This window comes from Centropristis striata, chromosome 6 (genome assembly GCF_030273125.1).
Source record: "Centropristis striata isolate RG_2023a ecotype Rhode Island chromosome 6, C.striata_1.0, whole genome shotgun sequence".
In the NCBI taxonomy this organism is placed as follows: domain Eukaryota; kingdom Metazoa; phylum Chordata; class Actinopteri; order Perciformes; family Serranidae; genus Centropristis; species Centropristis striata.
Genome location: NC_081522.1, coordinates 20,482,886 through 20,627,064, shown reverse-complemented (window position 1 = coordinate 20,627,064; position 144,179 = coordinate 20,482,886). Strand labels below are relative to the sequence as shown.

Sequence of the window (144,179 nt, the reverse complement as noted above, 5' to 3'; positions counted from 1 at the left end):
GACTCTTGCAGAACTGCTGAGAATATTTAGAAGACTGATTAAGGAACGATGATTTATATGATTAACACTTTTCAGAGGAAAAAAAAAGTTTAAGTAACTCTATTACTGATTTGCTGCTGGTATTTGCAACTCTTAGCAAATTCAAGAATATTTCAATAAGTTTTCCGAGCTATGGTCTCACTGAGTGACTAATAATTGTGGTGTTACCTTGTTATGGAAATTCAAAGCTACGTCTGGCACATCGCTCCTCTGATGTCACGTCAGTCTGCTTAGCGCTGTCAGCTTGTGTTTGAGAGAGGGCTGATTTCTCTCTTTCCCCTTCCCTCTCAGGCGGGGAACATAAAAGGGAGGATGTTTATGATGGACGGGCAGCTTTTTAAAGAGAAGCATCACAGGGTGTTGGATGGGAGGGATCCGAATCAGGACGGCTGTGATGTGACGAGACAGACAGGAACATCCTTCTCCTCGTGTCGAGATGTCAAGCAGGGGGAGTCTTAGCAGAGTAGACAGTATCATCACTCTCCCGAGTGAAGCAAGAATTCGCAGGGGAGGAGAGAAGTGGAGGGACAGTGGTGCAGAGCGGGCGGCGTCTCTGCCATGTTGGCCTGACTTTTGAGTCAGTTCTGACTCTTTTCTTTGTTATCTTGCACTTTTGCTTATTCTGCGTTAACCTGTTCTGGATATATATGCATTTGCATGGGAATATAAGTGTAAGGCATGCAATCTACAAATAAAGTTGAGTATAAGAGCATAAGTGCATTCACACTGAAAATTATGGCAAATGCAGTGCTTTATGAGTACTCGGATGGTTTACTCATAATGGTCAAAAGTTGTGTGCTGAAATCTGAAGACTAGCAGATGGGGAGGGACCACCAAACTTGTTAAAGTGGCGGCCGAAGAAGCTGCAACGGTTGAAGTTGCTCAGGTGATACACACAAGCGTGTTAAAGTTAAATCGCATTTATTTTTATTTAATTTCAATACAATTGTAAAGTGAGCAAATATATATATAAAAGTTTCCTAGTTTTACTGTACATTAGGGAAATTATATTATTATTATCCTAACCCTACACACTGGAAAATGTCTGTGAAAAACTCTCCTGAATTAAAGAATATTCAGAAATGTTTTTCTTCAGAAATATCAATGTAATCCAGTTCAGGATGACCCTGACTATGACCATGTTCAATTCGAATTGAAAAAATGATCATATTATATAGTTTTGGAGGGAAAAAAGGAGAGAAAATCTGTTTAAATTACAAAAAATTACACATTGATGATTTGAACTAAAATGTTGCAGCAGTCCATGTTGGGCTGCTTTAGTAGGATAGAAGTGCCAGAAGAACATAGAAAGAGGGACAATTAAATAGTGCAGTACAAGTTTTTTTAGTGCAGGTAATTTAAATGTGGTACCTATAAGTTGCATGCAACAGTGAATACACACACGCGTGTACACTGTCAAAATTCAAACTAAAACAACAAATTGTGGTTTTACAGGTTTTGTGCAGGACTTTTTCTTGGCAATTTCCTGCTAGTCTTGTTGTTTCTGTGAGATTGCCAGGGAACCTCCAGACTTCAGGAAATCACTGCTGTTGGACAAACACATAACTCATTCCAGCCTTTATGCTAAGCTAAGCTAGCATAGCTGGTGTCAATCTTCTCGTAAATGCACAGACCTATTGCTTGAATATAATATAGCAGGTGAGGTGGTGCTATAGAGTAATCCTTTGGATCCCTTACATGAGCTAGAACAAAGGGTAAGCTTCAAACTGACATACTGTTAAACTTTACTCACATCTTTGGACGCATTCTGTGAGGTGCTTCTTCCTCTTGAATTACGGTTGAAAGACATTCCAGTCTTAGAAATAATCTGCATAAATTTACACCTTTTAAAAATGTGCAGGTTCTGTCTTTCTCCTCCTCTACCTCTTATCCTGTTTGGTAATTAGCCTTTGACCCCCCCGGGCTCACGCAGGCGTGAAGATTGAAGGACAGAGATAGTTTAAGCGATGGATTTGTCATCGAAATTTCTCATCAGGCTGAAATCTTGAGGGCAGAGCTCCCAATTTATTACATTATAGAGCACATCTTGTAGCACTATCACTTAGGAAGGAAGTGTCAAGCAAAATCTTGCTTTGACTGTCGTGCCAACTCCATTTACCTGGGTTTTACAGCGTGCCCCTTGACTTTGCCATGTGTGGAGAATCACTAGACGCTGGTGATGGGCAGTAATTCCCTTGCCTATATGAGTGAGTGATCAGAATTCATATTAGCATCTTTACACGCTGATGGCAGCCTGTCACTCCAGGTGCCAAGTGGTCTCCTTGGACTGCAGTCAGTCACTCAGGGAGGAAGCAGTGTCCCATTTTTATCCTACTGGAGAGAAAAACATGGTTAGTTCTATCAGCTCCATCTGGAACACAGAAAATTATATGTACATATATAGATTTTGAAGAAAAAATAATTCTTCTTTTGAATAAAAATAACTATTTATGGTATGCATATGAACATCCTTTTGCATGCATTTTAAAAGGATCTCGGTGCAGCAAATGGGTCTTTCTATGTACATTTTCTGTTAGCAGCCTCTGATTCTGTTGTATTGGTTTCTCTGTCTGTAATTTCACGAGATTAATGACACTGTCACACACTTGTGAAGCGTCCTTAACTAAGATTCAGCGGCATAATGTCCACTCCATCTTTGTTTCATTTTTCCCATTCAAAAGGCATTCCAATCAGCATTAGGCCATCTTGAATCCCTCCTCGTTCTGGCTACTGCGCAGCGATGGTGCCAGTGTTGGAGGGGGAATGTTTTTGCCAAACAGATGGAAAAGCATCACTGTGTTGCACACACACAGACACACATACTTCCCTCTTGGTGATTTCACGGCCTGCATTGACATTCAGTCATTCATTACAAAGTGAATTAATGTGCCAGAGTTGCAGTTTCCCCTTAAAAACAGATGTCGCCGGAACATCTAATTAAGCGACACACCAAATCATCGCCGCTCGGTCATCTCCAGCCATTTTGCTTCTGTATAGTAAGAGTCCCTTCTAACCTACTGTACACTAAAGCTGTATCTCATCTGGATCAGTCTAGGTAGGTAGGTGTTGTGGCTGTGACCTCGGTGCCCAATAACCTAAATCACCATTTAAATTATTCACACAATAACGACACCGGAGCACTCCATTATGAACATTATTGCTGAGAAATGGGCTTGGCTGAGGTGAAGGATGAGTCTTATCTTTCGCTGTCAGTCGGGGCATTAGTCATGGTAACGGGTCCCTCAGACCTGTGTTCGGGGTTTTCATTGAGCTTTACATAGCAGATTTATCACAGATCACTAGCTGATGTCAACGTCCTAACAATGAGATGAGATGACCGTCTAAAGCTGTTCAGCCTCAGTATTGTAATTTAAGGTCTGGATGATGCAGCGTGTGGACATAAGCATGTGATCTGTGAGATGGCATCAGTTTAAAGGGATAGTTTGGATTTTTTTAAGTCGGGCAGTATGAGGTGCTTATCCATTGTTAGTGCATTACCTGCAGTATGGATGTCAGCACGCCCCCAGGTCGGAGAAGCAGGCAGGATGCAGACACAAATGCGAAGCAATGTACTGCTGCACAGTAGCAGCAAAATGTTTTTCTTTAATAATAATATTAGTTCAAGTTTATGCTTTATTTAGAATATTTTCTGAAGCCTTTTTATGCTTTCTACAAAGCCACCAGAAAAAGTGATTATTTTACATTGATCACTGGTCTAGCAACTCCTTTGTTGCTAGGCAAAATTATTGTTTTTGTTGTCAGTGGAGTCTGGTGGCTTTCACAAGAGTATAGGTAACAGCTTATTAGCTATATATTCTCAATATTGAGTAAACTTTTTGTCCTGCTGCCCCACCCTTATCAGTACATTGCTGAGCTTCCCTGTCAGAACGCCTGCCTGTTCATTCAAACTGGATCATGCCAACCGTCAGATAGGTAATAAACTAACTGTAGAGAGGTACCTCACTCTGAAACTCTGCTTTCAAAAAAAATATCCCTTTAATCTAACCAATATGTTGTCAAAATTGTGTCGTGAGTTTAACAGACAGCGACGATACCAAATTCCACTGCCCTACTTTGACGTTAACATCTTCATTTACTGTGGCTGAGAAGTAAATGAAACTTCACAGACAGAAAAACTTTCCATTTGAACCAAACAAGACAGAAGAACGGAAAGTGTTTTCTCTGTCATTGCTCTTTTTTCCCTCCGTCAAGAAGCCAAACTCAATTTATGTCAAACAAGGTTTAAAGGACCTTGGGATTAAAGCCATAAACTGGCTGCTGTCAGACCTGAAGCCCTGCTAACAATTTAGTGCCAAACCGGCGTTGTTCAATATAATTTCATATTATATCATGTCACGACACAGTGACAGCTACACATCAGGCCAGTCACAGCTGGTTTGCCCTGAAGAACTCCTCCGACGTCGGCTCCAATCGAAGCTGACTCCACTTTGCTCTGATCTAAAATGGGAAATCTATCTGAAGTACTCTGCGGGGAGCGGCTACAGCTTTTGGTAACGAATGCTAACAGGTCGATCAGGTAATGAGAAGAGATATTTGGGTGGGTGGGTGTGTAGTGAGGAGGGGGGACTGGTGCTGTAATGGGCCTGCCAAAAGCCTTCACTGGCTCCATTATAACGGCGAGAGACAGCGCTAATGGAGTACTCACCTATACAGAGATACAAAACAGCTACAGTGAAATCAACAGCATACGACTGGATTGTTTCTCCTTTTTGCTGCAAATGTGTTTGTGATGCCAATTAAGCTTAGTCCTATTTAAAGGCACTCTGTACGCGCCAATGCGGACAATTTCATAATCACGGTGTCGATAGTTTTCTGTGAGCACCTGCTTTTTCAAATTGCTATCTAAAATTCTGCCATCAACATGAAAATGCCAACACATCAGATAAAATGTTTGAGCCTCTGCTGTTGGGCACATGCTGGCAACTTGAAACAAAAAGCTTTAGGCAATTTCTGCCAAGCAGCTTTCCACCTTTTTAAAGTGTTGTGTAACAAGCATGAGGAGGAGTGTGCCAGCAAGACTTTCAACAACACATCATGTGACAATCAAATGTCTGAAATCACATGACATCCACATAAGCATTTTCAGCTTGAGGAGTGAGGCTTTAAAATTATCCTTATGAGACAGAAAACGTTTTTATTTCAGTTGAACAAAGAAGGAATACCCACTTACACAGCAACACAATATACTATATACTCACTTTGCAGTAGAAGATGAGAGAGAAGTTAGTGTTCCATTATGATATAATATTTTATTGGATTTATATAACATATGCATTGATATTTACATTGCATTTTCTTGTTGTAGTTGTATATATAGTATACTTGCATACAAGAAGTATATATATGCGAAGTATCATATCAACACCCTGTAAAAAAATGATGGCCTAAGTAATTTTTTTCAGTTTTATTCTGAAAACACAAAAAAGTGGTAGCCAGCTTCATAAGGAGATGATTTAGGGGAAAATAGGTAGGTAATGATATATGACAATCTTTCTATATGTGCCTGCACATAAACTATGTATTACGGTAATATAAATGCTATAACTTTTGCTCTATTGCTTCATATAGAAGCATTCATATATTTGGTAAACATACATTTAATTCTTGTACTAATATAAATGCTTGTACACATACATTTTATATGGGTTTTGTTTATGTCACCTCATGTGTTTTTATATGCAACACATGCACACATTATGTAATATATGTTTTCAAAAGTGGTCCTGGTTTTATTTTTGTGTGAAATTTCTTCGTGTGTTTCATCAGATACACCAAAAACATGTGAGATGTACTGTATGAATGTGCAGATGTTCGTGCTCATATCAGCCATCAGGATCAAATAGTCCTGAAATATTCTTTTCATGTTATGTCCTCACATTTCCTCTTACTCACAGGCCTCTTAGTAGAGGCATCTTAGATTGGTTAATAAAAAAAGTTATATTTTAACCTCATTCCTTACACTGTATACGTCACTGCTTCTGTTGCTATCTGCGAGTCCCTTTAAGTTGAACCCCTTGAGCAGAGAGCGAGGAAGGGACGTGAGGCTGCAGGAGCAGAAGGACGATGGGACAATTTGTACAATCGGAGGAGAAGGCAGAGAAGGAGAGTGACAGAGGGAGGGTGAAACCTCCACGTGTTTGATGGTGATTGGAGACATCACTTACACAAACAATGAGGCGGAGGATGACAACATCTTCTGCATGACGAGTGTGTTTGTGAAGGCTGTCCTCACACAACGAAATGGCATTTTGAATCATCCTCACGCCCCGGACGTGTACGCACAATGACACACACAAACACATCTAAACACACATGCATGCACAAAGAGATTTCACTTCACATTTTCCATTTCAATGTCATATATAGTATGCAACTACAAGAGGTGGGGGAGGGACACGGAGTCACTTTGTAGAAGGGGGTTAAGCCTTGTTTGTCAGTCAATAAACTGAATGCAGAGACATAAATGCAGGTGTTGGAGAATTAGAAACATCTGTAGAACAGAAAAACATTGTTTTAAAGAACTCTTCTCACTCTGCTCCTCTCTCTCCATCTTCGCTTACCCTTTCTGTCTTCCTCGAACAAAACGTAACTGGCTTTGACAACTCACTGGACTATGGCCAATCCACAGCACCATCCTTTCATTTGCCTTCCCCTTTAGGGTAATGTGATTTTACACTGTGGAAGTGGAGGCTCTCGCACATCCAGATGTGGCGAGGACGTTGAAAAGACAATGAAATGGTTCCTGTTCCCACTCAGGTTCACTGAGCATTTCGAATATACAATTTGGCCTTTAAGGAGTTGAGAAGAAGACGTTGTTAAGAAACTACCATTTCCAAATAGGAGACATATTAAAGTTGTTGTGGGTGTCATAAGTGGGAGGGGCTTTATTCAGGATAATGGCTTCATGGTTCATATTTATAAACACTACAAAGTTCTCAAACTCTACTGCAGCTTTTGAATTAAAGCCTTAAAACTTTGTTTTAACTCTTTAGTATTTCTCTATAAAAGTATATATTCATTCAAGTTAAAATTTTGGAGAAAACATCATTAGATGTTATTTATTAATATCGTGACACTGAAAAAACTCCACCTCATCGCTTCACCTCCGGACACAGGGTGTGGTTTGATCAGACTTGATAGGTCTGTGCAACATCAGCAAAAAAAGACACCAACATTTAAAATGTTTCTAATGCAGCCCACTTTTGAAAAGAGCAATACAAATACAGAAATCTATCATATGAAATAACTGATGTAATTAAAATTCTGTAATAATACAATTTTGATTTTCTTTTTTCGGAAATCATTGCTGATTGAAAATATAGGTCCTGTCCCCTAAAAATAGAGCCATGACTATCAATGACTCACAGCCTAGCAACAGCCTTTACAACGACACGTTGATTGACACAAAAACAGACAAATCAGTGTTGAATGTTAAATTAGTTGTTGAATTAGACATATTGGATTAATGAGGAGAAATAACATGATAAATGTCCATGTAACTGCTAGAAATAAGTATAATTATTACTCAGGACACCCAGCTTGAAACCAGGACAAACCGAGACAGCTGGTCACTATATCTCAATGTGTTTAAATAAAATTAAGCTTATAATGATACATGGAGTAATGTATTAATATCTAGTATGTTGTCCTAAATGTTATTTGTTTAAAACATATTTTCACAACCATTTTAGACAAAGTAAAGAACAATATACTAATTAAGATGAATTAATTGAGAGTAAGTGAATAAAATATATAATCTATATATACACATAGAATACGTTGTGAGAAAGACAAATACTCCTTGGTTTTTTTTAGTAGGTAGTAGAAAAACAACATCTAGAGAGCTTCTCTATTCTGACTAGCAATATATTTCTTACTTTTTTTAAAATAAGATTTTGTTTTCCAATAATAATTGAATGAATCTTAATCCAAAGACAAACAGATGAGGCATTTTCTCTGGCTTTGGGATGCTCTGTATGTGGATTTTAGGCTGAATAAGCAGTGTCACTAATTAAAACATTATTTGCTTTACCTGGTTAATGCTCACTAAACTTAATTCCTCATTCATTATAATTCATTACTTTCCCTGCTTGTTAAATGTTTGTTTTTAATGACCACCTATTTTACTTGCAACGTTTTTTGTCATTTGTGATTATTTCTCTCTCTGCATCATTCACATGTGAAAAAAGAACATTCGAATGTGTGTGTGATCGCTGGAGAAAAGGTCTGCTGCTTTTCTTGGCCTTTCCAAAGGGAGGTCAAAGTGCACAGTCCCACACACAACAGCACCACTGGAGGTGATCATTTTTCAGTGCTCAGTGGAGCAGATGATGCAAACGCAGCCCTTTAGGTCAAACTACAGTGCATTCTAATGACTGGTTATATGGATTAGGTTGTTGTGTGTTATTTTACTTTAACAAATGCCATCTGCAGTTCGCTTACTACAGTTTATTGCACACTTTTAGTCATTACAGTCCAGTGCTACCACATAAGCTGTCCCCCCACCACATCTACTCTTCAGGTGTGGTCCTCCCAGATACAGACCATCAGCTGTGCAATCCACCATATTCTGCTGCCAGGCTAATAAATGGCTTGTGTCAGAGGCAGTGTCAGTCTATTGGTTGCTCATTTTGAGTTTGTCTAGGGGTTGGAGTGGAGCTTTGCATTCTCCGCCGCTCTGCTCAGTGACTGGCAAAGTCCTGACTTTATTGATTTCTTTCTTCACTGCTCTTTGTCAAAATATCCAACTGCAGACCTTAAAGACCTCCGCCATTGCTCGACATCTGCAGCCACACACGGCTCCTCTTCTAATGGTCGACTCACTGCACTTTGTTTTTTGAAGGGGGAGGAAGGGATGATAGGCTGTGTGAGCGGAAGATGATTGGAGAACACAATCTAAAGCCTCGGCAGCTCCCCCTCTCTCTCCCTCTGTTTTTCTCTGTATCTCACTCTCTCTCTCTTTCCATTCTGACACAGAGAAAATATTGTACACTGACTGGCTCCCATTGAATTCACGTTGTGATTCATCGCCCAATTTCAAACTGCCAAGCAGCTAAATTGCACCAGGTCTGCCAAAATTCATCCCAGGAACACGCAGGAGATGTGAAAAATTAAATGTCATCGTGGCACAGTGGAAAACTTTCACCTCTCATCGAGCAGAATATGCTCGCTTCATTCTGTACTGATGGATGATGGCTCCAGGCTATACTTAACCTACTTAGTAATGTCATGTACCGCAGAATGTGTTTACTTTTGAAAAATAGTGAGAAAACATAAACTCTATCAGAGCTTGACATCTACGCATTCTTCCTCCAAATAAAGTGGCTTTTTATGTTGATGCAGGAATGAATTTTCCCCCTCATCAGACTTGTTTGCTGTATATCATGTACTAACGCTGGAGGTGTAAAATAATGTAGGCGAGATGAAAAGACAGATGCTGTTTCTAAATATTAAGGGATATCTGTTAGACTTCACTGCTTAAATATCTGGATAAACTGGGGTGGTTATAATTTTTTCACATGGCTTCTCTTTAGGGGCAAATTTGAAGTTTTATTAAGGAAAGTTATGTCGTCCAGACATTTTGAAGGGATAAAGGTACATTATTGACCGTGAATGAATGCGGGTGAGAGACAATGGGCTGAAAAGCAGAGAAAGGATGAGGTTGGGAGGCAGGGAGAGGGTAGGAGGGCTGAGCGATGACTGGCTACTTTAGCAATTAAAATGTGGGGCAAAGACACAGAGGCTTGGTTTGACCGAGAGACTGCACCATTCATCATCCCAGCTGCCATAAAGCAGCAGTAGATGGAATCTTTGATTTGAGCTTCACAGGAACATAAATCAAAATCCAAACCATGGCCTGTCAGGGCCATCGCCAGAATAACCCATTTGAGAGAGGGAGGAAGAGGAAGAAAGGGGAGAGAGTAAAGGTAGTTACTTCTCTGGCTTTGCACTCGCATGCACACGCACACAAACACACAAAGACAGATGCAGTTTACACACCTTTGTCCCTCCATATGTATTTGAAGTTCAGACGCAGCTGCCTCACACCCCGGCACAATATCGAATCCAGGGATCATTGATCAAGTGGCTGGGTCCTGTCAGTGGCCAGTGGTGTGCCTGACCCGCCCAACATCTCCCCGTCCACCCCCTCCTCTCTTCATACCCTCGAATACAAGGCAGCGAACAAGGAAGTGAGGTCATGCCGCGTGTACACCCATCCATCTAAATAGCATGACAACGACAGCTAATAAATCATTCATTCATTGTTTAATCTATTGTCTGCCCGGGCAAAAGTCATGTGGCTGATATGAAGACAGATTTACCCCATGCAGGTGGGGCCCATTGGAGAGGGCTTTTTACTGTTACTGGTTTCCTTATCAATTAGTAATGTGTTCATTATACCTTGGAGCAATTAAAACCACTAATGATTGAAATAACATGGAGGGTCTTTTATCAAGTCAGTGCCAAAGTAATTTAAGCCAATTTAGTCATACATTTTATTTTCGCTGGAGGCTTTGGGGTTTCAAACATTGTGATTTACTGGTGCGTGGTGGAGTGAAAGATGAATGATCGCTCATCTACAAGTTATTTCAACATTACGTTCACCTGCACATATGCAGGAGTGACTCTAATAATATATTCATTTGGGTGGACAGGGAGGGTTGGGTTGTGTGTGTGCTCTCGATTCACTAGCAAGGTCAGGGAAGGTTCACTTTAAATGCAACGCACAATCCCAGAGGGATGAATATTTAGGTTCATCTTCTCTACTGTGAGCCATGTCTAATTCATTATAATTACAGAAAGTCAAAGTGAAGGCAGCGTGTTATGAGCAGAGGTAACAACCCTAACATAACCCTATTACCATGGGGTTACGTTTCCCCCAGTGCAGAATCAATGTAAAACACGTGACCTGCAACAGCTCAGGACAGGTTAATGAGGCTACATTTGGGATATGCATCTCATTACGGCAGCCAGAGGGAAGGTCACCAAACACCACTGTTTACCTTAGCCCGCCGCTTAACAGACTCATCCTTGAACAAAAAAAAAAAAGCAGGGGGCGAAATGTACCAAAACACCAGCAAGTCATCACGTTGTTATGATATGACTCGGATGCAAAAAGCACCGAAGCTCACATTCCATTTGGGAAAGGTCATGTATGTCCCGCGGCGATCCCGCCCGCCATGTTTGACCTGTTGTTAAAGGGACGATAGCAATTGTTTTACGCCAGATGAGTCTGATACACAATATGATTTAGAAGCCATAAAAAGCGATGAGGTAGTGTTGATCTCTCAGACAGCTATCACCGCTGATGAATGATTGAGCTCGGGACGGGCTTGAAGCCGGCGATGGGAGGCCATGAGAAGGTGCGTGTTCATTTATGTGGCGAGCCAAAAGCGGTGTGTGGCACTCCTGTCTGTGCCCGCATGCGGAGCGTGGCATTAGTCAGAGTGTGTAAAGCCCTACCAGTCAGACGGGAGATGGGTTGAGGGAGATGAATGGGAGGCAGGTTCACTTTATTACTGTCACTCTGCTCTCTCCCAGTCTGCCTCAACCTCCCCACTACCACCCATCCATTAATCACATGTTACTGCCTCCTCCCTCCCTCTCTCACTGTCTATTTCTCCTCCCTCCACCTTTCTACTCCTCCTCCATCACTCCGGCTATCCATCTATCCTTCTATCGTTCACAATTGCATCACTTTTTTCCAAACTCTCACTTACTTCTCTTCCTCACACCCCCTTTCTATCATCCTATTAAGTCCTGACTGTCTCTAGAGTTTCCTGCTCCCGCCCTAATCTTGAGGCCAAGACTTTAACGTCAAAATGTGGCATTGACAAATTAACCTTTGATATGACATACTGTACATCAACATAAATAAGAGAATCCTCTTCTGCCCGGTTAGATTGCACCGCCTTTCTTTAAAAAAAAAAAAATGCATTACTAAGTTTGTGTAAGAAATCATGTCCTCATTTCTTAGAGACTGTAGTACTCACTTCTCACTTTAAAACTTTTCTAAATAGGCTTTCAGCATTAAAGCTTAATGAATGTCTTACTAAAGCAAACATTTGTAGCACCATCCAATCAAACCAACCAGCTACATAAACAGGAAATCACAAGCAGCAACTGCTGAAATTAGTTTTAGGAGACATACCATTATAGTCAACTTAACAGACAGATCTTTCTTAATCATAACTTTGTTCTTTTTAATATATGCAGTTAGTTTATATACAGTTACGAATGGGTGGGAAATACTAAATAACTAAATATACTAAATTAACCTAACCTGTCATTAGTGGTTGCCAGGCTATTGGTTGCCGAAACTTATATGTCAGATTAATAGTGCTATAAAAAAAAGAACATAAAAGCTTTATTACAGAAAGTCAGCTGCCTTGAACTAGTGAACTGAATGTGTCACATATCAAGGTAAGAGTATCATTTTCCATCCAGCTCAAAGATGTCGGGATACTTCACCTCCTTTTTGCTGTTCGTTCAGGTTCATTATTTGTCAGTTGAATCAATTTGCACATTTGCCACTGATGGCAACCAAAGGCCAAGAAATGATTGCCAATTTTTGAAAATGGCTGCAGACATGGCAACTGTCATGCCCTATTTGTGCGATGTAATTTGAAAATCCTAATTTAATTAGGTTAGATTATCATTAAACCGCATTTTTTTTTTCCTGCCAGGTCAAATATTTTGACTGTATTTGATATTATGTTATTTGTTAACGTTAGCTTCATCAGCAAGCTAGCTCAGTTAGCAACACAACTGCTCTCTAATCTCTAGCTAAGAATTACTTTGTGTGGTGCATAAATCGCCCCTTAGCAAACGCTTACATAATAACTAGGCTAAGTCTGAACTCACAAAGAGCTGGTGCAACTGGCTTGTGGTCCATAAACATATGGACTGTTAAGAGTTGAGATGCTACAGATGAGTGTGGAGCAGCATTGCCCCTGCAGTGATGCCACCAGCTCTCCCTCTGTCCCAGCAGCTATCAGCCTCTCTGCAGCTCCCCTGGGCCACACGTCAGACAGTATTGCTGTGTTGATGCTTTTGCTACATACTGTATATATATAGCCAGCTAGCTCGGCCTCTCTAGGGTACCTGGATGAGCTGTGTGCTACGTGGATACCAGGGCTGAGGGGGAGGAGGGAGGGAGGGAGGCGAGGCCCCCATAGGCCGGCCATGCCGCCGCTCCCCCGGATCCTAGCGGCTAATGGGTCGGCAGGGATTTGGGGAGGGGGGTGGAGGTGGACAGAGACGGATGGCTCCTGACAAACTCACACTGACAGCCAGTGAATACAGGGCAGCCTAGCAGAAAGGTCAGAGCAGGGATGGATAAAGGACCGCTTGACTTTCAAAGTTTCACCCTGCTTGGTGCCACCGCACTGTCAGCGCGGAGAGAAAAGTGTTTACAGCTCGTCAGTTGGTTTTCCATCAAGCTAGCCAGCATTCTTTGCTAACTGCCTCTTCTTTACACACCAGAAAGTTTTAGATTCCTCTCATCATTTACATCCTGTGAAGCACAAACAGATTTGTAGTCACAGGCAAAAAAAAAAAAAAGAGAAAAGAGAACAATTTAAAAAATGACTATGGCTTTAAAAAAACAAACAATTCCAGGTGCAGCACATATATGCAATAGCAGTGACATTCTCATTAAGTCCTTAGTAAGCTGTGTACCTTCAAGGAGAAAGAATCAAACCCTCTCTAAATGAACTAATCTGGTGTTCACCCTAGAGGCTCAGTTACTGTGTGTGTATGTGTTTGTGAGTAGGTGATGTGTTTATTGACTCCAGTAGAGGAGTGGATAAGAGGAGAGCTTCTGACTGAAGAACACTGATCCAGTCAGATGTCACAGGCCCTCAGAACTGCCTCTAATGGGGCCCCAGGGACTCTCTATCTCTCTTTCACCCTCTTTCTCTTTCTCTCCCTGCCTCACTAGTTCTCTATAGCCAGTCTCTCCGTGTCATCTGCCCCTGGCACTCTGTTCCTATTACACTTTGTGAATCTACTGTTACATGAGTAAATTACAAAACTGATGAATCTAATATGCATCGCAAGGTCCACCACCAAAGGTTCCATTAAGATACAGTTGTTGTTTTTTTACTACATATTTAAAGAGCAAGATTTATCCAAGGAACTACTAGGAAATACTCTTATTTTATTTTGTGCTACAAGTTCGATTAGAAGATTGGTATCACTTTCATGTTTGTAAGGGAAATAAAAAGCTGGAGCAAGCAGCAACCTCCAGGTCTGTGAAGCCAATACAGAACTGTCTAAAACCTGCATTCTTTCTAATGGCCAGCAGGGGGCGACTCCACTGGTTGCTAAAAGAGGTCAGATTGTATTCAAGTCAGTAAGAAAATGACGTTATTATCACTTGATTTATTACCACAGTAAACATTTTCCTAATGACTTTAGGGACTCAATCTCTAGTTTAAAGTCTTTGTCAGTACTGCATGATGTTCATTCTGTAAATGTGAAAATTAATTTCCCTCTGGGGACAATAAAATGTAATGTAATCTAATCTAATCTAAATTATGGTATCATTTAAACTAAAATAGACAATAAAAATGGTATGCTTTAGTGCATGGTGCACTGTGTGTCTTTGAACGTTGACCCTTCCACAGTGTGTTTTCAATTCATTAAAGTTCATTATAGCATACATCTTAAAATATCTTGTTCGATGTTTGGTTGGACTAAGACACTAAGGAGTCGGATGCTCATTTTTAATTACAGATGCACCTTGCTCACGAAACTAGCCAGCTATCGTTAGCTGATAACTTCCCCGTCCCCTTCCACAACTTAATCCTTTCATCCAAATATGGTCACTTCTGGTGACAACAGTTTACAATTCTATGCTTCAAAACCGTAGTCCATTAACCAATGAGTGCATCATACAGTCTATGAGATGGTGCCAGGAGACAAATAGTTTAGCACAAAAACTTGAAAAAGGGGAAACAGCTAGTCTGGCTTCCCTGGAAGTTAGATAATGAATGTAACATTGTTACATGATGTTTTTACCCTTTCGTGCAACAATTAAACAAAACAGGCATTATTTGTTAATTTGTAAATAATTAGCTTTAGAGATGCTGGTAGAAAGCTATTGTTACCTTTGGGAAGAGCCAGGTTAGCTTTTTCCAGTCTTTATGCTAAGCTACGCCAACTAGCTGCTGAATGTAGCATCCTATTTCACAAACAAATACTGTTCATCTTTGTCTCGATAAAATCTAACATTTCAGAGTAAAGCATGTAGATTTGAGGCACTGTTTGGGAAGGTTGATTAGCAACTATGTGCACATCCACCAAACTTTTACAAGCACCGACAACAGTCATGCCCGCTCTGATTACATGTGAAACACTTAACTATATTTGATTTGCCTTCTTAGCGTGAGCCTCATCATGTGAGATCAGCGAGGACACCACTTGTCAGCGGGCCGGAGGAACCATAAGGGACAGTTCCCGGCAGGACGTCCACTCCTCCCACCGCTCCCAGAAGGCCATGCTTCAGCCATGTGTCCATCATCACCGTCGGGAGGCGTCCGTTTTTGAGTCCTCGCGTCCTCCATCAGAGGCACCCCTGTCTCTTTGACGAGTCGTGTGACCTTTTCCCCACGTCAGGTGTCGTGCTCGGTTACGTCAGGGTGGCGGCTGAGTGTCAAAATGTGGTCCTGTTTGTGTCTGTTGACTCTGTTAATGGTTCTACCCAAAGAGCACCGCTATGGAGTGAAACAGGATCTGATGTGAGATGACAGGGGTGACACAGACGGGGCTGGCCTGGCTGTGTTCGACGAGGTGGCCCCGGCTCGGTGGGAAGCGTCCTATCAAGACGGGACACACACTGTTCATTATCAACGTGATGGAGCGCAGGATGAATGCCAAAGAAATAATGTATTTTTAGGTGTGCATATGTGCGTTGCTGACACCTCAAGATTAGCAGAGGGCACTGAGGAGGCAACAAGACGATACAGCCATTTTAACATGGACACATTAGATAGAATCAGCCTGCAGAAGTACACTCAGTGTCACAGATTGTTGAAAGAGTTGGCATGCTTATAGTTTCTTGGCCAGATCTCAGAGAAGCTTTTACCTGGTTAAATGAAGGTTAAATTATTCTTTCAACATGCATGTTTATGTGAGCATTTCTAAATGCACAATAGTTGTAGGGTCTACATGCTGACCTTACAGACCCCCCCCAAGAGGCTTGATCTAATGCCAGACAGACAGTGTATGTCTCTCCACTGTGTCATAACCCCTTTTCTTCTCCCTCATTACATTTCTTAGGGTGGACAAAACACATTGTGCTCACACACCATTGACTGATCATGTTAGAGTTGACTGGGACACCAAAAGTCACGTCCACTGGCCTCCCCTGGGGCTTCTTCCTTACCCCCCACTGCTACAGTACCGTCACTGGAACATGGGTCAACCGACCAACCAACCAACCAACCAACCAACCAACCAACCAACCAACCAACCAACCAACCAACCATCCATCCAACCAACCAACCAACCAACCAACCAACCAACCCATTTGATTGAACCAAAACCTCCACATTTTCCTGTACATTAGCAACACACTAAAATCCAAACACTTCTGCTACAGACCTTTTTGAGTGTTATGTGTTTGTTATCAATATATCATAATTTCCCAGCAAGTACATTAAGAAGTGCTGAACAAATCAGCATTTGTTTCACAGCACACAGTCGCTCTTATAGTTTATTTGGACACACATTTGCTCTGGTAAAACATGTCTTTAACTGATGGTTTTGTTCCAGCATTTAAACCTGTTTGAAAGACCTGTTTGAAGCCTTGAACATTTGGTGTTAATAGGGCAGAACGGCGGGGTGTATTTGATAACCACAGCAGCTACAGTATGACATCCACAGCCAAACGATGGCTACCAGCTCTGCAAACAACCACCACACCCTCGATCCATTTTTATTGTATTTGAGCAGCAGTGTTATATTTCCTGGCCTCCCCTTAGCACCACACACACAGGGCACTCCAAACAAAAAATCCATACTATCGACCCGCCAATGTCACCACAATTACTCTTCCCAAACAGCCATTGAGGACAAATTACATCTGCACTGCCTTTTCACCCGGTCACTATGGCTGAGCAGTAGCCCCCTCACACCACTGCCTCCTCCTCCTCCCTCTCCTCCTCCTCTTTCTCTCCTCCTCCCGTCTCCATCCCTCCATTTGCCCCCTAACTGAAGTCTGGATGGAGATATGGAGAGAGGGGTCACAACAGGGGAAAGGACAACAAAAGTGCAAAAGAGCTTCGACTAAGCATAACAGAGACACTTCATGAAATATTGCTTCAGCTTTTCACTGATCACACAATAATTTCAAGCTTTCTAGGCAGCTGTCACTAAATGTGCAACAGTTATTCTGCTTGAACAGAATATAATCTTATCCCCCCCACCCCCCTCACACACACACACACACACACACACACACACACACACACACACACTGACATGTAGCGTGGGCAACCAGAAAAAAAAATTGCCTGATATTTGCATTTGTCGTATTGGAATAGGCGATGTTTAAATATCATCTTCCTGCCGGTGGCAGACTCAAGCTGAGAGCTGCATCTTCCTCTGCACTCGGGCAAGCCTCCAGTGGTGAGAGGTAATCTCGCTCTGAGGTGCGAAGAAAACCACTTCCCATGTTTACATGAATACAGAAGCCCAACGCCACAGAAAACCCTCTGGTATTGATTTCCCTGTCTGTATACACTGCCAAAATCATTTATTCACTATTGGCAGCGGTGCTAGCAACAACCAGCATTTAATGCTCTTAGCTATTAAGTTTCTTTGCAAGTAATCTCAGAGAACGTTGTCCCCCCTCCAACAGCAGACAGGGTGATTGAATTTTCCTGATGCTACGATGGCCCAGGAGGACATTTAAATGACTTCTGGTGCAGGTGGTGTATACCTGGGTGTCGGAGTTTGATTCTGTTTCAGACGGTGTGTAGGTCCCCTCTCTGAATCAGGATCATCAGTCACCGCCCACACACACACACACACACACACACACACACACACACACACACACACACACACACACATTGCCTTTCACCTTCATCTTAAACAATGAAAGGGTCTACACTCTTTTAACTGTAATAGCTCCAATGCCGTCTCTTCAGTATTTCTTCTCATAGGAGCGCTCGTGTAGAACTATTTCTCTCCAAGGCACATCAGTGGCTTCAGGGATATTTTCTGCAGTTGTAAGGGCTGGAATCAAGAGCAGTTTTTTCTTATTGTTCCCATATCTAGAACAGCATGCTGATACAGCGTGCAGAGGTGTTTCTGCAGCAGTCAAAGCAGATGGAGCATATGACTTGTCGTAAACATGGAGGAGGGGACATTTGTAAAGGGAGAAAATAAATAATTTACGTCAGTTTATTGGGATGAATGGGCCTCATTTACTAACTGTTCCTAAGAAGACATTTCTACTTAAAACCCACTTACGCAGTTTTCTGACATTTCCAAATGTTTTCTTATTTTATTCTTTTAAGAGCATAATCTACACACACTAAACATGTACATGTTTTTGTGCCAAATACGTGTGTTTTCTTAAATTATACAGTTATATAATATGGGATTTAATCTTAATCTTTTTTTTAAATTTATGATAATGATCATTTCCATTATTTTCCATAGCGCTGTGGCCTTTTAAATTAAAAAATAAAGACCACACTAACAATGCACACCAATTATGTTAACTGAGAGCCATGTCGTCCAATAATTAGTGATTGATCACACTATTTATAGGCCCAAAGTAGGCCTGTTTTTTTAATTATTAGTTTTTTACTTTACTGAGTGTTACAGTTGAGGTAGGGGGATCAAAGGAAACAACAATCCTGCCATTTAAAAAAACCTTCATGAATCTGACAAAGACTTTTCATAGGTCCTTCCTTCAAGGAAAAAAACAAACATATAAGAAGATCTTGGTAAAAAAAAAAAAAAAGCCCCCAATTTCTCCAAACCCAATCTGGAACTGACATCAATTGTCATCCTTACAGATACAAATGGTATTCATCAACAAATGCTTTTTTTCCCAACTCAGAATAAGAATATGAAAAAGAAGTTAAAAAGCAAGAAAGTGAGAGAAATAAATCTTTTCTTTGGTGCAAAACGTGGCATTCATACATCAACAAAATCTCATATTCTTGAACTAGAAGGATCTGAATGACAGAAAATATTCGCCTGTGTCAGTTTCCCAGAATCACATATACAGTAAGCAACGAGGAGACTCTCATATTTTGGTGGGAAAGAGATGAAACTTACAATTACATTTGCAGGCGCTTCTGCTGTATTTTAGGCTCGAGATTAAAGAAGCAAAACAGCATTTTAAACAATTTTGCAACACAAAAAGATGCATTGGAATAATTCACATCGCCTCCAACTCACATGGCAACCTATTACGCTCGCTCTCTAGATCCTGCATTAATGCACCAATCTGCATTATAACACTAAAGCTCCACCTATCAAGAGCTTATGTGTGTGTGAGAGAATCATTCATGCATCTGTAAGTGTGTATGTGTATGATATATGGTGATCAGTCACAGGAGGGGTTTTTACTGCGTGATTATTTCTGCTGTGACACTAACGAGCTTCGGCTGCAGATCCACTGCAGACCAATTACACTGGAGAAGAGGCTGCTTGCTTATTACACTCAGATAATCAGCGGGTTTTAGCCTCAATGTTACAGCTCCTGCTAAACACATGAGCGTTTGATTTCTGCAGGACATGCATGGCTGAGTGCTGCTTTTATATATGCATACATATATATATGTGTCTGTGTGTGTATGTGTGTGTGTGCGTGTGTGTATATTACCGCCCTGCTATTCAGATGGACAGCAGGCTATTGTCTGTGATGCCGTCCTGTCTATATTGGGGAGCTCCAGCTTGTTGATTTATCACTCCTGCATTGTGTTGTGCCAGAGCTCTCCACTCGATTGCATCTTTGGTGCACCAATATGCCACCTCTGCATGTGTCAGATTGTGGCCAGGCCCCGTATGAGGGATTTGTGACTGTAGGGGAACCTTGCGAACAGGAGACCTACGAGAAAAGGAGAAGATTAGGGGAGAAAGACGGATCAAAATCTCTCTGTATTCAGTGATTGGGTTATTCTATGTAGACAGCACTGTCAGCACTTTCCACAAAGAGTTGCAGAAAAGCCAGGGAGGGGCTAGAGGGGAGATTTTTTGATATATACTGTACAAGTGTGTGCGAATGTGTGTGTATATATGCGCATGTGACGCACTCTAATCACCTTAATTATTTCCTCTAATTACCTGCAAACAGCTAATGAATTCCTCAGGAATCCTATCATGTTGTGTATGTGCTCACATCATCATCCGTTTTGCACGGCTGCCATTAATTTGCTCATAAACAAATACAATTAGCATAAAATGTTTCATTACAGGCTCATATATCTGGTTTAGTCTCTGGTAAGGATATGAAACAGCTGAACAGCGCACACAAAAAAAGCATCATTCTGTTGCATTTCCTCCCTCGCTTTATAGATGATGAAATGAACGTGGTTTAGTAAAATATTTCATGGTGTGTATGTTTGCTGTCCTTGGGGATGTTGATGTGTGCACAAGTATACATGTTTGCGCTGCGTCTGTGTTTGTATTTGTGTGTGTTTGTTATTTTTTCGCTTTATAAATTTTCCATTCAAGGTCGTCCGGAGAAGAGGGACAATGGACTTGGTCCTGGGTGGACCGATGATGAATGTGTACATTTCATGACAACAAAAGCATAATGACCTTATTCTATAATGAATGGATTCATCATTAAAAATCTCTGGCCTGCGGCAAAGTCTTTTTTGCATATTCTGATGTCACCTCCTCTCCGAACATCACATGGATTTGTAGTCTACGCCTCTGGTGTACTGTGTGTGTGTGTGTGTGTGTGTGTGTGTGTGTGTGTGTTTTTGCATTTTTGTTTGTGCCGGTCTACATGTGTGTATCCTCTGTGGTGCACAGACGAGACATAGCTAACTATGCCACCCATTAACACAGTCGGACATGCTAGCTGGAGCAGACTGGTGTTCAATCACTCTTGTCACAGACATGTTTATGGAAATACTCTTGTTTATGTTACTAATGCCTTGGTGATTGCAGAGTGTATATGCAGCATCTTTCCTCAGATAATTAGTGATGAAAACCCCCGACTGATGTTCTGTCCTACACAAAGTCACCAAACCCAACAACGAAAAAACATGTTTATCCAATCATGAAACAATGTTGGAACTGCATTGTGAAATCCCCAACGCAAGTTACAGATGATCTCAAGTGTTCAAAATGTGTATTTTACTGCACTAGTGATGCCTAACAACACGTGTCTCTCAAAAAACGGCTCAGGCAATTCCAAACCACAGATGTGTTTAATTTTTGGTGATGGTAAGTTAAGTACATTAATCGTTGCACCTAAATAAATTTTTTTAGTTGCGCTTTACTTCAGTATTTCCATTTTTAATCTACTTTAAACTTTTTTTCTACGACACTTATCTGATATATTTAGTTACTAAAGATGAACATCACAACATATGCCTAATATATGATGCATTGCTATAAATGAAACCAAAACACCTAACCGTTAGAATTGATTAAATGATCACCAGCTGTGGTCAGTTTTTGTCTCCTTATTGTTTTGTCTGTGGTTGTATTTCCCTGTTTTAGCTGTCGTTGGTAGTATCATTGTGTTTCTTTTCAGCTGTTTTGCCTCAATTTATAATTGTTTTGGTCTATTTGTAGTCTTTTTGAGTCTCTTTTTAGTTGTTTATGTTTCTTTGTGGTCATTTTGAGTCTCTTCTTGGTTTGTACGTGTCTCTTTAAGTAACATTTTGAGGGTGAAGTTCAGTGGGGACCCTAACTCTTTGGGCCCCTGGCCCTGTAGACTCATTAGTTATCCATGCATAGTGCAGTGTTGAAAGAAGAACCTGTATTGTTTATTTAAGTCAAAGTAGCAAAACCACAGTGAAGACAATACTCTGTTATAGTTAGAAGTCCTGTATTTGAAATTTTACACGAGTTAAGTACAAAAGTATTATCATCGAAATATAATTAAAATGCCAAAAGTAAAAAAACATGTTAATGTATACATCACTTTCATGTTGGATCTGCTAAAGTTGGGACTAATTACAACTACTTATTTTTATAAACAATTAAACATTTTTGTAGTAATAATATGAATCAGTCAAGTAACTTGTTATCAAAGCAGCATATTGCAGTATGGCTACCTTTTCTCCGGTAAAGAATCTGAATATTCTTCTACCACTGTATATTTTACCATTACAAAACGTGAGAGAAAAATCCAAAGCTTTTATTTCCCACTCTCTGGGCCTGCCTGCAGTATTTCCTCCTCTCACAAAGAGACGTTTAACGGCTGCACAAACACAGCTCTGATTGATTGACAGCGGTCAATTATCAGTGCCTCTCTGTGCCGTATTGATTCCCTGGGCGAGATTAGTATCTTTTCTCTAGCTCTGTGTCCTGCAGGTCATGTAACATGCTCTGACCCTGCCATAGATACAAATGGCACATACATCTACTGAACCGCTCCAAATGTCACCTGTCACACGGGGACACAAGGAAAGTGGGACAGAGAGGAGTGGTTTGGGGTAAACACACGCACACACACTCAAGCAAAATACTCCCATCAGGTTAAAGGATCAATAGCTGCAGAGATGTGTCTTATTATAAAATGGCAATTATGTCATTTGACAGGTTTGCATCTCCTCTTCTTGAAGGACTTGTCTGCTTCACGATGTCTGCCCTGGACGTGTATTTTCAATAGGTGAAGCAGGTAAAAGCACTTGAGCTGAATCACCCTTTTCCACAACATACATTTGAAATCTCTAATACAGGGCGACACTATTACTGAGCCAGCCAGCACATCAATGCATTTCCACAGATAAAAAAGCGTACTGAATATCAGAAGCCACAATGGATGCACTGTACAGCAGCGGGGGGAGAAGCAGTGTGCCAAGTTGAGAATTCAGAGCTTCCCCTCTGTCTGTAGTCAGGTGGGATGACAGGGGGCGAGTGCTGGTTGGTGGCTCTCCGGTGGCTCTGACAGCCTGTCACAGGGAGATCACTGCCACATGCCTGTCTGTCCACAGCGCTGACGGCTGACCCGTCCAACACGGCCCGGCCCGCTGGTCATGCCATCCCTGTCTGCTGTCGGACGTCTCTGACAGCTGACAAGACACCTGGGACACGGCATGCAGGGGCCAGAGCACTGCTACCTGTATAGACATCAGGATTTACTGCTGCCAAGGAGAAGAGAGAAGAGGAGGAGGAGGAGGAGGAGGAGGAGGTGGAGAGAGCATACACAATTTTTTGAAAGGGATCACATACTGTAGTTGCTAAAATCTATTATTATAAACAATGGGGATTTGCCTCCAATTAGTGAGTCTTTGTCATCAGTTCTTGTCTAAACATAGATACACAGTACAGTTAATACAGCAAAAACCTGTATGTGTGTCTCTAAATGTGCTTTGTTTGCGTGTGTGCGCGCATTACATTTTTCACAGCACAACTCCCTTTAGATGTGGAGACAAAGGAGGCTGGCGGCTGGAGTCTAGGCTGCTGAAACATATGTGCCCTGTCATTTATCACGTCTGCTGGTGAAGGAATGAGAGCCCATCAGTGGCCTGGCATTGATCCCTGTATGGGCCAGCCATTGTTTCCAGCAGCACCTGGTGGAGTTCAGTCTCCAGTAATGGGGAGGAGGAGACACACAGAGGGAGGGGAGGATTAGTCTGGAAAGGGACGGTGTCAACATTTTCTAGGCTACTCTTTTTGAGCAGCAGAGAATTTGGAACAATGCTGAAGTTTGAATTTTGATGTTAGTTGTATTTTAGGTGCTATTTCTCAGATTTTTGTTCTTTTAAAGTGACAATCCTTCAGACTTCAGTTACCTGTGCTAACTGGTAGTAACTGCTTTAATACTACAGGTCCCAGAATCCCGAGGGCAGGGCAGCTGCTCTGTCTGAAACACAACAGGAGAACAAGTGGTAAATGTGTTTACAGTGCAACCAAACACACATAGTATATCCATGTATCCATAGTTATGCACTTTAATACAGGGTGGGAATTGCAGACTCCGCCACTAACAATAGAAACTACTCTATGGTAAGGTAATGGGGCAATATCACACTTTCACTACATAATTATCATGGTACCGATACCATGATAACGATCTGTCTAATCCATAGAGCAGCTGAAAATAAAACCTTTGACTTTGTTTATTGTGCATTTTGTCTTGGCAAGAGACTGTCACAATAACTGTAAAAAAATGTACAAAAAGAACAATTACACTTAATTGATAGTATAAAAAAAGCAGCCAGATGAAATGAAAAAGCGAAAACAGAATTATTTACACAATAGTGTTTCATGTATATTATTAATGCAATAATATAATTTCATATTAAAGTTATTGTGAACACTGTATAACTACAACTCTTAAAGGTAATTACAAAATGTAAATAACTCTTGCTGAAAAACTGCCAAGAAACAGTATGATTTTAGAATTAATTAAAATATAATAACTGTTATGATCATGTAAAATTGTGATAAATTCATATAAATAGGTAAATGACCACCTCTGTCTCCCTGTGTGCATGAGGATTGGTATATATATATATATGAAATATGTATGAATTTATACGTGCATTTATGTATGTACTCCTCAAAAGACACCACTTTCTTATAAATTCCATAAGTAAGATACCACTTATTATAACATTTATTTTATGCATTTACACCCCATTTTTAAAAAAAATAGATGCAAAAAGCTCAAGATTTGAATGTTTTGTTTGTCCTATGCTCTTGTAGTATGTGTAGTGAAAAGTAAAATTAAGAAAGAGAAAAGGAAATGTAAAGGGTAAAGATAAAAATATAAGTATATATTATATATGATATAGTTATGAAAATGCTTTGTTTTGTGCTGCTGCTTGACTGTGTTCTCTCATTTACCCCAAAAACGAAGCACTAACGAACACGGCTTCTATTTTTGATGTCTGAATCTCTGAAAAGAAGCTGTAATATTTTCACCTGGCTTTGTTAAAAACACATTTGCTTACTCAGCATTGTTTGTCTGCAGTAATTCATCACACAGGCTTTGAGCTATTGATGGAGCCAGCATCCGTCAGCAGGCCCCTGTCAATGATTCACTCACTAAGCCCATCTGTCAGGCGCCCTCTGCTTCTCCCCTCTTCATCTCCACCGCTGCTGTTCCGCTCGGCCCTCCTCTTCCTCCATGATGGATGCATAAAGTCCTTGACAGCCTCAAATGGCCACATTCAACACAAGAACACCTCACGGTTTCAGTTGTTATTATGTAATCCCCCACAAATAGTCGATCAATTATTGTCTCAAAGTCACCTGTGGCGCCGAATGAAAACCATTTACAACTTTGGAAAAGAAAAGGCTCTGTGAGGAGGTGATTTCTGGAGGTGATTGGTAACTATTTGAGTATTCACAGCTTAGCCGAGGACAGTGATCAATAAATCAACTGCTCACAGAATCCATCAGGATTGTGCCATTAAATGCTCCCAATACAGTCAATGATAAACTGCGGCCAGAGCATTTCTGGGAGGTGGTGTGGTGCATCCTTGCAGAGCAGAGTGCCCGAGCAGTCAACCACACAGGGAGGGGATGAAGTATCTATCTGTCTGAGTTTGAAAAGAAACCTGAGGATCTTGATGTGAGCACAGATCAGTGGTGTGAGGCAAAGCTCAGGTGTGGCAAAGAGTGCCATCTGTGGGCGGAGGGTTGGAACTGCATGATAGGATGGAGCGAAAACAAGACAGACTGCAGAACTTCATCTAGAACTCAGGTTCAAACTTCAATCTTCACATCAGAAACAGCAACTAAGAGGTACATTTAGTTTTATTTAGTACTTTAGTACTTTCACAACTTTATTTTTGTAAACATTGGCTTAACCCTTTATCAGGCAAAGAACTATATTTGGTAACTTCAGGTAATATTTTGAGAAAAAAGTTGCAAATTTACTAGATAAAAATCTGCATGAAAAAAGTTGTAGATTAACGAGAAAAAAGTGGGGAAAAAGCTACTTTTTTCTCGCAGATTCACCTCTTTAAATCTCATAAAATATTATTTTCGTATGTTTTTTTACAAATTCTGGTTGTATGTAATATCCAATATTCCCAAGTATTTCAATGAGTGCCCTATTAAGGGTTAAAAGATGAGGTTCAAATTCCATTCTTGAGAAACTTAGATAAAAGCTCCATTAAAGGAATATTCCACCTATGGCCAGTAGTTAGTTGTTTTTAACCTCAACCCTTTTCTGTTATCCTAACTTTAGTCAAGCGCAAACACAAAAGTTTATTTTGAAAAGCCAAAAAAACAAGCAAAAAGTGACACACTGTCCCTGACATCTCAAAAACCACACACAAACGGGTGTCTTGTGTGTTCGTGTCGCATGGGGTCTGCCTTTAACAACTGCAAAACTGTGTCAAAATATCAGTGATTGATGATTGATTGATTGATTCAAATGATCAAGCATTTTTCCTGTTTTTAGGATTCTTATTTCATCCAGGAGGCAATGGAGAAGTTTTCTTTAGAAATTTAAGGTAACACTGTAATAGTGGAGTATTCATTTAGGAAGCTAAATTAAGGTGCCTGGGATTGAGAGGGTTAACTCTTATATTTCCAACATTATTTAGACTTGATTTGGATCTCATCCTTGACTTAGGAAAAAAGAAAGGCAACAGACTACCCCGAATATCTCAGTATAATATACTGTATATAATATATAAGTATAATGTTGGAATGGTACAAGTTGTTCCGCCAATAATAATTTAAAAAAGCAAAAAGTATAAAGAATTTAATAAGGAGATATCTAATTAAAACCTTAATGTATTCATGGAATACTATTTTTATTACAAGAGGCACCAATGTACAAATTAAAGAAAAGTAATAGTAAAGTCAGCAATTTTGAAAAGTAAGACTTATACATTTACTCATAATACATTTTTTTTTGTCTGTAAAACAAAGTTTTATACTTTCCCGAAACAAAAACGTCATTAGCCCTTAGTCGTGATCTTTCACCTCACAATAATCCATTTTGAGGAGAAACATTTTGAGCTGTAATCTCAGTTCTTATTCCTGATCAGCTTTTTAAAAGTTATCTCTAAAACCTTCCAGTGTACATGTGTTGCTTTTAAGAGAATAGATACCTTCTATCTCTAACCAGTTGGTGCTAGTCTATCTGAAAATAATGACTACACACAAACACTTGTGCTTCATTTTTCAAAGACAATGTGGAAATTGATTTTTCATTCCTCTGCCATCTGTCATGTGCTCTTGTGAGAATCTCTGATAGTTTGGATTCCCACTGCATGTAACAGGAGCCCTCCTCCTGTTGTGTGCCGTAAACCATTCAGTCTTGTACAGTAAAGCATTTCAAGATCCAGCACTTATAATAATAGCAGTATGGATGCAGAATCTCCTCAGCAATGTGTCTTATTAGTCTGAACAGAATCTCACATGCACAGTTCGAATTACCCGAAAAAGAAACAAAATGACCAAAAAAGACACAAAATGACCAGAAAAGACACAAAATGACCAGAAAAGGAAACAAAATGACCAAAAAAGACACAAATTGACCACAAAATGATCAAAAAAAGACACAAAAAGGCCTAAAAAGACACAAAATGACCAAAAAAAGGCACAAAATGACAAAAAAAACAAACACAAAATGACAAAAAAAAAAAAACACAAAATTACCAAAAAAAGACATTAAGTGACCAAAAACACATGAACACTTTAACACAGTGGAGACAGAGCTGACTTCCAAAATGATTTGGCGACCCCCAGAAATCATCTCGCGACCCCAATTAGGGTCCCGACCCCAAGGTTGAGAATAGCTGGCCTAGAGGTTAGGAATTGGGCTTGTAACTGGAGAGTCGCCGGTTCGAATCCTGGTCTAGGACTGAAGTGCCCTTGAGGAAGGCACCTAACCCTCCTGTACAGTTCCCTGGGCGCTGCCCACTGCTCCTTGCATGGTGTGTTCACTTGTGTGTAAAAAAAAAAGGATGGGTTAAATGCAGAGGTTGAATTTCCCCATTGTGGGATTAATAAAGTAATCTTCTTCTTCTATTTGTTAACTATCCCAGAATGAGTTTGGTAATGATTTATGGATGTTAACATGCTACATGTGGCACGTTTGAGAGCCATGTCAGCCCGTCTCTGACACAAAAACAGGTTTCTCTTACATCCATTTAGGAACAAAAGACTGTAAGTGAGGTGTAGCATAGCCGCTGCGTCTCCAGCTGTGCAGGGATCACTGCAGCTTTCACTCACCCTGTGAGAGTCGGGGGCCCTCAGCGGTGACCCCCTCACATCAAACTTGACTGCTCGTGTCCTGTCTGCACGCCGAGTTGTCGTGTAGGCTGTGTCGCTCTGTCACAAGACATGTCCCACATTTGCAGCCGCCGTCGTTGGCCAGCAGGATGAGAGCGTCTGTCAGGAGAGCTGACACGCATGCCACTTTACTGGGCGACTGACAGAGGGCCACGCCACAGTGTCACTTCTCCCAGATCCATTGCCTGAGGATAAACACGGACACACACACACGCACACACACACACACACACACACACACACACACGCACACACACACATACACACACACACACACACACACACACACACACACAGATGCACACACGTTAATAACACAAGAATAAACAGAGCTGGAATCTCAGAGAGTGACTGACTGACAGTCTGACTGGATGACCGGCCGGGCTGAGGAAGCTGGAGCTCTGTGTCAGCCCTCATTCTTACAATCTCCAGCTGTCACATCAAACACTCTGCTCCAGACTCAGCCCCACCACCTTCCCCCCACCCCCGCCTTCTGTACTCAAATCTCATCAGAAATGTATCCAGCAGTGCAAGAGGATGCGGGCACAGTGTATCATCTATCCTGATAGGCCCTGAGTAAATATTGCCTCATACTGTTGTCATTCTTATGGAGTTGTTATCTAATGATCGCAGACTTGATGTGAACACTTTGCTCATTTCAGGGTTGTGGGGACAGCAGTAAATGCTAAGTAACATTAGCTAAGTGCAGTCTAATAATGAAATGTTTGCAGTTTCATGGGGGGGAGAAAAACCAAGTGTCCTGGTGAAGTCTCTGACCTCTACTATTAGGAATGACCAACATGCGCCCCCATGTGGTAAGTAAAGTGCATTTTCTGTGTTTTCCAAGTGTTTCTGTTTGAGTGTAATTTTGAGGTACTTTTCTATTCCTGGTTCATACCTGGTTACAAAACTAAAGTAATACTTATATGGTATACAAATGTATGAATAGTGCATTCTCCTGGTTAACCCTTAATAGGGCACTCATTGAAATACTTGCAAATTCCAAATTTCAACCCTAGAGAATATTGGAGGATATTACATACAGCCAGAATGTGTAAAAAAAACACAACAACATACGGACCCGGGGGAGGGGGCAAATATTTTGAGAAAAAAGTTACAAATTTATGAGAAAAAAATCTCAAGTTAATGGTAAAAAAAGTAAAAAAATTGTGAAAAAAATATCTCAAATTTGTGACCAAAAAAATCCGAAATGAATGGTAAAAATATTGACAAGATTAAAATCTACCGGAGAAAAAATGCGCAGATTTATGAGATTTAAAGTGGTGAATGCGATAAAAAAGTGTTTTTTCCCCACTTTTTTGTGGAGGAGGATCCGCTCCCTATGTAGATATGAAGGGCTAATTCTAAGCTAATGATTTTTAATTTCAGGTGATTATAGACTTGTGAAAACATAATTATGAATATTATATTCCATTTCTGCCAAATACATCACCCACATTCATAAGAACTGCTCCTCTAACAAGATAGTATGGTAACATGTTCTGTTAAGTATTTATAACATGGGTAACACTTTACAATAACCAACTAAGTGATGTTTATAGATGGTTTATAAACCAATTATTAACCATTTACAAAGTGCTATATACATATTTAATTGTTAAATGTTTTCAACCAATTTCTTAAAGGTATATTAATCATTTCAAAATCATTAACATACTTAATAAAAATGTTATAATGAATGCAACTAAAACTGTTAATAAACTATTAATTATAATTTAATTGTTTGTTAATGGTAAAGTAACTATGAACTTACATTACTATACCATCTATTTGTCATTTATAAATGATTTAGTTAGTTAAACATTAATAAATTATCTATTCACCATTCTAAATGGCCTATATACGGTTTATAAATGATGATTAAACATTAATAAACATCTATTTACCATTCATAAATGATCGTTATTGTAAAGTGTTACCATAACATGTTATAATCTGTTTATAGCTTTATATAATAATTGTTATAAACATTAATAATGCCACATACTTCATAACTGCTGGTCACTCACTGACATTGTTTTTGCAAACCCTTGTCTATAATGCATTAAAGGGTTAGGATTAACCCCATACCGTAACCCTATAATCACAATAATGCACTATAAATTATTATTATTATGAAAACTCTGTATTACAAATATTCCAAAACATATCATCCAAAGACATTAAAAATATATTTACTCACTACAAAATCCTTTATTATGTTATGATTATAGTTATAAACTATTATCAATATTTTAGGTTAAAAAACCTTATGATAAATTTAAGAAGCAAAACATTGAGTCATGTTTGGTACAGAGTCGTCAACAGTTCTACTAAAGATCAGAAGATTCATTTTCGCTCTTAACTTCTCAGATGGTTCCATTTGAATAACTGTTCAAGACCCAAAGTCGTAAAAATGATCCAATATTTCACATAAAAAAGTATACAGCCTTCTGAAGCAGAAGCAGAGCAGTTTTCTGTTATTTCCCCTCAGATCTATTTTGTGACCTTTTGATTGGAAATCACTGAACTAAACCATCCAACTGTATATAAAGTAATTAAAACTTGGGAACATTTTCCTGCAATGATTACTTTTACTTTTTATACTTCCAGTACAATAATGTCTACTGGTGTTAAATGCAGCCCTTTATTACCTCCAAGTTATGTTTTTAATTTGGTTTATTTGTCTATTTGTCAGCAGGATTTTGGAAACGCCACTGACCCAGTTTTCGAAGGGTGTAACACGGGCCAAGGAAGAACACATCAGATTTTGGAGCGGATCTGAATCACGGGGCGGTACACTAATTACTTTCCACTTTCATTAACATTGCGAGGCAGGGCATGGCCTTGGCAGAAGCCTGTACTTTTACTACTTTTACTATTGTAAAAAGAGCTTCTTCCAACACTGCTGTTTTTATGGAGGTGTAATGGCTCCAAAATCTTTCATAGATGTTCAGGTTGAGATTTGGTGACTGTAAAAGCAAATGTATTGCATATACAGTACAGGCCAAAAGTTTGGACACACCTTCTCATTCAATGCCTTTCCTTTATTTTCATGACTATTTACATTTTAGATTCATCAAAACTATTAATGAACACATGTGGAATTATGTTCTTAACAAAAAAGTGTGAAATAACTGAAAACATCTAAAATACAAGACGTTTTCAGTTATTTCACACTTTTTTGTTAAGTACATAATTCCATATGTGTTCATTCATAGTTTTGATGCCTTCAGTGAGAATCTACAATGTAAATAGTCATGAAAATAAAGAAAACGCATTGAATGAGAAGGTGTGTGTCCAAACTTTTGGCCTGTACTGTATATTATATATATATATATATATATATGCATATATATTACATATATATATATATTTTTACTACTCAGTCATGTTCTCCACTTATTTATTGATGTTTTTCTTCATAATTTCCAGGTGCTGCTGCAGTCTATTTCTGTCTACCATGCTGCTGCTTGTGGACTTATAGTGCCCTCTAACAGCCAAAAGGTTAACTAAATCTATTTAAATAAATAAATAATGGTGGGACGTTTCTCATCTTATCCTTTATTTATTACAAGTACTTTTAAGGGCGATGTTCTTCTTTTTAGGAACATCCTGCTCAGTATAACCACAGTCGGATCTGTTGGCTACTGAGCAACTCCACTGTAGCACATCAGGCTCTTGACTCTCTTGAAAGAAGAGAAGAGAAAGACCTGGATATGCATGCACCAGAAGCGCCCTATTTACAGTTTAGTTTCTAATTAAAATTTAGACTCTATTATGTAAGTGTTTACTCAGTAGATAGGTGGAAAACACTGCAGTAAGTGAATTTGCATTTCAGATGTACACTCATCATGCATACGATATTTGGCCAACTTTTAATAAATGTAATAATATTTGAGCTAAATTGTAATTCATGAAAACCATGAACTCGTTCAAGGATCCTCACGTCCCACTTTGGGAAATCCCACTTGTGTGTACCGCAGAGATGAACTGTAAATGTGAAGTAATGAGCTGCTGTTTGCCTCAAATGTGGTACCCCACCTCGTCAATAGGTGGCAGTGTGCATTCATGCAACTCACAGCGAATGATCAAACATGACTGAATCAAACATGGATAATTTAGTCATAATATTAACAACCATATAGAACTTCAAATGTCCTGTAGCATGAATTCACTGATGATCTGAGTGCAGATCTAGTTCTCATTTATAAACTACACCAAGACTCATGAATACAAAATGGATAAATGTGAAGTTCCTTAAAACCTACAGGGAGTTGAATCCATCCTCTTGGATCTCTTATGATGCATTATGTAGGTGTGTAGATGGACCAGATCCAGACATCAAGACCATCATCTGCTTGCAGCAGCTCTGTGTACGTCCCCAGCGGCTCGCTCCAGTGTCACAGCTGTTTAACTCCAGTAATGCCAGCTAATTAAGTATGGTGTAGGGCGACCTGCTGGGACCCCCACGCTTTCGAGTTCATACTGGAGATTCGGGTCAGAAGGCTACAGGCACTGGACATGAATGATTCATCCTAAAATTGACTTTGCTCTTTTCATCAGAGGATTTTGTTGCTGGTAATGGGTAGCAAAGCAAGACAAGAAGATCTATTTCCTAGTCATCCTAATGAACAGGAATAAAAGAAGTCAGATACACTGAAAATACATTGAAGGATTACACATTTGCAGGTATAAGAAACAGGCTTTACTTTGTGTCTGCTGAGCTTCAGGCTGAAAAAAAAAACACATCCTGACAACATTTGATGATGAAAGTTGGCTTCGACTTAAAAAAAAAAAAGGGATTTGACGATCACTAATGTGAACTGGTGTTTGAACAAGATCAAGCTCAAAATATTATCAAAGATAATTATTTATTTAAAAGGAAATAGATAATACAAATGAAACAAAACCATTTTTGTCACATAAACGATTTCATGAGTCATTAACGGCAACAAGAATCCGGCTCTCTCGCAGGAAACTCATTTGCTGTCTTACTTGCAGACATTACTCTTATGAGTTTGATGACATGAATAGATTTGACACAGCGCACTTCCGAAAGTGCTTTCTGTGGAGTAAATACTGTACAGTGCAATGCCAAGTAAACAATACATCACATCTGATCATTCATTGGTAAACATGTTTTATATCAAAGAACATAAATGTTCAAAGTTTCATCAATACAGTACATTTATAGCAGACTTCACATAGACCCAGGGCAACCTCCCAGTCTCAGAGTATTTCACATTTAATTATCTCCCTTTGGAATTCCACCAACGCCTTCTGATTAGTGTTGAGCAACCTTCAGTTCTGTTTCTCCGAGTGCAGCCTCAGCCGCTCTTCTCACAGTTCAGCTGCCCTCTGCTCTCCTTCAGTTTGTCTTTCTGGCCCTCCGGAGTCTTGGAGTCTCCTCTCAAATCGCTAACCACGGCTCGGAGGGTTTTGAACCTGTCCAGCCGGTTGCTCTGGGTCGCGTGAAGGCTGACTTCTGAACCCTGAGATGCACTGAGGGAGCTGAGGGAGCGCACCGCGGCCAGGCCGCGCTCTTTCCCAGAGGGACGCCGCGGTGTGGTCATGGTGCCAAGCTCCCCCGGGTGCTCCATGTCCCTTATGACCTCACACAGGTAGCGGGCCAAGTCCTGGCTGGAGAAGGACAGGGTTTTCTGGGAGCGGCGGAAGGTCAGAGGGGACGGCAGGGTTTCTGTCTCTGAGGGGGGGATGGCCAGGCGCAGCGCTATGGCCGCGCTGCCATTCCCGTTAGACACCCACTTCTTGTTGTTGTCTTGGGGAAGCTTAGTCTGCGGGTAGGAGATGATGCTTTGTGGATAGCTGTAGCGAAGGGACTGTGCTGGGCTGGGCTGGAGGGAGCGCTGCAGCTCCACCATGTTAAAGGCATTCTGAGAGAGCAAAAGAGAGAAATGAAGGAAGGAACAGAAGAGAAGAAAGAAGATTTTTCCTGTGTAATCTTTTTTTTTTTTTTTAGAATTTAAAGGTATACTATTAGAATTTTCCTTTAAAAAACAGTGTACAAACTCGTACATAACTCTCTCAGTCATTACTTATGTCCCACTATGTGTGTGGTGGTGTCTATATCGTATATATAATGAGTAGAAATATAGCATTACTTTGTGCGACACTCAATTCAAAGTACTGTACATGACAACTCAAATAGGTAAAATGACTTCAGTTGACACAGTGAAGCAGCAGGATTTTCCAGCTCTGTTGTTTCTTCATCATCTCTGACTCCAGCAGTGGTCCTGTTGCCTGGTAAAGTGCTGCTGCAGGCTACCCGTAAGCTACACTTTGTCATCTTTGAAGTGTTTTTGTCAGTTTTATCTTCGGAAGTGTGCAAGTCGGCAGCGATTTGTGCTGAAAACTGGGACAATTGACCAGCAAATGTTTTAAATTGGGGCATTTTCATGTGAATTTATTATTAGATTTCATTTTGAATCTCACTTTTGGACTTTTGGTTCAACCCTGATCATGAACCCAGTATTGTGACTTGTATTGAATTGTGATTCGAGTGTATCATTACATCCCTGGTAATGAGGCAAGCTCGTTCCAAAACGTCAGTGAGTGAATCTGAGGTTTGCTTTCACTTTCGTTGAGCCGGGGAAGAGAGGCCATGTTTAAATGTTCCGTTTACAAACAGTAAGACAATTCCTGCATAGTATGCCTTTAAAGGAACACTCCACCGTTTTTTCATATTAAAACATGTTATTCAGTCAAGTAAGACGAGTTGATACAGACCTCTTCCGTCTCAATGCGTGCACTTAATCGCCCTGGCGCGCGGCGCCACTTGGCTAGCACTTAGCTTAGCCCAGTTCATTCATTAGGATCCAAACAGATGGACAGTTGGAAGCGACCAAACTCCTCCACGTTTTCCCTATTTAAATACAGCTACACGAGTAGTTAAACGACCAAGTATGGCGACACAAAATAAAACGTGGCGCTTTTCTAAGCGGATAAAAAGGATAACTATAATGTATGGCGGAATAGCACTTGGGAGCACTTCGACTCGGCGCAGTAATATCATCACTCCTGAAAAATCTTCTCCCCCTCCCTCTCCCTCTCCCTCTCACTTCCGTCAACAGAACCAACGTGAGCTGCACCAGGAGTAGTAGTTCGAGCAGAGCTGACGAAGTATCAAGTTGTAGGAAGATATTTGTGAACAATCATGGTTATAACGTGCATCGTAAAGGGTTGCGATAACAAGCAGAAGTGAAGTGAGAGGGAGAGGGAGAGGGAGGGGGAGAAGATTTTTCAGGAGTGATGATATTACTGCGCCGAGTCGAAGTGCTCCCAAGTGCTATTCCGCCATACATTATAGTTCTCCTTTTTATCCGCTTAGAAAAGCGCCACGTTTTATTTTGTGTCGCCATACTTGGTCGTTTAACTACTCGTGTAGCTGTATTTAAATAGGGAAAACGTGGAGGAGTTTGGTCGCTTCCAACTGTCCATCTGTTTGGATCCTAATGAATGAACTGGGCTAAGCTAAGTGCTAGCCAAGTGGCGCCGCGCGCCAGGCGATTGAGTGCACGCATTGAGATGCAAGAGGTCTGTATCAACTCGTCTTACTTGACCGAATAACATGTTTTAATATGAAAAAACGGTGGAGTGTTCCTTTAAGAGATAATGAAAACGTTTCCACATGACACCAATCTGTGCTTAATGAGCAATGTCACTAAGTAAATGCCTCTGCCAGCAAATGGACGTGTTCCTCAGACTAAGACTAAGATCCACCATGTCGGAAGAGGTGTTGGCATCAACAGCACCATTGATTACCCAAGTAATTAATTATCTGACTGCAGAGGGGGTGAAAACTGCTATTACCAGCACTATTAAAACAAAGGCATTAACAGCTATTGGTGTCTACTTGCTTAATTTCAGCTAATTGACTCACATTCCTAGATCTCCAGGGAGATGATATTTGGTTTTCATTTCACGGCACCGACAAACACCCTGATCCTGTTTTCTGCTTTAGCGTCTGTCCTACCTCATTTGTATTCTTATATCCTGTTTAAAAAGTTCCTGAAATATGGTATGATGACATTTAAAACGCATAAAAATGCAAATGAAGAACTTAAAGCAGTGCGATGTTTGTGTTTAGTGCTGTGTTTACCCTCGCTGCCTGTCTAGTAAATACCAGCATGTGCATGTGTTTACCTGGTCCTGCTCCCCTCCGCCTTCCTCGTCGTAGTTGAGCACATTTTCTCGGATGTCCTCCCACTCGCCGTGGTGCGCCGACACATGGTACACACCCTCCTTCAGGCCCTTGTGTCTCCTCCAGCAGGAGTAGAGGAACAGGCCCAGCATCAACACTGAGGGGAGCCAGAGAGCAGGTTAACTCAGCGGGAGCATTCTCGCATAATTAAACCGAGAGGAAAAACACATCTTTGGGTGTAAATGAAATTGGCACCACGAGCGGAAAGTGTTGATATCAAAACTGAAATACTTGACACTGGCTGTATGTGAGTTTTTTTTTAATGAATTATAAAAATAACACTACATGTAATTCTAAATAAATAGATCAGGCAGACTAATGGATTTTCCACCACGTCAATTTGTCCTGTAAGACCTTTTAGGTGCCATGTCTGCACAGTTAGGACACACTAATGGAACATGCATGGGAACAGAGGCACCACCTTTCCACCTAATCCCATTGATGTTGCATCTCTGTTTCCCGTCTTATCAAAGACCGCAGTTCCTCGGAAACCTATTAACTGAATTTGTACTCCTCCCAGCTTAAACTCAAAGCCTTGGTGGCTCTGCAGAACGTGGAAAGCAATGCTGCAGGAGCCGAGCAGAAAAGGTCCTAAAGCATACACATCAATCACAGCTATTGTGTGCTGAATTATACAACATGCTGGACTGACCTTTAAAGTCCATTAATCTCAACCAATATTTTTCTCCCATCTGCCATCCCTCTCTCTTTCTCCCCTCTTCGCTATCTGTTTTTACTAGTTCACTCTTTCTGTTTTTTTATTTTTTATATCTGTGTGATTCTTTTATTTGTCTCTCTGTATTGGTGCTTCCCTCGGTCTTCCCTCTTCTCTTCCCCACTCATTAAGTCTCTCACGGTTCCTGTTTTTCAGTCCCTCTCTGGCCTCTGTCTGGCCTCAGCTTTTATCTCTCACGCTAGATGGGATCCATTTCAACTAGAATGGTTTATATAGTGCGTGCTAAGTATCAGTTTAATTGGAAACCTTCAGAGAAATGCAAGGTAATCACATTAGTCTGGATTTTTAAAGTAATTGCCTCGAAAGAGAAGAATGCACCAACGGCTCTTTGGGGTCACACTAACAGGCAGGTATTCATAAACAAAGACAGAAAAACAACTCCCCTGGAGCTAATCTCTGCCTGAAAAAAATGCTATCTCAATTAAAAATCATCATCTCTATTTATTCACTGCCTGGAACATCTTTAACACCTCAGCCGCTGCACTTTTATATGCTGCTCTCATATGAGGTAGAAAAAGAGATATTGTAAGCTTCCCCCCTCGCTACCTCCGCTGGCCATCCTCAGTATGGGGTGGGTGGAGAGCGGTATTGATCAGCTGATCCGGCTCCTTCACCGCTGTGCCGGAGCGCCCTTGCAGAAAACACCAGAATTTCGATGAGGCCCCGGCGCCGACGAGACGCCGGCCCTCCTCCTCACCTCCAGAATTACCTGCTCTGAGTTGTTGCCTGCAGGCCCACGCTCACCTCGACCCCCGACACCACCTGAGCTGATATTCTACACATCTCTATAGGCAGGGAGCTCGATACACAGCACACAGGGGCTCTCACACACAGACAATTAGGCACAGGTAAACACACACTCGCACACTAGTTGCCTGTTTGCCCCTACAGCCTGCAGCCACTACTGCCCAGAGTTGTGTGTGTGTGTGTGTGTGTGTGTGTGTGTGTGTGCAGCTACATTCCAGTGAGATCAATATCACTCAAGGCGGAGAACAAACATCGCAGTCATTCATCAATCCATAATGCTGCTGCCTCTCTGCCCTCTAACCGTTACTATGAGCAGAGTATTATGATGTTAGCCTGGACCGGACTGTACATTATGAATGAGTGTCGAGTAAACAACTACAGCAACAGCTTGATCAAAACACTTAACTCTTTGGCTGCAGCTCCTTAATGAGAAGGAATGAGCTGAGAGGTAGATGAGACATCAATATGGGGGGAAAGGAAACTGACGAACGAGCAGAAGGAAATGAGACGGATGAGAGATGGGAAAGAGTTGAGAAAAATAATTTATTTATAAATCTTTCAGGGGATAAAAAGTACAGGCACTTTACATGATCGCTTGGCGTCCAGAGCCCATATGGGCAGCTAATTTCTTCCATTCTTCAAAAACCAGCATGTCAGATTTGATGCTGGACTAATGAGGCTTGGTCAGACATCAGCTCATCTGGCTCTGTCAATAGCTCACGCTCCACTCACATTCTGGTCGGTCTGTGATGGCTCATGTAAAACTTAATAATGGATGATCATTTTAACTTTTAATGCACGTTGAGGCAGAGAAGTAGTCCCCCTTTAATTTAGCACCCAGCTAGCAGTCTTGCTCAGTACAGAGTGTGTATTTATGGTGGTGGTTCCTGTGGTGATGAGGGTCATCATTAACAACTACATTTTATAGAGGCACCTGTTCATTAAGCCACGGGATTAATCTTATTTCCACATTCAGAACCGTTGATCATGAGGTAAAACTGGTTCTTCTCTGCTTTCAGGTTGAGAGAAAGAATTGTTCAGCTTATTTTATTCCCTTTTTTTCAATGTGTGAAAATGTAATTACAGTCATCAAAGACAGCTCTTTCCAATCTGAATTATATTACGGAACAGGCGGTGATTCTTGGGGAGGTGAAAAGTTTGAGCCTTGAATATAAATGCCTCATCGGCGACAGCGGGTGAGCCACTTCAAATGGACTGCACCTTTCTTTAGTTAGCATGCAAGCAACACATGAATTTTCATGAACGACGCCAAGGCCGTACTTTATCATCTTTGAATTCATTATCAAATATTGAAGACCGCTTTATGTGTTTCACTCTCAAGTGTCAGAATAACTGATGTCCCAATACTAGCCACATGCCCTGGAGGGAACGTTGAGTCAGTTATAGAAGCAGGGACAGTGTATTGAATTGCCCAAGCGTTTTATAAGCCTGTCTCTGACAGAAAGACTCATAAACAACAATGTGGCCCAACAGGGTGCAACAACATGCAAGCCACTTGCACACATGCACACACGTACGTCCTTCTATCTTTGTGAGGACCAGAAAAATTGCATTTCTTTAGCTATAATGCCTAAAGATAACACTATTAACTCATCCCTCTCCTCAGCCTTAACGATGCATTAAAGGAACAGTTCATCTTTCCTGTAGAGATATCAATGCATATACATTTAAAAAGGCCCTGCTGGCAGGAGATGTGGGTAGATATTGAATCTTAAGCCTATTAGATCTTATCACAGCTTATGACACCATCAACCGTGCGAGTTTATTAGACAATTTACAATTTACAAAAAAAGCCGGTGTCATCAGCACCCAGCTGGTTTGAGGATAGAGCTGAGCCATTAGCCGATTGATTGATTAGTCAGCAACTATTTTGATAATGATTAATCATTTGCTGTGGACTTTTTTATTCATTTTTATTTCTGTGCCCTTAAGTCCTTATTATTATTTTAGTCATTTTGAAAGCAAAATGCTGAACAGTCCCTGGCTCATTTCAGCTTTGCTTGTTTTCATTTTTGAAACCCAAAATTTAATAACTTTGGGTTTCGGACTATTGATCTGAAAGAACACTTTGAAGATGTCACCCAAAGAAATTTCATTGAGGGCAAGGCGGCAGAGGGAAAGTGGTTGGTTGATTATGGTGGAAAGGGTGTGAAGTGGTTTACGTAAACATGGGCAAATGGGCATTTTAACAATTAATTGGAGGTTTATCATTGAACGTGCTGTATACAACATTCAACGGTTCAGAGTCTGAGCAGGGGGTCGCCTCACACGGCTCTTGTTCTCATTCCCAAATCACCACATAATGAGGCTTACAGACACCCCTTGGTGTCACATTTTAACATGCTGGGTACTCACATACACTAATATACATTCTTGGTTGTATCGGCAACCACAACAAAGAACAGAGGAACTTAGATGACAACACACAGTCAGAGTCACAGAGTCACAGTCTGGTCAGAATAAAAATACATTTTGTCTGCTATATTAATTTTCTGCATGCCATGTACAAAAATAGTAGTGAGTGGCATGCCTATTCAGGTCTGGCCTTTGAAAAACAATGAATTAGTTTGAATTGAGAATATTTCCTTATCCCAAAAAAACAACAACACATGGTGTTCCTCAGTGTTCAATTTTAGGCTCTCTGTTTTTCAGTTTATATATTATACTGTATATGCTTTCACTTGGTTACATATGCAAAAATCTAAAATGTATTTACATTTTTCAACTGTTGCACTTTTTAGACCCCTTAATTTAATTACATTTGGTGCAGGGAAAAATAGAAATGGTTTAGACATATTTCCTTCAACTAAGAAATATATCCAGATTTAATTTTGTAGCTCTGCAAACGTGGAAAAGATCTCCCATGTATTCATACCTTCACACTTAAAAAAACACAATATACGCATGCAGGCATCAGTAATAAAAGCTCCATAATTCAGCAGCTGTGCTCACTATGAAGAGACCACATAACCCTCAGCTTATACTTATTGACGTTAGGATTCTACTCCTCATCTATAAAGCAGTCCCAGGTTGAGCTCTGGTGTACATTTCTGAATACATTTTTGAACTTATGACCTTTTACATGTCAGGAAGCAGCCTTCGATCATTCTATAAATCGAAGTCTTCAAACGGGAGGCTTTTTCAGCAAAGCCCCTCAAAATCCCAAAGCCAAGACTTTCCAGTTCAGTTTTTTACTTTGAAATACTTCATAACTTCCTTTTTAACATGCTCTCACTCGATTATTTCCAGCACTATCATAAAATGTTGTGAACTGAACCCTACATTCATATTGCTGCCTTAATCTGGTGTTTTTGTTTTGTCTTTTTTATTACAGTTTGAATTGTTTAATGTCACAGCTTCTATCTTTTTGCCGACAACAAAATGCAGACATGATGCAAGTTCAAATCAATATATTATTTTTCTCTTCTTCTATTTTTAGTAATTTGATATAGGCTTGGAAAATGTGATTTAAAAAGCATGTTTGTTTTCATAAACATACCTATTATTGAGTCCCACTGAGGCTTTGATTTAATATTTTCATCTGCACTGGATAATGTGTCAATCAGATGCCTCCACTTGACTCTTGTGTTGTGCGGACTGCATGCTGTGCTATAGTTAGTTCCGCATTTAGTCACATGACATATTATACATAATTATTGCTTGTTTAAATAATTGCAGATACCTCAACGGACATTAAATGCCAGTAGAACTCCTGACCAGAGTCAAAACCACATTACCGCATACCTAATTTGAAGCCATAGCGTCGGTAGTCCTCTGTGGGCAGGTGGTAGTGGGTATTTTATAATCATAGGATGTAAATAGCAAGCTGGTACATTATCCTCCCGCTTGCATGCATTTTAAAATACACAATGAACAAAATTGTTTCTTCAAATTGAAAGTTTTGAGAGGGGGGAAACAAAATGCTGCCATTTGAATGACTAAAATGTTTTTGCATTTTGGCACAAAATGTTTTTGCAGATTACCCTGTTTATTATTGTCCTTTTTTTCAAGCATGCTGCTCGCTGCCAGATCTCTGACTGCAGGAATCTAAAAGCATGTCAGACCATGTAATATCACCATGAGACAGACCTTAACCCATATCTAACCCATAGCCTGGAGTCACCCTAGAATGAACTTGATTATGAGACAATAAAAAGCTGTCCTCCTTTGGCAGTTTTTCCTGATTATAGCTCCAAACAGTGTACGTACAGTCAGAGTAAAGTGTGCAATATGGACACATTTAGAGGGGCTTTGGAGAACAGAACATGTACACAGAAATGTGAGAAAGGCGAGAAAAAAAATACATCAAGGGAGTAAAATGAGTGGATGGTGGGATATAAAATAAGTTGGACAGATAAAAAGTAAGGCTGAGAGGGAAATTGACTTCTGAAGTCAGAGCGTAACATTGGAAGAGACAGGGGACACAGAGGTGATGAGAAATATAGAAAAACACATAAAGAAACCCCTCAATTCTCCAAGGACTTTTACAGCTTCTCCATGAATCACAAATTAAGACATACAATCTTTCCCTCCCTGCTTCTCTTCCATCTATTTGTTTCATGTTTCCACCAACCTTCAATGGAGAAATCACATTCTGGTACAACTCAAGAGATAAATACAGCTATAAGATATGTGTGTGTAGATTTCACAGAACCAAACAGGGGTGGAGAACAGATAAAACAGTGGATGTTACAGATAAAATCATACATAATGCAAGGATTACACCATGAAGATGAGAACAAACGAAAAAACAAGATGGAAATGAATGTTCTGAAGATGAGAAAGAAAGAAAATGGCAGACAGTAACATGCATTAAAAAACATGAGTTGAGATGATGACACAAGTGCTGGGTTACCACAGGTAGAAGAGGACGTAGTCGACATAGCTACCTAGAAAAGCCAAGACACAGATGCTGATGGCGAACATGGAGCTGAGGCTGAGACTATTGCCTTCCACGTTGTGGAACATGGCGAGGGTCACCTCGCAGTGGCGTCCACGGTAACCCTCACTGCAGCGGCATGAGTAGCGGGATGGAGAGTGAGCCACACAGGTGCCGTGGCGGCACGGCCGGCTGGCGCACAACGTGTAGACGCACACTTTGCCCAAGGAGCTCTCTTTGGTCATGTGGCCTGGAGGACACCTGCGCAGAGAAGAGACGGCAGTGTAAAGAATAGACAGGAAGCACTCGGGAAGCTGTCAGATAAAAGAAGAACTGAAATCTACAAAGCTATGACACCTAAGCTGACAGTGTAGAAAATAAATCCCTCAGGACTTACACCTCTTATATCAGATTCAAAGATATGCTCTTTGAAGGTTACAGAGTGTCGACTGTACCGTAAAAAAAAAAACACAAGAGAAAAGAAACCGAGAAGCAAAGATTGGCTTTGCAATAGTAGTCCCACAGTATATTTGTACAAAACATCCCCTGAATATCATTCACCCCTGCCCCCTGCCTCTCTCAGCGCTTTGTAACCTGAGGCTGTGCTGCAATCACAGAATATGGATATCCAGCCGCAGTGAAAAGTCACACACTGTTTCGAAGTCTTGAAATCACAGCCAGGAGACTCAGTGGTCCTGCAGAGTTTAAAGGGGCAGCCGAGACTGTGACAGTTGCTGCTGTTATACACTATTCTTCAAGGCAGACACACTATTAGACACAGTGTAACAGGGCTGAACTCAGCCAAGCTGCCACCTGGTGGACACACAGAACATACATGCACAAACTACATGTGCATGAGTAAAGTATGATTGCTCTTCTTTTATGTGCATGTAGATTTATACATTGTCACTAACGATTTGAGTATATTAGTAAATGGTATGCTAATATATTATAGATCATTTATATGCCAGTCATGAGTGTAAATAAAGAAAGGCAGTGTTGGTGCACTGGGTCTCCTCCACCCGTTCTCCACCCAACAACAGGCCCTTGAGACCGATTCAATAAAATACATAAATAAATAAAAAATACATGTATATACCCTGGATCAAGGCTGACTCACTGAGAATATCTCCCAACCAATATGCTTAATGGTGTGTCTGTGTGGGCACTTCATTCCTAGTTATTAGAATGCACTAGGCCCCATAATAATAACGTGCACTGCTATAATTTATCCACGCCACTGTTGCCAGTTATGAATTTTGGTAAATTATCATTAACAAACACTCATTCATTCCATTTTTAAACGTGACATCAACAATATTTAGTTATTCACATGCAACAATGTACTGAGTACAGTTGTAAATAATAATAAACTCTTAATATGTGAATTTGATTCCAGACACACATCATGATCAAGGATGATAAAGTTCCAGCGCAACAGATTTTTCACAACGTGGCGACCCAAAAGTTGCTCTTATTAATGTCTGATAAGTAATCTGAAAAGTATGGCTATTATGTACGGCTTATGAAACTTAATTAATAAATAATAATAAAACAATAAATGTTGCCTTATCAGAAAGTTGTAACATTAATTGAAAAACTGAATAATGATTTAAAAAAAGGATGATATAAAAAGATGTGTATTGCTATTATGATTAGTAATTATGATGACCTCCTGTCTGTCTTTGCAGTAAACGTATGACGTCATGATTTTCCAGGTGGTTCCACTTGACATATTGTATTTTTGGTCCGATGCACCTGAAATCCTGTCACAGCCGATTTGTCTTCTTTGGGTCTTTTTTTGTTGTCATATTTTGCTTTGAAAACTCAATACAGAAAAATGCTTATTCCCAGACCTGACAAATGAAAATAAATAGCATTCAACTTAATGTGAGCAGTTGTTAATGTTTTGAACAAGTTACTTAACATTTAAAACTTCCTCTCCAAAAGGTTGTATTAGTCTATCCTCCTGCTGAAGGAAATCCATACTGTGCAAGTGTGTCGGTTTTGATGTTGTTTCTTATTACAAAGGTGCTGGCGTTACTAATTTTATTATGAGCACATCCGTAGTATGCAGTATTTCTTGTTGGTTGTGAGTGTGCAAATGTGTACAGAACGTGCTTGCATACTGTAAGGTGTCATTAACATCCTGGGTTATTTATTTTCATGTTTATTTACAGCACCTGCACTCATGGTGTCTCCAGAGGTCCACGCAGACCAGAGGAGGCGAGCAGTGATGTTTCCTGCAGGCTTCTGAAGAGCAGCCGACGGAGACGCCCTGCGAAGTGACCACCTGAAGTCCCTCTGAAAGCTGCTCCCCACCCAGAGGGATGGATCGCCCGTTAAACCTCATATCTCGCAAACAGCCTAGTGGGGAGGGAGAGAGAAAAAAAGAGAAGGAGGAAAAAAAGAGTTTACAATGTCAAAAGACACACTAAGATACCAGTCCGCAGGCAAAATCTTTTATGGACGCGTATTTACACCATGGCAGGGGTGTAAACTCTAAACACACACACACACATTGGCACACATACATAGACTCGCTGACACACCTGCAGACCGATGCACATGCGCGCCCTCATGCATGCAAACACACAAACAGCCTGAGGCTAAGCTGTCAGCATGGAGTACTTTTTTTTGTAGGATATTTTCTCTGCTGGTTAGTTTGCTCACTCTGTGGGAAGCATGAGGTCTAACAAATCATTTAAATACAGATCAGTCCCACTGGCTCACTTTCTCTCATCTGCTTGAAACTAAGGGATAAAACACCTTTGGGCCAGGTTGTGAGAAGTACCAGCACCAGTGAGCGGTAAGCATATAAGCACTGAATTATTTATAATCACATTCATTTTTTAACAGGTACAGAATGGGGAATTTCAGAACTTGGAGTATGTGTTTGCCAATTAATTAATTTATAAATTAACCTGTTGATTCATTCAACTCATCCATTGATTTTCCCACTCCACATTAATTCACCTGTTCACTCATTTATCTTAATATCCACCAGCACAGTCTCATTTAACAGAAACACGTAAGAAGCCACCTACCAAGGAAGCTCCGATTGTGTCCCGAGGGAAACCAATTACCGAGCATCACCGTGGAGGGGTCAATAATGATCTCCTGACTCCGCCCAGGTGAAGCTGTAACCTCTCGTCGTCCTCCACCTCCGTCCATTCGCAGGGTGAACTCTCTGCCGTACCGATCCAACTCCACCTCATGCCACTCGCCATCGCTGAGCCGATGGTAGGGCAGCGTCAGGTTGAAATCTCCATCTCCAAGGTTGTAGACAACAGCCAGCAGACCCTGAATCACCTGAGACACACAGTGGGGCTTTGCTGATTTGAAATGCAGGCATTCAAACAAACAAATGAATCTAAGGAGCAAAAAATAACAAAGATGTTTTTTATGTGTTATGCATGTGCTTTGAATTTACAACTGGGCTGCATTTGGACTTTTTCCAGCGTTAGAACCAAAACAGTCTGTTTAGTCATCAATCACTAACACTGTTTGTGTTAGTGAGGATTTCAGGGCTCTGAATGGATGTGTGAATAGAAAATGTAAAATGAGGTGACACAAATTCTGAATCGACAGACCTGGACTGCTGCCATATTGTGCTGTGTCGATGGGCAAAAACAGATCTTGAGCATAACAACATCATAAGAAGTAGGCCAGCTCCCATGGTGAAAGAAAAGGCAGCAAAGGTTGGCCCGAACAAATATTGTGATATTTAACTACCAAGAACAGACTCTCTGTGGTGAAGCCGACAGAAAAAATGGCATGAAAATTTCAGTGGTAAAAATTAATTTGGCAATTTTGCAGCTATGATGCTTTGCAGACCTGCCGTACACATTGCTGCATGGCAGAAGCCGGAGTGATCCCGAAGGGAAGCTATACAAGAAACAACAATTATCTTCAGCAGTTAAGGATGAGCGAACACAATGGACCCAACCAATGAGGGGCTCCCATAACTGCAGCTTGTACATGTCCAAAGCTTAATTAGAAACAGTGGGGCAAGATAATTCACATTCAGCCCAGCCTGCATTAACTATTGCTCCCTCAGCATGGGCATCTCAAATGCGTCTCCCCCACTGGACGCACACATTCACGGTAAAAGCTGACTGTGCTCTCCCCACTGCCTCATCCTGCCCTCAAGTCCACAACAAAAATGAGCAAAGGACAAAGGACTCAATCAATACTCGGGGAAAAAAAAATCTGATTATATAAACTTTCTGCAGTGCCCCCAGAGATCTATGCAATTACCATTACGCACAAAATCTTCAAGTGTAATTCTAAAGTCTGGATTTCTATAGAGCTTTTCAAACTCAAATCAAATTAAGTACAAAAAAAATGAAAGGCTATGATTTTAGAGTTTTGCAATTCTTAAGGGTCAGTGGTCTTTGACAAAGTAGTGCATGCCACTGTTCCAAAAAACTACTTCTCAGACTGCATTAGATAAATGTTTTCTTTACAGAGACACCATACTCCTTGGAGAGCTGCATGTTGTTTATACCCTGCTAGCCCTCGGTAACCTTTGTGAGAAAGTGTGGTTATTTATTCAGTGTGCACTCTATCCCATATCTACCCTTAAGAAAAAAAAAAGAGGGGGGGAAAGACAGCCCTTTAAATTAGGGCTTGTTGTCGGCAAACACACCAGGCTTGAGCTCAAGTGTTTCTAAGAGCTTTGAGACAACCAGACTGAAAATTCTTCAGCATGCTGCCGCAGACAGACATCAGATGTTTTATACAGCTCACCAATTCAGCTCCAGAGAGGCTTTCACAGCGAGGCTTCACAGCCAGCATACAGTAAAGGCTACAGCCTTTTCCTCTTCCTGTCACCGTGGGGCTCCAACAAGGGAAGAGGACAACATTGTTTTTTTCCTCATGATGTGTAAAGACCCCAAAAGAAGAACAAGAGATGAGGTCGATGCTTTAAACAGCGCTGTCTAACAAATAACAAGTGAAAAGACAAGATGTTTTCAAAGACAGACCAGTGGTGTGGAATATAACACAACGGAGACAGGTTCACGGTGAACAGCTGACCTGAGAGTTAGCCAAAAGTGACAGTCTTAACAGAGCCATTTACCTCCAGGTGCTGTTTATACTCGGCCCGTCAGTCAATGAAACGTAAGGCCTTGACGAAACACTGGCTTCATACTCACTCAGGAATGTGTCAGGCTGCAGAGGCATGCTATTATGGAGGTTTGGCAAAGCGAGGGAGACTTGTCTCTGTGTGAGCACCACTCCATCCCGGAGCAGCATGCATGCAGACATGATGTGAGCTCTCCACTCCAAGCAAGCTGTGTCAAATCCTTCAAGTTCAGAGCAGGTGATCTGACCTTCTTTTGAGAGCCCTCTGCCCTTGAAATACACTGCACACTGCGCTTTCTGGCCGTTTTGATGTGAAAAATGAACCACAGACAGAAATAACCTAGAATAAAAGGAAGCCTAATTTCTTAAATAGCGGCCTCTCAATAGCACTATTCTTCAGACTTGCTGAAAGACCTTGTCGTGAACATACATATGTCAATCATCCAGCCCCCTCAGTTTCCACCCATATGTCTCCAACCCTGATATTACTCACTCTCAGTCTGACAAGCAATTTTTTTGTCCGGGCCCTAATTATCATCTTAAGACCCACAGACAAGACAATCAGAGCTGTCAAGGTGGAGGGGAGTGACCAGCCGTGACTCACCTCTAAACGTAGGTATTCATTCTGCTCCTGGGAAAGCAGGCTGAGAATGACACCGGCGGCGGCACGTGTCCGAATCCCGACCTGGACCCTCGTCTGTCTCGCAGGCAAGGACCAAAAGAGCTGGAACTGCACGTGGCTCCGGCCGTCAAAGGAGTACTCTGGAGCCACTTGTCAATCAAAAACACACAAGGCTTGTTCAATTAATTCTGCTGTCATGTGGGAAATACACGAGGATATCACAGTGAGGACGTGCTGTTCTGCCAAGGCCCATTATGCAAGGCGAGGTTATCTCCCCACTGCAGCAAAGTGACGTTTTAAAAACGCAAAATTCCCCATTTGGATTGTACACTTTGTGAGGCTTAAAATTCCAAACTCCACAGAGATCTCCCTGTTCTTTCACTGAAAAGCAAATTTATATGCTTACCTTGATCACACTGGGGCCCCGTAAACCCTGGTTCACACAGGCAACTGAAGGAGCCCCACTCGCCGTGACAGTGACCCCTCTTGCCGCAGGAGGGCAGCTGCTCCATGTTGGTGCAGTGGTCATCAATAAGAGAGCAGCCTGGCACAGTGTTGGAGGATTCAGCTGGGGAACCAAGGTCATAAAGCTGAATGGAAGAAGAAAAGAAGAAAAAATATGAAGAGATGAAAAACCAAGTGACAGGAGGAAAATGAAATAGTGGCTGCCTCTGTTTGTGCAATAGTGGTAGGTGGGTGGAAAAAAATGTAATTGCAAATTGAAGAGAAGTGATTTTTTATTAAAATGTAAGATACTATCAAATGATATCTGATATCTGATTGTTTATTAATACATTATATCTTTATGTATGCAATTGATTAGATGCAAAGAAAAAGATATCACTGTAACACCTTAGTTCTTAGTTTGATGCCGTTTCATACTTCTACTTCACCACATTTCAAAGGGAATATTGTACAATTTAGTTCACCACATTTATTACCAGCTATAAATTACTGCTAACTTTGCAGTTAAGATTCTACATTCAAACCTAGGATCATCATATACAATATGTATGGTAGAGTGCTATATGAAGTTAAATGTAAAACTATATTAAAATTCTGTTTTTACATTTACGTATAACGCATAACTTCTAATTATCCAATAATACAATACATGATAACATAAAACTGATAGATGACATTTTGCTGATAAATGAGTACTTTTGCTTATGAGACTCTGCAGCCAGAAGTGGCTATTTTTAAACACAAGATTGGAGCTGGGGAGGTTACAAAGTTTACCTGCACGGTGGGACCAGGTACCGTTACCAAAGTTAACACTATGTTACCAACTAATCCTTGCAATAGCTAGCTTGCATAGTTAGCAAGGTGCATTCATAATTCAGGTTAACTGTAATATTAAGTGAAATGCTAATTTTGGCTAGCGAAAAAACAATATGTACATATCGAAAAAGAAAAGCCAACTCCTTTAGTAAAACCACATGCTGCTTTTTGGCTACTGAAATGTTGCAATTAACTTTCATGGACTGAAAACAGACCAAGAAAGGGTTAAAAATAAACAAACAACTCCCAACAATGAGTTCACTGCTACTTTAACTAATACATACACATTGCTATAATGTGATTGAGAGGTCGTTATGGTAGTGACTTGTCAATCACAAGGTAGCCCCCACAGGTGGCAATCTCCGTGTCTGAGCATGGAGGCAAACCAGGAAGTGCATTAAGCTGCATTCTACCAGAAATTCCAGCAGGGGGCGCTACGTGTGGCTGCAAAAAAAATTCTGTCCATTAATTTAAATGCAGAATGAGAAAAATTCTTACTTGATTTATTACCTCAGAAATTTTTTTAGGACAACACTATGGTCTCAATCGCTAGTAAAAAATCTTCTTCAAGACAATTTGAAGTAATAGTGTAAATGATGGCCCCATTTAGAAGAAAATAGAAGATGATTTTGGGCGTGGCTACCTTTGATTGACAGGTGGCTAACAAGGCGAGCCGTCATCAGGAGAGAAACAGAACAATGCGTATCCACGGCAACGTGTCAATAAAGTTATATATAACGTTATATAGATATAAAAAAAGGACGTTTACCGGTTTGGTCTAATAAATTTGACCCTTTCACACTGTTTTTTCACTTAATGACAGTTTATTGTTCAGTAAAAATGTCTTGTTCAGCGTTTGGTGGGACTAACAGACACTCCAAGGAGTCGCTGTTCAGTTTTCTAAGGTAAGTAACGTACATTTTGTTTTTGTTTTTTGCCAAAATGAACATCGCAGTTATTGTTCCAGCTAATGCTAACATGAATTAGCAGCGGCTTCTCTCAGTCAGGTTGAGGTGTAGAGAGGCTGTAGTCAGTGATCAGATCCCTCTCCTCCTCCACAGTCCAAATATGGTCTGCTTCCCGTATCAGAAACAAGATGGGGACACAAGATGTCGACGAGTATAACGCTGAACTCGATGCTTCCAACGGGCAGTCCACAAACCAACGGGTGTTGTCACGGTGACTACGTCCATTATTTATACAGTCTATGGTAGCCACGCCCTAAAGCATACTTTATCGCCAAGGAGTAAAGTTTGCCCAAATTACATGAAATTTGGTGGAAGGGTTTAGCACTGGACAAGACAAAAACCTATTCAACTGTGGATTTAAACAACGGGGCAGATATGCAAATTATTTATCACTTTCAGTTGGCCTAGGTGGATGTCTGTACTCTCTAGTACTCTAAATCAGACCATCATTTACAATACGAACATCCTGTTGCATTGAAGAAGACTAGTACTTGCGATTGAGACCATAAACTCATTACGAACATGTTAACTGAGGAAATAAATCAAATGAGAAGTAGGTCATTTTCTCACAGACTTCTATACAAGCTGATATTTTTTTTTTTGCAGCCAGTGGAGCCGCCCACTTCTGGCCTTTAAAACGAATGCAGGTTTGAGGCAATTCCTCATTGGGTTCACTTTTCAGACCCAGACACTGATGCTTGTCTACAACAGACACCATAAAAAGGCCTTAGGGCAATGTGTATTTACTAAACTGTATTGAGTCAAGTTCACTAAACTTATGCCTGGTTCACACAGTACCTTGCTATCCACAAGCAGGTTTCTTATACATCCAGTATAGTGTTTGTGCTGCAGCTGTGGGTATTCATAGGACATGTTTTCCTTGACACCTCCAAGCTGCAATACATGACTTCCATTGAGATACCTGGGAAAGAAAAGCAACTTTCAATATGCATGTAAACAGAGAAGAAGAAAAGAATCGTGCACCATGTAAGTTCTCAAGGTTAAAATTCAAAACACAACTCACAATATAAAGAAATACTGCAACAGCAGAAGAAAAGGAACACACACACCATATAAGCTGTCAAGGTTAAAATGCATGGTTTCATTCTTTTCCTGCTTGAGCTGTCATCACTGTTACTGTTCTCTGACAACAATATGACATCTCATTCTTGTTCTTTTTCACTTATTGTGAAAATAAATGCATGATGGATAAATTACATTTGCCTGAAACGATCAAAACACAAACTGCACAGCACAGCGTTTCTTTTTAAAACTTGATGCACACATGAGGGTAAACAAATAGCATTTTTAATGCTAATTTCAGCTTCTTAACAAGCATATTCCCTTTTTAGTATTTGTACTACCTAATAAATTAAAACTCAAATACGGAGAATAGAATAATTGGTTCTTTTTTAATGTATGTTAAAGTTATTCAAATGAATAGCAGTGGTAAAGCCTTGATGTACATTGTTAAAATTTATAAACACATAGCTTAATTACACAACAGAACAACGAGCACAGCGGCAGGCCGAATAAACGATGGGGAAAAATAAACTCAGCTGTGACAATGTACAGAAACATAGTCAGAAAGATTAATTGGCATTTTAAGAATTATGCCTGAAGATTTCATCAACAGTTTGTTTCCTCCAGAGAGGACAGAAATTGAACACAGTGAGCCTGAAACAGTCTGAATCAAAATGATTTGATTTCAATAAATTATTCCAAACAGCTTGGAGACAAAAAGCTCTTTAGATACATTTACTAAACATGAACTTTAAGACTAAGCATGTTTGTAGAAAATACCAATGTTATGTTGATGGAACTTTGTAAAGCATAAACTTTTGGGGAATACTGCATACTGGACATGCTTCTAGTTAGGGTTCTAGTGAGTTTAACTTACATTAAATAATTAATCATATAACTTGTAACTTTTTTACATTTTCAAATTGAGTTTTTCAATTTTCAAACCTCGAGAAATCTGTAATCTTAATAAAGGTACCGCTTTGTTTCATTTGATCCCCTGTTAATTACATTTTATCCAATTATTAGATCTTGGTCATTTTTAACTCCATATTTTAACCAGATGAAGGATTTAAGTCATCAAACGTTTGAATGTGAGCAAAGGCTAATGCCTCACCTGGCAACCCCTCCGGGACGTCCTAAGTCTGCCAAACAGCATCAGAGAAACAAAGATTTTTTATGTGAAACTGCTTTGTTCAGTGTTTATACCCACTTTAATCACCTTGTCATTTTGTTTTGGAGAGGAGGAGACCTTAAGGGATAATTCAGCTCCCTGAAAAAACCCTAAAAACCTCCTCAACGATGAATACTGAAGGAATCCTCACCGGGAGAAGCTGACTGCAACAACTTCCATGTCATCAAACTCTGTTTTTTGTAATTTTTGATATTGCGCATTTAAGTAATTTATCATTTGACATTTTTTTGGCTTTTATTTTGAACTGGATATCTGAAAGTCATCTCAAAACGCCATTCTGAGACCTAGGAATTTGTTCCTAGGCCAACACTCTTATTTTACTTCCAAATCTTGTGAAATAAACTATCGATCAGTTAATAAAACATAAAAAATCAATATATTAATAAATAATGAAATCAATCATTCAAATGTTGGACATTATTCAAATGTTTTTTATCAGAGTCCTACCTCTGCTGTTTACTGCTGCTACTGCTTGATCTAATCTTTCAATCATAAATAAATAACACTCAGCGATGACTGCGTGGGTGCTGTTCTCTAAATTTATGACATTTTAACATCGGTATTACAAATGTTACTGAGTAAGTTCTGCATGCCCGCACATGATAAACAGAATTAAAAATCTATATTTTTAAAATGCCACAGGTCTACTGGAGTAGAAAAGACTTATTATTTATGAACATTATATGCAACATACCTAGTTACCATATCTTTATGTAAAAATCAACCTTATTCTTCATTTTTCACTTTTACCACCTTGCAAACTGCCGCCTCGGTGACTGCTAACGCTGCAATCGATAGAGGACTGTTTACCCCTGTGGGGACACGGGGCACTAAGAGCCTGTCCCTGTGGGCCAAGCATCCTTTTAGATTTAAAAACAGTGAAGAGAACAAAACCTGAGAAGATTAATAGTTTGCAACCACAAGAAAACCCCAGAAGGACCTCTGGGGAATTTCTAAACCCTAATTATTGGCTACTTCCACCATAAACACAGGAGTTTTTCAAAACAAGCAAGAAGCCACATTTATTTATTTACCTATATGTTCATGTCTCTGTAATAAAATCTAATAAATACAATGCATTATTTATCCCATGATTTAGTACTGGCTCCCTTTAGGCTTCACAAGAGCGGCTGGGTTTTTATATTGTTCTGTGCCGGTCAGACTTGTTCCATTAAATCATTGATCTTACTTGTCCCTGTTGGGTGTGACCCCGCGGATTTCACAGGATGAGCGGTCCTCTGTCATTGCCCATGAGTCCACGCCTTCTGTCTCCATGATAATCGCACTGGAACATCGATCCAGAGTGAAGCGCACTTCCTTTAAATTGGGGGAGAGCAGAGAGAGGTCATCGCTGCCGTATATGTGGATGTGTGAGTATACTGTAGCCAGGCGCTCTCTACAAATTACAGCATATATATTAATCTGGCATCTCCTTTATGGACAGGGAGAAGGAGAATGCTTCCCTTACTTTGCTGTTGCTCCTCACATCAAGGCGATGCCAGCGTCTGTCAGTCACACCAACGTTATTCGTTAACTGGAGGACCAGAGTCCCAGAGCCGTGGTTGATTTTCAGACTGGGTGTCCCAGCAATCAGCTCTGAGGAGAGAGAAAGGTTATAATTAACATAAGCTACTCTGAAGTAAATCACAATCATTATCATACCCGGATGAAACGTTTACAACTCAAAAAAGGCTCTTGGAGATTTGTAGTGCATAAGAACAGCTTAACTTGCTTGCACTGACAAAATGTACTGGCAAGGTCAAGAAAAAACTATGATGAGGAGTACAGAGAAAAGATGCAAATGACTAGTTCATACAGGCACTGGGGAAAAAACCCAAGGAATTTATGAAAGCCTCACCTCAGAACAAACATACTGTATGAACTAAAAAAAGACAATGACAATGCCATAGAACACAGCTGGATTATAGCAAGGGGCCTGAAATCAACTGCTCACCAGAAAGAAAGGGGATGGAAAATAGTTAGGCATGTTGTGAAATAGGAAATAAAAATAAATTAAAGGGCCGGTTTTATCCAAATTACTGTTCACAGCGAGCTCTTTGAATTATTCAGTAATGATGACACTGTTTGGGGAATGAGATGTTTTTGCAGATTTTTTTTCAAATCTCATTTTTAAATGATGTGAGACCCACAAATGAAATTAAATCACCTTCATTATATTAAGGTGGAGGCAGAAAATCTGAGAAAACAAAATTATCTGCACGGCAGAAAATTAGTTTTTTTGGTATAATTTGGGCGTATGAACCCTTAAAGTTAGCATTGGTGGGGGAAAAATAATTATAAGGATGGAAATGGTAATGTGAGACTGCATATGTATGAATGAGTGTGTGTTTGTGTGTGTGCGGGAGAGACTGTGCCCCTTGACAGCTGCAGTGCTGCACAAAATATATGATTATGACTGGCTACAATCATGTTTTAAAAATATTCATTCATAACCTCATCGACATGAGGTTTACATTACTGTAAAAGTGTTTAGAATTGAAATCTTTGATGTCAAAATCATCATCAGTGATTACATTATATTATATTATATTATATTATATTAATACAGTCTATTATGGAAGAAAATTACCGCCAATGTGATCCTTTAAGTCATAATAATGAGAAGAATTCTTAAAATAATGATTTGGTATCACAAAATAATGAGGAACTTTCTCAAAATAATGACAGTATCTCACTAAGTAATTTTGCAATTCATTCATTTATTCATTCATTATCCTTAACGGGTACACCCTGGACAGGTCGGCACACTATTGCAAGGCCATTTTGCAATATTAGGTCATTATTTTAAGAAAATTTTTCATTATAATGATTTAACAGATAACAGATTCAATTTTTTTTAAGGCTGAGTTTTCATTTTACCTTTGACTTTAAAGGGACTTCATACTTGCTACTATGGATAACTTCTACCAATTAGTTTATTTGAAAAGACATCACTGCCCAGAGTTTCAATAAGCACCATGAATCATTGCAGTTATTCAGGTCGGGCTGCGCTGAAATATCCACGTTATGCAATCTCTATTTATACCACACTATTTATAATTATATTGTAAGTATGACGCCTTCTACCTAGCCACCACTACATCCAATGACCTATTCAGATTGATAACACTTTCACTACCGTCCTTCACCTGGAGGATTCAGGTTCAAGCCTTTGTGTCAGCAAGAATAAACCCTGCTGACGTGTCCTTGACTGAAACGCTGAATGCCTACCAGCCAGAGTGTGTTCAGACGTTGAAGCACTGCTGTGACACTGAAGCAGGGGGTAAGCAAAAACGCAATTCCTTGTGGCAAACGACAAAGTATTACACACACATTAAACTGTAAAAGTGGGTTGCCTGTGTAGCAGCACATTAAGTACTTACTGTATAACTCGGTAGAGTGAGCGCTTATATCCCTCAGCAGTACACTAACGAACAAAATTTGCCTCATATATCTGATTAGCTACCACCCAGTAATTAAACACACAAAATTAAGTTCCAAGTTCTAGTGCAATAATAGCCCACAGGTCCCTTGGCACACATCTAATTATACAACTCATTCTTTACCTATGGCCATGTAGTCCTCAGCATCCCCAGGCAGCAGAGTGGCCAACGGGCCGGCGTACAATAGCAATCCATCGTCTTCCTCTGTCATGAACTCTAGTGAAAGATGGCTATCAAAGCACGGCCTTATGGGGGGAAACCAGGCATAGCCGTTGCCAAGGAAACTAAGCCTCGTCTGCTGACAGTCTGGCCCCTCAAACTGTGGGGGGCAATGGCACCTGTAGCACGGGGAAGAGGGGAAAAAAAAAGTGAGGCGAAAAACATGGAAAGAAACAATCAGCGTTCGTTCTTGTTTTGTGCTCTGTGAAATCTCCCCACTGTCCAATCTGTGGATCTGAGTGTGGTGGCTTTTCTCCGGTGGACGTGACAGTCTTGTTGATTCCCGCAGGAAGGTGCTTTGACTTTGTTCCAACAAGCCTGCTGTCCACAGACACCTAAAAAAGCACTCTTATCAATCAACAGTTTGCATTAGCAGTGAAGCCCTGAATATTTAATTCTACATTAAATCAATTAGCTATGAACACAACATTACTCCGGTGTATTCTTTATCTATCACAGCTGCCCGAGTCGAACCCTCTGGAGACTGTTCCTGCTCGGCACATCACATCTCCTTTGTTAGCAGATAATTAATTCTATTTCTCTCACTTTTCAATGCGCCGTACCACTGCTGATTTCCTGGACTTTTTCTCACTTATCCCCATTTTTAAAGTATTACACGCTTTGGTAGATATCTATGCAATTGCCTCTTCTTGTACTCATCTACTTTGATTAGAGCTCGATGTTAAGGATCACTGCACTTTGCAGAAACTAAGAATGAAATGGTTCGAATGCTTATCCTAAGGTGTTTGTGTATGAGACCGAAATGGAAAAATATTAATAGTCATAGAAAAACACCATAAAGAAAGAGATGCATGCAGTGATTAAAAACAGCCCATTCCATCACTGCGATGGAGATGATGGAAGGGACCAGTTGATCTCATCCTATTCCCTCCAATGTAGGCATGTGAGACAAGCTGGCTCTGCTGATAATGTCAAAGCCATCTATTTTCATGCAGTGTCTGAGGAAGGCTCTGTGTACTGAGGCCGTTAGGGGCTGTTTCTCCCCATCGCTGTTTATTCTGCAGAGGGGCAACACATGTCAGGAATACTGATCCATACGCAGCGAAAGGGACGGCTTAGGCGGAGTGCAGCCTTATGCATACATATCCATGCACAGCCCCTCACTCTTTCACTGCTCTTTCATGTGACTCATGAGAGCAATGCCAATCCAAATCAAGAAGCGCAGGGCATGTTTTTCTCACTTCTGACTGACAATATCTGATCAGCTGCCGTCCGAGGTTGCCTGTTAAGCTCCTTGGACAGAGGATAGAACTAAAAATTGGGTTCTTTATGGTTGCATTGCATTCACATGAGGGAACATATAGCACATATGGGGAGATAGTCTTCTTAGAGAACAAGGGCTTCTCCCAGCAGTGTGCAGATCAACAGCAGCAGAGATCATTTAAAAAACAGTAGAAGAAAAAAAAGAGTTGTACACTGCTGCATGCACTTGCATGTTCATGTAAATGGCATTAAATGAGCTTTTGAGAAGTTGTGAGCATAGAGGGGGGCCAGAGTTGTACTAATCCCCTTGCCCTATATTTATTTAATCTGGGCATTAGTGTGTGCATGAAATGAACTGCGTGGTGATTCTCCTCCCACAGAGACCTACACACTTGAAGTTGAAGGCCTTTATATTGACTGTACACATTTATAAATATTTAGGTTTAATTTTCAAAGTGCTGGCTAATGACCTTGATACAAAGGCTATGCTGATTATTTAGTGCTAAGTTCTGCAAAAGACAGCACAACAGAATTTTAAAACTTCAGCATCAGGCTATAAATCTACAGACCTAATTTAATAATCTTGGCAAGATGCACTCTCAGAGTTCAGAATGATATGCACATACATGCACATTGCCTCCATTGCAAATAGCCCAAAGCCTTTTGAAAAATCCTGCTGCTCTATATTCAGCTGACAACACAGCAGAGCAGCTCAAGCAAGTTAGGTCAAGTTGCAGGTGAAGGAGATTTTTCTCACAAGGGGTGCTATTAGTAATTCTGGGCTCGTTTTCCAAGATGTCACTCTTACAGTAAGTCTGAAAGGAGTGAGAGACTGCAGCACATCAGGAAACTCCTATTCCTGTTCCCTATCTTTAAAGAGTTTCTTCCCACTCCAGTCCTCCCTAAACTACAGAAAATGCCTCTCACCTATATCCGCTCTGGCTGTCGACGCAGGTCCCCCCATTAAGGCAGGGTTTAGTGGGGTAGGCGGAGCAGGGCTGGTGGGTCATCACCCTGGCAGCACAGCCACACACAGCCAAGGATGTCACCTTCACTGAGACCAGGGATAAAGCACCTGAGTCGACCAGGGTGGGCGAGTCACTGATGCTTAACTGTGTGGAGCAGCCGCCGGATGTCTTGCAGTCGGTGCGCACACACTCATCCACCTGCACCTGGCTCACAGTTGCACGCAGCAGCGACTGCAGCTGTAGGAAGCCAGAGAAGGGAGGAGATGCAGGAGACAAAAATGGGAATTACAATAATCATCGGTGAAGATACAAACATTTGTATCTCCAATGTGGGCGGTGCGGGGTGCGCGGTGATGTGTACATCGGAAGGGATAAAAGACTTCATAAGCAATGCAAAAGAGGAAGGCTGGGTGCAATCTATATCAACGCTTTTGATATTCTATAACTGGTTTGCTTTTAAAGGAGCAAGAGGAATGACAGAGGAATTAAAACAGTGCACAGTCAAAACACGGAATAAAGAAAGCGATTAAAAAAAGAAAAGGGGACACTGAGAAGATATGAATGGGCGAGACAAAAAGACATGACAGGGCCAGGCAATAAACAGACAGAAAGTTGGTGTGAAAATAAAAGGGCAGATAAAAAGCCCCGTTATCTCTTCCCCTCAAGCTCCCAAGTGTATCACTTGATATATGAGCATTGATCTCTATCTATCAGACACAATGGTATATATACCTTCTTTTTATGTGCAGCAAGGACAGTGTGCAGTTTCTCTGGGCGCACGTAGCCATTATCAGCTGGCACATAGAAATGGATGTCCACAGTTTTCTCCTCCCTGTCTGCTATGCTGAAAATGTTGATGCTCCCCGGTCTGACAGACAGGGTTTCAGACAGGAAGTCCCAGAACGTCTCCAGCCGACTCTTCCCCTCGACGTGAGAGTCGATAAAATCTCTCGCTGTTATGCCTTCAGGAGACAAAGAGAGAGAACTACTGGCTCGTCAATGACAACTACAGAGTTGATCAAAGTCTACTGATTTCCAGATTCCATTAGCACAAGAGGTAGCCTAACATCTCCCTCTATTGATCCGCTTCCTCACTGAATCATCCATAAGGTGAATGAGTCGTGATGCAGTCAAGTAAAAATCGTTTATTTCTTAATCGTTTATTTCCACACTGAAATAAAGTGAGGGTCTTGAAGAGCTGCCTTGTACAAAATATTTTAATGGCTGGAAAATCAATCACATTTGTGGTGCCACCTTCCAATAATATCTGGAGGATGTGGGCAGTCATCTTTAATCTCAAAAAATGATAATGACTTGGAGTCAGAGGCATCTATAATAGCCTTCGACTCTGTTCGCCGAATGGCTTTTTAAATGTCAAGGACTTTACCTGACACTTCCAAATTGACCTTTATAACTCCGATTTGCTCTGAGAGACTGACAGAAAAATGAACACTCTAACATAAACTTCAGAGTGTTAAAGAATAAAACGAAGAAGGGAAACTATTACCACCAAGCAGTGTGAAAGGTTGCTTTGCAATGCTTAGAAATGTTAAATAATGCAAGTGTAAAAATTTCTCCTGACAGCCTATTATTTCAGCGTTAACTGGATTGACAACCTGATAATCAGTCAATGAAAAGTACCAATTTATTCATGCCTGTGGCAGATGCTGTCTCTTTTCAACATCAGCTTCAAAAAGGCACAGAACAACAGCAGCGACAAAGAGCGAGCTTTCTATTTTGTGGAGGATGACTGAGACGGGGAATCCAATTGAAAAACTATTATATTCAATATTGTCTTGACTGGTTTTGGGGGTCGTGTAGAGACACAGTCACAAACATCTACCTGCAGAGCTGCAGGAAGGCATTTATTTAAAATTAACAGTATTCGTAGCAACAGGCGAGTCAATCACGTTACCTGTTAAACGCAGCGAGGCAGACGATTGGATGGCCTTTTCTTCCAGCTCCCTGACATGAACTCTGACCCCGGAGTACACATCGGGCCACACCCCATCAGACACCCCGACCCTCAACCAGTAGCTGCCTGCTGGAGTGTTCTGTCGCAAGGTCAGCGCTCCTGAACTCTGGTTCAGACTGAAGTATCTGAGAAAAAATAGAGGAGCTGTTAAGTAGGAGAAGACAGCTTCAGAGGAAGATGAAGGAAAGAGAGAGAGAGAGAAAGAAGTGGCTTCCTTTGTTTCTGAGCTCTTGTTCAGAGGGGAAAAAAGCCTGACAGATGGCAGACAGACAAGCTGAGAATTGGTCAGCCGTACCTGAGTTTACTCCAGAAGTAAGGTAATGTGAATTCATTTTGGGAAAAAGAAAATAAAACACAAAGAAACAGGAAAAAGAAAAACACCCAGAAGAAGAAGAAAAAGACATTCCTTGGCTCCAAAAGAGCTTTATAGTTGTCATGGTAACTGTCAGAATTTGTTATATGAATAAAACAAATATGCAATTGGTATTTCTAATCTGATCTTGAGGGTGTGAATACTGAATAGCTGCACAAGGTCCCTGATGGAGTCAGACGGTGCCCGTATGGGCTGTTTCATTTCGTGAACATCATACAGGTGGACCCAGATTGCTTAGTTTGTTTGAATCTGATTGCATTTTCCAGACTGGCAATCACTGTTGACGGCTATTATTAAAGTCCCTTTGGAAAGTGTAGCTCATATTAGAGGCCAGGGAATTGGATCTAAGATTAGGAGAAGTACCTTTTAGGCATGTTTCAGGCTGAGCGATATCACGGAAAGAGGCCTTGTTAGAAAAATACAGCCTCAACACTGAGTCCACATCCTCTTTATTTTACAAATTCTACACTGTTGGCACTTCTTCTTGTACTGTATTGCTTTTGTGCCTGTACTTGTGCTGCACATTCAAAGATCAGCATGTTTTCAGAAAAAATTATATGCATTTAACAGAGAGCTCTTACTTGGCTGCACTTGTCTCCAGAGTGTAGGTCTTGTTGTCCCAGTCATCAGGATCTGGGGCATACACCTTCCCCAGTGCCGCATTTGCCATCCTTCCTGTTCAAGTAAACACACACACACACACACACACACACACACACACACACACACACACACACACACACACACACACAGGCACACATTGATTTCGTCTGGACAGAATCTGCTGATGCCAACACTTATCTTTTCGTCCCTCTCTTCTCCTTATCTTGCATTCTTGTGTTCTGTTCTACTTATTATGCTCATAACTGTGGAGCCCCACTGCTGGAATGAATAGGCTCTCAGTGCTCCACTTCAGAGAGCGTGGAGCTTAAGGAAGCAGGGCTATCTCAGTATGGATTATGTTATTATCGACCTGCAGTGCCAGAGTACTGCAGCTGGGTAAACAATGGCAGCCTGGATGAGTCACGGCGTTCCTGTTTTCCACAATTACCAAAACTGCCATGTAGCTGAGTGTGCGATCAAAACACTAACAAGCCAACGCACCTAACCAACTTACCTGGAGGGTAAAAACTACAAAAAAAAGAAGAATCATGATCCTTATCAAAATGTGATGCTCAGATGAGCTTTAGGCATAGGGTTGGCAAGGGAAGGATGTGCTGAGGGCTTGAGAAAGGATTTGACAACGGTATTACCATAACAAAACACGGTTGGAATGTAAAAGGAGGAGCGCAATTATGAATTCCAGACTACACCGAGCAGGTATAGGAGTGGAAACTTTACCCTTCAGCTGTAGCCTCACTTTCCCCTCTTCACTCAAGCTCTGCCTGCAGTCAAAAGCTCTGTAGCGGAAGCAAGGGGCAAAGAGAATAAAATGAGGGGTGGCGAGCAACTCACCCTTGCGGCTTTGCACATAGACGTCTTTCTCTCCTGCCTCATGGGCGTTATCATTCTGGTCGCCGATGGTGATGGTGAGCGTGTTTGTGGCTGTCATTGGTGGATCGCCGCTGTCAATCATAATCACAGGCAAGTGGAACTCACTCTGCCTCTCCCTGTCGAATCTCCGCAGGGCGGTGAGAGTGGCAGAGCTGTTCCCGTGGTCCTGCAGGTGGAAGTCAGTGGAGTAATGTGAGGGCAGGGAGAGAAAGAAAGGAGGCCCATGCTCCGGGGAGTCTCTGTCTACGATGTGAAGCAGAGTCGAGCTCCTGTTGAGCCAAACCACTTGAGGTGCTGGACTGTTCTCCCACAGCACAGGAGCGTAGGCTGTCTCCAGCTCTGGGCCATTGTCATTCATGTCCAGCAGCGGCAAGTGAACCATGACACTGCCAGTCATTGCTGGGGTACCCCGGTCAGTCGCCATGACAACCAGCTCATAACCCGCCACTTTTTCCCTATCCAGTGGCTTGGCAACGGTGACCACTCCAGCTCGACTGACTGTAAAATGTCCATATGGGTCAGATTGAGGGAGAATGCTGTACAAAATGTCTCCATTCAGACCTGAGTCGGAGTCAGAGGCCACAACCTGGATGATGCTTGTTCCTACAGCTATGTCCTCGGGCAGAGGAGAGAGCGTGTGGGAGCCCGGGGTGAACACGGGAGCATTGTCATTCTCATCCTCCACCAGGACCTGACAGTGGATGAGGCTGGAGAAATCAGAGTCCTCCACCTTGATAGTGAGGTTAAACCTCTGCTCCCCTGGCTTCTCAAAGTCCAGCTTCTTCTTCAGTCTCAGGGTCCCCTTCTGCTCTAGTCTGTGGCTGACCATGTAGAATCGCTGCTCCAGGTCACCTGCCACCACACTGAATGCCAGCTGTCCATAGGTGCCAGCGTCAGGGTCCACAGCACTCAGCTCCAGGATAGGAGCATCTTCATCACTGTTCTCAGACACACGAGCGCCACATCGCTCCTCTCTAAACTTTGGCACATGGTCATTGATGTCTGTCACCACTATAGTGGCAGTACCTGTACCTGTCATACCACCACCATCCCGGGCCTCCACTACCAGACGGTGGCTGTCGACAAACTCCCTGTCCAGACCCTCTGCTGCTACAGAAACAGTGCCAGTGCTGGAATCAATAGTGAAAAGGTCTGCATTGTTTGCGTTGTGCACATTCTCTGTAATCCGGTACGTGAGGATTGCATTTTGACCTACAGCTGCATCGTCAAGGTCTACCGCTGTCATTTCCACAACAAACGTTCCAGGAGGGGAGTTCTCTGCCACGCTACTGTGGCAATTATCCGGCGCACACGTAAAGGCAGGTGCATTGTCATTGATGTCCCACACGTTGATAATAACATCCGTAAAGCCGGTAAGTCCCTCGCCCTCTTCGTCCGTTGCCATGACAACAAAGCGCCAGACGGCACGCTCCTCTCGGTCCATGGTGCGCTGGGCATACATCTCCCCCGTGATGTCGTTGATCATGAAGTGTGACTCTGCCCCTTGGCCATGAATGGAATACCGTATGGCGCCTTGGTCCGCATCTTTGTCTGGGTCGGTAGCTGTCACCTGCAGAGATAGAGACGATTTCTTAAGAAAACCGAGATTCATTTAGCCAGTCAGACCCAAAATTACTGCTTCTTCTTATCTCCTTTCAGCCGTCATACAGGTCTTCTTTGCTTTTGGATTTTTTAGACAGCTCATTTAAGTGTTTGCACTTTTTCCTGACTCCCTAAATTAAAGCAATGAGCTCTGATCAGGCATGTTTTACACATCTGCCCTCAGAGTGACTCTGACAGCCTTACTGCTGAATTTACCCACACAAGATCCATCACTACCATCTTTCTAACTTAGTGGAAGGATAATTCTGTAATTTTTCAAAGTACAGTGGTGTATAAACAGTAGATATACTGAATAACAGAAATAAATTGTAAGAAATACTCAGCCGCCACACACGGCTGCACTTTGAGGAGATGTCAGGATAATTACAGATCTATAGACTACAGTAACTAAATAAAAAAACTGCAGTGTCAAACCTCGTCATAATAATCGTTTCAGCCTCTCACCTGTAGTACAAACACAGGTGACCCATCAAGTTCCTCAGTGACCGAACCATAGTACTCATTCATGGAGAACACGGGCGCCTCATCGTTCTTATTAACCACAGTAACCACCACGGCCGCGTAGTCTTCCCACTTCCCATCCGAGGCGAGGACCAGCAGCTTGTACCTCTTCTGCTGCTCATAGTCCAGCGGCTGTGCGATAAAGATGGTCCCCACCTCTGGCTCAATGTCAAAAACACCACCTTTGTTGCCAGATGTTATCTGGTAGCGCAGCTTGGCATTGGCTCCTGCGGCAGAAATTACAAAATGCTTGATTGGGAATGTGGACTCACCGTGCTGATTCTGCAAATAAACTGTTCTATAATACGGTTACTGAAATCTAAAGGTGAAACACAAGTATAGCAACATTTTAATAAGGTAGTAGACTTTACAGCTGCTGAATAATTCAGCATTGTCCTTTTTCTTACTTTAAACTGAAGCACTATCATTCTAGCAATAACAGAACAGCGTAACCACAAGAGTATTACACCTCATTTCCTCCAAGACCTGAGCATTAGTAGGTTTTCATGTATCCCTTTCTTGTTTTGATTACTTAATTAAATGGAAACGTTGTACCTCGTCTCCTCAGCTTTAATCAGATACTAATTAAAAAAAGAGTGCCGAAAAAAGTAAAAGGGAGCGTGAGAGTAAAAAGCAGCATACAGTAATGCACTTTGATAGTAGGCTCTAGGGAATGATTTTGAGGCCTGAAAGAGGGTTGGGGGATGTAGTTTAGTAAAGAGGAAGTCAATATCTGAACTTATCTACTGTGTCTCCATGGAGACCATCCGGTCTACCGGTTTAACACTGGAATAGATAAGATAATCTCCTGGAATGAACAGTCTTCATTTTCAATCATCCTGTTGGGTTAAAGTAGCTACAATCCCATGTAAATACACTAATCTGCACTATTAACACAACCCTTGCTGACAAAGTGCTCCCTGCCTCCCACAGGGATCTGGCAGGCTTACAGCAGTCAAGCCCAGGGTGTTGGTTTTTAAACAAGACAGATTGAGCGTAGCCTCTCAGACGCAAGTGCAACAGTATTGCAACTTTAATGTTGGGGGTTGGTGTTATTCCACAGCTATTCATCATTAGTGCTGCAGCCCAGCCTAAGCTGCACCCCCGCTCGCCATAAATACTTGATTAACGGACCCAAACATGCTTGATAAAGGGATCTTAGGCTACCGCTGTACGGAGGATGAGCAACTGCTTTATTGGTTAAATCCCGCCCACCTACTGTGTGGGAGCGTGTCACTCTTTTTGGAACATATGTGCAACAGTGCATTACCGAGCACTCAAATGACTACAGCTAAATCTAGCACACCGCCTGATTTCATCAGCGTGATGTTAACAGAGCTAAGGCCGGATTGGGAAAGACTGCCACAGGGTCAGTTTATGCATTCTGCTACATATGCAAGTCATTCTGCAAAAAGGTGTGCACTTGGCACACAACTCACTGCTGGAAAAATAACTGATGGACTGCCAAACTACTTTATTTCAAGTGGGAGAAAAAGATTCAGAAAGTGCCATTTGGAAACTTCTGTGAAGTTTCAAAGTGTTCCACAAAAACCTTTGTATAGGTTCTAGTTGGCTCGCTGCTTTGACCTTTAATTCTCGGTAGTGGCATCGGTAAAAATCTGCTTGGGACTTCATCAGTCTGGTGCCTCATCAAGCATACCTTCATCCTCGTCATTAGCACTAACGGTGACAACAGCCAGGCCCACATCTGCATTCTCGTCGACACCGACTTCATACAGTCGCTGAGCAAAGACTGGTTTGTTGTCGTTGACGTCGCTGATGAAAACCCTCACATACGCTGTGTCTGCAAGAATGACAGAATGGCAGAAGATTAAACGGCGCAGCACACAGACACACACACACACACACACTCCGCCAATCACGGTATGTGTGTATTCTCCCTCCATCTGTTTATTGATTCTACAATTCATTGTCACTGTTTAGCGGGGAAGAGGCACTTAACTGAACGCCATGTGCCTCATTGACACGGAAATCAGAAAAAACATTACTCACAAATATGTGCTGTAAATTACATAAATTATTCATTTTGTCAAGAGTTTATTGTTTTTATAGGGCTAACTGTTTTAAACAAAGAGAAGAACAGTAATGGGCCTAAATCTCCTCAACAAGCTGCTTTTTTTTGCACAAGTAGATAAAGAACCTCCCTTCTGGGAAGGTTAAATATTTATAAGATGACAAGTGTTTGTGTCTTATCGGTGCCCTCCTCATTACGCTGTTTATTTCTTTAGTTAGAAACAGTAAATTATCTGCTCACACAACACATGGTTGACATGTTAATTTGGAGCTGCTGCAATAAGAGATGATGTTGAAGGAAGGTGGCTCAGTTTCCTTGGCTTGTTTTTTGCATTTCCCTCCTCCTCTCGGTGTATCCCAGAGGTGACGCAGCGAGACAGGTAATGTTTGCAGAGGAGATGAGCCCTTCTGGATGTGGGAGATTCGTAGACCAAGACACAGCTAAGGCTCATTGCAAATGCTAAGCAGCTCGGGCAACTCTAGAGAGAAGGCTTGCTCCACAACATCAACCTTTACCCCTAATACCTCTTTCGCAAACATTTGCAAAAGACCCACTTCTGAATGAAAACGTCATATTACCTCACTCCAAGAAGAGGCTTAGGTTTTATGACTGCCAAAGTGTCACAAAGAGAACATGGTAAACAAACACAGGGCGCACTGGTTAAATATTGAACAATGAAAATTAAAAATGGGGAGGAAAAAAAGGGTTTGTACCAAAAAAAAAAAAGAGTGCCAGGACATCTGAGCTAATTTCATATGGAAGAGTGAGGCTGTCTGGTCATGGCAGGACTGTAAATCAAATTAAGATTCATTTTTCAAAGTCAATCCCAAGGTGTAAATGAATGTATTGTCATGCCAATGGAGTCTGTTTGAAACACAGTGCACAGAGGACGAACTCCTCATAGTTTTCAGTATTGCCCTGTAGGCTTACAGGGAAAGAACAAAGCTGCATTTTATGAATTGGACATTGCACAAGGCCAGAGGTTACTTCAAAGTTAACTCACAGGGTTTCTTAGAATATAACAACAATGAAAAACTATTTGTACGACTCAAAAGCATAGGGATGCATTAAATCTGAATTTGTCACTGACTCCTTACTTGCATACTAATCACCCGAAGATGTCCTTAGAATTGTGTTACGGGCCTGTTGAAAATACAAAGTGTTGATTTGTGATCTTTAAAGGTGATGAACGAATTCTGTTTTCCAGTGGCCATCTTGGGGTAACTAGTTGTTAAAATAAGTCAGATTGTATAAAAGTCAACAGTAATATGACCTGTTTTTCACTTGATGTAATAAAAAAATATTTTTAAACCATAGGTTTATGGTCTCAATCACTATTGTAAAGTCTTCTTTAACACAGTATGTTCATTTTGTAACTATGGTCCCATATAGAGCATAATAGAAGATATAACAGGTTATGCTTTAGTGCGTTGCTACCTTGTGATTGTGATTAACAGGCGACTAAAGCTTTGAGTTTTTATCTTGGAACTTTGACCCATTCACTGTGTGTTTTCAGTTCTTAATTGTAATGTTTTGAACTAATGTCTCCTGCTAACCAAGTTTGCTAGCTAGCACTAGCTGTTAGCTGAAAATGTAGTGTCCTTCCAGCCCTTGATCTGTTCTGCACATGTGCAAAAAACAAATGTAGATAGTGACAGACAAAAACAAAAAAAATCGAAAGTGATTAAACTGAGCTACCCTTACAGATATGTGACTGATATCAATCTTTTTTTAACTGAGTACTTCCCAAATTTTGAAAATATTCCTTTAATGATATAAACTCACTAGAAGTTTTTGCTGTATGAAAAAGCCTGATGTCATCATTAAAAATCCTCATAATTCTGACCTGAGTTGGGCTGCTTGTTCTTGCCAGGCCGCGCTGACTCCTGTCCATCTTCCGACTGAACTTCCAGTAAATAGGAGCTACGGGCCTCACGATCAAACACAGCCTCTGTGTAGATGATCCCAAATTTTGGGTCAATGCGGAACAGATGGTGGTCTCCACTGCTGTCACTCAGCAAAGAGTAAGTGATCTGTGGAGCAGAGGGACTTTGAAAATTAAGCCACAGTATTCTTTAAAGCAATAACCTGCAGAAATAGCAGGAATTAAAGTCTTTGTAGCTGAAAATGTCAGGAGGTCTCTATCATATTCCCAGAGCCTGTCTTCTCATTACCAGCAAAATTAGATCGATATTCTATCCCACTGATATTGTCACATTCAGTCGCACACACTGCGATGGCACAGTTCCCAATGCCACGTCTATAGCTCTGAAACAAAAGCTTCCACACAAAAGGTAATGTGGTGTGAAGTTACAGAATACTCCTTCTAGCAGAACATGAATAGTTTAGCAAGGAAAAACAGTCGATAAGTGGTTGAATATGTCCTCCTTCCTTTTTTTGGACCTGCACAACATGAACACAAATAGATAACATCATACCTCTCCATTAAGACCCAGGTCTTTGTCATGGGCAGACACTTGGAGAACCAAAGTCCCTATCTGGGCTCCTTCTGTTACTGAGGCTTCATAGATGGAGGAGGTGAAGAACGGCACGTTGTCATTGACATCTGAAGAGAGAAGAGAGATTTAGTAGCAAATTGATAATGTGTTAATTTCCCAATAGTAATTAGGCAATAAATTCTCTAGCATCCAAAGCTGTAGCCTCTGTAACTGCACACATTAAAGATTTAGAGTTTTGATTTTCTCTAGAAAAAAAACATGAGTGCATCGCTGTTTATTGCAGCTGCTGACTTGAACATTCTGGATGTTAGATTTCTTCACCTGCAGATGAACTCGACATTATACTATTACTGTGTCTTTGGATATATGTTTGTTCAGACCACACACACATCTATCAGTTTAGAGTTTGACATATTTTGCAAAAAGCAAAATGAAAAACCCAAAGCTTCAAACTAACACATCTGGTAATTGTATAAAACATATTGTTTGCACATTGTTATTATATTTGTATTATTACTTTTCAGCCTACTGATGCTATCATTATATATACATGCATATTTCAAATTAATTTAATTCCCAGCAGTAAATTATCACGCACTGCCCTTAATTATATGCTTGTATGAATATAATTAAACATAAAATTGTAAAAGACACAATTTAATCTGAACATGTAGTTAAATTATATAAATAAAACCTGAAAATAGAACAAAAAAGGCTAACAATTTCAATTTCATATCAAACAGCAAAGAAAATTCAGTGAGAAAAATCTCACCTGTAATATTGACATAAACCGTAGTGAAAGCTGCAAGAGGCACAGCGGCCACGTTCTGTGCTCGAACCCGGAGCGAGAAGACGGGTGTGGTCTCGTAGTCCAGCGGCTCCGACACCAGGATGGACGCAGAGCTGTCTTCGCGGTTGGGGGAGAGGTAAAAACGAACTGGCATGTTGGTTTCGGGGACCATCCCATCCTCCAGGTTATAGGTCACCCTCGGGTCACCCAGCTGAGAGGTCGCCTTGATTGTCTGAATAGAATGTGAGAGTAAGATTATGATTTTGTTGGCTGGAAGCCTGGATCTCAGTTAACCCTTTATAGGGTGAAGAACTGTATTTGGTAACTTCAGTGGATATCAAAATGAGGTCCCCATGTCTCTCTGTTTGGTCGTAGAACCACATGGATTTATTACAGCGAATCAGCCAAGATCAGGCTACGTCACAGACGATGACACCATGACATCTGACCAATCAGTATGATAATAATATAATAATATTTAGAGAAAAAAGTTGCAAATTTACTAGATTAAAGTGGCAAATCTACAAGAAAAAAAGTTGCAGATTTAAAGAAAATTTTTTTTCTTTTTTCCCACTTTAAATCTCATAAATCTGCATATTTTTTTCCCTGTAGATTTGTCACTTTAATCCCGTAAACTTTTTTCTCAAAATATTACCCCCCTCCCCCGGGTACGTATGTTTTTTTATTTTTTACACATATCTTCTAATATTCTCTAGGGTTGAAATTTGGAATTTGCAAGTATTTCAATGAGTGCCCTATTAAGGGTTAAAGATAGAGAAGACTGATGCAAAAAAGCAAAAAAAAAAAAACACTTGCAAATGGTCCCCAAAGAAAATAAGTGAATCTGCCCATGTGGCTGACTAACTCAACCTTATTTCTCCAAACCCCCCTGCTTTAAACATTTAGGGAAATACGCTCATTTGTTTCTTTGTCGAAAGATCAATACCAGTCCATGAGATGCCAGGAGATAGTTAGCTTAGCCTAGCATAAAGTCTTGAAGCACGGAAAATTGCAAGCTCCATCCAAATGTAACACTACATGTGCTTACCATCAATGGAGACTTAAGCCTAGTAACCTCATGGTTATGACAAGAAAGGGTTAAATGGTTCATGCCAGAGCACAGAAACAAAGGCGCTTATAGGCATAGGCATGCCCTATTTTACAATTTTAATGTTCCGACATGAGACATTCATGTTAATTTTCCCAGACAGGAACTCATTCTCCAGATTATTTGGACACTGCATATATGTGTCACAAAATGAAAGTGAAAAATATTTGTGCATCTGCCCTGTGATTATGATCAGATCCCAAATTTAATTGGTTCTTCCCGTTCTTCCCTGACTCATGCCCTTGCACACCCTTCCACCAATTTTCCTGAAAATATGGCCAGTTTTTGTAATCCTGCTGACAAACAAACAGACAACTGAGCCAAAAATCCTACGGCAGAGGTAATTAAGCACTAAATAGTAAGCATCAGGGGTGAAAGTTGGTGTATATTTTCAATTTTTGACACAGCTGGCTTACGGTTTCCCACTGCTTCCAGTCTTAATGGTAGCCATGCTAATCCCCTCTTGGCTCTAGATTCATGTTTATTACCCAACTGATTTGAGCTGGTAACAAACTAGAAGAAGGTTATTATTCCGGGCATGAAGGAATAGTTTCACATTTTAGGAAATGTGCTTATTTGGTTTCTTGCTGAGAGTCGAGGATACCACATACACAGTCTATGAGGCTAAATACGAAGCTCGAGCCGTGAGGTGATTAGCTTAGCTTAGCATAAAGATTGGAAACAGGGGAAAATAGTTAATCTGGCTAAACAAATGAGACACAACAGGTTCATTTGTGAGCTCTGGAGCTGCATGTATTCATACTTTAAAAATCTGGACAGAACCAGGCCAGTTGTTCCTCCCTGCTTTCAGTCTGACTTGAGCTAACCTGCCAAAGGCTATAGCTCCATAATTTACACCCAAGCATGAGAGTGGTATCAATCCTGTCATCCAAGTCTAGACAGGAGAGCAAATTAGTTTATTACCTAAAACGTGGAGCTATTCATTTAACTAGGATTTTCTTTTACAACTCAGTCCAGGTTATGTTTCTCTTGTCTTTTATTAGTGATTCCTGATTTATCTTATATACTCACCTTTTGTCACTTCAGCCCTTAAGTGTCCCTCATATCCCTGTCCCCTTTGTCTATGCTGTTCATCTTCACTGTTTTGGTAAGTGTTCCAGCCTTAGTTCCCACAGTATTTCCTTGTGTTTTTGCCCGTGTTTGTGAATCCTAGATCATAGACAGACTGTTCTTTGAAACATTGTACTCTTCGCTTGTGAATCGTGCATTTGAGTCGTCTTTCTGCTGTTGTTGATATTCTCTTTGACGTAGGTCAGGTAACATTTGTTCATATGTGGCTGGATTAATTAGAACTATTTCAGACCTCATGTGTTTTGTAGTCTGAATATTGACCACAATTATTGTGATGATTAAATATCTGAGTAAGAAACGAAGTAGGATGAAAGTTGGTGTGAACTTTTGTCTGAGCCCTGAAATAACCTCTTATCTCAAAGTGAATCTAACTGTCAAGAAAAAAAAAGGAATTTTTGTGCTTCCCAGATTGACAGCTATATATTTCTGACATCAAAGGAGACGGATTGAACGGATTTAATAAGCCTGGAGTCATGAAACTTGCGTAGGACATGCGATCCAGTGTCAGCTCTCTCCAACAGCATCAAACTAAAAAAAACTTTACAGATGTTTCAGCGCACTGACAAGCTTTCAAAAGTGTATTCTGAGCACAAAGAGAACCCAGCATCAGACTGTGCAGTTATCCAGGGGAGTAAGCAAACACATATTTTGTTGATTCAATTACTGCAACTCAAAATGGCAAGAGATAGAGAAATCAGCTCAACAAGATATGTGCTAATATAAACGATGTACCTCCAATCAAAGTATCACGTACCACTATCGGTGTGTCCCTGGCCGTGTTTTCAGGGATGACGACGCTGTAGCTCTCCTTCTCCCACTGTGGAGGCTGGTTCTTCACGTTGGTGATGGTGACTGCCAGTTCCACAGAAGAGTTTCGGTTCCCCCCATCGGTTGCTATGATGTCTCGTGTGATATAGGTTCTCTGTAACAGTTCAGTCACTAAATTATCATCATGCACTGCAAAAAAGCCATCTCCTGGCCTAAAACAGTAATTTAAGTTGGTAAAACTTGGAAATATAAATTGATATTTAGGGCAATAATGTAAGTTAGCACAACAAAGCAAGCCAGTTGTATGCTCAAAAACAAGTTTGTGAGTTGCTGTTACTTATATCTTTAAGTTGGGGTTCACAACAAGGGACAATAGTTCTGCTAACTCTTATTTATTTGTTGTGAAATGCGGGAAAGCGGTGAGATTCTGTCATTAGCGAAAGCTAACGGCTAACTGATGCTAGCGGCTAACTGATGCTAGCGGCGCTGCTTGCTACAGCTACAAGAGTAGCCATTAGCGTATCAAAGCTAACTCGAAATTGTGGTCGCAACATTAGCTGACATTTCATAGCGGCGTTACAATCGTGCCAATTCAGCACATTGCAGAAGTTAGCAGAAGTAAGGATTAAAAGTTATTACAATGTAAATTATAAGTTAGTACAACTTACAGTTGAGTTGACAAAAATCTGAATTCAGAGTTGAGCAAACTCAAAAACCAAACTTAAAATATTTAGTTTAATTGTCCAACTTAAAATTTAATCGAAGTTTGTTCCCTTGAAATTTTGAGTTCACCCAACTTTTCTTTTTTTGCAGTGTGGTATTAGAGCTGATATGAACACAAAACACTAACTCATCTCATATGACAACCTACTTGTGTGAAATATACTGTAAATTGAAACACATGGTATATAGTGAATTAAAGTATAAATTGTAATTTTCTCGTTTGATTCCAAGTTCCAATTTTAAGACTGACCTGCAGATTACAATTTAAGAAGATTTTGATTTTCCTTCTTTCTACGAACTTTAATTGACATTATACACAAACATCTTCGCGACTTTTCTATCATGGAAAATTCATACTCCAATTGTATGTTTGTGCTAAAACACTGCACCAAGTTATATTACTGTTTTCTCACTCATCTAAAAGTGCACCACAGATTTTGAAAAATTTAATTTGATTCCCTGTTAAATCAGACAAAAGCTTTTATGGCAGTAGACCAGAAGAGCCTTTGTTTTCAATTTCCAAGACAAAGCTTGGCAGTGTGGAGTATGTTAGCCTGTTAAAAGGAAGCAGCAACAGTTTTTTTTTTTTTTTTTTTAACATTACGTCTTTATGTGACAAGGGTGCTCATAGAAACACTATGGCTTTTGTCTAAATTCAACATAAAATGAAAGTTACCTGTAGTTGCTTTAAATTATCTTGCTATAATTATAGTGATATCATGATACATATTCTGCAGTTCTGAATTGGAAAGGGTTAATGTCCTGAACTATTGAACTGGTCTAAGCGTAATGGGATCTTAAATAACAATTTCACAGAACTTTTATTCTGGTATTTGGGAAATCATGAATTCAGAGAACACACACACACACACACAAACGCATAGGTACATGTAGATATACAGACAGAGAGATGGAGACTCTACATAAGTAGGTGCACCTGAGAGTTATATCCGCTTTTATCATGTTGCAACAATAAACTGCGCCTCAAATTTGACGTCCTCGCTCTGTTTGAGTCACTTTACTGACTGGCTGTGTCTCAGCTCACTCTGCAGCAGTGGGCCAGTGGAAACTAGAAAGTAACTGCAGGTAGCAACAATAGCCACTAAATATGCAGAACTGGGTGTTTATACACCTCTCTCTTATGTGAATAGGTGTGTAGCTCATGATCAGCTGAGGGGCAGTAATGACTTCAAGCTTGTGCCTGAAACCTAAACTTGTTGCTTGAACTCTATTGAAGAAAACATTTAATTAGTCTAAGAACAACAGAGGCGGCAGTGTGAGCCTTACAAAAATGTATTAAGCTATAAATCAGGTTGCACAAAAGCTCCTCTACTTTTGTAATTGTGCCATAATTGAACCACTAGGAAATAAGGGGGTACATTTAATTGAGGACCTGCATTTCATCAAAGTGGACACTGAAGGGAAAGCTGGAAATTTCCTTAAGAGGTCATTAGAGTATTTTATTCTGTTTATCTAAATTAGACAATGGGTAACATCAACATTACACTCGCACCAGAGAGCAGGAGAAAACGCTCTAAAGAGCCTCTTTTTGCCCACATGATAAAATTTTATTCTCACCACTCACAGCAAAAGATAATGTAAGTCATAGTTATACCACTTTGTTAATGAAAAATTGCTCAAATAAGAATGCTATTGTAGAGATATAACATTTCAGCCATCAGCTGCATTATCCTATCAATGCAAATGGTGGTCTAGTGACTATTATTGTGCTGCAGATAAAAAGAAATCTCACTTAACTATAGAAATCCCATTTCCTATATCTGGGACTATCCAATTAGTATTTGTGAACAAGTACAACTCTTTTCTAAAGCTTGATACCAAAGATTGTAATCTGTGACGTCCAATGTAGCAGCTGCTGCTGCTTTTACAATAAATGAATGACTGGCTGATCCCATCCAAGGTTTAAAATTCAATTTGCAGTAATAGTGTCAGATCAGAACCAGAAAATGACCATAAAATATTCTGGATACGGTCACAGCAACCTTTTACATTTTCTCCACTTAATTTTCTGTGGAGCTACAGTGTACAGTATGCTGAGGCTTGCTCTGGCTCTATTGTCTTACAAAATAAGAGTAACCACTGTTGTTCAATTCCCTGTCTCTCTCATATCCCACCAAAGTGAATTGGGGACCAGGCTGCACACTTTATTGTCTAGTGTAAAAATAATATGGCCTTAATGCTTATTCACTGTAATCAAAAACTCTGGTGGCAAAATCAAAACAGAACAATGTCTCAGACCAACTGAGAAATTTAACATTTAATGAAGTGCTTTTACAATCTTAGTTACAGCAAAAAAAAAAAAAAAAAAAAGATTGCGGGATGATTCAAATAGCTTCTGAAACCGCTTTTAAATATGCAAAAGCTTTGTTCAGCAAGGTTCTGGGCTTAACACTTTCAATTTTGCATGAAGCCGACTACAAAATTTCCAGAGACTTCTAACACCACTGAGCCAGAAAGCGTGTTAAATAATACAGGACTCGATAGTGCTGTGGCAAGTTTCTAACCAAAGAACAACTCTTAGATTTGAATAAGTGCAAGAGGAAAACAGGAAGAAGAGCGCAGATAGGATACAGAAAACATAAAAAGCCTACAACAGCCATTAAAAATGTAATGAAAAAAAGTGTTACATCACTGACACAGACACACTTTCAGTACAAAAATCAGTTGACAAACACCAGCAAAGGTAACTCTTTATAGCTGTTTTTCATGTTGAAAACAATAATTTATATGACTAAAATATTTCACCTTTTCCAAAGAGCTGTGAGGTGAGCGTGCTTTTAAAGTTGAATCAAGTGCATAATCTTCCAGCCTCCAAATTGTCTCAGTTAATAGCCTGAAAATACACCACTCCTCTAAAGCTGCTGCATGCTGTCAATCTTCTTATCAAAGCCTTAATAAATTAAAATTAAAAAAAGCCTTGAATCTCTTATATCAAAGCCAGAGTTTCTAAGACGGACAAAGAGCTTTTGGTTTGTAATAATTAGCTTCTTAAAAACCTGTGCCACACTTAAAAACAGCACGTCTTTTTTGATAGCTACTGTGACGGGTTGGGTTTTTAATGCATATTTAGAGGATAATGTTTAGTAACAGTGCAATAGACCGAACTGAAGTCATCAAATATAACCACAGGAATCCCAAGCTGTTAAAATCTATTTTTAATAATTTGTTTAGCCTGAATTTGTCTCCCTCCATCTTGTTTCTCTGTGGTCTTTCCACATGCAGCACCTCTGGGAGTACACATAGCCCAGATTGGGAGAAGCAGACAGCGGCACTTTGAGGTGGCTTATTCATTAACTTTGTTGACACAGACCCACAGGCCGCCATGTGATACAGACTGTGTGTGTGTGTGTGTGTGTGTGTGTGTGTGTGTTTGCGCTGGCTGACAGAGAGGTTGCTAATAACTGCTGACTGACCTGTGATATGGGCTGGTTAACGTAGACCCATCCAGTGACGGGGTTGACCCGCAGGTACTCCAGGGACTCCTGCTCCAGGGACATGGAGTAAGTGATAGCTGCATTAGTTCCAAAGTCGTCATCGTGAGCTGCCACACGGAGGAAACTGGTTCCTACCAAAGTGTCTTCTCTCAGAAAGTCTACAGGGGAAAGAAATAATGTATGTGCACTCAGTTTGCTGGTCAAAGAGGAGAAGTGTCTCAAACTGATGGCAAAGGATGGTAAAGGTCAAGCATGAGGGGTGGTGAGGACATTGGCTATTATGCAAAACTGATTAAGGTTATTACTGAGGTATTTTTATGTCTACTTCCAATTTTCACACAGAGATGCAATTAATTAAAAGAGAAATTTGTCACTTTTTATGTGGCTGTCCTAACAGTCTTGATCTTGATGGTAATTGTTGTCGAGTGAAGCAATAAATTCCTCAGCGCGTGCTACTGTACATAGAATGAGAAAGCTGAGTTCTCCGGCTGCAAAATCTGTTTAGCAGAATTTCCTTGTTTGCTCGGCTTGTATTGCAGAAAAGCAAAGATGGCATCCCAAAATGTAATTGCAGAGGATGTGTTGGCCAGGTTTTTTTACAGTATACATTTTAAAGTGTTTTGGCTGACTCAGATATTCAGACGTATGTACTGGAGCCAGAGCATACTGCCGGTGATTGACTAACCAATTGATCGGCCACCAATTGTTATTGGCTTTCGTTCTAAATAGTTTGCTTGGTCTGTGAGCCAGTCAGATAATGCAAAACACACAACACAATACATCAATCAGCTCACCCAGGTGTCTGAAAAGGACAATAAATTGGAAATTTGCAAGGTGCGTTTCAGTTCGTAAATAGTAACTCCGAGTTTTAGAGTGCACCGTTTCATCTGACCGTTCATAAATTTGGAGTGCTGTTGGAATATACTGTTTGGTTGTTCAGAGCACTACACTCTTGGAGCTGCAGAAGAAACTCTGGGCACTTTGTCTGAGGCAACAGAGCAGCAGAGCGGCAAACACAGTGAATACTCATTTGTTAAATCATATAGAAGTAGAATGCTCTATTTCTTCAAAGAACAACGCTCTCTTTTTAGTCTACAGCGCCAGATTGGATGTACGAACTCCTAACATCTGACCATGCAGCCAGAGAAGCTCTGATGATGTCATTCTAAACAAGAATTAGCCGGTACATGTGCTCCACAGCTGGGGAGCTTCTTCAGTCAGTAAGGCACATACTGAGGTGTGTATTTCTTCAGTTGAGAACATTTTCCATCAACACTGATTGGAAATCCACATAAAAGTTTGCACATGTTCCCATTAAGCAGTGGAATGAACGGTATTTGTTTTATTTTGCTGCATCCACACTCTAAAACACATCCTCAATTAAATCTAATTACTAAATTAAAGTGAAAAAAGGAGCATAAAAGCCCTGTACCACTCACCCTCTTTACCTCAGTTTTTAAGGTCCTAATTATGCTCCCGCTCTAACAATACTAATTTATGTATTATAGTTAAAACTCCATTTTTATCACTTACACTCATAGCGCAGATTCTCAAACTTGGGGTTGTTATCATTCTGGTCCAGAATTTGGACAGTGAGCTGACAGATGCCGATGAGCGGCTCCTCCGCCCAATCGGTGGCCGTCACTGTAATTGAATACTCTCTCTGCCGCTCCCTGTCGAACCGCCGGGCTGTCACAATCACTCCTGTGAATACATAACAAAAGCACAGACCCCCGCCAAACATACACACATGAATACATATATATTCATCCACGCATTCAGCAATTCTCAGTTTCACCCATCAATGCATGCATTCATCCATCCATCACTTCATCATACCATCCATCCATCCGTCTATCTATCCATCTAACGATCCACCAATAAATCAAGAAAGCAAGTAAACAATCACACTTTTTTTTTGAGCATTCCTTTCAAGTGCAGCGACTTTGTTATTAAACCTGTTATGAAGAAAATAGAACAGAAGCTGTAAAGAAAATAACTGACAGACACGTCATGTCCAGAACAGCTTTGCCTTCATTATGTCGAGTCATTTTTATCAAACCATCTTTCTCAGATTAAATAAAAATGATGATCGATTGACAGGTTTTGTCATTTTTCTCCATAATTGCAACTTCAATCAAGCAAATGTATCTCTCCTTTTAGATCACAGTTCATCTTGATTGAGAAATTATAGATGTCAATTATCATTAAAACGCAGTACTGTAGACATATCTACCTTAACCTCTGTGCTCTCTGTCTAATTGAGACCTATCTTAGCCCAGACAATCCGTGACTGCTCTACCTGTGTCTGGATGAATTCTGAAGGCGGGCATGGCGCTGTCTCTGTGCATTAAGCCATATTTGACTTTTCCATTTGCTCCCTCATCTGCATCCACTGCATGCACTTGCAATACAAAAGTCCCCGTTGGCTGGTTCTCCAGCACTGAAGCCTGCTCACGATATTGGTGGCACTGAGAGAGAGAGAGAGAGAGAGAGAGGGAGGAAGAGGGAAAGAAGGAGATACACAAATGCAAGAAACAATTCTCATATAAGTGAATAGATAGTGAGAATATGTCACTTTAATGAGAATACAGGGATCAAAGTAAATAAACTCATTAAGAAGGAGGGCACTGTGCACGCATATGGGAAGCACTGTGCATGAAAAACAATATAGAAGTTTAAGATATAGTAACATGGAAATAAAAAAAACACTTGAGCTGATTTCTTTTGAAGAGCCAGCAGTGAACAGCTTTGTCTAAACCTGGAATTCAATCCATTCCCCCTAATGAACATATGCCCTAGATAAAGAGCTGCTCTCTGGAGTCTTTTTTTTTAAAATCCCGCTTGAATGCTAGCTACTCTTTCAACAGAATGACCATGAAAAAAGGAAAACAATAAGCAAGGAGAAATGCGAGTGAAACAGAGGATCAAAGGACGTGAGCGAGCGAGATGGAAAGAAGAATAATGCAAAGGATCATTGGACGTGATGGCACAGACAATATGGCCTGTAGGTAGCTGTTCATAAAAATCACACAATATCAGACATAAGGTCATTCCAGCCCAGATGGTTCTGAGGCATAACTTGATATTTAAACACATCAAGTTGCCAAGACTTCCAGCCCACCCGAAAGACCTCGGGAGCTGCAGCTCTGCATGAGTATGTCTTCTGCCGAGGTTCAAGTCATTCCTAATTAAAGAGGAAGTTAATTAAACAGGTATAGTATATTGTGATGATATTGCACTTTTTTTATAAATTAATTGAAATCCCAATGGAGCGCCTAAAGATAGAGTGGGTGTGCAGGCTAATCAGAACTCCTGGGAAAACAGAGCGTGGAGAGACGGAGGCCAGGGAAATGAGAACGCCAGGGCAAAAAATAAAAGCTGGAGAGTGGGATGTGGAGAGGGAGGAAGGAGTGATAGACAGAAGAATAAGTGAAGTGCTATGAGAGGGTGAGACAGACAGGCAGATGAGAGAAGAATGTAACAATACTGTGTAGGCACATTCTTTGAATTGTGGCAAAAACAACTGACTGTCAGCTATTAAGAAGAGTTCAGGTTTACAGCAGCAACAACAACAACGACGACGACGACGACCAAAATAATGCTTTAAAGGAATCGTTCAACATTTCGGAAAATATGCTATTTTTTTGCTGAGTTAGATGAGAGGATTAATACCACTTTCAGTATATACGTGCACCAAGCAGCAACCTCCAGGTCTGAAAAGTGAAGCCAATGTGGAAGTACCTCGACAATGCATTCTTGTTAATGGCCAGCAGGGGGCGACTGCACTGGTTAGAAAAATAAGTCATACTGTAAAGAAGTCCATAAGAAAACAACACTACTTCTCACTTGATTTATTACCTCATTAAACATTTTCCTAAGTTTATGATTTTCCTGAGTTTATGATTTCAATCGCTAGTTTCAAGTCTACTTGAGAATGATGTTCATTTTGTAAATGGAATGTATGTCCCCACCACGGCGTACTGTGTGTTTTCCTCTTTAAATGTTGACCCTTCCACAGTGTTTTGCTTTGTAATATTGTTCTCATCTGAAAATGTCAGTGTTTTGTTGAAGTCTGCTGTTCTGTTTGCACCTGGCTAACCAAGCAAGCTAGCTAGCACAAGCCAATGACTTAGCTCCGCTCTTTCATCCAAATATGGTCATTTCTGGCTTTAAACATGACGGCGATGGCAAATCCCCAAACTGGAGGATTTAAAATGGTAGTCCAAAAACTAATAGGCAATGTCACAGTGGCTATGTCCACTTCTGATATACAGTCTATGATTTTATCATCATAGACATATATATATGTATATATGTCTATGTTTATCATGTAAATGTAGCCAGCAGGTGGTTAGCTTAGCCTTGTATGAAGACAGACAACGGAGCAGGAGCTAGCTTGGCTCTGTCTATCGGTAACAAAATCCACCAGTCACTTCTAGGGGCGCTGATTGTTACCTGGCCGCAGTCCAGCACCTAAGGCTATGTTTGAGCTAAGCTAACCAGCTCCTCACAATAGTTTCATATGTACTGTACAGACAAGAGAATGGTATCAATTTTCTCATCCAACTCTCAGTAATAAACCAAATACGTGTATTTCCAAAAGTGTAAAACTATTCCCATAAGATTTAAAAAATACTTTTGTTCAGCTTAAAGCTTGCTCACTGAGCAAATAAGATCTGAATTGATCAGATGTTTATGGGAATCTGTAATAATACTCAAGAGTCTAAACTAGAATTAATGGTCAGACAGAAGGACAAAATTGCAATTAATGAACAAAAAAAGTAAGTAACACACTTTACAAAGCATCTAAATCAGATGATCAGAAGAACAAAATAATGAATTCCAATGTACATAGAACATATATCACCAATTTTCCATGTTGTGGAATCTTTGATTGCACTGCAAACAAGATGAGGGTTCTTTTTATCATATGGTTTGTGATATGCACTAAATTAAAAACATTCTGGGAAAATGTTACACAATCCCAAGGGAAAGATCATTGGCCATATTGTTCCTTGTTATCCAGCAAGTTGCCTTTTGAATTATACCGTTAAAAGAACCAAGTCCAAACACAACAAACAATTTTTAAATACCGGATGCATGAAAGCTAACAGACTGATAGCGACAAATTGGAAGGATGCAGCAAAGAAAAAAGGAAATGTGGCTTCAAATATTCCAAGAGACAATCTCCATGGAGGGAGCTGCATCTACTTCGTCTGAAGTTTATAATGAGGACAACAATTGTGGAAGGTCATACTGTTAATAAAATGCCTACCTTCCAAAAAATCTTGATGCATACTCCAGAAGCTACCTTAACAGTCCATGTCTCCTTTATTCATCGATTTCTCAGGGGTGCAAACTTCAACGCTTGGTGAAAATCTCTGTTTTGAATCCAGAATAGGTCATTTGTGTGATAGATGGGATAAAATTGAAATTTGGGGGAAAAATAATATTATCTTAAAGTAGCGTTATGATCATTTTAATTGGTATCTAATTGGTCTCCGTGGAGGTGGCGGTTTTTATAAACTATTATAAAAACAGAAAAAAACACCTTGAGAGTGAATTGCTAGAATAGCAATGAGATAAACTTGTAAACTTTTCTCTAAGTTTGATATCAGCAAATACCGGTTGATGTTAAGTTGTTGTGTTAGCTTGCAGTGCATCTCTCTGTAGTCTGTCTGTCCTGCTAATGAAGGTGGGCAGTGCATCTCTTGGTCTGTCTGTGTCTTGCTCGCTTGCCAGCCACTTTCAGGGCCGTGTTGTCTCTGTGACTTTGTGCCTGACAAAAGTGAGCGTAAAATACAACTATTTATTATGTTTGATAAATGCCAACGGGCAACAGTGTTTATAAACTGCAGCGTGATTAAATATTGAATTTAAAATGTTGATTAGCTCGGTATATATCGGCCAATATGGATGCACATATCTCAGTAAATAATAACCATCAAGTATTCAGCCAAGCCAAGCAAAGCCATAGCCTTGTATAAATGAAAAAAAAATATTGGAAATGTGTAAAATGAAATTTGGCGGAGCCAGTTTGAATGGGCCTGATGCAGCTGATAAAATAAATAATATAACTATTATCTATCATTTATAGATGCTTAAGTTTGTCAGTAGAGGAGATGCTGGTTCATCAGGCAGTGCAAGCACAAACTCAGCTGATCAGCATTCAGCCTCAGCCAGTACTAACACACAACAACTTCTAATTTATTTTAATGTTAATATTCACTCGTCTTAAGGTTTGACAGAAAATATTCTATTATTGTTTGTTTATACATGACTCTATTCTGTATAAGTCTTCTTATTCTTAGACTGCCTAGTCTTTGGAGACATCATCTGAAAACCTGGAACACGAAGATCAATTTGAGATGCAGCTCAGCACTGTGTGTCAAGTTTTGCTAGTCATAAATATGTAATAAACATTGGGTTTTGTTTCGCGTCTATCTAAATTTTGGAAGCTCAGAGTGTAAAAGGGCTTTGAACAATATAATGAAGGTAAAATATATGATTATTTTTTTTGGTAATTGGATGGTGAGCAGCCTATCCCTGACATCGGGCGAGAGGCGGGGTGAAAATATCAACCCTGAAGTGATATTAGAGGATATTGCAAGACTTTTTGCAAAATATTTAATTTCTATATTGCAAATCGAGGTCAATTGAGTCATTATTATTATTATTGTATTTATTATAGTCTCTTTCCCACAGCAACCCTAAATAGACAATAACACATCATTTGCATCCATCACCACTTTATCTTTTACCTTTAAACTATTTATTATCTTTTTAGACTACTTATTACATATGCGTAATGTCTGAATGTCTTTTTTAAAGCACCTTATATATGAGAAGCACACGTAAATTTAGTTGTATACTATTTTAATACAATGACAGTAAAGGAAAACTTGAATCTTGTGTGATTTACTGATTGGCTCAAGTTACCAAATATGGTTCTTTGCCTGATAAAGGGTTAATGGTAATGAATGAATGAATGAATTGATCTAATTTCATTGTGTCAGCCTGATTGCTTTACTGCTGAAAATGAGTTAATCTGTCTTGAACAAAAGCAATATCTGCATATGTACTGGCTAAACAAGCATGGAGCTCCACAGTGTGTCCTGTTGGAGGGACAGAGTGTGACTCTGACATACCAAGGGATAATCAACTCAACAAACTCTTGGGTATTTAAGCTCCACTCAAGGCTTCTACTTGGGTGTACGAACTCCGTCCATATCCAGCTGAATAGTGTGTTGTGACTATTTGTTGGCTCATATTTGACCCTGGAATAAATCCTTGAAAGTGGGGTGGGCATTGAATGCTTTTCATTTATCACTTTGCGTTACATCAATCAAGCAACTCCTTTGAAAAATGGTTATGTCGGTTTTTCTTTTGCCAAAATGTAGCCTTCTTTTGAATTGTGTTTTAGCCCCCTTCTGACAAGCTAGCCTGACACGGTTCATGCCAGTAGATGCCTAAGGTATTTTAGTGTCAGATGATGCCAATATCTTCACTCAAGCTTTAAAAAAGAGCCAACTAATGCCTCCTAAAGACATCAATGTGGTATTTTCAGAGGGTTAAAGAGGGAGAATTGTAGTGGGGGCACAGGGGTGTCAGGTGTGCCTGTGTGTTATTGGCAAAAAGTTTATCTGGCTCAAGGGTCAGGTTGGAGGTCCACTTAGTAGAATTTCCCTTGCACTCTTCAATTAATTTGTAATCGATTTTTGTTTGATTTTTCTGTGTTTTTTGTTGTTTTTTTTTTTAAACTGTAATTATGTGTATACATTGTGAAGCACATTGAGTCTGCCTTGTGCATGAAATGCGCTCTATAAATAAAGTTGAATTGAATTGAATTGAATTGAACACGAGTTCCCTTTCAAAAACAAACAACAAAACCCTCACCTCTTCAAATACAGGTTTGTTGTTGTTGACATCATCAACTCCGACGATAACCCGTGCGGTGGAGAAGAGAGGGTGTGGCCCGCCTGATGCATTGTCATCTGTGGCCGTTACATTCAGGACGTACTCCAGGCCTTGAAGCTTGGGCAGGGGAGTGGAGCGGAGACGAATCAACCCTACAAAGACCACAGACCCATTAAATTACACATTATAAAACATGGTCCCTCCTAAGACATTAACTACAACCATTCCATTAGTCATTAAGCAGGATGTTATTGCCACTGTGGCCTTGCATGGTGAAGGATGTGCTATCAATAAAACCCCGGCAGAAAACTACTGCATACTGCATGTTGTTGTTCTAGAAATCGGGGGCGAGATAGCGAGCTGTGGAAATTCACCTCAGAAGTCCGCAGAAAGGTAAAAATCTGATATGCAGACTAAATCCAAAAACCAATTTCACAGTGGTGATTTTGTCACATTTCTAATCTAATAATTGCATGCTCTCCCCTAAAGATGCCCATCCAGCTCACGCACTTGAGCGAAAACATAAAGTAGTAAGTGACTCGGGTTAGAAGTTAACCAGGCTCAGCAGATGCCTATTAGCTGTTCCTCTCTCCCTCTCTGTCTACTTTCATGTAACAGTCAAGATAAAAGGTGGGATAAAAGGATGCAGCATCTGAGTCAACATCTTTTCTTTCTTTCTCGTCAACAGTAATACAAAAACATCAGAGGTTGCAGGACGAACAAGCAGCGTGTGATGTGGGGGAAACTCATTGAAGTGAGAGCATCGGGAGACTTTTTATTCTCTTGTTGTGTTTCTATTCATCTCTTTCAGTGCTCTTGATTAAAGACAGCACAGCATGCTGATACACACGGATGCGAGTGCCTGGCGTTCCTCTCTCCCAATTTGCTTGTGATCTTGGCTGCCCACAGCGCATAGAAGGGTCCTGGCTTCTAATGACAATGCGTGACGTTGACAGCACTGCACCACTACATTAAAATAAGTGAAGTGCAGGATGTACACGGTAATTCTCCCGGCTTAAATGTCAACCTTGTTTACAAATGCAATTCAATGAGCCAGCACTCTTCGTATATACAGTAAGTGGGAAGCCGTGTATCGGCTTTCCTGCACCCAAAGGATATCAGCCTTAGCATTTTTCGTGCTCTGAGGATACACAGAAAAGGGTGGAAAGGAATATAAAAAGACGACACAAAAGAAAGAGGAGCTGACAGAGCGCAGCCTGAAGATTGTGAGCTATGATAGAGCAGTTGTTGTGAAATTGAATTGAAAGGGTTGGGTGACAAATGTCACAGTGATTGCCACTGGTTTCGGATCAAAGGGTAAATAAAAAAGATAAACTGTGCAGTCACCAATGCTAGAAAGCTCTGGAAAATTCATCTCTGTACACGGAAAAAGGTAAAGCCAAGAGTGGAAAATTCACAAATAATTTCATCATTTATATTTATGTCCAAAATAATAGAAAGAACAGCACTGGTATTGAAATTACAGCTTTTAATATAAACTTTCAATATCTTTCCACATTGACTTTGAAAGTAGAGGGCATTCATCGCATGCCACAGTAGCACGAATGTAATAGAGGGAATTGAATGTGTGATTTGACAGAAAGCCTGTCAATTAGAGTTGCAAGTGGAGGCTGGAGGAAAAACTGAGAACTATCACCTTTCTGGCTGTCGATGACGAAGTTTCCTTCCTCATTTCCTGCTGTTATGGAGTAAATTATACCATCGCCGTCTGGGTCTTTGGCTAAAACTGTTGCAACGAGGGTGTTGGGTCCGGCGTCCTCAGAAACAAACGTTCTATATCTGCAAAGTAAAAATTTAACAAGTGCACAGACATGAGAATACACACACATGAGTCAATAATAGAAACACACACACAGACAGGAGATACAGATCATTTACACAGTCCAACGCATCAGCAGGCCGATTAGACTTATGGTTGTGGCTTTTGCTTGTCACTATGATTTAACCTGTCCTCTTAGCTGGCCAGACTAGAGACAAATGATAATGTCTACTGGGATGGTGAAGCCATTGGACAAATGGTGCTTCCACATACCCAGCCCACTGTGGGCCATTTGATCCAGTGCCTTTTAAAATGTCAACAGTGATTTGCTTGCTCTGTGGTGCTGGGCAGCGAGATGCCCAGCGAGACACAGGAGACTGATATACCACTGTGGTACAAAGCACGACGGGGTGGAGATGAACTGTGCGACTTGGAGAACGCGGAGATGAAGAGAAATGGAAAACAGAGCAAAGGCGAAGCGAGAGGAGAGAGAGGAGCAGGTGACAAAAAAGACGGCTGGCACTGAAGTGACAGGTAAAGTGATATGTGGGAGCGCAAGGTAAGGCAGAGAGACACAGAGACGAGAAGGATATAAGAGGGGGCGGTTTTCTCACAGAGTTGGAGTTGATTCGTCAGCAGAACTCATCCCCTGTGAGATTTTGTGCTGTATCCCCTTCTAATGTGTGTAAGTATGTGTGTCTGTGGGGTGGGGGTGTCTGTAGTGAGAAGTCAGAGGTGATTGATGGTTTACAGAGGAACGCTGATGGGTGATTCATCTCCGCCAGCGGTGGCAGTCTCCGTGGCAACATGAGTGACCTGTAATCTGTCACCCGGCTCAGAGGCCACCTCTCCGCAGCTCTGTGGGATGAGACGTATTCACTCCCTCGGCTTTTCTTCCTGAAGCATCTCCTTTCATCTCACTGAACTGTGAAGTTGTACTCAGACAGAGGAAGCCTGCCTGTCCATCTGCTGACCTGCATGTCAAGCTATTTGCATTTTCGTACGCTTTTTGACTGTCTGTCCCCAACTTTTAGCCTCACTACAACTAAAGTAGGTAGGGCTGGGAGACAAAACAGTAACAGGAATTATCCCAATAAAATATTCCCTGGTAGAAATGTGATAAATGTTCAATAAATGGGTGATAAAATTACAGCAAACATATGGAGAGGGGTTGCTAATACATATTACACGCAAGTTTAACCCTTTATCAGGCGAAGAACCGTATTTGGTAACTTCAGCGGATATCCATAACTGGGTCCCCATGTCTCTCTGTGAGGTTGTAGAACCACACGGATTTCTTCCAGCTAATCAGCTAATATTTTGAGAAAAAAAGCTGCAAATTTACTAGATTAAAGTGGCAAATCTACAAGAAAAAAAGTCGCAGGTTTTAGAGATTTAAAGTGGCAAATCTGCGCGAAAAAAGTCACGGATTTACAAGAAAAAAGTGAAAAAAGCAACCTTTTTCTCACAGATTCACCACTTTAAATCTCATAAATCTGCGCATTCTCGTAAACTTTTATCTCAAAATATTACCCCCTCCCCCGGGTCCGTATGTTTTTTTTACACATTCTGGCTGTATGCAATATCCTCCAATATTCTCTAGGGTTGAAATTTGGAATTTGCAAGTATTTCAATGAGTGCCCTATTAAGGGTTAAAGGGATAATTTGGATTTTTTTAAAGTGAGGTTGTATGAGGTTCTTACCTACAGTCAATGTATTTTGTGTAGTATAGATGATGGTCTGTGTGTTCCCAGTTTGGAGAACCAGACACACTCCAGGCAGGAAACAGGCTGCAGACGGAGCCTGTCACAAACTGTATTCTAACCACCCTCAAATAGTTATACCCGTTTATGTGTATGCTATATTAACGATATTGGTTTTGATGCTCTCAAAAGCCTCAAAAGTCTTCATTGGCACTACTTTTTCTCAACCGTAAAACTTCCATGTTGTTACGCATAAGCACCGCAGATCAAACAGAAACAAGTCCCACTCATGGCAATAATAGCTCTTGGTGGAGAAATCGCTAATACAAAGTACAAATAAATAACACTTTTAGGGTGGGCTTTTGTTTAAGTGGTTAAAATATGTTTTGTCCCCATCTGCAGCCTGTTTAGTGCCTTGTAGCACCCTATAATGTAATCATTTCCTAAAATGTAATAACACCTGAAAATGTAATAAAACCCAATAATGTAATAAAACCCAATAATGTAATAACTTCACCAATAATGTAATAAAATAAATTAACATATAAAAAGCATCATTTTTATAATGAAACAAGTGACTGTATAATGGAAAATCCGATATAAACATGTTACTGACATTACCAGCAGATACAGTTGCAGAAATTATGTCACGTCAATAAAACAGGATTTAAATCTTTAATCTTAGAAACAACATACAGCTTCAGAAACCCTGTAAAAACCCCAAAGGTAGGGTTTGAAAAATAACCATGCCAGTTGTCATCAAGTTCTGTTATTTTGATGCTGACATTCTTATTTCATCTTTATTTATACAAGTAAATCTCATAATATACTATAAGTATGACAGTATGTCAGCTGACCACTATGTCACTTGACATAGAGTAAGATGTCAATTTGACATTGAAAGTGATATAATAACCAAATATCAGTCAGGATATTTTATTACATTATTGGTGAAGTTATTACAGTATTGGGTCTTATTACATTTTCGATCGAGTTAAGTGCAAACTTTATTACATTTTCAGGCGTTATTACATTATCAGGAAATTATTACATTATAGGTTGCTACATGCCTGGAGCGCGTGTCTGGTTCTCCAAACTGGGAACACACAGAGCATCATCTACAACATGGAATACATTGACTGTGGGTAAGTAAGTACACTATATGGTGAATTTCAATTTCTCCCATCAGGCCGTAGGTATAAAATGCCTGCCTGCAAAACAAAGAGATACAGAGGCAGTTTTGTTCCCTCAGCTGTCAAAACGTTAAATAGTAAGTAATTAATTAAGCTACACACTAACTTATTAACCTATGGACTGTACAGCCTTCTTCATCTATTTATTTATTTATTTATTCCGACCTTGTTTTTTGTATCTGCCATGATGGCTTGTATTCAGTATTTATTTATCTTTTACCTTTTTGTATGCTTTTAATCCATGTTCCCATGTCTGGAGCACTGTTGTCACTTTTATGTCAATGTCTGTCGATGTTGTCAATGTTGTCTGCGTATGTGTGTAAGCAGCCAATTCTTTTTAACTGCAACCAAATCTACCCTCGGGTACAAATAAAGTTACCTTACCTTACCTTACCTCACACAACCCCACTTCAAAAAATCCTTAAAGCAAAAACTAAAATACTGAAGAATGATCTGCCGTGACCTCCTTGCCCAGTATCTGGTGGGTAACTACATCAACATGCGGAGTGATAACAGTGACCCCAACAGGCTTCCTCCTCCCAGGGTTTTCCCGAACAGCAACGCCACAAAAACAAACCACCAGCTGGTGGAACGCAGCTGCCCGGTGTCTGTGGGTGTTCCTGCCGGCCGCCCCGGAGAGACAACCCTACTTTTGACACAGTAATGCTCGTTTCTGGGTCAGCCATAGGGCTAAAATGTCATAATACCAGCATGTGAACATATCAGAACATACAGGTGTAACAGCAGGAGACTGAAACAGTCAGCACTTCACTAACAGTCAGTGCAGTCTGTGCATACTTTTGAATTTCAACAAGGGGTCAATAAAGTCTTATCTTCCTCCATAATAATAGCTTACATTATCATATATTTGTTGTTTGTGTATTGTGTATTATATTTGCATTAATCTGAATATGTAAAATAACTAAAAGGTATCAACAGCATGCAGTAGAGCAAAACAGCATTTCCTTCTGCATACAAGTTGGTAAAAATGTACTTAAGTAGCCCACAACATTTGAGTAAATGTTCTTGTAATATCCAGTAGGTTACAAGTAGGGCTGGGCGATAAATCGACATAAAAAACATATCAATATATTTTTAAATGTAATATGGAATTAGACCCTATCGCATATATAGATATAGTTAAAAAAAAATCTGGTAACGCTTTATAATAAGGTCCTTAATAACCATTAATTAACAAGTAATAAGGCATTGTTCTCGCTTTAGATCCGGTAGTTGCAAAAAGCATAGTTAACTTATAGTTAACTTATAATAGATGAGCAATAAAATATATTTTAATATCAATAGGCAAACAAAATAAGATTAATAAAGGCATGGCAAAGACATAATGGGTGGGTCATGGGTGTTTGTAATGCCATTATTAACACTTATATAAGCTTATAAACACACAATAATGTTAATAAGCATCTTGTAAGGACTTACAAGGGCCTTATTACTTGTTAATTAATGGTTATTACAAGGACCTTAATATAAAGCATTACCAAAAATCTTTCTTTATATTTATAAAGTTGTAGAGTTTGTCATATTTAGTTCTTTTGTAATTTTCATTATTCTTTTCTCATAAAGATACATTTATTTCAGAAAAAGATCGGCCTATTTTATTTCATAGGCTATTTTTATTTAAGATATTTTTGTATTTAAATGTGCACTTTATGGAGCTTTGATTTTAAAAAAAGGTACTCCCAGTATTTATGTTCACTTAAATAAACAGTTTCAATAAAACCACTTGTGACATGTCATATTTGGCTTTGACTTTGACTGAACATTTGCTCTCACTTTGTGATAAATGTATCATGGATATATACCGTATATTGACATATCGACACGGAGCCCTAGTTACAAGTCTTTATTATTTCATAAGTGTTGGGAATCTTCCTCAGAGAGATTATTTATTTTTTTTAGCTCCACTTTTGGCGAGTCAGCCTGAAAGACATAACAGGTTAACATTTTAACTGTTACAAATATTGGTATTGACTGATATGGACCTTTTTATCTTGATGACACTTTTATCCAAATCGCCCAGCCCTACAACTAGCCCTGTGCCAATAGACAACTGGATCATATAGTTATGACTAAAGGGAAGACTGACAATCTCTAGAATTTGCACTCTACTGTACATTTCTAGATGTTTCTGTTGGAGCTGCGACAGTGACTTTTAAATCTTTAACTACAACCCACTTTTGAAGGCTTTCTTCCACAGATCTGGCACCCCGCATCTCTGTTCTCCACATGTCTGCTCAAACTTTGCTCTTCACTCCATTAGAGTTGTTAACGTTATGGATATGATTTGGATTGTGAAATTAAACATAAGTTAATAAATATAAAATGGAACACGATGCTGGGTTAGTGTCGCACCGAGCACAGACGCACTGACATTTAAATGGAAGCTGTTGTTTGAATAGAGGAGACACTGCTATTAAATCGATTTCTTAAATGATAAATGTTCACGCTCTTTTATAAATGCTTATTCACTTAACTCTAACTGCAAATGCTGAGCCTCACTCAAAATGATAATTTTAAAATCTTTAATCCTAATGAAATTCCAGCATCAATAATAATTCAAAAAATGTTCAACAGAGAATAAATTATTTAAAGAAAACAAATAAAAACACTAGTACTACTAAGACTCGGAATGCTATTATTATGGTAATAAAAATATTTCAATCACAGAAATGTGTTTATTCATCCATAAACAGTTCACACCCCACCCACTCCCTCCCTCTCCCGCCGCCCCTGGCAATCGGATCGCCTTTGGCGTTCTCGAGCATCCACGACTTGACGATAATAATAAAAACATTTACTCAACCCTGTCTACATCTCATTCACATGACAACTGAGAGGTGATGCCAGGAAACATTAGCCTGTCCACTTGCATGTCAGAGTCTCTCAATTAGCCTGACCTGAAGATTAATTCCACAAACACCCCAGTACCAGTCCACCTCAACATGCCTGCTGTTTCTGTCCACTCTGTCCTCTTGTGACCTCACAGTGCTTATCTACATCTCAGTGAGCCACAGTATGACGGAGCGTCCAACACACCCTACCTGGCAAAATGCCCGCATTTCTAACTATCTGTCTGCCGGTCTGGCATGAGCATTTGTCTGACCGCCGACAGGCTTCTCTGTTTATCTGCATATCTGACTGGCTGTCTACTCTGTGTGCATGTTTTGGTATTCTCTCCTCGCTTGCCCTGCAACCATGTTTCAGAGTGTTTTCCTCCTCAGTTTTTATGTTTGTCTGCCTACATCTCCACCTCTCTGCCCGCCTGTTTGGCTCTGTGTCTAGCCACCCACCGAGACTGACACCTGACAACACAACAAGAGCGAGTAACAGAGGTATGCAACAGTCTTCTGTGAAGGTCATTGAAACATGACTGACAGGACAAGCGCCTTACTCGTTTGGGGGAATAAATGCAGCGGAGCCACAGTGACAGTTGCTGCCCACCCACTCACAAAGCTTTGCCAAAAAGGCGGTCGAGGACACACTGGAATGCATCCGAATGTCAGTTTACTGCATACGTTTGGAGGAGTCCAAAAATAAATCCCAGAGAATGCTGTGTGAATGCTCAAATTTTCCTAGAATACTGGACATTTTTTTGCAAACCTCCATGCCTCGAAAGTAACAGTGGGCCTTATGTAAGAAGGAATGTACGGACAAGTTTCTTGTCTTATTGTCTTATTTTTGTTCATATGCACAATTTGTTCTTATTTTGTTAGCACCCTTATGTTTCTGGGATTCAGATGTTTTCTTACTTCTGCTCTTCTCTTAGTTTAGAGAAAATTCAAAAAAGGTCAAAAGCACTCTTAGCAAGATAAGAAAAAACATCTAATTTTGTTGGCTCAATGTTAGGCGATTCAAATTTGACTAGGTAACTAGGTTCTAACCAGGTTTTTGATTTTACTGTAACAACAGTACTTACTCTGAAAAATCATGTTAACTTTGTTTCAGTTAGAGCAAGACCGGCTGATACTGGCCTATCATAGACACAACAATATCTATCAGTAATAATAATAATTCATTTTATTTAATAGGGCACCGTTCAAGGCACTCAAGGTCGCCTTACAACATGAAAAAAAAAAGAAAAAAGTATCAGTATCAGTGTACATGTTGTATGATATGCACCGATATCAAACCTTATGTACAGAAGATATAATGCAGAAAACTAATGTTGGAGTGATTTAGAAATTTTATAATGATCACATAGTTGTCTTTGTCTAGCAAAGGGGGAAAAAAAGTTGTGGAGGTACATGATAGTGTAATACATTGCATGTAAAATGTATCATAATGTGAAATATTAGTCAAGAAAGTTATTTGTTTAGGAAAGCAGCCTTTTAAATGTCTTTGCATAATCATATCAGTGCAGATTGGTGCATAATCAACATAGAAAAGGTCTAGTTTCATTCCAGCTCATAAATTCATTATATCAGCTGTCATATCGGCAATAAGTACATTTTTCCCCCCAAAAAAATCAACGGGTCAGGTCCTAGTTTTATAATATCTAATAATAATAATAACAATAACTTAATTTATTTATATGGCACTTTTTAAAAACAAACTTTCTGACTTAAGACTTGAGATATAAACAAGCTGTGACTTGTTGTAGCTTGAGCCTTAAGAAGAGATTTTAAAGAAGATACTAAGTTCTTCTGACCGGACAGAAAAGGCCGGTCACTTTTGTTGACAAGTTGAGATTTTGGAACCATCAGTAGGGCCAGGAGGATCTCAAGCAGTAATCAGGCTCACAGTGCGTGAGCAAATCACAGATATAGACAGGGGCCAGACCATTCAAGGCTTCAAAAACAAGCAGTAAAATCTTAAAATCAATTCTAAAACTCCCCAGGTAACCCATGAAGGGCAGCGAGGATTGTTGTGATGCGGTCGCTTCTCTCAGTACGTGGTAAAAGTCACACAGCACCTGCCTTTATATAGTGTTTAAGGGGCAACAACTACGGTAATAAACAACTTTGATGAAGTGAGATTCATCATTGGGCACACCTGGGTAAGAGCAGATGTGTTTAAGAACATTTGATGCATCTGGAGTTGGTTACTACTTACTTTTCTATTCACAGAAAATTAAAAGAAATTCAAGAGGATGTTGCTGCATGGGGCCCATTGTCACACTGTGTTTGTGCTTAATGTGTGAGTAACAGTTTGTTTTGACGCCAGATGGTTGGATTAACACACCAAATTAAATATATTGAGTTTGTCTTACTGGTGGTGGTTTTACTACAGCGCTGTTGATGCAAGTTGGCCACTATTCATGGCATGACTCGTACACACTCACAGAATCAAATATTATTGAGACAGATAGCCTGAAGGGAGTCAGGTCTGTGATGTGTAATGTAACGACCTAAATATCTGTGATGCAACTACCTCGTCTGCTCAAAGAGCAAAGGCTTCCATGGAATGAAATGCGATCAGCTGGTGGATCAGAGATAAAGCAGCGCCGGCAGCAGAAAATTATTTAAACTTGCCATCTTGGTGACAAACTTTGATCTTTGCAGCTGAACTCTGGCCGCGGGTAAGACTCCAATTTTCACTTTTATGATTTGGGCTGCAGTAACAAAGCACACAGCTTAACAAGTGGACCTTGAGCATGTTGTAGTTTGGGTATGAAAGTTGCTTTGCAAATAAATTTATTGTGTTATCTGAAGAAACATTCACATTTACAAAAACACACATACACTGCAGACTTTTTGTAATAGCTTATTGATCCAATTATAGCACCTCTGTGTCTTGGCCTTGCACTGTTTTATTCCAATATATAGGCTTCCAGATGCTGCAGTTTGAGTCCTCAATAACTAAGAATTATTATTGATAACTACATCAATATCAGTTTTGCCTTAAAGTTCACATCTTGCTCAGGATTTTATTGTTATTTGAGGTAAAAGGCAGAATAAACTGCACATAACTTTGGCCAAACTGAACTAATGCAGCTGCTCGATTGGTCTTCAATCTTCCCAAATTTCCACACACAACACCCCTCCTCCGCTCCCTCCATTGGCTACAAGTGGCTGCACGGATACGTTTCAAGACTCTAGCTCTGGCGTACTCTGCTGCTAACGGTTCAGGTCCTACTTACATCCAGGACCTTGTCAAACTCTACACCCCTGCCCGTCCTCTACGCTCTGCATCAGCCAAACAGCTGGCAACTCCCACCCTGCGTGGGTCAACTCGCCTCAAAACCACTTCCAGACTTTTCTCTGTCTTGGCTCCCAAATGGTGGAACGAGCTCCCCACCGACATCAGGACCTCAGACAGCCTGTACATCTTCCGCCGCAGGCTGACGACCTTCCTATTCCAACAATACTTCGGTTAAGTTATGGTCATCTAACATAAAGTACAGGCCAAAAGTTTGGACACACACCTTCTCATTCAATGCGTTTTCTTTATTTTCATGACTATTTACATTGTAGATTCTCACTGAAGGCATCAAAACTATGAATGAACACATATGGAATTATGTACTTAACAAAAAAGTGTGAAATAACTGAAAACATGTCTTGTATTTTAGATTCCTCAAAGTAGCCACCCTTTGCTTACTAGAATATAAGACATGTTTTCAGTTATTTCACACTTTTTTGTTAAGTACATAATTCCACATGTGTTCATTAATAGTTTTGATGAATCTACAATGTAAATAGTCATGAAAAAAAGGAAACGCATTGAATGAGAAGGTGTGTCCAAACTTTTGGCCTGTACTGTATATATTAAAAAAAAAAAAAAAAAAAGCTCTTATTCTTTTCTCTTCTTCTTTAACATATAGCACTCCTTTAGCAATGACAGTTAGCTCTTAAAGTTATGTACTTACTTGATTCCTGTGGTCTATGTCTAGTACCTTCAGGTTGAATGCACTTATTGTAAGTCGCTTTGGACAAAAGCGTCTGCTAAATGACATGTAATGTAATGTAATGTAATGATAAAGGGTGTTTATGGAAAGAATGGACAGGTAAGTAGAAGGGGTAAAGTTGCTCACACAGACTGGGAGAATTCAGGGGGCTCGTCGTTGATGTTTGCCATCCTCACACGGACCGTGGCGGTGCCAGAGTGAGGCTCTTCCCCGCTGTCAGTCGCCATCACCACAAATTCATACAGATGGTTAGGCCTCTCATAGTCCAGCCGGCCTGCGGGGAAAACGGTCCCATGGGGCGAGATGCTGAAGTCCGGGCTCAGGGTGTAATAGGTGAGCTCGGCGTTTAACCCGGAGTCACAGTCCGTGGCCAGCACTGGTGGGAGGGAAGACATCATACAGGGATCATCAATTTCCAGTTAATCGAAATGAGATGATGAGATGGCATCAGCTGATGAATATGTTGACATCTGTGTAGATCATTATCTCTTTATGGCCTCCCTAAACATGTAATAGATCATAAGCTCTGACAGCCACAATTACCAGCACACAAACTGCACAGTGCCCCTTCAGAATGATTACCATCATTTGAAAAAAATTAGCTTAAACCCCCCGTCTCTTTTTTTAGAGAGGGGATGTTTAGAGGGAGATAAAAGGTCAAGAGCAGATAGTGCACATCATCAGAAAGCTAGAAAACCAAGCACTCATTCCAGATGCAGCTCAGCACTGTGAGTCAAGTTGTTCTCATCATAAAGGAGAAATTCTTAAAGTGAGCATATGAAGGACATTCACAAGCTCCATTATGTCTCACAAGTTGTTGTAGCAATTTATGAGAGGCCCCACGCTACGATTTTATCCAGATACTTGAGTCACAATACAATATATTGTGATTTAACTGCATTTGTGTCCACAAAATTCAGTTCAATCAATAATTGTTTTGTCATATAACAGAAACGTCTCTTCATCTCACTTCAGTCTTTTTATTTCTCCACAATGAGAGTCAAACCCACAGACAGACCAACAAAGTATTCAGTCAAACTGAACTTAACTGATATTAAACCTGTATGAACGACAACAACTGCAGCATTTTCTTAAACTTTCAAAAACTTTAAGGTTCACTGCTCTTAATTTTTTTTGAATGAAAGAACAAAATAGCCTAACTTTGCAACGTTATTTTGACAACTTCTAGACACTATATCGTTATGCATGACTGTGCCTATGTACATAGAGATTCCTTAGATCATCTAGTTTCATATGATACCAGTATCTCCAATATATTCCTAAAAGTGAGCCCGTTACAGCCTCAAAAAAACCACAACAAAATAAAAAAAACGGTGAAAATAAATATCAATACTTGGCGGCCATTAATCGATATAATATTGCCAAGCAAAATATCAAGATACTATGCTGTACTGATTTTTCCCCCCACCTGTACAAAATACTACATTAAGACACCAAGTCATTTTTGAGATTCCTGCAAGAACTGCATTTCTCTGCTATGGATGATGATTACTTCAGTTTGGTAAGAAGCTCACAAACCCTCTTATTTCACTATAGTCAGAAGAACCCACAAATCCTCTGAATGCTCCACGTCTCTAGTTTGCGGGTTGTAAAATTTCATGAGACTGTGATTATCCTTGAGGTCACAGCAGCTCATTTTATACAGTGCGGTCAAGATTCAAATTTGGTCTTCCTGCAATGAAATTCTACTATGGGGACTAACATCATCACACATGAATGATTCATTAAACCCACCAGAGTCTCAGCTTTCCAGTCATACCCAGTTTACGCAATTTTAAGGTCATTTAAGGTCAAAATGGCCATGTCAGTTTTTCCTTACCATAACTTTGGAGCATTATTTAACCTCTTCCAGATAAGATATAATGACATGGTTGGCAGCAATGGATCCTTTAGGTTTTCTGGTTTCTTATGAAACCATATCTTTGTTGTTGTGTTACGCTCGCTACAGTCTCTAAAAAGTAAAAAGTCATTCTGGCCCACCAGCCAGCCGTCTGATCCCTGACATCATAAAGACGGCAAAAAAAACCCAACCCTATGAGAGGAACAAGTTGTATTTCAGCAGCAGCAGCAGTTTTTGAAAATTATTTTATTCTGAGGTGATTACACAGACAAACTATAGATTTGTGTCTAATGTGTGATGAGACTACAGCCAGATATATTGACACCCTTGGTTGGAAATCGAATTTTAATCTGCTGTTTGGTGCATCTCCCTTAAACTCACTGGTTCATACACAGCCCCTCCAGCTCATAACACTTGCATATCGCATATTCTTTTGATGTGTTTATTTTCCTCTGTGTCAAGCATCAGCACAAGCTCTCATGCATCTTACTGCTTCATTCTCACCTCACTGTCTTGTAATGACTTGCAATTTACAACACAATCTTGCTATAGTGTGTATACCCCTAAGAATTGAGTAGTAAATTTCCTGTAAACCTTACTGTCAGTAGTGTTTTTAAATCGAGATTATTTCTATCTTCTTTACCATCAACTTCAGTGGGAAAAGCTGAAGTGATAGCCTCATTGTAAAGTATTCATCTGTGTCTTTGTGCATTAGAATGAAAACTGATGGGGTACTAGTGGTTTCACTCCCTTGGTGCCTGAAAACTTTGACATTTCATTAGTTAGTGGTGCAGTCCAGCTGATTAAGAGATACACGTGTTCCCCTCTATACTTTTAAGCTGTTTTTTGCAATCTTTATCTGAGTTTTTGGGGTATTCTGGGCTTCTGTCAGGGGCAGTTTTACTGAAACATAAAGTCATAGTTTTTCCTGATGTATCAGCCACAGTCTTTTTGTAGCATAATGATCTAACTTTCCCATCGGTAGCTTTTTCAGAAGACTCCCTGTCTTCCCTCTCTCTACCTTTGATCTCTCCTCTGCTGAGCTCTTCCTACCGTACTGGTTGTTTTATTTTTTGTTGATGCATTGGTTTGTATTGGGTGCCATTTTCTCCTTCCGCTGCCTCTGCAGCGCCAACGATTTCTACCGCTCCAGGCTGTGTATTCGAATGTTTTCAGATTAAATTAGTTCCATTTTTCTCACCCAGAATCCACTAGAAACAATTGCCCAACCAAAGAATCTCACAATTTCCCTATGCTAGTCCACAGGGGACTGAAATCCCACAGGTGCAGAAACATTTGACGAGAACTAAACAGTCAACAAGGTGTAAAATGCACAAAGAGTGCTCCTGACTAATGGGGCATTTCTCTGTTTCTTTCTGAGTGTTTTTGCTTTGAGCACCTGTTAATTTGTAGGTAAACTATAATAGACTGTGGAAAATTCTCAAATCCTGTTGAGGCGTTTTTCCCTTTTAGGCTGTAGTTGAATTTTGCAAAGGGATCATTCAAAGATACAGTGTCTAAAAACACTTGAATATCACCAGTGCAATCAGAAGTGTCATTTTTTCAAGCAGCAAAAAGTACCAGTGACAGTGGCAAAACATCTTTATCAGGAAAAAAGGTTATCACTTGTCATGAAATAGAAACTGCATCCAATTAAAAGACACAGTACAATAAAGTCCTACTCATCCCTCGTACAATATGTTTCCTAGTTTGTGTGTGTGTGTGTGTGTGTGTGTGTGTGTGTGTGTGTGTGTGTGTGTGTGTGTGTGTTTTTTACAAGCATTTTCACTCAAGTTAAGCAGTGGCGATGGCCATACATACGCCTTCAGCCTCATAATTGACAATTATATGGCGGTTTCATGCAGTAACAGATAAATTAACATGCCATCATTCATACAGTGCATAATAAATCAAAACAAATATATGCTGTATTTGTAGCATCTAGTTTAGTTTTGTATAATTAAGATTATGATCACAGATCTGAAACATCTATTAGTTTCTTTCAGTATGCATAAATGGAAGCATTATGGGTCAATAACCCCAAACAGCGACTCGAGGTTTGAATTGCAGCTTTGGCCTTCTCCCAGGATACATCTGTTGTTTTTCCTGCAAAAAAGTGACTTTTTGGATAGTTTTTCTCTCCACTTCAAAAAGAAACAGATGGATGTGAAATATGGGGTCTCACCCTGCAGCAGGGATGTTGCCGTGGTTACAGTCTCAGGGACTCCATCCACACTGTAGATGGATTGGAGGAACTCGGGGACGCAATCATTCTCATCCGTTATCAACACCTGAACCTGTTTAGTGCCAGTGTGATGGGATAAGAGGAGAGGAGAAGAGAGGAGAGGAGAGGAGAGGAGAGGAGAGGAGAGGAGAGGAGAGGAGAGGAGAGGAGAGGAGAGGAGAGGAGAGGAGAGGAGAGGAGAGGAGAGGAGAGGAGAGGAGAGGAAACAGACAATATCAGAGTAGAAGAATACAAAATTAGCTTCTTTTTAATAAACCTCACATCCAGGAGACAACCATATGAAATTCTCTGTACAGGAAGCTGACCCCAAAACTTAATCTAAATTGCATTTTATAGTTTCTCAAGTTGCCAGTTCAACACATCCTTTATCTTCCACTTCATGATTTTTCCTGAGTCAAAAATAGAAATGTTCTGAGCATGTGTGTTTTTTCGACAAAGGCCCCTTAGCTGCCCCCCTCCCTCCCCACCCTACAAGCTCCCTGTCACCACTGTGTGTAAAGTGTGAAGTGACAGCTGAGTAATAGTCCTGAAATAGCTGGGATAGGTTTTCCCACTCTTCAACTCGTACTCCACAACATGCAGCTGAGCAGAGGGAGATTTAGCCCTCTGAATCTGTGGTACAAAGTGAGTGGCTGACATGATAATTGGGTAACAAAATCTTTGAATTAATAATTTAAATGATCCTGAATTCATGAATAGTTTATTTAGAAATATCCGTTTGTGAATGAAGTTTTGCGTTTATGAGCTGTTATGCTAAGCGCCTCAGAGTATGTGCTATATATTTTTTTAACATGGTTTATCTCCAGATCCTACCCTCAACAATAAGCACTTTGGGACACAAAGAAAAGTGGGAAACAAACCACAAAAAAAAAAAAAAAATCACTTGGGTCCCCGGTTGACTTGTTAGCATTTCAAAACCACTCAGCCATGCCATTTCTGCAGACAACCACAAACTCTGCTGCTTCTCCTCTGTGGTTATCACCAAGTAGTGTGATGTCAATAGGTCAGCGCCGAGATCAGATCATTGCCGTTAATGCAGACTTGTCAGCCACATAACATTTAGGTGAAAACGGGTCTGTGTGAGAGCTTTGTGAAAGCCCAGTGGGAGAGCGCAACACAGCAAATCTCAGCAACGAAAGCAGATTTATTTCAGTTTCATTCAGCATTAAGAGTAAATGCTTGTGGGACAGATGCAATAACAAAACATCAATGTGGACCTCTGCTTTGGGCTTAGCTGACCCCAGTGCATGAACTCTTTAGTGACTCATGCTTGCTGCCTGTATCACTCTCTAATTAAACTAACCTCTGTGGCAGTGCTGAGGCTGCCCGGCTCTTCGCTGGCTCGCACCATCAGCAGGTAGCGTCGCTGGTCGCTCTCGTAATCTAGCGTCCTGGTCAAGCTGATCTCCCCCGTCTCCTGCCGAATGCTGAAAAGGCTACTAGGATTGATCAGCAGGCTGTAGCTGATTGGCTGCTTCTGGAAAGAAATAGCAAAAACCACCAGGAAGCTGCAGAACAAAGAGAAAGATACAAAAAAAAGGAAAAAACGGTCAATTTCAGTTGCACACATGTTGGATTAAAATTGAAATCCTCTACTCCTACATCAGCACTGCGCTGTAATGGAATCAATTACTGTATGGCCCATTGACTATGTGCTATAAACACGGTCAATCAGTACTTGTCAGTTCTGTGTAATAATGTAATACTATTATGAAGATATCAATGTTTGTTTTTACGGTTAAGAGAGTTTGCGTTGCCCTAATGGTGTGTGATAATGATATGCCAATTCATGCTTGAGTGTGACCACTGAATATTCATGAGCTCAAGTCTGAACAGGTAGGTGTTTGAAAATCGTCACCTTAGACAATAATGTGTCTTTATGCAACTGATTGTAGGATGTTGCTTTGCAGAGATATGTATGCATGCAATTTAGTTTTAATTGTTACAATGATGCAAAACTGCTCTTGTGTAAGTGAATCAGCAAGCATTCATGCATGCATTTATCCTATTTTTGAAGACTTTAGAAATGAGGTATAATGCCAATACATTGTTTGAAATTGGTCTTTCTTTCATTGTACTCGTCACAATAAAGCAATTATACCTTTTGAGGCAACAATAAAGAATCTGTCAAAGGGTGTTTGGTGATAACCACAAGGGAATAGAGCACATTTGAATAAAAGCCTCAGCATAAATGTTTAACTACAAGAAAAAGACTTCAAGAGATATCACATTACAGTAATTTCTACTGAAAAGGCCAAATACTGTCATACAATGTCGGAAATAACAAAAGAAAATATATAAATATAAATACCTCTGTCATGATGTTTTGCATGTACCAAACAGCCCTAATGCATGCCTGCTTATGTATGTGAGTGAATGTCAACACATGCAGTACTCACGGCTGTCCTTCCGGTGTGTTCTCTGGTATGGAGATGGCGTAGCTAATGTTGGTGAACTGTGGCGCTCTGGCTCCCGCTACTACAGAGAGCATGGCGGGGGCACTGCGGCTGCCCAGGCCGTCAAGGGCCACCACGCTTAACAAGTACTCTCTGTCCCTCTGAAGCACCAGCCCTGTGGTCACCACCTGGCCTGTCTTCTTGTCCACTGCAAAGCAGCCATCACCACCTACAGGAAAATACAATGACTTTATTTTCTAGCACTGGATCCAATCCAATCCATTACCGCTGGCTTGAATACTAACTCAGAAATGTTACCCAAATGGTAATTTGAAATAGGTTCTGTCTTGCTGGATTTGCTGAGTTAAAGCCCAGGGCATTATATTTCTGGGTTGTCTGTATGTTTGTCTGTACAAATGCATGTCCGTCCCCGTTTCGTGATTTGGCAGAAATGTCCATTTGGACTCAAAGATGAACTGATTAAATGTTGGAGGTCAAAGCTCAATGTCACTGTTACCTTACACAACACGTACTTGGCAATAACGTAAAGAATTCATGCTAATTTATAAAAATAAAGAATTCATGCTTATTATGACAAAATGCCACGCAAATGTTCAATAGGAGTGATGAAATTTCATATTTAAAAGGTCAAAGGTCAGCTTTACTATGACATCATGAGGTTCTGAAAAAAAAATGTCCTGGCCATTTTTCAACGCCGTATATCTCAGGAACAGGAGGGAAGATTGTGACCATATTTCACATTTGGTCAGATACTGAATTGGTGACATTAATCTTGGGTGCCCACCTTGAAATTGTGGTGATTGTACAGATTTTCTGTGCTGCCGGGTTGTAAGTATGTGTGAAGAATTAAATTTTGTAGAATTTCTGTCTACTTTGCAGCAAAATCCATAGTTGAAGCACTGTCTACTGACATATGAGTCTGGATAGACAGTGAGGATATATGAATGCATTAACTCTAATCTAACTCAAGTTTAAGCCTTTTTACAAAATGTTCTATTTTGAAACACAAGACAACACCAGGCTCCACAATGGTATAGCACTGAATGGATTAAGATATTCAAAGCAGGCGTATTAAAATGAGCCTTTAATTGCTACTTTGTATTCAGGCAGTATGGTGGACATTCAACAGGCTGAATTTACATTTACATTTATTCAATTGGCAGGCGCTTTTGTCCAAAGCGATGCACAAATGAGGTACAAACCAAGCCACACTAGATGAAGGAGAAGCCTTTGAGAATAAGTGCCTCGACACTCAGTTCCATGTTTACCTGACACAAGAATTGAATTAATCTTTTTAACTTGTTTTTACTAACTTTTTTCATTAACCATTTTTTCGATTCACATTTGCATATGTGCTGAAAAGTATCTCATTGACTCAACCTAGAAATACCTTGTTGCCTCAAGTTATTACTACTGAATGATGATTCTTCCCTATGTATGATGGAAACCTCCACACTAGGCTTATGCTGATTAGCAATCGGATCTTATGTCGCCAGTTGAAGGGATGATTGACAATTTGTTTGTCCTACACTGACATTAAGGCGATTTTAAAGGAGCAGGGTGTAGGATTTAGTGTAGAGATGAGGTTTCAGACTGCAACCAATTGAACACACCTCTCCTCCCTCCTCCCTTTCCAAGCGTGTTATATGGGGGCCCTCAGGCAACATGAAAATGTGAAAGGCCCTTTCTAGAGCCAGTGTTTGATTTGTCAGTTCTGGGTTACTGTAGAAAAGGACCCACTCCCTATGTAGATATGTATTTCTCATGCTAAGCGAACAAAAACACATCTAATCATAGTTTCAGGTGATAATACACATCAAACATATTTATGAAGATTAAATTCCATTTCTATCAATAGGTCCCTCTAAATCCTACACACCGCCCTTTTAACTAATTTACTCTCAGAACTAAGATGTTTTAAAATAATCTCGAGAATCTGCACCCTACTGGGCATGTAGAGAGGTTTCTTGTGGAGCAGCATGTCCACCCACTGAGTCCTGTTAATCAGCACGAGTGACGAGTGACTTTTAAATCCTTAATTACAAACCAGTTTGCCATCTCTTTTCCATGAATCTGACAACCGCATCTCCATTTTCAACATGTCTGCTCACTTCGCTCCATTAAACCATAATCCATAATGATAACTACTCAATGTGAGTACTTTACATTATGGATTTGGTTTGGCTTGTCTTATTAAACATACATATATAATAATGTTTAACAGTGTCATACTGTGCTATTGTGGCACCAAGCACAGACAGACAGACTTATAAAAAGGCCAATGTTTGCATCGAGGAGATGCTGCTATTAAAAATATATTTTTTTAATGTTAAATATTTTTTTTAAATGTTCATTTATTCAATGTTCATACATTTTTTAAGATGACAAGTGTATATACTTTCAACGTATAAAAAATAGGAGGCAGTTACAGCATTTGAAAAAAACTGAATTAGAAATTAATAAAAAGAAGCAATACAAATTTTTCTCACCATAATTGGAGTGGCATGAGGGGTTTATTTTATTTACTTTATTTTACCAGGAAGTCCCTTGAGATTGAAATCTCTTTTTTTTTCCCAGGGAGACCTGGTGCAACAACAACATCTCATTTGTCTGACATTCCAATAATCAGAAAAAGTGATTTTTCTCTAACCCTAACCAAGTTGTTTTTGTGCCTAAACCTAAACATAAAACATTTATTTTTTAAAAGCACATCAGCTGTCACTGGACTTCAGTTTGTATTGTCTGACTTTTAGTCCGTGAGACGCATATATCTATACTGCCCTACAATGCCTAACTGCAGTAACAGAAGGGGTAAAACTGAGAAAATTTGCTTTAAAGTTTTTTAACTGGCAGGCCAAACAGGTTATAGGTAGGTAGGTGATATGACACTTATTTCTACATGTATTGATGATGTAATTTTTATGCTAAAAAATCATGACAATCTACATGACAGTGAACCCCAAAAATGAAGCTACTGCACTCTGGTTTTGCATTACTATTAGAACCTTTTATAGCAATGCAAAACCAGAGTGCAACAGTAACTACAACTGTTTTCAGTGAATAAACTTTTCCAAGTTGATTTTGTTATAAGTGTATTTAACCCTTTATCAGGCAAAGAAACTATATTTGGTAACTTCAGGTAATATAAGAAAAAAAAGTCACAAATTTAAGAGATTTAAAGTGGCAAATCTGCGCGAAAAAAGTCGCAGATTTACGAGAAAAAGTGGGAAAAAAGCAACTTTTTTCGCACAGATTTGCCACTTTAAATCTCTTAAATTTGCAACCTTTTTTATTGTATATTTGCCACTTTAATCTAGTAAATTTGCAACTTTTTTCTCGAAATATACCTGAAGTTACCAAATATAGTTCTTTGCCTGATAAAGGGTTAAAAGTGTTTAACAACTGTATTTAAAGATTTGTGTATTTTAGACTAAATATTGTAAAATAATGTTATATTTTGGTCTAAATATAATTCGATCTCACTTTTTCCTCACTTAATCACTATGTAGATAATAATTTCCCTTTCAAATAAACTTCTAACTTCTACTCTTCTTGTCTTCATTATTCAACACAATGAAGAAATACAAGGCTACACTGCTTTTGTTTTATGTTTAAATGTGTAAATATATCCAAAGCAGACCGTGGTCAGTGCAATTTCTGCGGTCTGCTTTGGTTTTGAGTTGGATTTTGTAGTTACTGCAATTTTTATGTAATTATTTATCTGAAATAAAGCAAAATTAAAATCTAAAATTTTGTCACAAGATAAAACAGACATAAAGGAGTTCATATTTAGTTATAACTCCATTTCGACCAAAAATTTAGTTACTGCAGTTAGGCTTTGTAGGGCAGTATAGGTCTGGTCAATGGGATGTCGGAACAATGAGCGGTCGCCAGCATTTGCACTGGCACACACATACCATTTGCAGATGTTTTACTGGTTTACTGCATAATTAACAGAAGTCAAGACATGAGATGCCCACTGCCTGTCAGATAAAACCAGATCTTTCTGATGTTATATAGTGCGAAATAACACGACTGACCGATTAACGACTGACGGATGCAACATGCTTAGTGAATGTTAGTGAAAGCTGTCATCTGTTACAATGTTGGTGAGAATAATGCAAAAACTGGATATTGATATTATGTCTAAACCAAAGGAATGGCTGGTTTCACCAGGTGTTGAGATTGACCTGAAGGACTTTAGATATCATTGAAGCAGGCTTGGGGAAGGATGAACAAAACTAGGTATCAGCACAGCAGAAGTAGGCAAAACCATGTAAGCGAATATTCAGACTAAGGAATCTTAAACAATTGTTGTATTACCCCGGTCCAACCTTGAGGCTTAACAGACATACCGAATTCCTTCCTCATGAAGCCATTGTAAATTATTTCTAAAATATTTTTGAGTATAATGAAAAGCACCATGACTATTTCATTGACCTTTCCAAGACATTCTATGCAGATGATACCATTGTTTTTGCACATGGCTCTTTCCCTCAATCCATGTCTCTTTTACATTATGCCTTTAACATCCTTGAGATGTCTCTGCATAACCTCAAACTTGTGCTGAATGCTGATAAGACAAACTGAGTTTTATTCTCAAGAACCCATAATTCTATTTTAAATCTGCCTGCCACCCATACACGTAGTGGTACTAAAATTTAAGTTGTTCTCTCTTAAAAGTAGGAATTTGGTTATATAGCAGCCTCGGTCCATTTTGAATTCATGTGGAACAACTGGAACGGAAACTGAAGACAGAAATTGGTTTCTTATATCTATAAATAAGAATATATTTTCTTGTGGACAGAATTAGGCATTTGACCGTTATGTCTGTGTTTGACTCCTGAGATTTCTTGTCCTCACATTCTGCTTATTCCAGCTTAAAACAACTCGATGCAGTTTACCACTGTGCCCTACATTTCATTACAAGAGATAAATATCATTCTCATCTCTGTACACACAATGTTTATGAAAAAAGTAGGCTGATCCTCACGAGCAACAAGCAGAGAACTACACACTACAACATTTTTAGAGATGTGTGAGTGTCTCTGATGCTGTATGTATGTGCTTGTTCACGACTGGCTGTGTTTTGTTGCATTCTTATGTGTGTTGTACTTCCCCTGCTGTACTCAAACCTGCCTTGCAAAGGAGATCTTGAACTAAATGAGACTAACTGATTAAATAAAGGTTATAAAAAATACTTTGGAACCTCATTGTTTATATAAATGTTTGGTAGTTAGCAGCCAACATTTCATGCTTTCTGTTAACAAATTGCTACATCAATTTGTGCATTACCTCCATAATTTGTCAATCAGTGGAATAGTGTTAAACTATCATCAGGAATCTGTGTTGTGTCCCTTGCGGCAACATGTTCATAAAAGTAAGTTGACACAAAAAATAGTTGTTAATAAGCAAAAAGTTAAAAGTTAACTTGATGTAAAGTGTTATGAATATTGCTCTATTGCATAACAGGGTTCCTCAAAAGCACACATGGGAAAATAAGTGCGACTGAATATTACCAGAACCGGACTGTGGACCATCTCAGTCCGTCCTGCATTGTACTCAAAAGAAAACACCCAAAAAATAATAAAAGGTGTTTCGGCATGTATTTGGCTCCACTTGCAAGCAAACTTTTTCTGTTATGAACTTCAGCAAGTTACGTTACAGATCAGGGTTGACAGATACACATCTGTCGTCTGTGCTGCATATTTCATCATCAGAGATGACGCCCGACTTTGATAGTCTTGCTAAGAGAGGCGACTGTCTCAATTGTTCCCATTAGCATAAATAACCTGGGTAAGCAATGCAACACATAAAATGTTGCCCAGCCCTGCTCTAAAGGATAAGACTGGTGGTATTCTACATTCTTTTTTTAGGAAATCTCATTTAGGCCAACCCTTATAATGTGTTTATCCATTTCTTAATCCTGTACTTTTCCTAACCTCTGTGGCTTCAGCCCCGAAACCATTGGTCTCTCCTGGAGCACATTTAAAGGCACAATGGCAGGAAACAAATTTTTGCCTCCATTTCTCTCACAAATTTGAACGGATTATTTGTTTATTCGTGTTCCCTCGCACAAAATTCACTGGTGTAAAAGATACTTTTAGTCCATATACTGGCATTTGGTGTTTGGCTTAATATTAAACCTGTTTGAAAATGTTTACACTGGCCCAACTGGTAGAGAATGCTTTTGCTGATAATATTTCAATTCTTGCAGGAATACAGGACCTTTTTTGTAACATTTGGAACCCTGCTTAGTTCCTGACCATTAGGAGCAATCCTTTTCATCAGTGGGCTTCATTTTTTTTTTTTTTTGTTCACATTCTGCCATTCTGGTTTCGCAATATTTGGTGGCAAATACATCAAAGCGCCAAAGGGAGTGAAGAAGAAGGCTGCCGGCAAGAAAACATAGATGTAAACAATGCATGATTTTAAATATTTGAAAGAGGGCATTGCAAATGTTTTATGTGGAAGGAAACACATTCAACACATTGGCTAGACCTCAAGGACACGTACAGTTTGTTCTAGTGTGAAACACTGAATGTGAAAATAACTTTTGTTTGTTTACAACAGAACTCAACAGGGTTCCTTTAAATAAAAGATCTACTTTTTTCCCTACTGTTAAATACTAAAAAAAAGGATCAGACAGACTGACCTCTCTCATCAAAAGGCCAGCTACTCTTATCCTCTTGAGGTCTTAAAAGTTAAGCGCAACATAAGAGGGTTAAATGAATACATTTATTACTTTGTTGGGAAACTATTTGGTTTGCTCACGTTTTTTTAGGTAAACCCCAGTGCTTACGCAAGTTTTAACCTGATCATAGACCATGGGTACCTTCTGGTAATTGTGGTTTGACGCACATAACAAGTTGTGAGATTGACTAATGTGAGTCAAAGGAAGTCAGTAGTGTTTTGTAAAGCCCCACTGGCAAGATTAGCACACACACCACCATCTCTGACATGCCAACAAACCTCTATCCCCTCAACCACCAGGGGGTCTACTACTCTGGCAGACTTCCAACAGCCCACTGTGTGTGTCTATGTGTGTGTGAGTGCATGCTTGCATGATTCTGTGTGTGTGTGTGTGTGTGTGTGTGTGTGTGCTTGCATGATTCTGTGTGTGTGTGTGTGTGTGTGTGTGTGTATGTGCTTGCGTGATTCTGTGTGTGTGTGTGTGTGTGTGTGTGTGTGTGTGTGTGAAACAGAGAGAAGCAGACAGATAGACAGAGTGCATGATAAGTGCATAAATAAATGTGTGAAAGCCTCTGGCTGTGTGTGCGTATTTGTGCGTGTGTATGTGTGCGTACTTATGTGTGTGTGTGTGTGTGTGTGTGTGTGTGTGTGTGTGTGTGTGTAGAAGAGAGAGGAACGGAGATACGGAGGCAGAGAGAGAGAAAGGGTGACAGAGTGACAGAGAAACTAATGGACACCTAAAGAGAGTATGAATGCATGAATGAATGTGTGAATGCCTGTGGCTGTCTGTCTGAGTGACTATGCTGGTGTTTGACTGGTTGTATTTATTTCCAAGGCTCCATAGCCTGCCTGTGAACCTATTCTAACAACAATACAGCCTGTTTTAATAGCACTACTCTCCATTACATTTCATGTCCCTGTGTGTGTGGGTGTGTGTGGGCGTGTGTGGGCGTGTGTGTGTGCATATGAACAGAAAGCTTACCATCCGACAAAAAGAATTCCACCTCTCCGCTTTTGCCCTCATCTCCGTCATGAGCCTGGAGCTGGTAGACAAACGTTCCCGCGGGGGCCTCCGGGGACACTACAGCCAGGTAAGGGTACGGCTTCATATTCCACTCAGGGACGTTGTCGTTGACATCAGTGATCTTCAGCTTCACCTTGTTCAGGTACCAGTCTGGGCCTGGGGGATAGTGCAGAGATAGTGATGAAGCTGTGGTTACTGAAAGTGACAGCTGTCATGTAACTGTGTGTGTAGAGGGGAGACAAGCAGCCAGGGGAATCCGAAGCACCGACAAGCAGCGAGTCAACTGAGGGTACAGGTATGCAAGATATAAATCCTCTCCAGTAGATGGCAAAGCATTATGCTGCAGGATTAGAATAAATCTCAGTCATTCTTGTATCTGCAATGTGAAACTGATACCAACACAGGCTTGATTCAGCTCAGAGTTTTGGTCAAAGTCAATTACCACACTATCGTTAACGCTGCAATTTCCTCGCTATCTTTCCCCTTCCTTTTTGCTTCACCATAGCTGCCAGGGTTTGGGAGATTGTTGTAAGTGGATGTCAAGAGTGCTGCTTGGGTACATGGTGGAGGATAGTGGACGTGACGTCATCCATCCATTCTCCATCACGACTCCCATCCAGGTATCCAGACATCCAGGTTCCCATGGGAGAGAGATTCAGGCTCAGTCTCATCTACCAAGGCTGTGTAAAGCTACCTTGATCTTCCCACAGGGGCCTAAGGATGATGCCTCATGGCTGCAGGCATTTTGTCGCCTGCACACTGCCTCACTGGAGTGAATAAGAAGATTCCAGGAATCCAATTACCAACTCGCTCACCCTGAGTCTGGGCAGACAGCAAGAGTGCACAGCAGCGCCCAAGGAGAAGCGGTGTGCGACTGCGTTGCAGTCTCTATGACAGCAGTGTGCTTTTTTTTTTACTGGAACTGATAGTTTGGGATCGTTATCCACATTAAATACAACGACACAATGTGGAAACAATGTGCACAAAAAACTCCTGACAGCGTCACGGTCACAATCTAGGCCACTTTTTGTGTAGACTCTATTCCTGCAAAGTAGAGCAAGTCACAGCATTGTGAGCTAAGACACTATTTCCGCAAATATTGGCTGTGATCTTGTGTCAACGTGTCATGGCGGAATGTCAGAAGAGCTGCCAACCAGTTCAGTAGGCTGTGCTCCACAGAGGCCATCTGCCTTACCCCAGAGAGGAAGAACCCCTGCCAGGACAAACACAAACACACACATAAACACATTCACAAGGATCTGACATGCAGGCAAGTCGTCCAGACTCATGCTTGCATACTTGATGTGTCTGACATGAGCATGTCTCTCTTCTTCTTCCTGTCTCTCTCTCTCTCACACACACACACACAAACACACACCAGTGCACACTTAAGCACGTGAGGTGAGCTACCTAAGGGCTAAAAGTAACTATGGATTTCCAAATCCCATTATGTAAAAGCTCTCCTGTGTGTGACCACGGGCTATATATGTACTTTTTAATCTAAGACAAAAGCAGCAGGGGCTTTCTGTGCATCCTTTCACTAGCTGAGGGTCGACACAACAGATGTCCTGCACAAAACAGTTCTACTTCGCTGGTTTCCTTAATATTCTGTAACATAGTGTCTCTTCAAAGTCTATTGTAGCAGATAATAGAAAACTATACATTGGTAATGAGCAGCGGTACATGCTTACAGCGGATGGAATAAAGTCTTCAAACTGTATAAATTGCTGTAATAAATCTTTTACTGCACCTACAGTCGCGATCGCTCAAATGAGTTGCAAAGCAGGAAACAGATGCTGGGATCACAATTTCTTTTTTAACTGGCTTACAGTTAAGATGCATTTTGATGGGAAATACAATGTGTTGCGCACCAGACTAGCTCCAGAGTGTTCACAACTGAAACACAATAGCTGTAAATTGTGTGACAGCTCCTAAAAGGATTGTTAGAGGGATAATAACAGAGAGAGGAAGAAGCTAGAGGAGAGAATTAATCTAGCTTTCTGCCCGGGCTTTAAAGTTGCTCTGCACAGAGAGAAAAGTTCCGACTCGGATCTGGCGATAGTTCGTTTTGGATAAATAGCCACTGTATCATGGGGGCAGAGAAACTAATCAATGTTCAGATGCTATCTCTTAAAATGTCGGCAGCGGCAGTTTATGCAATTTAAGCCAGATCATCCTGCCCTGTAAGATGGAACAATCCTTCCGTGATGAATAATGAGAAAGGATAAAGATTCTTTTGCAAAGTAGAAGGGTTTAAAAGGCACTTAATCAAAAAGAAATCAGAGCTCCAGCACTTAACATTTAGTTGACTATCAAATCTATGCGGGGAGCAGTGCAAGACACATTCCTTGCCTCCTGCTTGTTGGTGTCTTTCCCAACCACGTCTCTGTGGTAATGGTGGTGATGATTTTACAAGGCTCCATCTAATTAGCTTGTTACAGAGAGACTAATCAGAGCCAAGGCAGATAATTAGAGCCTATCAGTTCTGGAATGATAATGAAGAATGTACGAGTGTGTGAATGTGTGTGTGTTTGTGAGGTGAGGTGAGGAGCAGTTGTGTGCACAGAAGAGCAAGAGTGCACGCCGCATGTTTCTGTGGCTCTAAACGTGTGCGATTGCTCTCTGATCTGGTGATTTAAGAGCGGAGCGGCTGTGAGCGATGCCCCGTGAGCACCAAACCGACACAAACTGCCCCACCTGACCGAGACAAAAGATGTGATCAAATAACGGCGAGAAAGAAGACTCGCAGGCTCAACTGGATTTTTCAAAGTCAAATATGCTTTTGGCTCGCTCAGTGTGATGAAAAGCCATACTGTACACTGCAATCCCATGAGGAGAAGAGCATCTGCTGGATGACTAACATGGCAATGTATTACAAAAAAAAGGTAGATGATAGGGGTGCACTGTGTGTTTGGCCGAGGCTCAGTATACGATGAGAAGCGTGTGTTTGCTTGTGTTTGCGTGAGTGTGTGTTCTATATCACTGCAAGCCTGTCTGTTGATGTTTCCTGCTGTTAATCCTCTCCTTGGGTAGTTGCTATATAAAGCTGCTAAGTGGCTTGCCGGTATGAAAAAAAAAAAAAGTTGTCTCAAGTGCTTCTGTGCACATGTACACTGCCCACAGTACAAGGACACTGAGTGTGTGTGGGAAGGGGATGAGAGGAAACAGAGTGAAGAAGAGAGGCACAGATACAGAAACACAAATATCTACAGAGGGAGAGAAAGAGACAGAGAGGAGGACGAGGCAGGCAGCGTGGAGGATGGAGTATTGTGTGATGCTTAGCGGAGAACGTAAAATAACATTACAGAGACGGGAGCAAAAGGGAAGCACAACAAACAGCCTAGCACAACAAAAGACTCTGCAAGCATCCATGTTTGGAAAGAAAACAGAAGCAGAGAACAGGCCACACGAGGAGGAAATGAAGATATAGAACATACAGTGTAATTAATATCAGAGGGTCTTCTTATGGACCTCTTATTCCTCCCACGTCTGATGAGGGAGGAAATTAGGATAGAAATATTTCTGTGTGGAATTAAACAAATTGCGTCGGCAAGCATAAATATCAATGGCCCGTGCGAGACATGGAATTTCAGAGGTGCTTTTCTAGCAGCGAGTGAATGGAAAGTGAAAATCAGCTCAATGGGGGAGTAATAAGGTACATTAACCAAATGTTTGCAGTGTTAAGGAGGCTCTATTCTAAGCCGCCCATGCCCCCATCTCTGTGCTTAAATCAGAGTGTGAAACCGTCAGCAGGAGATCAACACGCTAAAAGCACCAGGGACAGAAATCTATTAACTCAGGGATCCCGGCACCACACACCCTGGACTCTGCGGCTCAGAGCGGCTGACACACTAACCATGTAAACACACATGCAGGCATTTATTTAACCAAGAACAATTACAAATGGTAGACATCTTCAGTACTCCCCTCATTCTTTTACTCCAAATCTGCATCCCTGCAGAAAATCCACATAAAATTTTTTCGATAAAGCTGCCAGTGTGTGGTTTTTAGCGACTACAGTTTGCAACAATATTGACTTGTGGCTAGGTCACGATAATTCATTGACTTATCATTCAAAATATTAAAAAAATGGACATGATCATTTTTTTCTGGACTCAATATATTGTCGCTTACATGAATTACTTTTTGTGTTTTTTTGTGTTTAAAGGAATGCTGTAAATGTTGGACAGGCAGTATGAATTGCCGAAAAAAACCCAACTATTTTTCCCAAGCAGCAATTCCAGCTGTTTATATGTTAATTTAATAAAAAAATAATGTAATACATATTATAAGATTAGATTATCTCATTGCAATGTTTTGTTAACAGAGCCTTAAAGTCTATTTTTATTTGTTTTGGTCTAGTTTATTTGTTTCATTTATCTAGGATATTTTAATATTTATATTCCACATTTCAATTCCATTGTTTAATCAATCTCAAGATTAAAAAATGAATTGTTGTGGAAAAGAATGTACTTATTATGCTCTAATTTTGTTGTAAAACTAAACAACATCGATACAACGATACTATCGTTTATCGTGATAGTTTCTTGGAAAATATATCGCCCTAAAAAATGTGTTATTGTGACAGGCCTACTTGTGGCACAGCTTAAATTTGCAGAGAAGGGAAAAATAATTCATATATGTAACATAGACATGTATCAGTTTACTAAGATATACATTTAGAGGACCCAAAACAGACTATGCTTTCATATTAATTTCTTTCAAATCAGCATTCAGCTTCAAAATGGCCACAAAAATATAGTACATGAGAAGAACCAAATTGGACATGAAGATGGAGACTTTGACTTTTGTGAGTGTATTTCCCATTCACTTAAACAAAATAAGGCCAATGGCATGTGGCCTTCAGATTGACAACACACATTGTAGACTGTATAAAAGAAGTGGATGTAACCACAAGGTAGTCATGTCCTAAAGCATACCCTACTTTATAAGCTATTTTACTTTAAATGGACCGTAATTTTCAAAATGAACATCATGCGGGATTGAAGAAGACTTAAAACTAGTGATTGAGACCATAAACTCGTTAGGAAAATGTTTTCTGAGGTAATAAATCAAGTAAGACGTCAGATAATTCACTCATAGACACATACAGAGGCAGACATTTACACCTGTACCATCAGACTTTTTTTCAGTCTCCCCCTGCTGGCCATTGAAAAGAATGCAGATTTAAGGCACTTCCTCATTGCTTTTACTTTGAAGTTCATGAGGCTACGTCCACTTCTTTGACACAGTCTAGATGACAGATGACAAGCGCTCGATCAGTATAATCTATTGAATGAACACACTGCAAATAACAACACGTCATTTTGTTTTGTAATTTGCAGCTATTGGAATCTATCCAGCTCTGACACCACATGCAAGCTTTTGCCTCCTCTGATCAAACTTTTATTTCAACACAAAAAGCATGTTTGTGTACGTAAATATTGTCTTTGTGATTCATGTGTTGTCCTCACACACAGGGAATCAGAATGTTGGAGTCCCCTGAACTTCCATCTGAACTGAGGACCCACAATCCTCACAGTACTGGTGACTCACCAACACAGTGAGATAGAGATAGAGGAAAAGTAGATAAATGCATGACTCACCAAACCAATAGAGCAAAACCAACCATTGAATATGGACAGCCACGTAGAAAACATCCACACACAGCAGTAATTATTCTGGCCGTACTCTAAGCAATGCATTCTCTAACTTTGTTTTTTTCACTCAGGATGTTTAGACTCACAGATGTTTTTTTTTTCGTGGCACCCTTCATGACTCTCAAGAGGATAAGTGGTTTTGAAAATGGATGGATGGATGGATGGATGGATGGATGGATGGACGGACGGACGGACGGACGGACGGAAGAAAGGATGGATGGATGGATGGATGGATGGATGGATGGACGGACGGACGGACGGAAGAAAGGATGGATGGATGGATGGATGGATGGATGGATGGATGGACGAAAGGATGGATGGATGGATGGACGAAAGGATGGATGGATGGATGGATGGATGGATGAAAGGATGGATGGATGGATGGAGGATGGATGGATGGATGAAAGGATGGATGGATGGATGGATGCATGGATGGACGAAAGGATGGATGGATGGATGGATGAATGAATGAATGGATGCATGGATGGATGGACGAAAGGATGGATGATGGATGGATGGATGAAAGGATGGACAGATGGAAGGATGGAAGGACAAATGGATGGAAGGCTGTCTTCCATCAGACAGAAACAGCTATAGTCTCTTTTCTGGTTGGCTTGTTTTGTCTTGTAGTCCAGCCAAAAGAATTACAAAAGTAATTAAATCCCTTTTGTTTTATTGCTTTGAGCAGAGAAAAATGTGCCCTATTCACTTCTATTCACTTGCACAAAAGAAGAGGGTTTAGAGAGGAGCAAGTGTTCAATGGAGATATACTGGCAGTGTATAGCCTTCAGGGAGGGGAAACATATTTTAGCTAAATATTTTAAAGTCCATTTTAAACAACTATGGCCTATGATTTATTTGCATGGCCTCTGTATTTGGCTTCACTTGCTCAAATAACTTCTCAATATTTGCTAAGTTGAACTGTTCAGAATCATTTCAATAAAATATTTTGCATTCTGTAACCTACTTTCATATCTGTGAGATGTATTCCATTAAATTCTTTACACACAGTAATGCGCATTAAATAATTAATGCACTGACTTTGCTCTGTGGTGAATCATGAGCCTTAATCTCTGCGATGAGAAAAAAAACAGCTCTTCTTTTGAGAAACAACCAAAGAAAAAGAAACACATTAGTTGACCAATGATTGATCAATGACTGATTCCTATTCCCACTGCATAGTTGTTGTTTTTTAACAGGAGAAAAAGATATAGTGCCACATTTCCTTAGCGATACTTAATGTCTGCTGCTCTCCAGAGCCACAGACAAGGACAGATAAGCAGCCGCACATTATAGAATGCTCAACGAAGGGCCCCGATGCATTATACTCTTCTCTCTTAAAGGCTTAAACCCCCGTAAGACTGCAGGCTCTGCCTACACACACAGTAACTCTCAAACATGCAAGAACTCTCAGACAAAAAGCATTCAGTGTTAAAAAGGAAAACTCAGGCATTCCTGTGTAATCGCAACGTTATTCAATACACACTTCATCACCCTCTTGTTTTCTCATGTTTGGTGTATGTTGATGCCAAAACGAAGGGATACCCTACAAAATATATTTTATGGCTCTTTAAACACTGAAGGTAGCTTATAAAGGTTTATATTAGGGATGTTAATAGTTAACTGTTAGCTTATATCCGACTACAATGATTTTGACACATTAATATCCATTTTATAAAAAATGTAAATACAAAAAAATAAAAGTAAATACAACTCATGGGGTGACATGTGCAACCATATGTTCTTTTGCTTACTGGAGGGCTTAAACACTAGCAAGTTGTGTTCAAGCTGTGTGCCTATGTCAGCTGTTTGTCAGCCTGGCATGCACTGTGTTGCTCCATAGCTCTCCATTGTGAGCGCCATCCAGCAGTTGGTCGTGATAGCCACGAACAAAGCGAAAAAACAGAGCTTTAGAGACAACTTGCTGGTGCAGCAGAAACTTGAGCTATAAGATATGTGCCAATATATCAAAGACTATAGCTTTAAATCTGCCTTCCTACTGACACAAAGTTACAGTAGTCACTATGTGTGTTGTTTGCCAGGCAGACACACGGATGACATATGCACACAAACTAGCAGTGGAGACTTAAATTCAGACTGCAGGCAAAAGCAGTCCAAATCTGATTTTTTTACTCATATGTGACTCAGATTTTTTTTTTACAACAGTGTGACAAATTACATGGAATCCATTTTTTCAAATCAAAACCTGGACCTCTTTCATATGTGGTCCTAAACTGGATACAGGTCTGATGTTTTTCCAATATGACCTCAGTCATGTCACATTTTATGAGTCACAATTCTGCGCTGGTGTGGGGGGAATCACTCAGACGCAATGATTACAAACATGGCAGACAGCTGTGATGGAGGTGCTCAATCGAAGGACAGTGAGGTTTAAGACTTCAGTTTAAAGTATTTGGGTTGACATTTCTGTGCAAGCTAAACTTGAATGGTCATACCGTAACCAGTCTGTGTTCAGAAGCATAGGGGCACGTCACACCACGGCTCCTGGCTCTGACTCCTCATCCACACACACCGCCGTACAGACATAGCAGCCATCAATCCACAAAAAGCCATTGTTAAAAAACGTTGCTCTCTTTCTCCTCATCCTTCTTCTTGTTATCATCTGCTCATAACTTCGCCGGCTTCCACCGTAAACACCATTTTCAGTAGCCTCCATGTTTACTTCTGTACACAGTTTACTTTGAGTGACATCTTTGTTATTGTTCTTCTGCACAGGAGTTCAGGACTGTGAGTCAGAATGTGACTGATATAGGCCCATTTAAAAAATAATGTGAACAGCCAAACAAAAAAATTAGATCTGAGCAAAAAATCCATATTGAGCATTTAACAGCAGTGTAAACATAGCCTTAGAGGCTGTTCATACGTGGCTTTAAAATTCATCTGATCCGATAAGAAGTCGATGGATGGAAACAAGCATTCATGCGCATTTTCGTTTGCAAGAAGTTTGGATGGAAACTTGGCAACTAAACACAATAAAGCACATGCCAGTATCGCTCATGCGTGTCAGAGATGGAGTGAAAATGTGGCCCTCTGGAGCTCAAGCATTAAAGGATAATCTAATAGCAAAGTTTTATTGTTTAGTTCTGGCTAGCTTTGTAATGATAGCTAAAGCTATCTCTAGCCAGCTGGCTAGGGCAATTACAATTTGGATTATTGAAAGAATGGCTAGTACTCGTACATGACGTTATATGAAGCATGTGCATGAGCCCATGGTCATCTAGTGGGAGAGGCTTAAGACAGAAAGGGAAGTGCTGCTGAGGGAGGGCTGTATCTTCAAATTCTGGCTTTTTTGGGGGTCTTTTGTGCCTTCGCAAAAAGGTGCCTTCTCCAGAACTATGTCTTTTTAAATGCATTTATAGTACGAAAACTGTAAACTCTAAAACAGGACTAGATCAAACCTGAATTGTGTCTGAAATGATTTTTCAGCACCTGGCTCTGAGTAGCGCTGCTCAGTTAATAAACCATTTACATGGCAGCCATTTTTGACATGTCAAAGCCAGAAAACCACAGGTATTGATGTTTATGATGCCTCCTTCAATTTATATATCCAGTGGGTCAGGTCAGGAAGTCAGCATGCACATAATCAAAGCCCTGAAACTGGCTCACTTAAATGAATGCAGCCATCATTAACATTATCAATTCCAGCTGTACTTATTCTGCTTTGACAACTTAAAATGTCTCAGACAGAAACAGATTTACATTTGAAAAAAAAAAAAAAAAACAACAACACCAACAACAACAACAACAACAACAACAAATGCATGAGGGTGCATTGTTTCTGACATGTGACATGTAAAGCCTGTAATATAAGTAGCACGCTAAAGCAACATGCTGACCCGACATCATTCGAACATAAACCGACAGAAGAATAGAGAAGCAAAAATACATCCATGACAGGAACCTTAGTCACTTTCAAAATGACTCATCAAAACCCTGCTGGCCATAAAGATGAGGATACAAATTTGTCCAACTGAGGTAATCAAAATGTCATGTCTGTAGAAAAAAAAAAAGCCCTTCTTCCTTACATTGTGTGTAAACTCACTCAATTTTTGACCTAAAAACCTCAGTCAAATCAATATACTACACAAACAGGGCTTTGTGGTGAACAATCAAAGATACTTTATGAGGTCAAACAAAAAACTCAAGCTTAAACCCCCTGCCAGGAGAAGCATATATTCATGCATTATTTTGAGGTTGGAAGGCCAACTGTGAGGAGTTCTAGATATTGGTTATTGTGACTGAGATTCCCTTTTGCCTGCTATGTTTCTAGGCCACCTCTCTCTAATGTATCAGGACAATTTGTGTCAATTTGATGTAAAGTCTATATGAATTTACTTTATAAGAACAATTATCAAAATCAGTAGTGCCAATTTAGGGAGCCAGCATATGATTGAGAGAGAAAAAAAGTTTTGAGTTATCGACTGAAATCCCTAATTTTCCCTGGCAGCACAAGCAATGATGAAAGCCGGTACTACAAGTAGTCATTTCTGACTTGACAAATGCTTATTAGGCAGGCACAGTTTCACACATTGGTCAAGTTGTGTATAAGCGATTAAAAGTTAAGGTATTGAAATGGACAGTGGAAGATCAAATGTGCAGCTTGCAGTTGGTATTCCCAAAAAATAGTGGACAGTATTTCAGCTTGTGCAAGCAATGCATAATTTAGTAAATGCAGCGTTAACACCTGTCAAGACCGTGTACAATTAGACACAATAAAAACATTGAAATGTCCTCAAAAAATAGGTTGCAAATTTTCCAAATGAAAGACTGACATTGTCTATAAGACACTGTTGCAATTAAGGGGTCCCTGTGAAAATTTAGAGATTACTTGCTCAGCGGATTGCACAGAGAACAAGAGCAGGGCAGAAAGGAGACACAGGCGGATGTGATGCAGAGTCAGATATGCAGTCTGCACGGCAGATGATGCTGCCTGCTAGCTCCATGGCTAAGCTAAGTTGAGATGTTTTCTTGCAGCCTGCTTTCTGATATCACCATAATGCAGCTATCTGTGCAGTGGTTTGTAATCCACAGTGTCATGTTGTTCAGCTTGTTGATGAAAAAGAAAGATTGGGTTTATAGCAGGTATATTCGAGCCACTCCTAGCTTCGGTACCCAGCTCGCCTGTCACAGCTTCCTCTCGCATCACCACCTGTGACTTCTGTCTGCCAGGCTGTCATAAAATGTACACTTCGCTGAGCGAGTTAACTCTCCAGGGATGGAGATAACACTATGTAGGGACTCATCTATTACAGCAGGTTCTTAAATGCAGAATATCAGTCTGTAGGTTTGAGATGTAAACTAAATTTGCTAACTGCTGTACAGCTTACAGTGTAGCTGCATCTGCTTCTCTGTCATCTTTGAGGGCAGACTGGACACTACAGTCACTCACTATTGTTTCTCGTGGCTCAAGTGATGTTATAAGACAGGAATATCTGATCAGTTAGTTGTCAGGGCCGTTAAAGGGTGCTGGTTGAAACTGAGTTTCACCACCCAGACATTTCCGGAAGCAATAACTGAGTCATTGGGATTGATCAGGAACCCTTCCAACCCCTCTTCGTACATTTTAAGGGTATTTTGTGCTGTGAGGCAGCAGAAATCTTTCTGTTTTGCACCTTTAAGATAACGATTTCATACCATCACCTCAAACTGTTTGATGTACACTCTACTTTTACGTCAATGGAGCCAGCTCCAATTTACCATTTCGTTGCTCTTTAAAGGACTGTGAGTCACAGCTGTGAATCTTTTTAGTCATGTTGGTATAACCGTCATAGGTAAAGTCAAACACACAAAGCATTCAGCATCATGAAAACATTCCTGGTTACGTTTGTTTTTAAGGTTGGTTATGGTCATGTCCTCATGTCCACATTGATTCTTCAGTATAACTTTTGACACTGGAAAAAAAAAAGCCCTGATTTTGTCTGAAAGCCTCCAATCAGTATATTGTTTGTTATGTCTCACAACAACCACTATAGGAGACATACTTCTTCAAACCTTCACATTAGCTACTGTACAAAAGTCTGTTGATCAAACTGTAAAAACATTCCTTACTTTCACACAGTTCATCACAGTAACTGTGACATACAGGCTTCAAGGTACAAACACTAAGTTTTATTTGTTCTTGGTCACTTACTCAGGTGGCAGTTGTCTTTCGACAAAGACTGCCTTACCTTGGCCACAGTATGTTGGAATAAACTGATTAACCACACAGTCTCTTCCAAGTTCATCAAAGCGTCTAAACTGTGTTTTTACTCATGTATGGATTAAAAAAAATGAATGAAATGTTAGACAATAAAATCAAGTTTCAGGCCTTCCCGGTGGCACACCTGGTAGATCGTGTACCGTAGAGGCATTGTCCTCGTAAGCGGGCGGCCCGGCTTCAAATCCGACTCGGAGCCCTTTCCTGCATGTCTCCCCCTCTGTCTCCCCCTTCACTCTGTCCTATCAATAAAGCCCAAAAAATGGCCCAAAAAATATCTTAAAAAAAAAAAAAAATCAAGTTTCATATGGGATTTTCAAAAAATCCCACATGTATCTAGCAACAGCTTATGTATCCTTTTTGCTATACAGTACTTCCTGTATCAGTGGAAAAAAGAGAATTGTTTAAGGTATATATATATAGAGTTTATCATCCAACACTAATGCCTCAATTCTACTGAGCTCTGAGTACGTATGTCAGTCAACCGGAAGTCCAATCATTCCATAGGCTACCTCCACGATTTCATTTTTATTCTCGTTTCGGAACTTGCCTTAACCCATAAGAACCCAGACCCAGTAATCCTTAAAGGAAAATTATGGGGAAATACCTCAGACCAAGTGAACCACATAGAACACATTTATGATGTTTTTAAAAAAAATATTAGCCCTAAATGTCAAAGATCTTTGATCTGACATATATGTTACGTTGGGCGTTTATGGAATTTATGTTTATGATTTTTCTTATTTTTGAATGAATAAACTAGACACCTTTTCTGTTTACAGTGATATCTGTAAAGCACTTTGGTCAACCCCGGTTGTTTTAAATGTGCTCTATAAATAAAGTTTGACTTGACTTGACTTGACTTACAAAAACACAAATTTGCTTTTTTCTTTGCATCTCCACAACATATATAAAAATTGATTGTGACATTAATAGTGCTGTTAGACTACAAATTCCATTTCAGATTTGTTTTAAGTAACAAAATAATAAAAAATCAATAATAAATAAATATAAATAACACTGCCTCATTTCATGGCTTCTCAACAAGCTACTGTAGCTGTAGAACACTGAAAAACACACTTATGTACTTGAGAAAACATACATGAACATTAATAGAACATTTAAGATGTTTGTGACACCTGTGTCACTGTGGATTCTTATGGGTTAAGGATGTTCAAATCTAGCCAATGATGATTTCATTTCATACACCTTTCATAAGGTGAACCAGCAGATGTGCATTTAACCTGCACTCTACCTGTTCATGTAAGACAGCTGTCAGTCTGTTTGTCACTGCTAGCAGAGACTTCATTCTGCAGTGTAGTTGATATACTTCACTGATAAGCCAGAGAATTGTACAGTAACACTGGGTTTCATGATCAAACAAAGTCTCTCTCTCTCCCTCTCTGTCTGTCTCTCTCGTCCTTTACTGTGTTCCGACTCAGATATAATAACAAAGTTGAATTGATGCTCAAAACCTGTGTTGGCCCCCTTTCCAAACAGAAAATTGATCAAAAATCAGGAAGGGAACTGATATAAAAATACAGATAAGCAGAATCAATAACAGCATTGGTATCAATAAAATCTTATCAATTCCCATCACTAGGAGCCACAATGTGTGAGTTCTACAAAAACAAGCAAAACCTGAACAGGAAAAAACTGGCACTCAATAATATCAACAATAGAAGGTAGGCATTGACGTCAGTTTTTCGAGTGATACCTCCCACTCACCCCTTTAAAAGACAAATGTTCATGGAGAAAGGCTCTATATTGGCAGTAAAAAAAACAAAAGGGAAAACTTTTAGGTTAAAGTGTTTTTAGTCTTTTTTGGCTCCAGTCATTCTTGCATTACACTGACCTGACAGAAGAACAGAACACATTGATCGCAAAACAGCAATAGCCATATGGGAGTGAGGGTTCTGACTTGTTATACACTGATGCGGAGTACGTGGGAGATGCAGGTAGAATGGACAAACAGGACTGCCAACCTGTAACGTGCAGGGCCAGGCTTTCATGTTGGCACATTAGGTAGAAGGTATATTACTTCCAGCAAATTCATTTTGTCTTCTGAATATTATCCTTAGTTTCTTTTGTTCAGACAAGGGAAAGTAGGAGATGTTTTTTTTACCTGACATGTTTCAACTGACAACTTCAGTCTTCTTCAGAGGTGTCAGCTGATCGCTGTGACGTATCTTTTGTGGAGTTCCTCCTGGGGCGTGGTCAACCTGACAACTGGCAGGTCTGTCAGGTTGACCACGCCCCATGAGGAACTCCACAAAAGATAGTCAGTCGAAACATGACAGGTAAAAAAAAAAACATCTCCTACTTTCCCTTGTCTGAACAAAAGAAACTAAGGATAATAGAAGGTATATTGCCCTATCGTAATATTCCACAGTAGGTAAATGTTTCAATAGCCAGGCTCATGTTCTTCCATTGACTGTTAGCATATGTATAGCCACGAGATGCCCCTGTGATGCTACTGACATTTCCAGGCAACCAAAATGTTACAATTAACCTGACAAACTGAAAACACATTATGAAAGAGTCAAAGTTCAGAGAGGAAAACACACTACTAAATAAGTAGTAGGCATAAAAACAAAGGAAGCCCTGCCCTAAAAAAATACTCTGTTTTATCTATTTCACTCTAAATAGGACCATAATTTACACAAAAACCAGCATCCTGTATTGACGAGGACTTGAAACTAGTGGTTGAGGCCTTAACTACACACATGAGGAAAATGTTCTCTGAGGTAATACATTTTATGAGAAGTACGGTCATTTTCTCATAGATTACAGTGCCTAACAAACTTTTTAGACCACCTGTCATAAAAACAAGAAAAGTTTTCAAAAGCTTGTTTGAAACTAAACTGTTATTGCTTTTTATTTGGCAAATAACAACCTGAATTCACCATTTTATACCCAAATTTGAGCTCACTGGGCTTCTCTGAGAAGTTGGAAATTAACCAAGCATTTACACTCGACCACTAGAAACGAATTTTTCTGTCCAGGAATGCAAGCAAATAACTATAATTTGACATCTTACTCAAGAAATATTACTATTATTACTATTTTTGTTAAACAGTACATTTCAAAATCCGTGGGTAACAAGAATAATTATGTTGAAGCATTAAAAGTATAATTTCAGTTAAAGAGCTTCTACATTCTGATGTATTAACCATTACAGAAACATAAAAAATGTTTTGGGTAATTACTAATGCTGTTAATTTAGGACAGCTGTGGCACAAACCGGTGTTCTAATGAATGTGTTAAGCACTGTACATAAAATCAGCTTTCATCTTGGAACAAGTGGAGTCGCCCCCTGCTGATCAAAAGTAAAAATGCAGGTTTCTGGCACTACCGAATTGTCTTTTCAGACCCAGAGATTGCCGCTTGTGTTTTCCACAGCCTTTGCACAAAGATTATGTCGTACTAAACACATCTCTGACCTTCAGCATATCTGCACTAGATGAACGGCGATCATGTTGATATTGATATTCTTATCTGCCTCTGCCTCTAGGCAGCAATGCATACTAATTCCCCCCAACTGTCGCAGTGTTCATTTAACTGTGTCAAGTTGGACAAAACAACTGTTGACAAAGCATCAGCAAGACCAACAGCACAGCCTACACTTTCCCCATCAAGACCAACAAAGCAGACGAGTCACACCAACACACATAAAAACAGGCTTAATAGTCCACTCACCATTTCAGCAAATGCTAAATACGCCATCAAAGCCAACAGGACCCAGTGCTCCCAACAAATCAATATAGTCCTACGGCATAATGAGGGCAGTAACAGGTTGACTGTTGAATGCAAGATAATTAGGTTTTCAGTTGTGTCTTTAAAGAAGACACAATGTCGCTGTGTACATTTCTTAAGGCAAATGGCTTCAAAGTTTCGAGACCCTGATTGAAAATGCATGAACGTCTTTTATCTCTTATCTAGACTTTGAAACAGTCGAAACAAAACAGCTTTTTTAACTGTACTTATTCTGTAAGATGGCTGTAGATTGGGAGTTTAAAGCTCCCTAACAGCAGCTGAAGACAGGCCATTTATTTTGCAAGAAAAAAGATCTTGAGGCTAAAAAAAATTGATTTGAAGGCAACAAAAGTTCTATAAATGCCATGCAGCTTTGTTTCCTGTGAGCTTTTGATGGACAGGTAAAGGTAAATAAACAAATGGAGCGTTTTAAACTCAATTTAAGTTCGTACAGGTGATTGACAGTGTGCGCCTTGCTTCTTAAATGAAACTGGGGAGAAATAACAGTACATAGGTATTAGGTCACATTTGCATAAGCACTACATTAGTAGTCAAGTATTGTATCTTCTCAACTATCTGTGATATCATACATAATTAGATCTGGCTGTGAAGTATGCTCTCTATTCTGATGGAACAATGTCGCTGCTATCCAAACAGACACTTAGTGTAGAAATAATATGCACTCAGGCGTACGTACAGTACAGTGCACTCACCCACCCTTCCTTCCACCAACTCACTACACTACAAATGACATGGATGTGCAATGGCACATATGCACATCCTGTCGCACAGTTCACAGCAGAGACCAGTCACTTGGAAAGGTGGCAGGGGAAGTTAATATAAATGACACTGCAAGATGAAATATTCCAGTGCAATCGCTCAGAATGAGGTATACAGATATAAATTATTGTTTGGCCTTTCTCCGCCGTGCTCTGCACATCTTTTTGGACATTCTTTTCCCTGCCTGGAGCAAAGAGCATGAGGTGTGTACATTATGTTTTCCAACCTGCACATACCATGTGTGTGCATCCATGTGTGTGTGATGTACTGCTTGGTGATGTTAGTGTATTGACGTTTTATCGAATTCCGTCTTGTTTTGTGCATCCATGTGTGTTTGTGGGCTTTCATGTGTGTAGAAATTTTCCATGCATGTACGGATTAGTGTAAATGTTTCTGTGTATGTTTGTGATGTGTAACAGGAGGTGTGCACGCGTGTTGTTTGTGTCTGTTTCCGTTGGGATGCAGGTGAGTGTGATGCTCCTTTGCACCCCTTCGCTCACACTTGCCTGGGGTTAAGTGTGAAGTGAAAGGAGTACCAGGCAACCCAGCCCAACCCCAGAAAAAAAAAAACTTTAACTACTGAAGAAAAAAGCTTTATTTCCTTAAGGAATGGTGAGAGCAGGGTTAGGTTTGATGATTGTGAAGGTCGAGAAGAAAACGGAGAGGAGAGAAGAAGAGAGGAGGAAATAGCGATTGATACCGTGTTGCTCTCCTCCATTCCAGCCAGAAAAGTGCACTGTTCATACCAGGGGCTTTCATTTTGTCATTAGTCTCTATCAGTACCCGTCTGTTAGTGTTAGTGTGTGTCAGAGAGCTATCTCTCTCCCTCTCCCTGGTTTGATGATGGAGAGGTAATTTCAGCTTTATGGCGGTACGACTCTAATGATGAGGATGGGAGAGCTGAGAGCATGTGAGGTTGGGAAACAGTGAAAAATACTGTGTGTGTTCCTTGGTGTGTGTACATACGAAAGCACACATCTGTGCCTTTCCTATGTGTGCGTGCGTGTGTGTGCAGACACAAGCGGGATAGGGTCCAACTCCTACCGCTGTCCCCATCACTGAATGGGCTGTTAATGGAGAGTAATGAGGGAGTACTTTCATGGCAGATGTGCCCTCCCTGCAACTCTGTTTTACCCCGAGACTGTAAAGCTGACCCAAGCGAGACATCAGCAGGCAAGCAGCCGCTCCCTCGCACTGATTAAGCTCTGCATGTGTTGCGGGAATTTGACCGGGTTTGTTCGCTAACTTTGCCCCACGCTACTGTACCCCAGGAAGTAAGAGTAAGTATCATTTCGACATAGCACCTAGAGTCACATTAAATGACAAAAGCCCTGGCAGTGTCAGCCAGGCCCAAAATCTGTTAGAGGGCCATCTCCTTCACTGGAGTGTGAAATTATTTTAGCTCTCTGCTCATTATAGGATTTTAAAATGCATTATAGTTAGGGCTTTTATGGTGTGCCGCGGCATTAATTCAATTTGCCCCATTCACGCTTTCTTATTATCACGCTCAGTTCAAGCTACAGGGGGAGGAAGCTGCTGAGCAGTGCTCCCCTGCCTTATCTCTAAAGGATATAAACTACACTACCCAGCTCAATCAGAGCCAGCCCGGACTGCTCCATCCCTTCCTCCACTTTTTCCTCCGTCTCCCCCTCTCCTTTTCACCAAATGCTCCTTCCTGTGGCAACCTCCATCTCTCTTTCCCTCCTCCATCCCTCTTTCCATTTCCTTCTGAGTTGGTGATTGATGGGGGTTGTCCTCGGAGCCCTTTCGATATCTTTCCATAGAAGCACATATATAGGCAAAGAAACACAAACACACACACGCAGTCCATGCACGGTCGGAGGTGCCAACAAACACATAGGCACAGCTAGACCACGGCCAGGCAGAAGCAACAGAGGGATCTGGGCAGGTTTAATGGGAAAACAAGCCACAGTGTATGGGCGAGACAGCATTAATCTATCACTGAAACCAGAACCTGGGTTTGTGTTTGTTTAGCACACCAGAGAGGGATGCATTCTGGGAACTCCCTATCACTGTCTGTTATTGTGCAAAGGTAAAAATAATGTGTTTTATTATTGCAAATGTATTTCTGTGGAAGTACAGCAGATTAGTATGGAGCAGCAGACTCTGACACAATGTAATGCTGCAGACTTGCATAAATGCACTATGACACACACACACACACACACAAAATATATTTCCATGGATTGTCTGCATTGCACATACGCACACATTTGCACAAAACAGGCGACACACTGTACTAGTCACATGCATTAAACTGTAACTCAGCATGTGACTGCGGTCAGGCTTATTGGTAATGGGGGAAGAGAAAGAGAGGATGAGGATAAAGTCCTCATTTAGATATCTAATCCAGTGAGCAGTCTGTCCTGTGTGGACCATCATCTCCCGTCATTAGCAGCAGGCCAGCAAGATTAAACAAGATCAATGTTTATCACCCACTGTGCACGAGAGAAACTAAGTGTTAAACTCCCCCACCTCATCACGGTATATTACAATATCTACTATCAGAGCCATGTTAATAACGGAAATCTATGATTATGTCTAACATATGTAGCAAAGGCAGATATTAATCAACTTTAATGCCCCAAATCTGTGATAATGTTCACACAATCACACTGCATGAACATGATCTCATATTAATATATTTTTTAAAGTAATGCTCCATCAGTAGGATTTACTGTAAATATATGGTGATCTGGCACTCAATCCAAATATTAAGACAGGCTGAGTGATTTATTTGTTACTTTGAGCGCATGATTATTCATGGGGGCTAACCAAACATTTAGGGAGCGATCCTCAATTTTAGAGTTTGACAGACGCAGCCATTTCTCAGTCAGAGATATCCATCAAAACCAAGTTAACGCACATTCAAACAATTCATTATTGAAATGACTTGATTAAATAGCAGCTGTGGTGTCGGGGCAGAAAGGGCAGCAGTAATTACGATACGATAACTTGTGAAAAATGACATGCACTGCGCACAAAGTCTAAACATGCTCCTGTTTGATCTTTTTCTTTGTTTCATTTTGAGTAAAAGGGCTTATGTGGGCTGCTGCAAACTCTGTGCACTCAGTTCCAGATCTTGATCCTTAATGTGTGGCAGTGGCGCGTGTCTGTGTGTTTCCTCTGCGAGGCTGGCACCGCTAACGACGCAGCAGCATCCCTATCCCATCCTTCTCAGCACATCATAAGACTGTAGAGACCATATGGTCTGATTAGTTCACAGAATTAAGCCCTACACTGTCGAGGCAGAGAGAGGAATAGAAAGAAAGAATGAAAGAAAGAAAAAGGAAAAAAAAGAAATCCATGCACGTTCACCGTTTCCACTGAGAACAGACACAAATTGATAGCTGGAACAAATATGAAAGAAGCTCTCACACACATGCTCCACAAACATATGCGCCAAGTTTAGAACTCACATAACACAAAGTGTCCAAATAGAGATGGGAACAACATAACAAAAGCATACAATGAGCAGTCCAAGTGAGATCACAAAACAAGCAGGAACAAAAACTGTCTTTTGTATGTCCTCCTTTGTGCTGTTTAGATCCTCGGTTTGCATATCTCTCTATATATCTCACAGACACCCAGTCTGAAATATATATAACAGCCCATGTAGCCCATGCTCTCTCCCACATACAAAATTTTCTCTGCATCAAAAACACCTGCTACAGTAATCAGCCGTCCTCTAGCAGTGATGGAGTTGTAGACTGTTTCCGTTTCCTGGAATAGATTAAATATCTGAACCACGAGATGGACGTCATCTTCAAACACATTTCACAATCTGAGCTGCAATCCAGTTGGCTTTTACATATTCTTTCTGATCGCCACTCACACTAAGAAGTCCCGTCTTCACTCTAACATATCTTTTTGCATGGCACTCATTTTCATCTTCTCAACAAAAGCTGCACTCACAAAGAGCAAATTGGTGCTGCACAATTACGTCAATTTCTGCAATTTGCGCGCTTCCATCCAAAGCAAAGTTCATGGCACGTCAAAACATCTCACTAGGCAACTTGGCCAGCCATGTGATCTTTTTTTTCTCCTGCATTAAAAATCTCCTTGTTCACAGTTCAGCCAACAAAAGCTTTCAAAGTTGTCTGTGTCCTGCGTGTTTATCAGTGCCTCTTTGGGCCACCGAGAGCGGAGCTGCAACCATTGTTATGCCCAGTTAATTGGACCTTTGGGTACAAAAGGTTGAGAAATTCAAGACCAAATAGATAAATAAGCACAAGCGCTGAATTCCCACGACGTATCCCAGCGCTAGCTCCAATTTTCCCTTGCTCATTCTGGCGGTCTTGTCTGAAAAGCTGATTCATTAGAGTGCTTCAGGATAGTTCTATCAGCTCTTCGACTCAATCACACACCTACCTCTTCGCCAGTTTGTAAACCATCAGCAACAGTCTGTCACAGCCTATTCTGCGACATATAAATTGTGGTTTAAAGTGATGTTTTGTGACTGGGAGCAAAACAGCTCCTGGTTAATCAATAGCAAAAAATCAATCCAGTTCTTTGGGGGAAAGCCACAGAGAGGCTATCCAGCATGCAAAGGTGGAGCTGAAACAACAGTTTTAAATGGACCGGGGAAAATGGCAGGCGTGGAGGGGACGGCCAGTGAAATCGACTGTTACTGTGTTCATTGCAAATGATTCCAAGTTTAGCAAACACAAGACACAAAATTTAATTAACCCCCCCCCCCCCCCCCCCCCCCCCCCCCAGAAAAAAAACCCCCAAAAAAAACAAACCCTCAAACCTTCTCCTAAATTGATGTCAGAGGATCATGGATTAGATTTCATAAAAACCTTCTCAGTTGGCGATAAGCTACTTTTACAATCTGCAAGTCGTCCTCATTTATCACACAGGTAGACACCAGGTTGCACACAGGCATTCTGGGAATCTGTGCAGTTGGAGGTCAGCAAGACATTTACCTGACAGCGCCTGCCTCCGTGCAATGTCTGGAGTTGACAATGCCTGTGGTAATGGGCATCAATAATGCAGACCCTTGGCCAGATAAAAACTCCCTGTCGCCATGACTGTCCTCACAATGCTGTGCCTGATGCAGCGCTCACATCTCTCACCACGCGTCACACAACAAACTTGTGTAATGTGTGTGACTCGACTGCTGACTTTTCGGCTGTAATGAGATATACATTGTTCATGTTAACAGAATGACACAGCCCACATATACACACTCGCCCTTTTCACATCTTCGGCTTTTATAATTATGTTTTTGACAACTTATCCTGCTGTGACATCAACATATAAACACACAAACATCCTCCTCCCTCCTGGAGTTGCTCTGGTAGTGTTGCAGCTTTGATCTGGTATGCGGGTCGATACTGACCTTATCAAGCAGATTGGATGTGACTGATTCACATCAAATGCGGTTTCTGTCATTGTCATTATAATGTCATGATAAAATTTGTCTTTTCTGCAATCAGTTATATTCATCAAGTCATGGCAGGCCATTTATTGAGTGTTTAGTGCCACAGAAAACCCTGCAAAGTGTCCTCCAAAGGAAAAGAACATTATGGTTTGTTTCAGCAAAAGTCAGACACTGACATAAGTGACAGATCTCGGAATGATGGTTCTTGTCAGTCAGAAGAATTGACGCTGCTCTGGAGCAACAATCCAACAATGGTACAAGGTGGTGGACAAGTCATCAAATCTTCCCGTTTCCTATTAACAAGTCATTTTAATTGAGACCATCCTCAGCCAAAAAACATCCGTATAGGTCGCCTGTGCAAACAGCTTATTACAACTATTTACATTTGTTGTTAGGTGGCGACCTCTAGTGGCCATAGTAATTATGATTAGAGCAAAGGAGGAAGTTAGGTAATGAAGTATAAAGAGTTAGTCTGCATATGGAAGACATTACAACAAGATATCCAACCTAAACGAAAAAATACATCATTTGACAATACCACCCATAACGACTTGAGATTTCACGGCTCGTGATAAAATAGCACGCACGTCTTTATACATAAATGTACTCGTCACAGTTGTAAAAAGGCTGCAGTTTCTGTGAAATTAGGCTACAAAAAACACTGACCTAGGTTTAGGGCAAAAAACTTCCTGGTAAGGCTTAAATAAAAAAGTAAATAAATGTACGTAAATACAGTTAGTAGTAACAAGGGTGACGTGAAGTCATGGAAGTTACGTAAAGAACGGAAGTTAAGTAAAAAGTAATTTACTTTTGTTTTCACATGGGACATGAACACCGTTCTCCTGGGTGACAGTCCGTTTGTTCACATCACCGTCAATCAATACGACTATGTCAGCAAGATGGCAGCGATATGAGTCATATTTTGCTGCTTGTACAAATGCGGCTGTCAGCTGGCCCGAGAACTGCGCCAAGCCCAACCAATCACAATCACACACAGACAACAAGTCGGTCCATTTAAACTGTTCTGCCTCTGATTCTTCCTGCATCGCATCACTCTGCTGCGAAACACTAGTGCGTTAAATCTCCCTCCACCACCCTATGTGCCACCTGCATTAGTCAGCGCAACAGTAGTTTCTAGGATAAATTGTTTGCAATGTTTGTAATGTCTGCAAGTGTCAATACCATTGCATATAGCATGTTCAGGTTCTGTTGTGCTTGTCCCGGGGGGATTAAATGTTGCGCTCTCAGCCAGGATCTGTGGCATGCTGCACAGATACTGCTGAGAGCTCTCTAGAGCACAACCCACACCGCCAAGTACAACTGTACAAACCATCTTGCAATAAATAAAGACGAGAGTATTCCTGACTGAAATTGTCGTTTTTGAGGGGAGACCAGTCTAAACATTGGGGTGGATGGTAGGGGTTGGACGATATGCTTTGGCCACGATTAGATTGTATCACGATTCTAAGGTGCCGATTCGATTTGTATCATGATTCTACAAGTAGTGCGATTCAATATAATCAATCATTTTCTTTTCCTTCTTAAAAAACAAACAAAACACTTCTAGAGATGATAAACCATGAAAGCCGTTCCCATGAACAATGCACATCAGTTTGTGTCAGTCAGTCCAGCAGCTGACTTTTATTTCAACTGAGACAAAAAGAGGTGCATAACATGTACAGCCTTTTTTAAAGTTTACAGCTACAAAATGAACTGAAATGTCCATACAGCAAAAATGTGGGCTCGTTTTAATATAATGACATCAATGTAATGAATTGATTAATAGATTAAACAATATGTTTTTAAATAATATGTTAAGTGCTCTGACTACTCAGTGCTCTCTTAAGTAGTGCTGTAAGATAAAACACTTGGCCAAAATAGAGCCTCTCTGTGGTGGAGTCTGTTAACACACTGTGCTCTTATTTTGAAAGCATATGTTTAGCAAAAGGAAGAAATATTAGCTTTTTGTGATTAAAACAACTTTAATTTTTAGCTAATGTTTAGTTTATTTAGTTCTGCTCGCGGGCGCAGACGTACACGGAGAGATGATGTGGGGACTGGACTGATACAGACAGGTAGGCACGTTTCTCTATTATGCTGGACTCATGCGCGATTTGCAGACTGGACACTGAGGGGTTAACATCACCTCCAGCTCTGACTGCAGCTGGGAGAGACTCCTGCAGGAGGACTGGGCCGCTTGTGAGTGCTCTTGGACGAGGCAGGGGCTGCCCGCAGCCCTCGCAGCTCATTAAGAGTAGTCGCTTTTTTTTTAAAAAGTCGCTAGATGGGTCTGAAAAGTCGCTAATATAGCGACAAAGTTGCTAAGTTGGCAACACTGACAGCAGGGCCGAAGTATTTCTGGACACGGACATGATGTGATATAATTGATTCTGGGGAGAGAAATCAATTTTTAAAATCACCCCATAAAAAATAGCAATATGTACATTAATCGATTTTTTCCCACCTCTAGTGAATGGATGTGTCAAATACATGTACTTTTTTTAAACCCAAACCATGATCTTTTGTCAACCCAAGCAACATGTTTTGTTACACAATGTTAACCACGTGTTTAAAAGTGACCATTTCACAACATTCATTCCATATCATTTTTAATGCTTTTTCAGCCTCTCAAATAAATTGATTTCCTGCTTTTCTGTTTCATATGGCAATCAAATAAACTGAATAACTTGGCTTTTGAACTGACAAAACAAGACATTGAAAAACATCAGCAGTTGTCATCAGAATTATCGATAATGAAAATAATTGTTAGTTGCAAAAAAAGGATCCAGGTAAGCTCCAAGTTTAAATTCGGATCAGTTCTGTATATTCGGCAGATATCCTGAATTAAGATATTGGTTGAGTAAACACAATATTCTGTCTTTCTATTTCTCTATCTTTCGCTCGTCCTGCCATTTTAAAGGGCAGGTCATGCTTTTTCTCTTCATTTTCCCTCTATTTGCCCCCCAACAATCTTCAGACAAATACTAGCACACATTGCCCTTTTCACAGCTGTAGTGTACTTTATTTCTTCCCACCCCCCTGTGCCCTGTAACCATCCACTCTACTACAGGCTAGAGTACATGCACACCTCACTCCCCTCCTACCACACCAATAGTTTCTCACTCCTGCCCTCTAACCATCTGACAATTATGTTTCACCAAGCTGACCTCTCATCAGCAGTATACAACTCCCTGCCTCTGATCTGGCTGCCCTTTACTTATCTTCAGTAGAGCTTATAGGCAAGCAGGGAAAAACAATCTCACACAGACATGCATTTACACACTCCTTCCATCTCTTTCCGGCTCCATCCATCCCTGTCCTTCTCATTCCTCTACAAGTTTTTCACCTTTTCCACACTTAACCTTCTCGATCTTAAAAGCCACGGTTTGTGACCATGCCCCCAGCATTACAGCTTGTCCTGACCTTTCTGTGGCCCTGAATGTACTGCCCTGTCCCCACTTTAAATATCCCTTCTGCATGTGCAGGAGAGCTACTTTCCTTGCTCCCCCTGCTCTTGTTCTTGGTGCTTAATCCCATCTTTAAAAAAGATGGCACACACACACACTCCCCTTCCCTCCTACATGGCATCAGATACATGCTAGGACTATAGAGAAGAGAGGACTGAGGGGATGTTGCTCAGACACATCCATTTGATATCGGAGAGACCACAGAGCAGAAATCAAATGCTGCAGGCATGTTACAGCTTCACAGCATGTTGTCAGGCAACAAATCTGAGAATCTCTGCTGCGGGGAATCTGGATACTGAAAGGACAATCATAACATTTAACAATAGCACAGACTGACACACAAACACATTTACACAATTCCATAATCAGATGTACATGAAGATGCACATGAAACAACACAAATGCTCACAATCACACACACATAATAAAGCAGAATCACCACAGGCATTTTGACTAAATTGAATAAATGCTGACAGCTTTTTGTGAAATTGTTTTCTACTTAAACAAACAGCCCCACAGTCACAAATTACAAACAAAAATGAGATCGGGTCTCTTCTCAATTCATTTCACATCACAAGGGGAATATGCAAATATAGTGGGGGAGAAAAAAAGAGGGGAAATTGGATTAAAGGCAGCATGAGGCGAGATGCAGACTATGAGACAGGAAGAGAGAGGAGGACAGCGAGGGAGCAGAATACGGTTCCCTAACAAAACAGGCTGAGAAGAGGTGATTACCAGGAGCTGAATGCCACCCTGCCCACAGATACCTAAAGGAGAGGGGGAAACCACTCCAGTATCCCCCACTCCAACTCGCAAAGGACTGCACCACTTGTTCAATACTCCTCCTAAACCGTCAAATACCATTAACAGATTCCTACTCAGGTGCGAAGAAAAAGGATTGTTCGGGTAGGACAAGCAAAAGCAAAAAGGAGAAAAAAACATCCCCACCAATACAAATCTAAACTGACGTCCTCTGTGGGCCAGCGAAAATCCTTTACAGGAAGAGCTGTAGAGGTCCCTCACTCCCTCTCCTCAAAAACAACACCACATAACCAGTTTCTGTGAGTCATGAGTCATGGCCTACTTCCATTACTTTTACTTTTTTTTCTCCCTATACTGCTGGTTTGATACACAGAGGCTATGTCAGAAAAATATCACTTCATTGTTTTCTCTGGGGATTTTGGGTGTACTGAATATAGTTTAGAAGGTAAATATTTCTCCAACATTAGCAGGGGATCTAGTCAAGGAGAAAGGAGGAACGCGTTCATGGCGCCCTGAGCAAGAACAAACTCCTTAGGCAAACAAGATGATACTACTGTATACTAAATCTGATACATGAGAGAGAGAGGAACAGTGTCAAAGCCTGTCAGGGGGTCCTGAAATCCTGTACATGCAGTGAAGTCCTAATTAGATCCCAACCCCCATAAAAAAAAAAAGTCTTAGCGTGATCCCGGAATAAGTGCAGCTATGTGAAAATAATGCCCCAGACATACACTCCAACGATGAGTTACACAACCTAATTTTCTTATTATGTTAAAGGAAGTTTGGAGCACAGTAATGATTCAAAGAAAATAAATTAAGCCAAAATGTTTGTTTTGTTTTTGCAAAAAGAGAAAGTAATTCCTAACTTTGTGGGTGTAATTAAAAAGTAAGTGGGGTAATGAATCACAGCGGCGTGATGGTAATATGTAATATGTGAATATTACTTCAGAAATGAGCGAGAGTAAAGAAAAGTCCCACACTGGTTTATAAGAAATGTCACTGAGCGGTCATATGTGACGATACGTTGCATGATTACATTAACCGGTCGATTTCTACAGAAAATGGCAATCACGACAATAACTAATTATATCAGATATGAGCAGATATGCAAAATTATCTTAATTATATTCATGGCTATGAGAAGCAACCACATTTTGGTGCATATGGGCCTTTTTATAAATGGATGAAAAATAGTACATCTTCTGGGTAAAATGTATGCAAACTACTGTGCCAGCACACTCTATGTCCTCATAGTGAAACATTTTTGCATACTTAGCCCATTATAACCTTATTATTCAACATTTATTCAAATAAAAACCTTTTAACAATGTTTCTGATTAATACTACAAACTACAAAGACCGCTCAGTGTTCAAACAAGTCACGTCGGAGAGCCATGGGAGGGAGGAGGAGGAGGTTTTGGTAAGCACATTTTCTTTCAGGTAAGTGTGTCAATGAGGACAGACCCCATACTGAGAGTAATCCAGTACTGCTGTTCCATCTCCCTCTTATCTGCAGCGCGCCACGATAATTTATCCGAGATATCCAAAGTGTCAAACTAGACTTTTTCATCTCCATTTGAACAGCACAAATAAGCGCTCTTCTGATGGCTCTAATCATAATGCTGTACCCACTGCAAAGTTATTAACATAAGAAAGCCTCGCACCAGTGTGATTAGCATTTCATGCCCACATTAACCAGCTAATGAACACATTCACTTCACATTTACTAAATCTACAGTACATTCACCAGTTAATGACCACATGTACACTTATTCCCACACAGACTGTGACGAGCGTGTGCATCCTTGAGTTATCCATGAGCACTGAAGCCTGTTAACGGAAGATCAATACGCTACATGTTTATGCATCGGCGAGAAGCTAAGGCTCCATGACAATAGTGGTAATGAGCAGTGTCGGAATTCTCAGAATACACGATTTGTTTAGACTGAATTTTCTTTTACAACATTGAAGGCTTTATCATTGTAAGACTATTGAGCCTTGATTCTTAAAGATCAACAGATCATTAGTTTTATGCCCTGACAACTGTCATTAACATTTTGGTGTTTTTCTTTAAAAAATAAGTGATAAGGGATGGCTCACTGGTAGACCGCACACCACTAAGGCTGAGTCCTGGTTCAAATCTGGCCCGAGGTCCCTTTGCTGCATGTCTTCTGCCTTCTGTCCCCCCTTTCCATTCTCTCTGTCACTATCAAATACAATAAAAATGCCCCAAAAAATAATCTAAAATAAGGAGTGATTTGACTTTTTTTGGCCATATGGACTCATTTAAATAATTGAGTTAAAACGTCATAAATAACAATAACTTATGTCACCAACTGAACAAACTCTATCACTGACCCTGCTTTTGATTTCAATAATTGACATTAAAAGCTTATTTAGATAGATTTTGGATTCAGAATTTAATTTTTTAAACCCCTAATGGTAAAGAATAGTACCATACTGGTTAATAAGAAATGTCAACGTATCGTCATATGTGACGAAACGTTGCCTGGTTTCATTAACCGGTCGATTTCTACAGAAAAAAGGCAATAACAACGATGACTAATTATATCAGATATGAGCAGATATGGTAAATTATCTTAATTATATTCATGACTATGAGAAGCATCCACATTTTCGTGCATATGAGCTTGTGAATCTTATTATAAATGGATGAAAAACTGTACATTTTCTGGGTAAAATGTATGCAAACTACTAAATAGATCAAGATTCGTTCAGCTGATGTTATTTGCCGATATTGGCCTATCATAGATATATCCGTACGAGCATGGGAAACACATATGATGTAAAAAATTATGCTTTAGGTCATTCAGAACCGTTGATATCTTAACTATCTTAACCAGTTTGTGTAGCAGAGCTCTGAACAACCAAGATGTTTGCTCGATCACCTACAGATGGCTGCGAAGAGAAAGAGCAGTATGGCGTGGGACTACTTCTTCAAAGATGTTGATGTAGTCAGCAGTATAGTACACTGTATGAACAATTTGTTATAATGCACAATATTATTAAAATTGCTTAAGCAAAGTTATGTTTAAGCAAGCAGCTTCTGAGTACCTTTGCATAGCTACAGTGATGCAAAAATCGTGCACAATCGGTCTATTTTGATGCCATATCGGCAGTTTGGTGATTTTTTCCCCTCCTAAAATCATAATAAATATCAGTCTCAAAAATCCCCTATTGGTCAGGCCATTAATAAACCTGTGGGAAGCAGCAATTTTGGTGGTATAGGAAAAAAAGGATCAGAAGCCCACGGTTTGAATAAAATCATAAAAAAGACTCAACAATTGAACACAATCCCTACAATGACACAGCAATAAAAAGCTGTACTGTGACAAAGGTTCACACAGGTAATGCCTGTCTCTCAGAAGCCTTATTTAAACTCTGCTAGTGTTTTCTGAGGCCAAGGTTTTGTCATGTTGCGGCTCTGGAATGTGTAAGACTGCATGTGCCTATTATTTTGTCCACCCTTTGTCAGTGAATAATGTAGTAAACACTGTCACCGTTAGCGCTGAATGCTGCTGACTTGAATATTCTTTGAACTGCTGGCAGACTGCTGTCTGACAGTGCTTTCTGTTTGACATTCAGCAGGTGACTGTCAGCACCACGGACAGCTCTGTGCTACAGAGAGTTCACGATGGGGAAAATAAGTTGAGGCAATGCAACACATGGGGCCTTATTAAAACTGTTGTGATCGCACCTGGGGTCAATTTTGGTATGACCGCGGAGTCGCACGCTTGCATATAAACAAACACCTACAAAGAGACACACATACAAAGCATCTCCCTCGTTCCTTTCTCTTTCTCCAACGTGTCTAGGAACTCCTTTGTCTATGAGACAGACCAGGAATTTGTTGTAACACCCAAGCAAACCCACATGCAACGGTAAGAAGCAAATTCACGTGGGAGATTAGGTTAAATCTGTGAAAATAATAAAATAAAATGCTAAAATGGACTCCTTCACTCAGAAAGACATGTGTGCAGGGATTGGGAAGGAGACGAGCAGAAGAAAGACCTGTCCTCTCAGACTCCCGTCAGGATTCTGTCTGGAAAGCTGTAGTCACAGGATAAAGGACATGCCATGCCTTTGATCAGGAGAGGAGAGTTTCGCAGGTGAGAGAGGTAAAATGGAGGAACGTATCTGAATATCTGACAGGCTGGAGCAGCTTACGTACCAGTGCAAAAATAAGAAAAAAACCCTCAGAATTCGTACTATTTTTGCTCTGTCTGAAAAACCTCCAGACACCCCATTGCAGGAACGTGTCCCAATCAGGCATGCAATTACAATCTAGAACATGCTGTGCATTGCAACAGCAGCAAGCAATTGGAGTAAAAACAGCGCAAACTGTTTCCTGCACACTGTGTAGCTCAATTACAAAGCAAATCATTTTGGTTCCTTGTTTTTATTTTTTTGTTTGTTTTCTCAATTTTATGAAGTCTAACTTTTTCAGGAGCAAAACAAAACTTGAACAACCGACACGCATGAGTTTCACCTTTCCTCAAAGAATTTGTGAGGTTGCCTGACTGTGGCAGTGCTACTTCAAATCCCTAGGACTAGAGAGTGAATGAGAGGAGGATTAGAGGGGTAATGCCAGTAGATGAGAGGGAGCGAGGGTCGCAGTGGTTTGCCACTCTGCAAGGATTAGCTCTGAAAACAACTTCACAGTTGCAAACTCTGTCAATCAAGGACATACTTCAACCAGTTCACAACGGCCCTTAAAGTGAAAAAAAATATGCGTCTGCTACAAATGAGTTTGTCATGTTCACTCATAATTTAAAAATGTATTGCATATCACAATAAATTGGACAAATACTGAAATGCAAAAAAAAAAAATAATAATCTTGCACTGAAATGTCGCATTGTTGGGGCTCATATTTCAGGTATGTGTCTGGGTATTTGATAGATGATAATGAGGTACACCTGTGGAATGAGTGTGCTGCAGTGTTGCTGACAGCCTTGTATGGATATGATGGATATGTCAGGCCTGTTTGAGGGGCTCCGCTGATGAAGGGCGATGTGTCCAGATGGCAGCACGGTTTTACCATGTGCATGTAATGTGCAGCACACCATTAAAATAGGGCATCATCCCCACAATGCAAATAATTCCTGGGGAAAAAAGGGAGGGGTTGGGGGGGGTGCATGACCTAACTTAAGTGTGGATTAATGGAGGGAATATTCTACACACCTCGTTTGTCCTGAATCTTAACAGTGAGCTCCAGTGAAGGCTCTGTCTCTCTATCCAGCCTCCTGCTTATCGTGATATCTCCACTGTCGCGCCCCACTGTGACCGGGGAGCTCTCTGACTCCGGGTAAACCAACTCGTAGGCGGCTGACTGAAACCTGGTGGGACTCAGGCTCGTTATGACTGAGCCGATGCTGGCATCTTCAGACACGTTGAGGGAAACCACAGTGCCAGGGTCAAGCAAAGCCCTCGGCGACCGTCCCCCCCTCCCCCCTGACCCCGCCAAATCAGCAGGACGCGTCGCCCACCGCTGTGGAGCGATGGTCACTACTACACCTTTGCTGGTCAGAGGGGGCCATCCGTGATCTCTTGCAAAAACATAGAATTTGACTTCAGAGGGCAGCCCCAGAATAGAGTCAACCAATAAAACTTCCCCTGTTTTCGGGACAACATAGAAACTGCCATTTTTGGGGATTGAAATGTATGTCAACTGTGCGTTGTTGCCACTGTCTTCGTCGACAGCCTGCAGCCTGTAAACCACACTACGGAGAGCGGTGGTGTCATCTAAAGTTATGTGAACGGCGTCTGCACTGCGAAAAGTCGGTTCGTGATCGTTGGTGTCCAAAACGTCCACTTTTACCGACGCGACCTCGAAGACGACAGACTCCGACACGCAGGTCTGGCAACACAGACCCACGCTCAGCAGGTATTCTGCGCGAGCCTCTCTGTCTAAAACCCTGGAAGTTTTTAGCAATATATTTCCCCGCTTGTGGTGGGCGAAGGCGCGGAAATCTTCGCTGCCGTTCCCGTACAGTTTGAAGTGCATCCCGGAGACTGGGCACCATTTTTGCGCGTTGATGCGCCTCACCGGAATGCTCAGTCCGTTTACTTTCGAAGCCGTCGGGGAGTTCTCAAAAACATGTCCGTGAAAGAAAGGCAGACGCTCCTGTGTTTGATATCCATCAGCCGGCGTCAGAAGGCAGCATAACAAAACACCCCAAATCATGTTGGTGGCAAGTTATGTACCTCCGGGAGGTTGGTAGAAAATCATTGAAAAAGAAAAGAGAAACACTTAAAAAAACATTTCCGTCATAGTTATCCACGTTATGATCCTTTCAGGAGAACCCTGTCAACTTAGGGCTTTTTCATCCTGAGAGATCCGTCTTTTGGCTCCATGCAGCACGGCTGCGTGCAGGCACTCCACAGCGCTGCAGGCAGTTGGCTAGCTGTATTCGTACCCAGCGTTCAGCACCAGAGCACCGGACAGCGCCAAGCGCGGGGGCGTGGCGGCGCACGGGGACGGAGCTCCACGGTGAACCCCACCCTGTGTGCTGGTCAGGAGGGTCCCCGCCTCAAAGCTCTCCGAGCTGGCTGAGCCTAAGCACACACAACAAGAGCCTTCCCAGCTGTATGACACAGTCTGCCACAAATCCGCTCTGAGCGTGAAGAGTGTTGATAGAGAGAAAATCACTCATCCTTCCTGTCCAGAGAAAGTCGAGCACACACACACACACACACACATATCCCTCCTTTTGACGCTCTGTCTGCAAACCAATACTGGCTCCAGCGAAGCAGTCAGGGCTCAAGAACACTTCTACAGTTATTGTTGTTGGTACATCGTCTCCCTGCCTATCTGAACTGAACCCACAACCTTATGATCCCAAGTCCCCTTAACTTTAGCTTACAGCTCCTTCAATGAGCTGTATTTCTGCACGGACA

The 144,179-nt window shown here is 40.5% G+C and overlaps 1 protein-coding gene across 1 annotated transcript; it reads right to left on the bottom strand.

The window, feature by feature from the left end:
• Positions 1 to 33,331: 33,331 nt before the first annotated feature.
• Positions 33,332 to 143,666, bottom strand: LOC131973600 (neural-cadherin-like). The gene is made up of 33 exons (XM_059335639.1): positions 142,464 to 143,666; positions 111,170 to 111,367; positions 103,477 to 103,702; positions 102,381 to 102,585; positions 101,018 to 101,129; positions 97,098 to 97,347; positions 87,085 to 87,227; positions 85,407 to 85,579; positions 79,810 to 79,978; positions 79,041 to 79,211; positions 77,487 to 77,665; positions 73,316 to 73,483; positions 70,344 to 70,593; positions 69,551 to 69,678; positions 68,959 to 69,145; positions 66,738 to 66,881; positions 65,021 to 65,304; positions 62,915 to 64,523; positions 62,041 to 62,134; positions 61,027 to 61,211; positions 59,844 to 60,073; positions 59,071 to 59,348; positions 56,824 to 57,038; positions 54,726 to 54,853; positions 54,447 to 54,574; positions 51,841 to 51,964; positions 49,200 to 49,383; positions 48,776 to 48,942; positions 46,131 to 46,395; positions 45,267 to 45,450; positions 43,094 to 43,344; positions 36,643 to 36,797; positions 33,332 to 34,373 (listed from the first exon to the last, which is right to left on the bottom strand). Exons 1-33 carry the CDS (start codon positions 143,464 to 143,466, stop codon positions 33,807 to 33,809), a joined length of 8,754 nt encoding a protein of 2,917 aa, XP_059191622.1. The 5' UTR covers positions 143,467 to 143,666; the 3' UTR covers positions 33,332 to 33,806.
• Positions 143,667 to 144,179: the final 513 nt, after the last annotated feature.

Excerpts from the sequence above, each read along its gene's own strand:
- LOC131973600 (XM_059335639.1), bottom strand. The coding sequence starts at position 143,466 with ATGATTTGGGGTGTTTTGTTATGCTGCCTTCTGACGCCGGCTGATGGA. Across the intron at positions 77,666-79,040 it reads TGAGAATCTGCGCTATGAGT|ACTTTCTGAGAGAAGACACT; the intron begins GTAAGTGATAAA and ends TTTCCCCTGTAG. Across the intron at positions 36,798-43,093 it reads CTGTGTCTTGGCTTTTCTAG|TGTTGATGCTGGGCCTGTTC; the intron begins GTAGCTATGTCG and ends GGCTCCCCTCAG.